At 39.4% G+C, this 143,871-nt stretch overlaps 8 protein-coding genes across 15 annotated transcripts in view; 3 read left to right on the forward strand and 5 right to left on the reverse strand.

Annotated features, from left to right (window-relative positions):
* Positions 1-4,626: 4,626 nt before the first annotated feature.
* Positions 4,627-29,701, forward strand: psda (pleckstrin and Sec7 domain containing a). Of its 3 annotated transcripts, none has more exons than XM_058386255.1 (13): positions 4,691-5,327; positions 8,530-8,712; positions 8,920-9,000; positions 11,301-11,413; positions 11,508-11,566; positions 11,725-11,814; positions 20,993-21,036; positions 23,413-23,603; positions 23,799-23,869; positions 24,018-24,175; positions 25,973-26,117; positions 27,158-27,301; positions 27,665-29,701. In XM_058386255.1, exons 1-13 carry the CDS (start codon positions 5,248-5,250, stop codon positions 27,896-27,898), a joined length of 1,593 nt encoding a protein of 530 aa, XP_058242238.1. In that variant the 5' UTR covers positions 4,691-5,247; the 3' UTR covers positions 27,899-29,701. The 3 variants fall into 3 exon arrangements, with proteins under 3 accessions (XP_058242240.1, XP_058242238.1, XP_058242239.1); XM_058386256.1 differs by lacking the exon at positions 4,691-5,327 and adding an exon at positions 7,077-7,360; XM_058386257.1 differs by lacking the exons at positions 20,993-21,036; positions 23,413-23,603; positions 23,799-23,869; ... (2 more) ...; positions 27,158-27,301; positions 27,665-29,701 and adding an exon at positions 12,830-14,807 and having other exon boundaries at positions 4,627-5,327.
* Positions 29,702-31,329: 1,628 nt separating this feature from the next.
* Positions 31,330-44,640, reverse strand: nfkb2 (nuclear factor of kappa light polypeptide gene enhancer in B-cells 2 (p49/p100)). 3 transcript variants are annotated; one of them, XM_058385965.1, is made up of 24 exons: positions 44,440-44,640; positions 43,788-43,840; positions 40,525-40,567; positions 39,685-39,760; positions 39,536-39,576; positions 38,928-39,026; positions 38,605-38,756; positions 38,359-38,471; positions 37,606-37,764; positions 37,414-37,518; positions 37,244-37,332; positions 36,896-37,031; positions 36,616-36,771; positions 35,870-36,046; positions 35,619-35,760; positions 35,262-35,376; positions 34,390-34,597; positions 33,787-33,956; positions 32,999-33,101; positions 32,674-32,897; positions 32,521-32,593; positions 32,262-32,425; positions 32,029-32,140; positions 31,330-31,883 (listed from the first exon to the last, which is right to left on the reverse strand). In XM_058385965.1, exons 2-24 carry the CDS (start codon positions 43,802-43,804, stop codon positions 31,819-31,821), a joined length of 2,739 nt encoding a protein of 912 aa, XP_058241948.1. In that variant the 5' UTR covers positions 43,805-43,840; positions 44,440-44,640; the 3' UTR covers positions 31,330-31,818. The 3 variants fall into 3 exon arrangements, with proteins under 3 accessions (XP_058241948.1, XP_058241950.1, XP_058241949.1); XM_058385967.1 differs by lacking the exon at positions 43,788-43,840; XM_058385966.1 differs by lacking the exons at positions 43,788-43,840; positions 44,440-44,640 and adding an exon at positions 40,804-41,181.
* Positions 44,641-48,070: 3,430 nt separating this feature from the next.
* Positions 48,071-59,975, reverse strand: shld2 (shieldin complex subunit 2). 3 transcript variants are annotated; one of them, XM_058385969.1, is made up of 8 exons: positions 58,536-59,730; positions 56,457-56,564; positions 56,107-56,301; positions 54,775-54,921; positions 52,306-52,515; positions 51,988-52,225; positions 49,446-49,561; positions 48,071-49,311 (listed from the first exon to the last, which is right to left on the reverse strand). In XM_058385969.1, exons 1-8 carry the CDS (start codon positions 59,689-59,691, stop codon positions 49,136-49,138), a joined length of 2,346 nt encoding a protein of 781 aa, XP_058241952.1. In that variant the 5' UTR covers positions 59,692-59,730; the 3' UTR covers positions 48,071-49,135. The 3 variants fall into 3 exon arrangements, 2 of the variants coding, with proteins under 2 accessions (XP_058241952.1, XP_058241951.1); XR_009204320.1 differs by having other exon boundaries at positions 49,279-49,311; positions 49,446-49,605; positions 58,536-59,974; XM_058385968.1 differs by lacking the exon at positions 49,446-49,561 and having other exon boundaries at positions 49,126-49,311; positions 58,536-59,975.
* A 4,576-nt stretch (positions 59,976-64,551) lies between these two features.
* On the forward strand, positions 64,552-87,257 carry glud1a (glutamate dehydrogenase 1a). Its single transcript, XM_058385970.1, has 13 exons — positions 64,552-65,089; positions 68,902-68,982; positions 69,074-69,129; positions 70,346-70,409; positions 71,853-71,947; positions 74,222-74,401; positions 76,191-76,328; positions 78,397-78,534; positions 79,432-79,512; positions 80,056-80,179; positions 82,832-82,923; positions 85,562-85,624; positions 86,304-87,257. The coding sequence occupies exons 1-13, from the start codon at positions 64,690-64,692 to the stop codon at positions 86,421-86,423; spliced, it is 1,632 nt and encodes a 543-aa protein (XP_058241953.1). The 5' UTR covers positions 64,552-64,689; the 3' UTR covers positions 86,424-87,257.
* Positions 87,258-87,915: 658 nt separating this feature from the next.
* Positions 87,916-89,764, reverse strand: zgc:193505 (uncharacterized protein LOC559113 homolog). Its single transcript, XM_058385971.1, has 3 exons — positions 89,604-89,764; positions 88,935-89,156; positions 87,916-88,619 (listed from the first exon to the last, which is right to left on the reverse strand). The coding sequence occupies exons 1-3, from the start codon at positions 89,644-89,646 to the stop codon at positions 88,576-88,578; spliced, it is 309 nt and encodes a 102-aa protein (XP_058241954.1). The 5' UTR covers positions 89,647-89,764; the 3' UTR covers positions 87,916-88,575.
* A 6,534-nt stretch (positions 89,765-96,298) lies between these two features.
* sncga (synuclein, gamma a) lies at positions 96,299-105,385 on the reverse strand. The gene is made up of 5 exons (XM_058386168.1): positions 105,069-105,385; positions 101,351-101,392; positions 99,499-99,626; positions 98,114-98,170; positions 96,299-97,612 (listed from the first exon to the last, which is right to left on the reverse strand). The coding sequence occupies exons 1-4, from the start codon at positions 105,187-105,189 to the stop codon at positions 98,114-98,116; spliced, it is 348 nt and encodes a 115-aa protein (XP_058242151.1). The 5' UTR covers positions 105,190-105,385; the 3' UTR covers positions 96,299-97,612.
* An 8,102-nt stretch (positions 105,386-113,487) lies between these two features.
* On the forward strand, positions 113,488-130,275 carry mmrn2a (multimerin 2a). 2 transcript variants are annotated; one of them, XM_058386835.1, is made up of 8 exons: positions 113,488-113,908; positions 118,652-118,774; positions 118,868-118,974; positions 119,347-119,430; positions 120,103-120,270; positions 123,749-124,188; positions 125,245-126,724; positions 128,749-130,275. In XM_058386835.1, the coding sequence occupies exons 1-8, from the start codon at positions 113,574-113,576 to the stop codon at positions 129,150-129,152; spliced, it is 3,141 nt and encodes a 1,046-aa protein (XP_058242818.1). In that variant the 5' UTR covers positions 113,488-113,573; the 3' UTR covers positions 129,153-130,275. The 2 variants fall into 2 exon arrangements, with proteins under 2 accessions (XP_058242818.1, XP_058242816.1); XM_058386833.1 differs by having other exon boundaries at positions 113,490-113,908; positions 120,103-120,273.
* Positions 129,521-143,871, reverse strand: part of bmpr1aa (bone morphogenetic protein receptor, type IAa) — a 35,311-nt gene continuing 20,960 nt past the window's right edge. The window contains exons 3-13 of the mRNA XM_058386836.1: positions 143,805-143,871; positions 135,629-135,794; positions 135,439-135,541; positions 135,256-135,352; positions 134,662-134,755; positions 133,975-134,113; positions 133,675-133,867; positions 132,974-133,271; positions 132,437-132,612; positions 131,342-131,472; positions 129,521-131,206 (exon numbers count right to left, since the gene is read on the reverse strand). The exon at positions 143,805-143,871 is cut by the window's right edge and continues 217 nt beyond it. Of these exons, the coding sequence (XP_058242819.1) occupies positions 131,081-131,206; positions 131,342-131,472; positions 132,437-132,612; positions 132,974-133,271; positions 133,675-133,867; positions 133,975-134,113; positions 134,662-134,755; positions 135,256-135,352; positions 135,439-135,541; positions 135,629-135,794; positions 143,805-143,871 (1,590 nt within the window). The 3' untranslated portion in view covers positions 129,521-131,080. The remainder of the gene's footprint in view (positions 131,207-131,341; positions 131,473-132,436; positions 132,613-132,973; positions 133,272-133,674; positions 133,868-133,974; positions 134,114-134,661; positions 134,756-135,255; positions 135,353-135,438; positions 135,542-135,628; positions 135,795-143,804) is intronic.

Raw genomic sequence — 143,871 nt, forward strand, 5'->3', positions numbered from 1 at the left:
CCACTTCAGTGAAAATTTCAGCATTCCAGCAGGGTACAACAGGCAGGAAATGTTTTGTAACTCCAACTCAAAGAATTTCTTAACAGGCTCAGTGATCAATCCAAAGGATTCCCCCAGTCTCCAGCGCACTATGTTCAACTCAATTGCAAGAAATGCTACCCATCGTGCTTTGGAAGAGTTTGGTTCGCCTCAGTTCAGACGCCAACTGGCAACTGCCAACCGTCCTGATAGAAGTTATGGCACTCTACACAGAGAACAGCCCCGCTGTCACTCATGGTCTGGATCTCCTGTGGTGCCACGTACTGCCAGAACTCTGCCTGTTAATGCACATCTAGTAGATCTTTATCACCACAGGCCTCTGCATTGTATTCCAAGTACCCTAGCAGCTCACAAGCTCTCTAGTGATTTTAGACAGCCTTATGCCATGTCATGCTCTACCAATGCCCAATCTCCAAGCCAGCAAGTGTGGAGGAGTGATGAGACTCTGAGGCAAGGGTATAAACACAGCCCAATTTTGCCCTCCAGCAGGCCCACATCTATTCAACATCAAATACTAAATAAGGCCATCTCTCAACCACCCCCTAACCAGGCATTAGGTCAGAAAGCAAGCCAAAGTCCCAGACAAATCAACAAGGTTAATTTTAGTTTAGCCTCTTCATCAAACCAGTCACCTTCCAGTGGCAGCAAACTGAGTGGTGAGAAGAGCATCTCACCTGTGTCAAGCGTTGAAATGCCTGCTAACATAGTAGAAGAACCCACAAAACTGTTCAAACTTTTGGATGACAGGAAGTCATCTTCCCCTACCCCGTCACTATCAGAAACTGTGAAGTCAGACATTACAAGGTCAAGACACCAGTCTACAGAAGAGTTTTTCACAGGAACTTCCTCAGAGACCAATCTCTTTGCCCATGACCAACACTGGGAAAAGGAGCCTCCACAGACAGGGTATTCTTCAGGTTGGGCTTCTCCACATTTCTCCTTCAGAGGAAGCAGGTCCCCTGCATTTTGTGCTAGCTTGCACAGAGTGGGTGTAAAATCTACATCTGCAATCCAAGAACCACAACAAGAGAGAAAAGTAATTCCAAGAAACAACAGTCCTGTTTCATATCAACACCAACCGCCCCAGTTTACAGGAGACAACAACATACCCAGACAAGAAGACAGAAACTATAATGGAGGGTATGGCTGTGGTCTTAGAGACAGTCCAGATATAATGAGACACTGTACACAATCTATCACTAACATACAAGTCAAATCAACCTCTCAACATCACTGGAGAGAACCACATTTCTCAAGAGTCAGGGAGAGCACACATAAGGAGAGCTCATCCGAAGTTGAAGATTCATTAGTCATGCCCTTAGATATGGACAAAGACAGCAGAAATGACTTGACTGTCCTGACCTGTGAAGAGACCCATTTTATAGCTCCAGCACAAAAAGAGATAAGAGGTGACAGTCTGACATGTGGGGAGCACAGTAGCATTTTGTCTCAAAGTTCCAGTGGAGTTACAGGCAGTCTGGTAGAGGTCATTCATCCTGAGAGAGACTCCATTTCCCCAGTGACATCCGGTCAGAACAGCCGTAGAAGCAGTGGCACAGGGACCACAGCCATACAAGTAAGATATCATTATTATTGTACCCATTTGTGTGACAGTATATCTGTCTATTATAATGCCTTTTTTATTTGTCAGCACAGGATAAAAAGTAATTCTTGACTAACCAGCTTTCAAAAATAACTTGAGGACAGTACTAATTTATTTAATTGTATGTTCTAGTTGGACAGTGGATCAGTATTGCATGGTCCTTCTTTGCACTGTCAAAAGATTGCTCGTGCCAAATGGGAATTCCTATTTGGGAAGCCTTTGGAAGACCACCATGGAGTAACTGGTGAGAACAACAGAGAATCATGTATCATGATATATCATTGTGTAAGATAATTGCTGATATTCCTAACAGGAGGAATTATGTTACTAGATAAAGTTATTTTTTCTCAACTTCCAGTCTCCTCCACTGGTCCCTGTGGTGGTTTCTCTATGGAGTCTCCTTGTGATTTTACAGCACCTCATTCCAGTGACAGACAAATATCCAAGTTCCTGAATACTTCCAGCCATGATGTTCAACAGGTGGACATGGAACTAGTCAACCCACCTCTTTCAACAGCACTGGGATCTAAGGCTGGCATCATTAGGGGCACTATCAAATACTCTGAAACCGACCTGGACGCAGTACCCATGCGGTGTTACAGAGAAACGGACATCGACGAAGTTATACTAGCTGAGCAGGAGGAAATGGACTCTGCATTCAGCAGCAACCGTAGTGTACTTGCTACATCTGGCACCAGCAGTGGCAGTGCTTTTGAGGGACTGTTTTGTTCGCAAACAAGTGAGGAAGAGGAACAGCTGCATGATGAAGAGATGGTGAGCTGGGCCAGTGTGAGGATGCACTGTGACAAGAAGAGACAGCAAGCTGTGCAGGATGGAGATGAGGTGTTCAACCGTTTGCTTGAAGGGTGAGATTCGGAAATGTCTAAATATTTTCAACTTTACCAGAAATAAATGTAACAGTCCTTTTCTTTTCTAAACCTTTTCTTTTGCTGTTTCCTTTTATAGTTCCCAGAACTGCCTATTGGACAACCATACTACCCTTAAGTCTCCTATAAATGTGGAAAGTCCTACCAGAATCTCCACAGATGGCCTTGACTCTTTCAGCCGACACTTTGAGAGCATTATGGAATCTCACCGGGCCAAGGGAACCTCTTACAGCAGCCTGGATAGTGTAGACATGGCCTCCAGTGGCCCACCTATCTTTACCTTCGACCTTCCTACATTGACCCCTGAGATACAGAGCCAGATCTGTGAGAGTGCCAAGCAAATCATAGATTTGAGCTTTGCTCCGTTGACACAGCCTGAAACTCCTAACCTTTTGACCTCAAGCACTTCTGAGGCATTGACTGGAACAGACCAGAGCATGTTGGAAAAGGAGAGCGAGTTAAAAGATAGTGTCCCCACTGAGAACCACATTTCATCTGAGTCTAACATAGCGATGATGCAAAGGTCAGTGAGAAACTGGAGTGCATGGTAAATAATTTAGAAGAGCGCTGATGCAGGAGTGATGTATTGTCTCATTGTCAGTTATAGCAGTTTTGTGTGTTTTAAAAGGACAAATGCTTGAACATATGGCTTCTGTAATTTGCGTATTTTTAATGATAATACAAGTTATCAAAGGTCCTTTCCTTGACTAAAATAGTGGGCTTAATACAATAATTTCTTATACATGAAAACATTGACATTACTATTTGGGTTTTATAATCTCAACCAGAACAGTACTTCTACTTGGGATGTAACTGTATACAAATACATATTGTGGATTGAAAACATATTCTGAATGGATACGAATACAGATATGAATCAGAGGAGCACAAATTTCTTTAGAAAGCCTGCCAGAAAAGTTCACAAGGCATCTAGTTGAGACTGTGTGTGACTGAGATCTCACAGAATTGCAGAACAAAAGCAATCATGTGAGCAGAAGGGTTTTTACTTTCATGCAAGAGCATTTGATCGGTCAGATATGAAGCTTTCGAGACAAACACAAGATCACATTGCTTGATGCCTTTACAGAATTTAAGAGTGCTGATTTTTCTGCCAAGGTGGTCAGGCTCATTTTTGCTGTCAAATCCATTTATATATTGTCAAATTATTCATAAATGTAGTGAAACAGTCCCTAGTGAAACTGGCCTCTGTGTATGATGGCAGTTAGAGTGTGTCTTGATTTGTGATCTTATACAGGCCACTAGTTATGCTTTTGCCTGAGTTGCCCAGCAGATGGAAGTATAAACACATATCGGAGAATATAAAGTCTCTCTATTGCATCAGGATATTTTGATCAGCAGGAAGAGTGATGCAGCTATAAAAGGACTGCTGCTAAAGGAATACACATGCAAGGCTATTTAAATTATGCTATTTTAAAATGACATTATTGTGCAGTGTTTATAAAATGAAGTTTTCGGTAACCTGTAATTCTTATCTCATCAAATCCAGTGTATCAGGTATTATATATTTAAATTATTGTAAAATAAATGTAGGTTACTGTGATCAGGCCCTTTAATCACAAGTGGCCTGGCTATAAATTCCATGTAACAGAAAAGTTTCCATGGGAATGTCAGCTTAAGATCTTTAAGAGGTCACAGCTTGTGTTGCTAAAATAAAGGTCTTCAGATTCACAACCAGGCCTCTTCCTGTTCAGCAGAAGAGTTGAGTACACAGATCAGTCAGCATAGGTTATATCCTAAGGGAGTTGGAAGAGGTCTGCAGGGATTGTAAAATTTGTGGCTTTTCAATTCTCTTTTCATGTCAACCCACTGTTTATGAATTGGCAAGAAAAACTGAAATCTGACCCCATCTGCTTTGACACCTGGCTCCTCCATAGAGGTCCTTTTCCTGTCCGGTGTCCAGTGAGACCTGGAGCTCAGCCAAGACCATTTGGTCTCCAGGGTGATTGAGAGATTAGCTTCCCGGGTCACGTGATTTCAGGGATTTAAATAGAGAGGGCACTGGACAAACCTTCCAAGGCTCTCATTTATTTTCATTTAGGTTACTTTCACTGGGCAAACATCTATTCTGACCAACGTGTTTCTGCTCCCAGTTGTAAGTTCTCCTCATATTCAGGTCAGATTCTGCAGAGACAAAGGTTGCTAAAGAAGTTTAGTGAGAAGGGGCTGAGTAGAGGGAGGGACATGAGGCAGTAACAAAGAAAGGAAGAGAAGGAGGGAAAGGGGTTGAGTTGTTGCATAGTGAAAGGAAACATATCACATCCAGAAGCAGAAAATAGCCCAGCTGATGAGAAGTACACAGGCAGAGGAATATACACAAGCATGCAAGCTGAAAAGCAGAAAGCAACCTAGGAATGAGAGAGGAACAGAGACACACAGATAGACAGATAGAAAGGTTAGAGAGAACAGATGGGCATCATTTGTTCCAGTGAGAAGAGGATTGATAAAGATTTGCACAGAGACAGGAACTCATGAAGAGACCAGACACCAACTCAGCAACCAAGAAAGCCTCACAGGAGGAGCAAAAGGAGATGAAACTGTGGCATTAACTCGTTTAAATGATGCTCAGGAATAAACGTAAGATTGGTGCTTTTGCAAAGATAACAAGTCAAAGAGAGGATGAGGGAGTCTGAGCTCTGTGCTGGTTAAGGATCCCATCAGGAGCTTAAGCTGAATGTCAGGGGACGGGGTTTTAATGCTATGGCTCGCTATATGCTCTGCTGGGGAGGCGGGGCCTTGGAGGATCACTACATGTATGCTCCCTTGCCAGATGTTTATCGGTGAGTAGAGGTTGTGTGTGAGATGAAGAAACTGTCAAGGATGTTATTAGGTGTGTATGATGTTTGCTAGATCTGTATGCACTTCACCTTGCCTTAGTGCAATTTGCCCCAGTGGATGACTTGCCATTGCCAATTGAATTAAATATTTGTTTTATGTAGCCAACATTTCTAGCTCCACCTGCTTCGGTCAATGTTTTGTTGTATCTGGTCCACTAAATACTGCGTGGAAAGGAAGTTTAGACACAATAGAAAATGAACCAAAGCTATCAGTTTCACTTGGAATTAAACTAACCAATCAGACTGACAGATGAACGTGCTATTGGGTACATTTTTATAGAAACATGACATTAAACAAAATGTCCTGTGAACAAAAACCTTGTCTGAAGCTGTCTATGTTCTCATTTCCTTAATCCCCAGACTGGGAAATGATAAAACACTATGTTAGTATTTACAGTATTAAACTAGATAGATTTTATATGTATGTTGTCATTTTGAAGCACTGGCTTTTTAATAGGGCCTTGTGAATGATTTTAGTGAGAATGAGATGAACAAGAATGATTTTAATGTTTTTATTACTAGTAACTGTTATTACTGTTATGGTTGAGATTATACCCTATGGAATCTCATCAATGTTATGCATAAAACCTTTATTAATTCAGACAAGAACACACACTCACACACACATCATGTCTCTTAAAAAAATGGGACGTGTCATTAGCCAGCTGTTTCATTCAAACCAAGTAACACACACACACACACAAAATGGATCTGTAGTTTGTCTCTTTGTGTAATTTGTACGTTGACTGGATGATGTGTGCTTACTGTTTATCTTTCTTTATCATTACTCTTACCTTACTATTATCTCATCCGATAGAATTTGTGGGAAAATTTGTGGGATGCCTGTTACCTATAGGCTTTCTGAACCATCAGCCCCAGCTTTGATTTCTGATGTGTGTTGTTCCTTATGACTCCATTCAAGTTAACAATGTCCGCTTCAAGCCTCTTATCTGTTAACAATAACTGAGATTATGTGGATTGCAAAAAATGGGGGGATATGGTAGCTTAGTGATTAAGGTGTTGGGCTACTGATCAGAAGGTTGTTAATTTCGAATCCCAGGTCCCCCCTGAGCAAGGCCCTTAACCCTCAGCTGCTCAGTTGTATAAACTGTAAGTCGTTCTGGATAACAGCGTCTGCCAAATGCAAAAAGACATTATTTTTACTTCAAATAGAGGTCAGGCTTAATAACTATATCTCATTTAAACTAGCACCTATTAATAAGTCCTGTTCAGATGATGCCTCATACACCTTTTTATTGACATCATGTTAGACCGGTACATCCCTGCTTTCAGTCTGGTCATAGTTTGTGTGGGTGTGTAGAGAGCTCCTGGGTGAGTGAGGAATGTGTTTGTAGAGGAGACTTTTCTTAATGAGAGGGGATATGTAGGCCGCTTGCTTTCTTTGGGAAACCAGCTGCACGGCCGTAATAATAATACTGTTGTTTAGTGTAAAACAATTCTCTTGGACCGGTTGAAGAATGTTAATCTACAGGCTCTGGGTATTTTTAGGCAGTACAGTATGAATCATTTATATAAAATGATTGTGAAAACTATTGGATTATCAACTGGGCAGGTCCAGATATTCCAGTTAAGGGAAAGGAGTGTTTTCTAATTATTTAGAGAGGCTTTCACACCCTAGCTATGAGCTATGTGTGTGTGTGTGTGTGTGTGTGTGAGAGAGAGAGAGAGAGAGAGAGAGAAATGTAGTTTTCTGAGTCTTCAGTCTGCTTTGTAACGAGGACAACATACCGATTGTTTTAAGAATAAACTTACTCCCTCCCTTTCTCCTACTCCTTCACAGAGGCTCCTCCCTTCTTCTGTTTTTCTGCTGAATATCCTGTTAGAAATAGGCCAATAACAGATAAGTATTTAGTTCCACTTGATCCTTGATGGCTAAGGGTTGTGTAATTTAAGTAGCAGCAACAACATAGGAGCATGTTTATGTTAGTACACAGAGGTGAGATGGTGTTTTTAAGGTAAGGAGTCCAAGTTTTCCTTGTTCACTTTATGTCCATTCTCTTTATCTGTTTCAAAGTCACAGTGCATCGGTTGTAACAGGAATATGTTGTAAATATATTTTGCATTGTGTAGTTTACTAAGTTGAAAGTATTCAAACTTTTCTGTACGAATCTGTATGTTATGGAGCTGCTTAGGTGCATGCTGATTTTGTCATAATAAGTTATGCCTACATATTAATATTTGTAATGCTGTAGTCATAAGCCATGACTTGAGCCCATGACTCAATACGTTGTGGAATATTATACTTAATACATAGCCTCAGGTTAATTATTTGGTGAGAGTGGGAGCCTTTAGAGTTAAAATAAGGTGATGGGAACTAATGCTAAATGTATTACGGTTGATTTTTCTTTCAAATAAACACTTTGCACAAAGTTAAGTACTTCATGACCAAGCAATAGATCTTGAGAAACTTTACTCACGGCCTAAATCTATTGTTTAGTGTCCACACATCATAGGGAAAAAAATACTCTTTATCTCAGACCTCTGCTGCTTCATCCTATGGCAGTGAGCTGTGTGTTATCTGTATATTGTATTATTTATTATATTAATCATTTTCAATCATCATCAATTATTTTATGACTAAGCTTGATGGAATGGACATTCATTCAGCTAGTCAGGTCTTCAGTAGGTCTAGGAGACTATCCCAGGAACACTTGGTAGTGTTGGGGAAGAAGGGAATACACCCTATTTGTTACACCATAGAGATCCATTAAAATGATTGCTAATTAAGAGATAATGATTTGCATTTTTACCAGTATTTTAGCAGTCTGACATAAAGGAGAGGAGTGTCCTAGTGGGTGAGTTTAGATGCCAAACAGATGATGATTACTGTAAACAACTCCCAATAAACACCCCATGGCGAAATAAGCCAGTACGCTTCTCCAGCAGTTTCACTGAATAACAATGGGGAGTTGTAAAGATCCCATAATGTGTGTGTCCATGCATGTGTGTGTGTATGTGTGTATGAGGGTTACCTGTGGTGGTGTTGTATCAGCCCTTACAAACACTTTCTCACAAGTCTCACTTACAGAGAAAAACTGGATTTTCTTTAAAACAGACATAAAGTTGCTCAAGATTAAAACATTGCTTTGGCATACTGTTACAGTGTTATTCTTTTCATCCTCAGGGAACGAGCATCAGGACTTGTATTACCACCTGAGCATGAAGTGGCACAGCGTTTGGCACTGGGCAGCTACAACATTGCCAATGGTAGTAAGGCTGACCTGCAGGCTGCCAAACTGCTGGCCAAACGCCTCTACAACCTGGACGGTTTCAGGAGGTCTGACATTGCAAGGCACCTGAGCAAAAAGTAAGAGTCCCGTTCCTTCCTTCCTTCCTTCTTTCTTCAGAAAAACTTTATGTTTTGTATATGGATTCTTGATCCTGTTGTTTCAGATAAACAAGCGACTATTATGTGAACATGATTGTTAAATGCCAAACTGAATTTATTCCCAAATGCAAATCCACAATCCTTCACAAGTAATCCTTGTTGTTTTCCTCTCTTTTTTTTTTGTAGTAATGATTTCAGTAGGATGGTGGCAGAGGAGTACTTGAGTTATTTCAACTTCTCAGGCATGAGTGTGGATCAGGCTCTGAGGTAAGAACATGCACATAGATAGATAGATAGATAGATAGATAGATAGATAGATAGATAGATAGATAGATAGATAGATAGATAGATAGATAGATAGATAGATAGATAGATAGATAGATAGATAGATAGAACAGGTGCATAGCAACGAAATGCCATTTAGCATCTACCAGAAGTGCAAATAGTAGAAATTGTGCAAGTGCAGATAAATATGTAAATATGTACATGCACTTTCATTTAGATTTAAACATAATAAAATTTGCATTTATGCCTCATAAATAGGTAGAATATATTAGATATATTGTTTAATAAACTTGTCATTAACAACATAGCCATATGTCATTTTTCATCGCATCGGTTTTTTGAGGTCAACTTCCTGTTTCTGAATGAATCTATTTGCCAAAAATGTGCCACCATGACAGTGGGAATAGGGTAATGCACTGGAGTGGAGGCTATTTAGAAAGCAGATCACCTGATTGCCAGACTGCCTTGATGTCTGATCGTCCAAAACACTAATCCCACTGCAAATCTACTACCTATGCTGCGAATGCACACAACTCAAATAACATCTGGCCACTTGTGATCCAACTGTGGTCTCTTTCCAGTGATGGGCAGAGTAAAGGCAGACTGTGTGTAGTAAAGGATGTGAGTGTTACAGCAGCCTGTAATATTTTTCTGATGAAAAGGAAAAATGAGTGTAGGTACAGGATTACTAGTTAGTCTCAAGAGATTATATGCATAATAATAATCTCATGAATCTCTTGAGGGTTTCTCTTAAAAACTCATTTGTTAATCATCATCAGCACCTTCTTTATTCTGGTAAGAGTTTTGTTGAACCCGGAGCCTATGTATCACAAGAACACTGGGTGGGGGCGAGGTGGAAATACATGTTATGAGGATGATTTTGATCTTTTTTATTATTATTATTTTTATCATCATGTACGTAAAGTGGCATATGGTGCATTTTCCTGATAAAAAAGAAAAATGAGTATAGATAGAGGATTAATGGTCTATCAGTTGACAGGGGAGGAGAGGAGCTGATGAGTAATGCAGATGCAGTCTACAGTCAGTAATACCTCCATCATGACCTATATGGTGGATATTCCTGACAAAAATAATAATAAAAAGAAGTAGATACAAGCTACACACAGAATATTGCTTAAAAAAACCCTAAGGGTTCTTCAGTAGACCCTCTGGGGAAATTCTTACATATTCTTTAGAGGGTTTCTCTATCAGGAATGTTTCTCTGTCTAACAAGGTTCCAAGTAGATATATTTGCTGGAATCTGATTATTAGCTTGGTATCAAGTGAACCCTTTTTACTAAGAGTGTAGGTGTGCCTAATAAACTGTCAAGTGTCTGCAAATCCTAGTGAAATTTATCTTATACAGAACCACATTTTCTGCCTCCCTTTGTTTCAAAATTTCTTAATTTTTGCAACGTAGTGTTAGTATAATAATTGACCTTTTAAAAAAGAAGTGCACTTAGGGTGCGTCTTAATCAGCTCCAGAGCTCCCTAGGTCATGAATCAGTGTATCAAGTCGGTGCACTGGAAATAATCCTGGATCACTAAACATTGGGACACTGATGGCTCGATTTCTGGTGACATCCTAATTTCATTTTTTTTTTTTTTTAGTTTCATTTTAGTTAAGATTTATGTCATATAAATGTATTAGCTTAATTACATGCACATTTCTGTCATGGTATGTCATGTGCTAGTTCATCGGTTAAGGTGTTGGACTAATGGTTGAAAGGTTGTAAGTTTGAATCCCAGATCCACCAAGCTGCTGCTGTTGGGCCCTTGAGCAAAGCCCTTAACATTCAATTGCTCAGCTCGTAAAAGATGAAATGAAATATAATTCACTCTGGATAAGGGTAGTATATGTATATGTACTTCAGGTGGGATTGTAAACTAGCTAGAAGGTTTAAGAAAAATGATTAAAGTCAAAAGAGTCAAACAAACTGTATATAGAATGGCAAATAAAGTAAAAAAAATCACTAAAATAAATAATTACATGAGAGCGACAACAACACAAGCTACTTACATTTGCAGACAAAGTTCATCCACCATTTTTTCTGAGCTGAACAGCTTCAGAAAATATGATTAAGAGAACATAGTGAGCATTGATGCTCCCTGGTTTTTGTAGGATTTTTTTAGGGAGCAAAAGAAGGATTTTGTGATTAAGAGAGACACTGAACCCTGACTACTGAACTCATGTGCTGATTGAGACGTACCCTTAATTTTATTTAAAACTATTTAGTCCTATACACCGGTCTGTATATATAATAATGAGTCTATGTTCCCAGAGTTTTCCTGAGAGAGTTTGCTCTCATGGGAGAGACGCAGGAGAGAGAACGAGTGCTGTCCCATTTCTCCAGAAGATACCTCCAGTGCAACACCAACACTGTACTAACTGAAGGTAAACCACACATGCAGTGTGGGTGTAAAAGCTGTAACAGCGTCATTGTGCCAGCAGATAGCTCTGTTGCTCATGCTGTGTTTTTGTGTTGCAGGCAGTGTCCACACTCTGACCTGCGCTCTGATGCTGCTGAACACAGACCTGCATGGCCATGTGAGTAGGAGCAATCACACTGAATTTTATGATAAGGTCTTTTTCACTCAGCATGCACAGAGGTGTGATCCAGACACTATAAATGTGTAACTGTTTTAAAGCTTCCTCTCTCTCTCTCTCTCTCTCTCTCTCGCTCTTTCTCTGTCTGTCCTGCACAGAATGTGGGGAAGAGGATGTCATGTGCGCAGTTCATAAGCAACCTGGAGGGCTTAAATGATGGGCAGAATTTCCCAAAAGACCTGCTCAAGGTGGGACATTGTCCACACACACACACACACACACATACACACACAAGATTTCACACTGCTACACGGACAGCTGCATGTGTTGCCATTCTCTGTTTATAAATTTACAAATCCTGACTGTTATACAAGCTGTTATATCACAACACAGAAATATTTTGATTTGCATGATTTCTACACACAGTCAACTGCGAATTTTGTAATAACACAAATGAGATGGGAGAAAACCATGCTATCTCAGTCTGGCACATACCACACCCTCCATTTAGCCAGTGTGTGTGTGTGTGTGTGTGTGTGTGTGTTATCCTTGTGTTGGTTTGATGTTGGCTGTAAAGTTGCTCCATAGAAATGTGGAGTTTAAGAATTAAGGCCAGGGTCTTATTGCTCCCTGAGCCTATGTATCTGAAGAACACTGGGTGAAGGTGTGAAGGAAATACACAGCAGTGCACTTACTGGCAAGTTATCTGTAATAGGTTTTTTTTTTTTTATCATGACCCAAATGGGCAGTGCAACAGAATTCTGAACTCTCCATTCTGAAGTGCTTCAGTGGAAATACATGTTAGCCTCAGTCCTTCCAGGTTCTTAGTTGTCATGCAGGTGGGAGACACTAGCTGTGCTTGAAGATACTGCACTTGTGATGACTTTTCTGCTGTTATGGACAGTCCAACAGAAATAGCCTACAGATTTGCACTTCCTAAAAAAGCTTTATGCTCAAGTCTCACCCTTTCTTCAGTGGATAATCTGACCTTAATACCAAAGACGTGTACATAAGAGCTTCTGCTATATGATGCTCATATAAACATCCTCGAAGGGTAAGGGTACACGCCTTTACCCTTCTAAACCTATATACACTAATGGGTTCAAATCCCATTATCCTGTGACACCCACAAGAGGGTGGGCTCCGTTATAAGCCATTTTTCTTTCTCAGGTCATACCTTTATATTTCTGTCATTTGACAGATGCCTTTATCCAGAGCAACTTACATTCATTCATTCATTGTCTCCCGCTTATCTGAAGCCAGGTCGCGGGGGCAGCAGTCTAAGCAGGGATGCCCAGACTTCCCTCTCCCTAGACACTTCCTGCAGCTCTTCCAGGGGAATTCCAAGGCGTTCCCAGGTCAGCCGAGAGACATAGTCCCTCCAGCGTGTCCTGGGTCTTCCCCAGGGTCTCTTCCCGGTGGGGCATGCCCGGAACACCTCCCTTGGGAGACGTCCAGGAGGCATCCGAAACAGGTGCCCGAGCCACCTCAACTGGCCCCTTTCGATGTGGAGGAGCAGCGGCTCTACTCCAACAGAGCTCATCTCTAAGGAAATGCTCGCCACCCTACAAAGGAAACTCATTTCGGCCGCTTGTATTCAGGATCTCATCCTTTCAGTCATGACCCAAAGCTCAAAAACTTACATTTTTAATTCATTTTATACAACTGTTATGGGTTAAAAACCTTAGCAGTGGCAGCTTGGTGGACCTGGGATTCTAACAAACAACCTCCTGATCAGTAGACCACTGCCTTAACCCCTAAGCTATCACATCCCTGTCATCCCCAGTGAGAAATCATATCACTGTTGCCTCAGGCTTGCTCATTAGGACTCACAATCTTCAATCAGATTCCTGTAAAACTTCTTTGTGACCATTTGTACTGTTTAAAGCACTAGCAAATTAAAAAATGGCATTGAAACAGGCTAAATATATAAACAAGGCCCTTAAATAATAACTTAAGGGCCGATCATCAGGGAACAACGTGATGCATTCTCTGTGTGTTCACATGCAGAATGCAATATATAAAACACAGTGCTGTGTAATAATAGTTGAACCTAGCAACAGGAAGGTTATGAGAAAGAACGTGCAGAAGCTGAGGGTGTGATTAATCTGATAGCATGTGTGTGTAGGAAAGCCAGTGTGGGTGGCTGTTTAAGATGCAATCTGCTACAGGGACGATAATGATCTCGGTCTGCAGCGATGGTCAGTGATTTGATGCTGTGATTTTGAAGATGCAGCAGTGGAAATATGGAACCTCGCATCTAAATAGCGTTCTTCTTTTTTCCATAAACTAGAGTGAAACATGAATACACAGAGCATTTGCATCTGGATGAGGTAAATAACATGTGAATGAAGTAAATAAGTTGCAGAGGAATAATGTTTATTATATAGCACATTTCGTTTTCAATTAAAAAAGTGTTGCATACAGAATGTTAAGATGTACATAAAACTATACATAATGCGTTTGAAATATTCAGTGTCCAGTCACTAACTGGGCCAGATTTGTTTTGATTGTAGCACAGTAATGATGACAAGCTGTTAACAGTTTGAACGTGATGCTTGAAAGAGCAATTGTGCTGATAAGTGGGTGATGCAATTGTTCTGTGTGGTGATTCCCACCTTTTTCAAGCGCAGCCTAATTATAAATACACAATAAGAGTGTGATATGTTGGGATCTGCAATCTGCACTGTAGAGGATTTGTTTGAGTCGGTGGCATTGAACCTCCTGTGTTCAAGTGTGCTTGTGAAAAAGGCAGTCTATTTTTATCACTCCAGCAGGATTACCGAGATCAGTGAACAAAAAGAATAGGCACGTCATGACCGCACCTGAACCACTCTGGTCATGCCGGGTTTATAAAGCACTGTGGGGCCCCTGCCACACACACCCACACACATACACACACACACCAAACAACTCTCTTTATTTCTGTCTCCCACACGTTCGCTTTGAGACACCAACACCTTCCACCCCCTCTTTTGTCCTGACATATGCCTGTTAAGTAATATTGCCAGAGGATGTCTGTAATGATTATCATCAGTTCACATGGGATAGGCAATCTCTGTATAAAGCACAGGCATGGGAGTGACTTCATCATGTATGCATGGTTGTCTCATACTTAAAGCACCAGGAATACTACACCTCAAATCTTTTAATAGAAGCTGCTTTGGTGTTTATTACAACACAGCGCTTGCTGCGATACCATGCATATGCTTGTACCTGTGCTCAATAATTTACAAAGAAGTGACACTTCTCTGAAGTCCTTCTATATTTTATTCCTTTATGCTCAGAAAATTTAGATTCTCTTTGCTTTTGATGGGAGATATTAGAAAGGAATGCTTCTTGGTGTACCTGTATACAGAAGTGCAAAACTTCTTTCCTGATAGATATAATGTAATCTTATACAGCATACTGTAAACTAATAGCCAGAAGTATGTGGACTAAACCCATATGTGCTTGGTGAACATCCTATTATAGATTTTGCTCCCTTTCTGGTCTTATAATGAACTGCCCTCTGCTGGGAAGGTCTTCCACTAGATTTTCGAATGTGGCTGTGGGGATTTGTGCTTATTCAGCCATAAGAGCATTAGCGAGGTGAGGCACTGATTGCAGATGAGTGCTCCAGTTCATCCCAAAGGTGTTCACTGGGGTTAAAGTCAGGGCTATGTGCAGACCGCTCAAGTTCCAAACTTATCAAACCATGACTGAATGGATCTCACTTTGTACACAGGGGTACTGTCATTCTGGAGCAGGATTCATTATAGGATTTATTCATCCTATGCAAAATTAATCCAGACACAACGTTCCCATCTCGCCCTCCAATTTTCTGCATTGTTTGTGTAGTAAATGCTTTATGGTGCACTTTATTACCGCCATTCTACATGTCATGCTCAGATTTTTCGATATATTTTTATATCACATATGTCATTTTTTCCTCTGTCCTTCCATGTTTGTCTCATCTTTTTCTTTGCTCTCCTCTGTGTACATGGTGTGTGTACATGACCTGCCTGTGGCGCTGACACTGATGAACTGAGTACCGAGTGCTCTCTGGAACATTCTGCCACTCAGCTTGACACCTCGCTTCTCCGTCTCCTGTGCTCTCTTTCTCTGTCTCTCTTTTCATTCCTGTCTCTCCTTCTTTTTCTCTGGAATGCCTGGTTCGCACATTTCATATATACAGTATATATAAACCTAGCATTGAATGTCACATGTTCAAACTGTCTTAAAGCACACAGCCCTCACCACACTGATGTATGTTTCATGTAACTTGGCAACTGAATCTTGTAGACGATTGCTCAGTTACTAAGATGATGTCAGCATTAAATCAGTAGCAGGTACTAAATTATACGCCAAGCTCTGGGTGAGTTTTATATTGAAAACAGTAGGATCCCTTCTTCTCTCTTGAACTCACCCATTCATATAACTCCTAATTCCCAGAATGGCTACCAGTGTGGAGTGTAGGCAAGAGATGTGCCGAGATGCTCAGGAGGCAACAGGTGAAGCTTTGCGTTGGTGTGTAGCTCAGTATAGAGGAACTGCACGGCTTCTGATTTTGAGTATCTCAGTGAAAGGAGGGAGGATGGGAGGACAGAGGAGTGTAGCAGATGGGAATTTGGCTGCCTCCTGCTGAGATGAGCCTTTTGTCATGGTTTTGCCATAAAAGCATCACAAATCTCTCTGTCTCCATCTCCATCTCCATCTCCATCACTATCTTCCTCTGTCTCTCCCTCCCTCCCTTTATCACCTCTTTCAGACTACAAATTGTTTTCCTGCCACGCCTTATTGCGTGCAAAGTGTCATTTTTCTGTGTCTCCTGGATTGAGGTTGTGGAGGATATGCAAATATGAGTGGAGAGCCCGTACCACATTATCACACTGCCCACACTGACAGCTAAGCAGCCTTTTTCACCACAGCCCTGGCTTTAAAATGCATTTCATGAACATAAAGATTGACTTCCATATGCTTCTAATAGAGAGCTGAGATTTTTATTTTTGTATTTTTCACAGGTTTGGATTTCAGAGATATTTTTACACCAGCACTTGAATAATCTTTACCTCATTGTGTTTACTATAGTTTATATTTACATGCTATATTTTATTGCATGACATTTCCTCTGGAATTATTGACACCATTCAAATAAATGAGCAAGGACAATTATATGAAATCGAAATTTCACACAATTATTCGAATAACTCTACTCAACAATTATAGAAACTACAAATGTTCTTTAAAATAACTCTTATTAGAATTACTTAAAAAAATAATAATAAATAAATAAATAAATAAATAAATAAAACTACATACTGTATGTTTGAGCTTAAAATATCACTTACAGTGTGTGTTATTATTGTTGTACTTATTTTTTTGCTCATTTTCATAAAGGGTGCTAATACTTCTGTAGTGCAGTGTATCTACCAAGGGGTGTTATAACAATAATTACAAATTAAACAACAATACAAAAACAACAAATAAGCAAAGGCTAAAAATATTCCCCTAAAATCAAGCACCTAGGCATGCAGACTGTTTTTACAAACATTTGTGAAAGAATGAATCGCTCTCAGGAGCTCAGTGAATTCCAGCGTGGAACTGTGATAGGATGCCACCTGTGCAACAAATCCAGTCGTGAAATTTCCTCACTCCTAAATATTCCACAGTCAACTGTCAGCTGTATTATAAGAACGTGGAAGTGTTTGGGAACGACAGCAACTCAGCCACGAAGTGGTAGGCCACGTAAACTGACGGAGCGGGGTCAGCGGATGCTGAGGCGCATAGTGCGAAGAGGTCGCCAACTTTCTGCAGAGTCAATCGCTACAGACCTCCAAACTTCATGTGGCCTTCAGATTAGCTCAAGAACAGTGCGCAGAGAGCTTCATGGAATGGGTTTCCATGGCCGAGCAGCTGCATCCAAGCCATACATCACCAAGTGCAATGCAAAGCGTCGGATGAAGTGTTGTAAAGCACGCCGCCACTGGACTCTAGAGCAGTGGAGACGCGTTCTCTGGAGTGATGAATCGCGCTTCTCCATCTGGCAATCTGATGGACGAGTCTGGGTTTGGCGGTTGCCAGGAGAACGGTACTTGTCTGACTGCATTGTGCCAAGTGTAAAGTTTGGTGGAGGGGGGATTATGGTGTGGGGTTGTTTTTCAGGAGCTGGGCTTGGCCCCTTAGTTCCAGTGAAAGGAACTCTGAATGCTTCAGCATACCAAGACATTTTGGACAATTCCATGCTCCCAACTTTGTGGGAACAGTTTGGAGCTGGCCCCTTCCTGTTCCAACATGACTGTGCACCAGTGCACAAAGCAAGGTCCATAAAGACATGGATGACAGAGTCTGGCGTGGATGAACTTGACTGGCCTGCACAGAGTCCTGACCTCAACCCGATAGAACACCTTTGGGATGAATTAGAGCGGAGACTGAGAGCCAGGCCTTCTCGTCCAACATCAGTGTGTGACCTCACAAATGTGCTTCTGGAAGAATGGTCAAAAATTCCCATAAACACACTCCTAAACCTTGTGGACAGCCTTCCCAGAAGAGTTGAAGCTGTTATAGCTGCAAAGGGTGGACCGACGTCATATTGAACCCTATGGATTAGGAATGGGATGTCACTTAAGTTCATATGCGAGTCAAGGCAGGTGCGCGAATACTTTTGGCAATATAGTGTGTATGTATATGTATATATATATATATATATATATATATATATATATATATATATATATATATATATATATGTGTGTGTGTGTGTTTATTCTTTTTGGTAAAAAGGTTCGAGTAGTTTTACTCTGGTTTCGTCCCACACACCTAAAAACATGAATGCAGGAGAATTGACTTTTAGATTAATTAGCCTTAGGTGTGAAAGTATGAATGTGTGTGTGCGCGCATGGTGCCCTGCAATAGACTAGCATCCCTAGATGAGCATAAAGCCCTTAGTGAAAGATGAATGAATAAATTTGATACTATTACAGCCTGCAAGTTGTAACTTGGGACTTTGCAGTGCCACTTAGTGACTCTGACTCTGCACTTTGCCATACTGAGAACTGGTGCTCATGTGGCGGTGGTGCTGGTGAGGAGGGTGATAGGGAACACAGAAAAACAGGTCACAGTTGAGTAAGGCGGGATTCATGGAGCCTGCAGTGTCCCTGAGCTATCAGAGAGAGAAAAGCAAAAAAGGGGGAGATTGACAAGACAAGCGAGAAGCTGATTTGCAGAGTGAAGGAAATATATGCATCTACATTTATGCTAGCATCTCTATTTATGTCAGTGCTGTGGACCCACTGTCCTAATTACACCATGAACCTGCTCCTGTGTTGTATCCTTGAATATGCACACAGCATGGGAGCAGCTTCTTTCAACCTGCTGTGAATGAAAAATTCATTCAATTGAATTTGATGCAAAGTAATTTCATGCACGGGGGCAGAGCAACAGGTCAATTGTGCTGCTACTGCTATGATGCACCGTGTTGGGGAAGCCAGGACTTGACTCTGATTGACGTTCACCAGAAGGCGGGAGCAGAGCTGATCTCAGACCTGTGATTCGTTGAGAAGGCTGAGAGAAGAAGATGCTGGGAGAGAGAGAGAGAGAGAGAGAGAAAGAGAGAATGGGTGAGGGAGGGTGAGCACTCCTCCCACATCAGATCTCCTTCTCAGTGCAATTCAGTTCGTTTTCTATCTGCAGCACAGAGGAAGAAAGAGACTGGAAGGAGAGGAAAGCAGAGGCTATAAGAAGAACAAAAAAGCTGGGCTGTGAAGCGTGTTCTTTTTTCTATGCACACAGCATCAAGCTCCAGTGTGCAAGAGAGAGGAAGTGACAAAGAGATTGCAAGAAAAAGTGAGAGAACTTGGATGAAGGAAGGAAATACGGCACATACAGAAGGATATAAATGCAGACTTCAGGAGCGCTATGGAGGAAAAGACAGAGAGAGGGTGATATAGAGGAAACCTGCAATGCCACTATAGAGCAACCAAATCATCGCTTTGTGCCTACGTTCTCTCCCGCAGTGCCTGTCCTCTTTCTATGCCTTGCCGTCTCTCTTTTGATGTCTCTTTCCCTGTCCCATTGGGGGGAAGCGACTGTGACGTCACAGCGAGTTCTGGGATGCCGCTGTGAGTAGAGGCAGGAGTTAAAGTCTCACTCTTTTTGGTCGTTTTTTACTTGGACATGTGCGCACGTCTGCTTTTCTCGTTTGTTGTGCCATGTCACCGTACTCTGTCTGCTTAATTTCTATCAAAGCTGCAAGCGTGTCAGCTTTGTGCGTTGTCAGCTGTGCATGTACGTGGCATCACTATGAGAATTCACATGTGTAAAAAAAAGAAAGAAAACAGAGCGTCAGCAGGATCTTTGCACCACCACTTCTTTCTTTGTCCTCAATTCCTTGCTGCTTATGCTCAGAAAAGAAAAGAAAGATTGCCCTGGGATGGAACTCCCAGGTTTGGTCTCATGATTGGTTCTTCATGTATAATCAATAAAACTGATTTGCTAATCAAAGAGCCGGAGAGGTTCTGAGACCTTCTCAATTCGGATTTCTAAGCAAGCCAAGCTGAAGAAGGAATTTCTCATTCTTCTGTAGAAGTTGTCACTCGCAAGTGCTGTTTCTTGACTTCAGTGTTTAGAAGACCTGTGAGTTCTTCAGGACGGTCGAGAATCTCAGGTCCAGATTTGAAAATGATTGGCTTGAACAGTATTCATTCAGCCGGTCGGCTTCGCTCACGCTCTCTGTGCTCGGTGCGGTGTGGCCGGGACTTTAGCGTCATGGAACCGTTCCGTTACACCAAAGCACCACGATCACGCTCTCTCAGACCCCTGGCCTTTCCTGATTTGCTGGGCAAAGTGCAGGATGGACAAAACCATCCTCAAACACGCAAGAAAAAGGAGAAGGTATGTCTGCATGCAAAGTTGATAGATAAATAATACTACATTATGTTTTTAGTCTCAGTTCAGGATCTTTTGCTTCTACATGGTGGTATTCATTCCAGTAACAGAGATGTGAGAAAGCACCCTGAATGTGACGCCAGTGTATGGCAGGGCAGCATGCACACACTTTCGCACACACATTCACACACACACATTCACCCATCAAGGTCAGTTAAAGTTGCCAGTCATGCAGAACTCCATGGTTTGGGAGGTGAAACCAGAGGAAATTTATAGGTAGACTATGTGATACTCATAGATCATAGATGTTCAGGAGACCTGGAGCTGATAAAGTGTCCTTTAAAATGTCTCTTTAACATCCTTTAAAATGTCTTTTTAAATGATTTGTTTCAGTTTGTGTATTTTATTTTAAATTCCGTTAACAATAGTAAATATTGTTTACTGATCTTATTACTTCTTAGCAATATTTTTCATGTCACATATGACCATTTCTATCTGTCATGACATGTTAAACTTTATTTATTTTATTTTTGAGGAAGTTTCTTTTTCTGTCCCTCGCAGGCACTCTACAACTCCATCAAGAATGAGAAGCTGCAGTGGACAATGTGAGTTCCTTTCATTTTATTCTCTAGAGGCTATTTCTGTCATCTGTTCTCTCTTCCTTCTCAGGCATACTTAAGATCATAAGCATACATAAGCACATGCTTCTCTAGTCCCTGTCCTAAATATTCATGCTCAATGAGGTGCACTAATGAAGCTCTAACACTGATTAAACCATGAGAGACTGTGTGGAAGGTGGTGAGGCATTGCTCCGCCAGGTCGAGGTGTGTGTGCTGCCGTGAGCTGATGTTTCTAACCTGGGCAAAGCCACGTGATACCCTGGCCCCTGATATAGACTTTGGCTTCCTGAACTCTGTTGCCATGGCTACAACTCCCTAGCTGCCACCGTGTAATTACAGGTTGAAATCTCTCTCTGCCTAATGCACATTTGTAACTGCACCGCTACACACTCACGCAGAGCAAGAGGGCAAGCGTGCTGGGCCGTTTGACTCCTCAAGGGCTTTAGCGCTGTTGTTAGTGTGTTGTGAACGAGGGAGGAGAGAGTTGGCTGCGCCTCTTCTTCTATTCTCTTTCATTCAGCTGTACTCCTTTCATCTCTCTCTCTCTCTCTCTCTCTCTCTCTCTCTCTCTCTCTCTCTCTCTCTTTCACTAACTCTGCTTCTCTTATACTCGCTCTCTCAGGTCCTGGCAGGGAGTCTAGCAGTTACTAAGCAACAGATGAGAGCATTACCATTTGGGAGGCGAAGACTACGTACCAGTTTGAGAGAGAGGGAGGGATATTTAAAGGCACAGGCCTCAGGCATCCTTTAGGCTGTTGGGCTGAGCTGCTGGAAGCAAATGGCATTGGGTTTAAGGCCTTGACCACCAAAATGGATGTTTTATTCATTAAATAATACCAGGAATGGCATGCTACTGTTTAGTGTGCATGGGAAAAATGCACATTTTCTGTAAAAGGACAATAACAAATGGTCAGAAGGTGTTTATTAATTTTCTATAACAGCACAAGTCTGACAGTAAATCTGACTGCAGGGTTTATACTGATCTACTCTTTCGAATTCATTATCGTTTTATATTAACAATATACACAGGGATGTGTGTGACAGTCACTCTGCATAAATACTTTAAACCATGTTTTGGAATATAACAATCAATCAATCAATCAATCAATCAATCAATCAATCAATCAATCTATCTATCTATCTATCTATCTATCTATCTATCTATCTATCTATCTATCTATCTATCTATCTGTCTGTCTGTCTGTCTGTCTGTCTGTCTGTCTGTCTGTCTGCCTGTCTGACTCTGTTTGTCTTTTTGTCTGTGTCATTCATTATTTCTATGCCATAAAGAATTATTCAAAGAGATTATTCAGAAGATCATTCATATCATTTTGCGTACATTTTTGCAGTTCTTTAGTATAAATCTCTTTGTGGTACAACATGGTACAAAAATATACAAAATGGTGCATAATGAACTGAAGATTATTTGACCAGGACCTGTTGTAACTGGTCAGTCAGAATGACATTTATGGCTCTGTGTGACTCTGTGACTAAGAGTCTCTTCTCACAGCACTTTACCTCACACATTACCTCGCTGCACTTGTTTGGAGTATTCCTATTTTGTATCTGCATTTCTAATTCATATCTGAATGGCATGCATGTGAAGACGATGATGTACAGATTTATGCCATGGCTATGTGGGAGTTAACATTGCTTAATATTGCTGTGTTTGTGTTGCTGTGTGGGAGTTTGGGCATCTTAAAGGTCAGAAAATTAAAAAAAAAAAAACTACTTGAGAATTTTTCATAAACAGCTAAATACAGTGTTATGTATTTTGAACCTTTAGGAATAGTATAAGCCTAAGTGAGGTCTTACTAAGGCCTGGGTGCCTGCGTGGCTCTGTGTGATGAAGATTTGAGCTTGAGAGGCGCGACACTGTACTGCCCACACGCTGAGAGTGCTTTTGAAAAAATAGTTTTTTAATTGCAGTGTTAAACCGAGGGCTCACACCTCCACCAGAATGATCAGAATGATGGAAAAGCAGCATATTGCTGGTGCGGGAATTGTGTTGCGTAGGTTCTGTTTCGAATTAGATGTGCTTTCTGTGCCGGTAAGAGTACTTTAGAATTATATCTGTGAGCAGACAAACAAGACAAACTTTCACCCCATATTTGTGTATGCTTATCGTGCCCTGAGGGTTATAATCTCCCAGTATTGCCATCTATTTGATCAGTGAAATGTTATAGTTAGAGATGGTATACATTTCCTGGACGATTATTATTCTAAAACTTTAACTGTGTGATAAAATAATAGATCTGGTCCAGTCCACTGTGCTTGTTATAATCAGGCGGATAGTAAGAAAAACTCCAGCAAGTGGTCACATTCCTTTGTGTGTGTGTGTGCATGTTTGTTTATACACAGTGATGAAGAGGAAGTGCGTAAGTCTGTGTCGGAGCTGGCCGACAGCAGGACAGACTCTGCGTCCCACACCCTGAAGAGGATTACTAGCGGCGGGGCTCCTCTGGTGTCTCTGGCTCAGCAGTCTAACGCTCAGGTCTACAAGAAAGGCTTCCTCGTGCGCAAAGTTCACGCCGACCCCGATGGCAAGAGGAGTATGTTGCCCCCCTCTGGCTTGACATCACTGAACTAATAATACTGTGAAAAATGAGTACATTTTTTTTGTGGGTGTGAAGGAGTATAATTAACTCAATCCTAGTTATAACATGATTATTTATTAATGCAGATGATTATATATTAATAGCATTTCATGCATTTTCACTTTTAACTATACCAATTTATTATCACAGCGCCTCGAGGTAAGAGAGGATGGAAGACTTTTTATGCCATCCTGAAGGGACTGGTCCTTTATTTGCAAAAGGTAACACCTTTTCATTTGAAGGAATTGTAACTGATTAAACAGACATAATAGAATAGTCTTTTTTATCAAAGTATCGACACTGAAACAATACAGAAACTCATTCTGCTGTTGTTAATGTTCACATCCCTCTGCTCTGATTGGCTTTCAGAGTGAATATGGCACTCCTAAGCAGCTGTGTGATGAGGATCTGAAGAACGCTGTGTCCATCCATCACTCTCTAGCGATGAAGGCAGCAGACTACAGCAAGAGACCCAATGTGTTTTACCTACGCACTGCTGACTGGAGGGTCTTCCTCTTCCAGGCCCCGTAAGTCTTCCACCATAATAATAATAATAATAATAATAATAATAATAATAATAATAATAATAATAATAATAATAATAATAATAAAAATAAAAATAATAAAAAATAATTATATAATAATAATAATAATAATAATAATAATAATAATAATAATTATTATTATTATTATTATTATTATTATTATTATTATTATGTTCATTAAGCTGTCGACTGTGTAGTTATTCTCCTAAACACAAATATGAGCTCCAGTAAGAAGCGTGATGGAACCTGCATTGCTTCAGGACATTTACTATAAAATATCCTGAAGGTAAAATGCTGATTGATTTCTCCTTTAGATCAGTGGTATTGAAACCAAGGTGCATATTGTGTATTGAAGTTATTTCTATCACAGAGCTGTTGAGTTCTTCATTCCGGTCAGGCAGAAAGTATTGATTGATTTTCTATAACAGCAGCTCTGACAATAGTGGCAGCCTCAAGACAAATCATAGGTTTATAACGTCCAACGACATGATCGTTTCTATAGTAACAGGAATTTCACAGGGACCTGTATAGCAGATCCTCCATATATATAAATCGGGAAGAAATATGTATAATCGTTGATAGTGAAAAGTTCTGTGAGGTGAGCTTGTTTAGCATTTTTAGAAGCCTCTGTGTCAGTGCTTTGGGTTTAAAATTTCTGACACAGAAGAGTCTTCAGGATTAAGGGCTTTGCAGCTTCTCTGCAACATAAAAAAAAGAGTATTTAGTTTGGGAAAGACATTGTAAGCTCATTGCTGGCATCCCAAGTGAGACACACACACACAGACACACACACATGTATGTACACACTCAGTGCCCTGACTTCTAGGTGTTGATTAAATGCAGAGCTCATAGTGGCCTCGTCACAGAGCTCCACCCAGATGAATGTTCTGTCATGTGGCTCTCAGGGGAATGAATCCTCTCCAGCCTGAGAGTCTGGCCTAGATAAATCTACTGAAACGTAGTCATGCACACTCAGAAATATACACTGATGTAGTTTCAGGTTCCTAGCCAAAAGGATTGCTTCATTTTTGCTCTTTAATCTTCTATACCTGTTTGTAGCGCAGCGTTCTTAAACGTACATATTTATAGGTCTACCCCAGCTCACGCCCCGATTCACACCCACTTTCTGGGCCCATTCATGGGAAGGGTGTCAATATAGGTGTGATTTCATAAAGAACACTTTCTTCTGAACTTCTCTATATACGTAATTACACTTCGTCAAAATAAAGTCATGCATATTTGCAAAATGACTAGGTCTAAATCTTTCCTGCTTTTATTAGTACATGTCTGGTCTCATTACCAACCCTTACACTGTAATTAACAGTTATTATTTCTGTGTGTGATGCATGTCATGTGCAAATGACCCTGAGAAATAACTTCTATCCTGAATATACTGGATCACACCCTAGTACACTTTTAAGCAAAACCCCAAATCACCGTCCCTAAAGGGCTTGAAGATGTGCATTCTGGTTCGAAAACCACTTCCACACCATTAAAGATATGTTAATCACTGATTAAAGCATGTCCAACTCTCAGTAAACACAGCCTGGCTCCTGGGGAGAGTGTACAAATAAATCAGTCTTCAGCTGAATGTGTTACATGCTTTACCAGGTTTACTCTTGAACTCTGCTGTGCTACATTCATGTCAGTTCATATTTATTATATTGCTTAAAATAAAGCAGTACAATACAACCAAAGCCATCTATCATCACTACCTGGAGTCAATGTAGTCCTTATCTTTTCTTCATTCCCTGTGAGCTGCTCTCTTTTCTCTCTCAGCAATGCGGAGCAGATGCAGTCCTGGATCACACGCATCAACACGGTGGCTGCCATGTTCTCCGCCCCGCCCTTTCCAGCCGCCATCGGCTCACAGAAGAAGTTTAGCCGACCGCTTCTACCGGGATCTACTACGAAACTGTCCCAGGTATATTCCTGTTTCCCTCATCTGTAAACTTCTTAAAACTGTTAACTTCCAGCACCTCAGCTATCTGTGTGGAAATTTGCCAATTTTGAAAGACATTTTTAAAGAACTGTTCATACATTAATTCATCACATTAATCCAGGAGCTCTTTTCTTGGTGTTTTTGACAAATTTGACCTCTTCGCAAAATAGGGAACGCAAGAAGAATTCATGTTCCACAGCATTCTGCTTCAGATGATCAGTTGAATAGCCAGATACTATTTTATGAGGCATCTGTTTATTGGAGATTAAGAAAGTTAATGTTGGTTATTTTCCTGTAACAGATCATCCCAAAGTGTCTTCATCTTCTGATATCACTGCAGTTTACCAAAACTAATAATATTTGATTTTGCATTGACTCAACAAACATTTCATTCGCTTGTAACTAGTTACTTATTTCTGATAGAAGCTAAAAAGAGTCATTCCCTCACCAACCTTCTTTTTGTTTACTTTTGTTGACAAAAATGCAGCTTATTTTGTTGCCAAGTTTAATGCAAAGTCATTTACATTACATTTAAAGCATTTAACAGACGCCCTTATCCAGAGTGACTTATATTTTATTTCATTTTATACACCTGAGCAATTGAGGGTTAAGGGCCTTGCTCAGGGGCCCAGCAGTGGCAGCTTAGTGGACGTTGGATTTAAGCTCACAACCTTCTGATTAGTAGCCCAACACCTTAACCACTCTGTTCTCTGACCAGTTGTCAACATTGCATTGTTAATAAATTAGTAGTTACTAAGTTGTTGGTAAGTTTTGACTATAGAAACAAAACGACATTAGAACAAGGGCATTAATTAAAATCTGTGTCTGGCAGCCGGGACATAAAGCTGCTGTTAATAGAAACTGAATCATCGCCCTCTGACCAGATTATATAACAGATTATTAAGCACATTATCACTTTGGCTTGGTTTCAGTCTGTCTGTTCTGGATGTTTAGGCTGAATATTGGTTGTTCTTGAAATATTGTGGTTATTTTACTCTACTCTCTGTTAACACTCTGTTTAGGAGGAGCAGGCAAAATCTCATGAAATGCGCTTCAGATCCGTGTCCTCTGAGCTGCAGGAGCTGCGCTCTGTTCCTCAGGAGCGGAAGCCCAAAGGGAAGGAGCAAGAAGAGGCCAAGCAGAGGGAGGAGTACCTGGAGTTTGAGGTGAGGCTTCCTGCTGAAGGCAGTTTAATTTTCCTTCAATGGAACTCATCCTCTTCTGCCTCTAGGTGGTGGCAGATAGTGGGATTATAAATCATTGCAGTTCAGGTATAAAGAGAAACTGTAGACTGATTGTGTTTGAAATGATGTTCAGTATGAGCAAGTTGTCAATAAGAATCCAGGGATGAGTGCAGAACAGTCTTCATGATTACAGCAGCAGTTCATCAGCTTACAATATCCAGGTGAAATGACTCACGTGTCATGTTTGTGTAATTCTTTTAGCCGTCTGTGAGTTTTAGTAGTTTAAGTTCATGACCAAGGTCTCAAAGTTACAATTCTGAACACAGCCCTTGGTTTATCTTTTAGAAAACCCGCTATGGGACGTACGCCATGTTACTCAGAGCGAAGATTCGCATGGGTGAGTCAGATCTGACAGAGTTCGAGGCTCGTTTGTTTAGTGATGGCACTCTTCAGCGCACCAGCTCCAGCCCCACGCTGGCACACGACACCAGCCACGCCAGCGCCAGCAGCTGCAGCTCCAGAAGTAAGAAGAGCAGCCGAAGTGAAAGCCAGAGACACAAGCCAGCTGTGAAACAGTGAGTCCACTATCCAGGGCACTTGATAGCTGCTTTATGGTGCTCCTGATCCAGACTGAAGGCCTGAGTATAGAGCATCGATATGAGGAAAAATAATGGCAGTTTGTGCACTACACTGCAGTGTCCGCACATTCGGTCGTGCACTCGGCTCGAGCAGTGCTGGAGGATGTGGTCAGAGGTGAAGCTTGAAGCTGGGTATGAGTAGTCGCCTCACTTCCTCATGAAAGCATGTTGTTGTGGCCAGCAAACCAGGCCTACAGAGAGCAGAGGAGTGTGAATATAGCCATCCTCCCTTTATCTTTATTACCTTTATAGCCTGGCTTTATACTTCTCTTAGCTTAACCTGTATGCTGTATAGAAGGCATAGACTACTTAAAGCTTTTTTTGTGCATCTTGTTCCTATTTTTATTTATTTATTTTTGCTCAAACAACATGCCCACACAAGCCAAGTACAAGAGTGTCCACCACAATGGAGATTTCTTTCTAACCCAGTGTTTTGGGGATAAAAATCAGAATCTCTTTGCATTATCACAGAGCCGATTTCCTTTTTTAATACCCAAAGTTTTTGTTTTTCTTTTCCTTTTTCCTTGCTTGAACATATTTTTACATAGGATAATGTACGTGTATAGATTTTTTGAACTCATCTTTTGAGCATGCTTGTGATGTAAAGACAATCAGTTCCCTCTTTGCATTCCCAGTGTATGTATTGTATGTTTTTTGTTTGTGTGTTTGTTTTGTTTTGTTTTTGTTTTTGTTTTTTATCTGAAAGCACACTACAGCAAAAAAAATAAAAAAATATATATCATAATTTAGAGCCATTCTCAAAGTGGGGTCTGGGAATCCTAGGGTTCTGTAAAGTATAGCCTTAGGGTCTGTGAATTGTTTTGTTTTGTTATTCATTTCATGTTGTTTTGTTTTGTATAGTTTTGTTTTGTTTTGTTTTTTTGTTTCATTTTGTTTGTTTTGTTTTAATGGTGGAAGTCACGGCCCACTATTATCAAAAGTTTTTATGATTATTATTGATTTCCTATTAGCCTGTTTGGACCGGTCACTTGAATTGAACGATTAAAATCCAAACCTAAATAACTCAAAAACAAACAGGACTCTGAATAATGTTAACTGAAACCTAATGACAATTTATCATAATTAAAAAATAAATAAATAAATAAATAAATAAATAAAAACCTGTAGTGTTAAAAGGAAAGGAATTAAAAAGTACCCCCCCCCCCAAATCTATTATGCTGGATTATGTTTGTAAAATAAATCTGTCCTAAAAGACTTTGCAAATTTTATTTACAGTTAAAGGAAAAGGTTTGAGAACCCCAGGTGTAGTTGTAGGTGTGTTGTGTGCACATAACAGGTGACACCAGCGATTCTGTTTTAGTGTTTATGTGAGGATTGTGTATGCATCGTGTATGCTGACTGTGAACGTGGATATCTGATAAACACAGATTTAGATGGGGGGGTGGGGGTGGAATGAACATGTTTCTACTGATGACCTTATTGTGTGGCAAAGACATTTTCTTCTCAGGCTCCCGTTTTCAAATACTGCAGTGATGCCACATGTCTGCTGCCAGAAGGGGGCAGTGGAGGAGAGATAACCTGTATTACCTCAGCTGTATTGGAGAACAATTATTTATATTGAGCTTAAAGGAATAATAGCACACGTATTGAGGAAGACACTTATGTGACTGAATGTCTGTGAAGTGTGTCTTAATGATGAACTTTCTTCACGGCAGGAACTAAAGAATCCGATATATTGTAAAAAAAAAAAAAAAAAAAAAAGTGTTACCAGGTAGGACACAAAGAGCTAAAATGACTGTTAGAGCTACAATGAGAAAACACACGTACAGACGGCTGACAAATAAAAGGAAAACAATTGTGAATTTGTTATTTTTTTACATTATTCAGATCAAGCTACATTTTATCCTTTTGTTTATATGTGTACACACACACACACACACACACAACCGAGCAGTTGAGAGCTAAGGGCCTTGCTCAAGGGCCTTGCAGTGGTAACTTGGAGATCCTGGTAACTTCTGATAATTAATCTAATATTTTATTGCTCAAGGTATTTTGCTTGCAAGGTTTGTGGCCCAAAGAAAATCAGTTCAAATGATTACGAAGATCTGACTGATCACTTTTATTCTCTGAGGAAACATTCCTATCTATCCTCATGGCGGTGGTCTCTTCCAGTTTGACTCCGCCCCTTTCCACAGGCCACAAGAGCACACTGAATGGTTGGATGAGGATAAAAATGCTGTAAATTGTTTACTATGGCCTTCATGCTCACCTGAACACCTATGTCATAATATAGGAGCGACATGTTATACATCTTTTAGCAGAAGGATGTTCATCCCTCCAGTACACTTCCAGAGTGTTGTAGAATGTGTGAAGGGTTTACACTGATGATGTTTCAGCAGCTCCTGGTGGCCCGCCATCTTATTAAAACACTTTTCCTTTAATTTGTCACCCGTCTGTATTAATGCTGACTTAAGACCTAAATCACCATCTATAGCACTTAATTCCTGATGCCCCGTGGCACTTTGCGTGATATTTGTGCAGGCTTTATTAAATGACATGAGACCTATTTATATATATTGTGAAGATTTATAATTCATGTCTTGCTGAGTATGTGTTTATGATCAAATGTTTCGACTTTTTACAGCGAGCACTGAGCAGCTCAGTGACACCACAGTGGTCTACTGTACGTTTTAATACTGTAAGGTTTTGTTTTTGTTAGTTCTGTGTTTGCTTGTAATTTTACATACTGTAATGTTTCAGCTGCTTAATAATAAAACTATTATGCTCTATTGTTCGTATGTTTTGAACGCATAGATACAGTATAATAAACCTATATTATTATCTGCTAAATGTCCAAAATGTAGTTAACTTAAAACTTAAAAAAAAATGATTTGCGCCTGATTTGATGTGTCTAGGTTTAGCATTGAATTTCTTCGTCATGTCACACTGTATAGTGTTGGTTAATGACTCATATGAAAGTATCGGGGGGCTCGGGGGGCTGTAGGTTTTCTGTTCTTACCTATATATATATATATATTCACAGAACTTAAAAAAGTTTGCTTGCTGCTCTCTGAGATGCCCCCAAGTGCTTGTTCATAAGCATCTAAAATATGAAGCTGTTATCTTATATCTACTAAAATTCTGTGTAAGGTTATGCAACAGAGGGAAAAACATCTCACGTTGCCAGCCAACAGAGTCCTGACTCGTTATATGTCAGGAAGAGTGAGTCTTTTATTCCAAATAAACATTCATTCGCCTTGAGTAACTGCTTTATCCTGGTAAAGGGTTGCTGAGGATGAAGAGCCTCTCCATGGACGCAATGAAGAAGAATTCACCCTAACATAGCCAATCTGGCAACCTGTATGTTTTTCTACAGTAGGAGGAAACTAGTGCAATCACAGGAAACAGGTAAAATTTTTCAAATATATTTATTTCAATGATGGCAAGAAAGCAAACATTTATATGTGCCATGTACCAAAAAATAAAAATAAAACAATCAAGCAAGGCTCTATTGCACAGATAAAGCTAAAAACACTCCTCTTATAAATACACAGTATTAGTAATACACTAAAATCGACACATAGACAAACACATTAGAATATAGACATAAGATCCTAATTGCAATCTAGGGTACCAAGGTAACTGCAAATGTTACATCCTGGATACTGAAGATGAGTTATATCTGAGTATCGCATTCTAATAACTTCCATGAGCTGTGAATATCTTACAGATGGCCTGCTGAGCACCGGTCATAGCTCTTCTGAGTCTCTCTCAGTACTAAAAGATCTGTGTGTGCATCTGGGTTGTCAGTTTTTCACTGTGACAAGTTGAGGACAAGTTTCCATCAGGTTGATGATCAAGCATCATACAGAATCAGTTTGTTTCATGGAACTGCGCTGCTCAGTCATTAGCCATGGTTGGAGTGTCCGCCTCCTGGCTGCCAAAGCCGCTGTCCACTGTTGTGTCTAGGAGAAGAGGAAACATGCAGTGTGAGTCCTGCAGTAGCCATGGATTTTCATAAAGACGTAAGGCAGAAATGTGTCTGTAGACACTTCTGATTTGGATGTGGAACATGATCTAATATCCTGGTCTGGTAAGAAAGTGTCATACCTGTGCTTTGCTTGTCCTCACTGGGCTGCTTGTTTCTCAGAAGTTGGGCCCCTTCTGCCAGCCCGAGAGACTGCAGTGCATCTACCAGTCCCTCTAACGGACCACCGCCTAACTGCAGTCACACACATACACGGCAGGGTAAGCAACGTATACACACAAACTAAAATTGTTTAATAGTGTTTGGCATCGACACTAAAAAAAATACAATCCACCTCTCACAAACTTTCTCTCACCTGGTAGTTTTCTAGAAGGTTCTGGCAGGGTGACGGGCTGTCTTGGTACAGTTGTGCCAATGTGAGCATGCCGAGCTTCTCTGCCAGCTCTTTCCATGACACTTGGCTTTTGTTGAGGATTCCACACAGCTTACTGACTGTTTCGGTGTCCAAAGGTTGGCTCACTGCACAATAATTGATATAGTTTGTTATTTTAGGATGCTGGCTACTAAAAAGGCTTAATAAAGAAAGCTAGAGAAGCTGCTGGAATCTTGCTTACCATCTTCAGTGCTCTTTTTTGTCTTTTTGGATGAAATGTGACTCGGCTTTGGACTATCCAACAGATCTCTAACCTGTATAAGAGAGCGGCGTTAGTACACGACAACACAGCAGCATACACAGTCACAATAACTCTGTAGTTTGCATATCTCACCTTCTGACAATTGGCCAGGTCAAAAGGAGTGTGTCCAACTGCTGGTCTCTTGCGTGGGTTGATTCGCCTGCTCTCTGATAAATTCAACAGTTCTTGTACTTGTTTGTTTATGTCCTGTTCATTTAGCCCTTCTACATTTTCTCTGCCCACATCCTGGTCTTCCTCATCAGAAGATGAGGAGGAGCAGAAGAGTGGCTCATCATTCTCCAGTTGTTTATCTGCGCCTGAGGAGGAGAGGAATGTTGATTATATACAACCTACGCAAACTAACCTCTCTTCGACACTCCAGTGAACAGAATCTGAGGATGAAAGTTTTTCAATTTACCTGCTGCTATGAGTATGGAGCAGAGGGGTGGAGAGCCGAGACTGGCAGCCAAGTGCAGTGGACTGTTTCCTCCAAAGGTACATGCGTTAATGTCAGCCTTCAGCTGCAAGAAAACCAGATAGCCATGAGTCCTAACTTCATGTTAAACATTATCTATGAACATTCTTATGATATAACTTGTATATTTTCTGGAATTTTTACCAAGTCGCACATTGGCCAATTCCCACTGCTAGCTCTCTCTCTTCTATCATACAATAACTACCAAGAGGTTGTTGCTACTAGCCTTGTTGTTGGGCTTTTGTCTCATATTCTTCCAATCACACAACAGCTAGCAATCTGGGAGAGTGAGGTCTATAACACGTGCTTCCACCACACTGCTGCTCATGTAAGGTTTAGCTGTTAAGCTGTACCAACTGCCTTATTTAGAATATGAGCTAACATGAAATTGGCTGGTGTCGCACTGATTGCCAAGGGACAGAGATGGTACATTCAACCTAGAGAGCAGGGCTAGATATAGTCTTTTGGACTCCTGGGCTACAGACAGCTAAGATATTACCTAGATTTGAACTTGCAGTGAGTACTCCAGACAATAAAGTGACATCAGACTGTTATGTTTAGACCGTTGGCACCACTTACAGGACCATTCTGATGCGTAGCTTTGACTTGACCTCTTATCATTACAAGGTTCTAATTTCACACATACATCGTTCTAGGTCAGTGTAATTTGTTGAGGTATAACCGATCTAAGCAATGTTTTGTTGCAAATTGTATAGTGTGTTTTTCTGTACCTCAGTGATGAGAGTGCAGGCCACTTTGAAAAGATTCTCCTTGACAGCCAGGTGTAGTGCTGTGCAACCGCTCTTCTGTTCAGGCATGTTGATCTTGGCACCGGCCTCCACCAGCACACGCAGGCAGCGCTCGCCTCCTTTTCTTACAGCCAGGTGGAGTGGGTATAGGCCTGAGTGTGCAAGAAAAAGCCCCAAAATTCAGTCTATCTAAAGCATTAACTCATCAAGAGATAAAAGAACACTGTGGAGCGTTACAACACTGTTATTGTTATGCTAATATCTCCCAAGTATAGCTGCATGAGCTGCTAGAGATAAGGTCACATTTATCTATAAATATTAAATATAATAGTACATCTACTAACACCTCTCGGCAATGGAGCGCAACTGCAACTCTGAAAACATTGCTGTACTTATTATTTAAGGTTCCACCACAGCGTGTCAGCAAATGCTCAGGTAAAATGCAACCCTACAGCACTCTCATTAGAAAACAACGTAACTCCATTTCACATCAAGCACTGTTTGGCACCTTTATAAAAATTTTCTATTGGCTGAAGCCATGAACCTCCTGTTCAAATAATCCGGGATGAAATGCTGGACCCTCACCTGAGAAGTCAGCGGTGTTCAGTAGGTGAGAATGGTGCTCTCCTAGCATGTTTAGCAACACTCTGAGGATGGCGTCGTCTCCGGCAAGAGCGGCCAGATGCACCGCTGTCCGTCCGTCCCTGTCCAGTAAGTTAGGGTCAGCACCTACTTTTAGCAAGATCTCTACCAACCTGGGCTGCTGGGTGATCACGGCCAAATGCAGCGGGGTCTGAACGGGAGGAAGACACAATGAGGCAAGAATTCAATATGCAATAAAGTCACTCTAATATTTTAGGATAAAATGGTTTGCGGAGGTTGATTTGAGTGTGGTGAGTGGTTGAGAAATCTCAATGCAGATGCATTTTTTTTTATAAAACAAAGGATAGATAAAAAAATATATGTTTTAACATGTAGTGCTTGAGGAATCATGTTCCAATACAAATCAAGGCATTTTATTTGTGAGGCAGTTATTTGTGTGCCCTTATTGTATCAGTTTACCACATGGGGAGGATGGGTGTGTACGTGTGTGTCTGTTTTCCCTAGTTCCTCTTTATGCTGTCTAATGATATACAAGACTTCCTTGGCCCTCTATAGCTAGAGAATATTCTACCACCTACTTTCACACACAGAGGCTATTTAAATGGCATGGCTGGCGACCAATCACAGACCAAACCACATTTAGCCTGCAGACTGTCAACAAATACTTGGTTATTTTGTCTCATCTCACTCACCAGAGAGGTCTGTGAACTTTTAGGAGTTTACTGAATATATCTTACTCTGAAACTCCATTAAAAAGTGGAATATAGAGTAGACAGAGAGCCAATCAGATTGTCCTCTTCATTATTCGAAAGCTTGTTGCCAGAAAGGTGTACTGTGAATATTGTGGTAACTACCTGGCTGAGGTGGTTGAACTTGTTGATGTATTTGAATTGAGGAGTGTTCATGATGGTCTGAATAAGCTTGGTGGCCACTGCTGGCTGCTGGTGGATAATGGACAAATGTAAGGGCCTGGAAAACACCACAAAAAGGGAATATATTAGAAATTGTACAGGGTTTATCTGATGATCATGTGTGCCTTATGTGTAACAAAAAAAAAACACCCACACAGAATATTAAAATATTATGAGCTAACCAAACAAAACAATAAGCTTTTTAATAACTAAATGATTCGAAGAATTTTAGGGAACCTCCAGTGTGTAGTTCTTTGTAATTTTCCTCTACAAAAAGAAAGGGAAACTAAATAGACTCACGTGTCTCCGTTCTCATCCTGAACACCACAAAGTTGTCTCTGCATGGTCAGGAGGAAGCGTACATCCCCTGTACAGCAGTAGTCCAGCAGGGCCTTAGCACTGTGCAAGGCTGCCGCGGTGGACCGCTTCTGTAGAGCCGAGGCTAAAAACACAGCGTGACGCGATACTGGTTAGTGTAGCATTAAAATATTGTCACAGCAGGGTATTCCCTACTGGGCAACAAAAGTTAGAGCTACTGATCTGATACTCACCAACGTGAAGGAGCTGTTGCGTTGTTGTTAAGCTGGTGGGAATTTCTTGCTGTTGTTGTTGCTGTTGTTCCTGGGTCGTTTCTGGCTGTGGAGCAGATTCCGCCATTTGTGTGCCTCCTGCAAATCCACCACAGTTGCCACCATAGAAGTTGCCATCCAAATGACTAAACTGAAATCCTATTGCAAAGAAAAAGGTACGTTTCATTGTGACCTTTTCCAAAAAATTCCAGACAAAATGATCTCTGTGTGCCTCTGTCATCACTGCTGTATTAGGACTGCTTAACAGCAAGAAAAAAACAGAGACGTTTTACAAAATTAAAAAAAGAATGGAGGGACTGGATGAAACGTACACCACATCCTCATTTACTCAAAGAATCTATTTCTGTCACTCTTTTTGCCTCACGAGATGGTAATGAATTCCTCATTTAATAAAAAAAAAAACCTCTAACATTTACAAGAAAGGGAGGAAGAAATTATTCAAATCATAATCTTGCTTAAGTTAATGATGGAAAATTGAATGCCTCTTTTACATGTACAAGTAACATGGGAAAAGATTAGCTAAGGAATTTAGGTCAGCTACTTTAGGTCTGTTGGTGACAAATATGTGGTTATAGAGAACTGCTGTGTTTGTAAATATAGTCAGTTTGTTAAAGTAGAATTTTTCTTTATAAGTGTTGTAAGTCAAAAGCATTAGCTTTAATTCCCATAGCAAAGCATCAATAGTGATTACAAAAATGAGAGCTTACCTCCCAATATTCCTCCACCTCCTCCACCACCTCCTCCAGAACCTCCAAAGCCCCCAGCTCCTCTGCCCAGGCCTCCTGCACCACCCTGTGGCCCCCGCCAGTGGTCATACTGCTGGGGAAGAGACTTCATCCTTTTCCGCAGAACCTCCTCTTTATCTGAGGACGTGATATTACAGTGTGAATATTCTTCGTATATAAAACAAACAGTCTGATATAGAAGAGAACAATGTGAGGCAAGCTGGATAAAATGGATTGGAATTTAGCAGAAATCTAGACTGACCGTGAAATTGTGGGACGTAAGTGAACTGTTTAGGCTCGCTGCAGTCTCCACCCTTCTTCCTCTTGAGTTGTAGAAAGACAGTGACGGGTCGCTCGATGTCTTTGTGATAGGCTGGCGTTTTAAATACGATGGCATACTGGAAGAGGGCGGGGACGCAGGGTGTAAATGATAGCATTCAGCCACGTGATAAATAACACTGTACTTTCCACTAGGATCTTAAAAAAAAACCACCTAAAAATCTTAATGACAAATTTAACAAGGCTAAACGATGAGTAAGTGAAGTCCATATGCAATTAATATAAATTCTGTACAATAAAATATAAAAATAGTCATTTTTTTTAAACACACCTGTTTGTGTACATCAGTAGGAGAGAAATCTCCATACGCTTCCCAGCCCCCTTCATCGTCCTCCTCGTAGAAACGAATCTCAATATCATCTAGAAGCAGGAACACATCTGTCTCAATCTACCATTTACAGAAAGACATTATGTGCCAGTCCAGAGGAATAGAGCTTGTACCTTTTTGAACTTTGTCGCACAACAGGAAGATCTCATCCCCTCCCAACACCGAGCCACAAGACTTGTCCATGCGTGAGATCTTGAGATTGGACGCATTGGGAGATTCTGGAAAGAAGTTGAGTCGTTAAAACACTCACTTCATCTAAAAACATCTCAAAAACATCAGAGTGTGCTGAAAAGAAGAAAACGTACTGCTGTCGTAGATGGGGTTGGAGACGACCGGTTTCAGTGCTCTGGTGAATCCTCCGTTGCTGTCCTTAAGGTAGGCAGTGAACTTTAACCTCACTATGTTCAGGTCCATGCTCTTGCCCAGCTCTTTGGCTTCTCGCACAATAGCCTGCTCTTCTGTATCTGTACCATTCAAAATGATGAGATTTCTCTTTAATTTCATTTCTAATTTCAATGCTTTGGATCACTGTTTTCAGAAAATGTCCTGAGGTTCAGATACACTAAACAGCCAGTCAAGTTCTTAACGATATTAATACATAAAGAAGTGAAAGACGATAAATGTCATAATTGAAAAATCTAGACGTAATGCAGTAAATCATAAAATCTTTCAGTTATTTATTAAACTTGTCATCGTTTCAAATTCTACCCTAGGGACCACAAACAGGAGGTCTATGAATTTATTCCTTGGGTCTTTTCAACCATAGATTTATGCCAATGTCCTATTTAAATAATGCTTAGCCATTTAACCTAGCCTGTGCAAGTTGAGAAGCTATACATCTATGGCGGATTTATATTTTCATGTTGCTTTAAACGTATGTTTGAAGGTTATTGTCATGGGTCTTACATCCTGACTTGGCTTTGTCTATGATGAATTGCTAAGTGTATGATAACATTAGAACCAATTGCTCATTGGAACTCAAGAGAGTAAGGGTAAGACAACAGTAAAGAAGGAGGAAGAACATCTCGCTCGTATACACTGAGGAGCTGTAACCTCACCGGTAAAAAGGTATCCGGGGTGCTTCGCTCTCTTTTTCTCGTCCCTCAGTCTCTTTGTCAGAACATCCACCACTCCTCTTTTAGTGACATGAAGTATACCCAAATTGCTGAACCTGAAAAACAAAAGCGTACACCAAAATCTAATCAAACCACCAATTCTGCAAAATGGACATTTTGTACCGATTTATGCAATGATTTTGGACATCTGCACATTTAGACAAGTTTTCCTCCTAAGTGCACACTTACTGTGCTGTGAGGTCGGAGGGACCCACGTCTATGCTGCAGGTTCCGTTCTCGTTACACTGCTTTCCGACGAGGCTGTGTGCATGGACACGTGGGGGATCGGTGTGTGTGACGAGCTGCACCTCGACCCGAGCGTGACCCACGTAGTTACACACCTGAACGGGAGGACAAACAGATGTATAACCCTTGCATTCATAAGCGATACAATGCACCTATTCAATTATCTAAAAATGATTTGATTCTGCTGAGAATAATTAATAAAGAATAAATAACAGGATATCAGTGAAACTTTTGATATGTGTGTGTGTTTGTGTACAGTTTATTACCTTGACAGTGGGATATGTCCTCCTGTTCCTCTCACTGGAAGCACCTGGTAAACCCCCATGAGACGGACCCTCACACTCGTAACGAAACCGGAAGCCTCTCTGCACATGCGCGTACACACACACACACAAAGTGTTACAGTAAGTGTCAAGCTGTACTTTACGATTAAAGTGATCCTCAGGAGTCAAAATAAGAAATCATGGGAATTTCCCTTGAACATTGCCATACAATCACAAGACACATAATGTAAGACACGTAATGCCACGTGGTTTACTGTCTTACACTTATTCATTTTCTAGAAATAATTAAATACATATATGCCCCTACATTTAATCAGAAAAAAGCTGTCTGATAATATATGCACAATTAATTAAGTGTTTGTACGTTAAATATTAAATATACTGATTGATTTTTTAAAACACATATATTTAATACATAATGGTTAAATATACTTCTTCTTTTCTTTTTTTCCTGCTTTTATCTGAAATTACTTAACTCACATTATGTTGTTGCCTTCAATATCCTTCTGCAATAATAGCGACATTACACCGCTAAAGCTATTTGCTCATTTCAAGAAAAAAGAAAAATGGATAAAGGAAGGTCTGCTTACTTGTTTGGGCTCCTCGATGATCTGCAAGTAGGGTCCATGAGCTAAAACGAACAAAGACTGTGTCACCACCACTGACTGACCATTACAGAATCGTCAAATAAACGTGCATACTCCACAAAGTCAAACATGTTCTGTGGAGGTTTACTCACCTGTTTCTGGAACAAAGGGTTCGTTTTTAATCTCAAACGAGGGCATTAACTGGTGATAGGAGACGTCCATCACAAACTGTGAAAATTACAGACTTGGTTTTAAAAATTTTTTTTAAGAATGAGGGTTTTTTAATAGAAATATAGAGCAAACCATAGGCCAGTGTTTCTCAGGCTAAAGCGTGTTCAGTGTTTGATAATGTTGTAATCTACCACCTCAGACAACTGTTGTGGGATGTTGTGGTTCCGTTACTGTGGCACATGTACAGTAAAGAATGGTAGGTGGGGATTTGTTTAGGTTTGTGGACGTCATTACGGGGGATCAAATTAAGTAACAGAGACAATAAACATGTGGGAATAAAAAAAGTTGCTGTAGTTCAGTGATGCTAGTTTTCTCGCTACTTTCTTGCTACTGGAGCCGATCTGTTGCAACCGGTCATGTGCATCTGTGTAAATGATTTAGCTAAACAAAACATTTAAATATAACTGGACAGAGAACTGTGCATTTTATGCTTAAGTTCAAAGCCGATATATAATAGCTTGAATCCCCAGTGCAAAGCAAAACATCACCAACTCAATTAATTAATTCATTAATTAATCTGTCTTATTTATAGCCATGACCAAATCACTAGTGTTTAAGCAATAAAAGGCAGCTTTTATCACCATTCTGTCATGCGAGTTGCTTAACTAAAAAAATTCGAAGCAAAGAAATGGCTCAGTTTACATCTGAAACCCAGACAGTCATGCTATGTTCAGCTAGCCACATTCAGAGTAATATTAGCCTTTGATAAAACAGTACAAACACAGTAAAAAAATTAGGAGCCGAAAAAAAAAAAGCCTTACCTCGCTGTCAAACATTTTCATGCCGTACTGACTTTCGTCCATGCTGCAATGGAAGAGAAGCAGAGTCAAGTGTTAATCAGGCACTAGATTTAGAGCACAAAATCTCCCTAGAGCTCAGAAAGAACCTTGATCAGTCATGCCCGTGATTCAGAGAATAGTGCCTGAGTCTCTTACACACTGCTGTAACTGTTCCTCTAAATTCCCTCCTGCCTTTCCCCATCTGACTAACCCAATCTATGACACAAAAACTGAGATAAAGGCCTTCCCCATTTAATGTACCTGAAAAACAAAATGGAGAGAAGTCTTCTACTTCAGCAAGGCTTTAGGATGAGGTTGGTTTCACTTTCTAAAAGGCAGAAATGCGTATGCAGTGGTGTTTTTCTCCGAGTCTCTCTCGCTCTCTCTCAGCCTCTCTCTCTCTCTCTCTCTCGCTCTCTTTCACCCTCCCTCCCTTGTGTGTGTGCGTTACTTCCAGGAAGTAGGGCAGTGAACAAACACAGAGGAAAGCCCCAAGAATACCAGCTCAGTGCTGCCTCTGATGTCAGATGCTGAGACACACGTACACTGGGCTGTATCACAGAGCTGGTGTTTCCAGATTGGGAAAGATTCTATATAACTGCGCTGCTTTTATTTGACTAATGCAGAGAAAAATGTACATAAATGTTTCAGGCCATGATTCAGATATGTTTGTTAATATTTATAAACTGCGACTGTTGAAAATGAAGTCTTACTAAAAGTGGCACAATAGTTGATGACTACAAAACGACCCCCCCCCCACTATGAATCTATATAGAAGCTGAAATTAAATTTAGCTCATTTTGCCAGGAGGCTAATTAAGGTACAATTTTTTTTTTTAAAAAAAAAAGGGAAAATGAGTGGAGTGAATAGCAAACAGTGCAACCCAACCTGATTCTCTGTTTACATCAATGCTGTTTGTATTGTGTATACTGTGATGAGATAAAACGGCTATTTTTAAAACTATTTTTCTGGTTCAAACCCTACAACTCAGTGTCTACCCGCCAGAAAGAATGCCAAACTACAAGCTAAGATACATTAACTATACAAAGAATCCCTTTTTCTGTACTGAACAGAGTAATCAATATTCACAAACAGTGTACATTGAGATAGGACTATATATCTTTGGATATTTGGGTGGTTTTGTTGTCTGGAAATCATCACACTAATCCAGAAATGCTTCTGACTTTTACATTCCCAAAAATCACTAGAATTCATTTCCCTAAATTTCCCTATTGGGGCTTTTGGTCAAGCTTAAAGCAATGAAGCAAAACATGGTAATAATGACTCTTTTAACAGGAAGAGAAAAAACTCCAGTGAGGTGGAATGTATTAAAATGAACATGTCTCGTAGTGAAAGAATTAGTGTTGCAGAATTAGTCAACTTCCAATTCACATTTTTTAACATGCAACTCAGTGTAGAGTACAGACTCTCTAGACACGATGAGGGGACTGCCCCATAATTTTTCTTTTTCTTCAGTTCTGTGCAGTCTAAGATCTTCAAACTGCTAATTGTTTATAATATACTTCGTAACTTAACGGGGTCCCGTAACACAAGATTTCACATCATATATTCACAAAGAAGCTGCGTTTAAACTAAACCTTAAAAAGGGATTAGTTATACTTTTAAAAACTGAAACAGAGAAGGTTCTAGTGCAGGGTGTAAGAGGATTGTGTAAAAACACAAGCTGGTAAAGGAAGTAACATTTGGGCTTTGCAAAGATTTTAGGATTCACTAAATGCTCAGAAAAATATAAAGCCCAATATTGCAATCACTCCAAATCAAATTGGAACAAAAAACTGGAAAAATATTAATAAACAGCATTTTTAAATATATGTAAAACATTTGTTTTATCTCATTCCTGCTGTTCTTAAAAAAAAAAAACAACAACAACAGCTACATTATATTTACAGCCAGACAAAAGTAGCCCATTAGATGGACGTTTCAACACATGTAGTACAAACGTGTGATTTTTTCCACAGGAAGCTCAAGTTATGCAAGCCATGTCTTCAGACATCACTAACCACATCAGAGAGGATTCTGGGCGTTAAGTGTCAGTATGACCCCATTTGCACAGACCACAGGTGAGCCAGAAGTCCACAAATTTCTAATCACTGAATTAATCCTGTGCAGTTATGATGATGCAGAAATGTACTTGATATAGATCATATTCATGTCTGCAGACGTGATAAAAAATACTATATCATGTCTTTACTATAGCTTTACTTCGCTGAAATGGTGGGATCCTGATTTGTAGCAGGATTTCTAAAACTTTTCGCACAATAGCATGTGCAGAAGCATCACATACAGCAGCACAGGACTAAACAAATCGATTTATTTTGCTACACTTCAAACCTTTATCTTAGTTATTTAACCCTTGGTTATGGACATAGACGAATAAACCAGTGTAGAATTCCATGCAAAACAACTACATGCAACACTGCTGCAATACATCGCTAATATAATTTATACACGATGCAAACACATATGCCTGTTTAGGCACCTACCTACATTCTTCCGCTCAATTATATACACTTTCATTATGGAGGAGGCAAGATTTCTAGAACAGTCTACACAATCTCTGGTCTCTGTTTGCAGGATTCTTGCCAGATCATTGCAACATTTGCATGATATCCTGTAGCCAAAATGAGCAAAAATGACCAAACCGGGTTCTAACTGACTCCAAATTTCTATTTGCTATGTCTAGTGTGGTCCAAAATGTCTTTTTTTTTTTGGTTCATTTAAACCTGTTAATAAAAAAGAAAGTTTTGAAAAATTTAAAGCAAAGAAACCAAATCATTATTATAGAGTGAATCTCACTGCTTAAATGTAAGCAAATTTGTGATACTGACCATGTTAACTCCTCTGTACAAAATATCAGATTTTCTTCAAATTCGTCCCTTCCATTGAAGTGTGAACATTGTCAGTGAACATTTCAATAGATTTGACCTGAAGTGGATCATCAGATTTTTTTTCTATGCAAGTCTACGTCAAGTCAAATGCACGTTGCCATTAACGCAAAAGAGCGACAAACTGCAAAACTACAGAAGCCTAAAATTAATGTCGATCTATCCGTGACTGTACTTTTCCCTCTAGTTGTAGCCGACTGTAACATTTGTAATAAAAGACCTGCATTAAAATAGATAAGCATGCATAATAAACACATTTTCACTAGTGCGCTCAGACAACTGTATATCTGTTCCAGATCGAATGATGTGTAAATAAAAGTATAAAGACATATTCTGTACCTCAGAGCTCCGGCCATGCTGCTGTACAACTGCTGTACAAATCCAAAAATGAGCTGTGGGAAATTCACACAAAAATGTTTTACACACTTGTTGCTTCCTGTGGATGTTATTCCCCCTCTTCCCCACAAATAAGTCAAAAAAGACCTAGACGGTTAAGTCCAAGAAGTTGTCAGGGAATTTCCAGTTGCCCCACACCTACCAGTGCAGCTTGACTCGAACTGGTTAACAACGTTATATAGATTTAAGGGCTTGAAATGTACTTTAAATTAAGTATATATCTATTCACTGTCAGCCAGGTGTTTTTCCACATCAGCAGGTAAATATGCCAGGTATGCCTACAATTGGCTCTGTCACAAATCCTATCTACTAGTGCACTAAAGAGTGCGTGGAAATTAAGCGGACATATTTAGAAACAATATATACTATAGCAGTATGCAATACCCATTGTTTAGTATTTCTTACCATTAATTATTGAGAATTATTAAATACATATTCATATCAACAAGACCATTTGAAATAAAATGCCACCCATTAGTTCAGATATCAGTGCGGTTTCATTACACAATAACTGAAGTATGCATAAGTTAATTACATAGTTTATTATACAGTTATTACATAAAGAGAATGTTTATTAAAGTGATATTACACTCACCTCCTGGTAATCTTCACAAAGATTAGTTACTGTTGTTGTTGTTTTTTTCTAAAGTAAATATATATGAAAGGTTAAAATAACGTTTAGAAGTCTCTCTTATGCTAAAGAAGATGTAATTCTTTCATCCTTGCAGTCTGAGTTAGTTCTGGACTCAGTCCTTAGGAGACTGAAGTGACTAGAACATAGCAGCCATCGAAGCTGGAAAGCCCCGTACTCTAGAGGGGAATTCCGAAACCACGTGTTCTTGAAGCAGCCATCTGATTGGCGCTCACATAGCTCCTGCTTTGCATATGTTCCCAAACTTCCGCTCGTGTGTCAAATGTTCAGAACGTTTCAGAGTTGCGAAAGAAAGAAAGAGAGAAAGACAGAAAGACAGACAGAAGCTGATCGTGTCAGTAAACCGTAAATCAAATGGGTTTCTAACAACAAACAGAGGATGTTTTATATCCTATTCAATTTGCATGTGGGAAAATTATGCTTTTGTTTTTGTTTGGAAAGAATCAAATGTACATTTTGTGGCCCCCTTTCCTTCTAGAGTATTATTATACTGTAAGCCTTAATAAAAGTTTAGTACACTAAAAATTTCACTCCGAAATGTTATTGTTCTCCAAGGAAACACCCACAAGATGAGTCTGAATAGAAGATATGGCAAAAGAACAGGACATGCTGACATGTCAGAGTTAGAAATAATGGAAATGAATGTTTTCTTGATGAAACTTTGCCTTTTGCAGCAGTTACAGCCTGGACATTCTAGCGGTCAATTTCTCAAGATAATCTGATGATATTTCACCCCATGCTTCCTGGAGCATCTCCCACAAGATGGATTGGCTGATATGGAGCTGAAATCAAGCTGAAATATGCAAGTGATCCCAAACTTTTGAGGGTTAGTGTACATGACTGCATTTTTCTGTTTAAAGACATCACAATTTACTATCGATTAATATTATTGTTATTTTATACCTAATCATTTACTTAAATCTGTCATTTGGACCACCGTTTTATAAGTTCAAGCTGACGATGTCGTTGAAAGTAATGAGGTTCGTTTGAAGAATGGAAGGAATTACCACTCTTCTTTACATGACCTTCTGAAACATCAGATGATACAACATCCTGTTGAAGGTGTGACTCTTCCAAATGTTTCATAAGGGGACAAAATGTTTAATAGCTGGGACGCTAAAATGTACATTTTTCCTAACCTATGATGGATAATGGACACCAAATTTCTACATCTAGTGCTGTCCAAAAGTCTGATACCACTTTTGAATGAAAAACAATTTGTGATATTAAAATGTCCGATTTTCTTCAAATTTGTCCCTGAAGTGTGGACATTTTCAGACAACACTTCAATAGATTTGACCTGAAGTGGAACGTCATGTTTGTTCTTTACAAGTGTACACCAGGTCAAAAACACGCTGCCATTATATATAATAATATAATAATTATATATATTATATATTATATATCATTCATTCACGTATTTTAATGATCATATTTTGGACTAGAATAATGTAGTTAATGTTTTATCCATGTGATAATGTTTTACATTTATCTGAAACATGCACACAGGTTGTGTTTTAAAAAAAGGATGCTGATTCATGGCAGCACTGGACTTCCTTATCACCCATCATAAATATCTTCAATGAAGTTTAATTTACCATACCTTTAAAGGATGATAATGATCTTGTACACTAAGAGGAAATAGTTCCTTTTTATACTTGATGACAAACACATATTTTTTTAGAAGCAAATCTAAGGAAATGATCTTAGATTAAAGGGAGATACCAAAGACACAAATTTTAATGGCACATTATATATAGCATATCTGTGGTCAAATGGTCAAAGTATCTTGACTCTGTTATTGACCAGTAGTAAAAATGATTATTCTTTTTGTGCATCAATAATGACAGGAAAAATATTAGTGCTAGTTGAGCAAGACTTCTAACTTTTGTGTGTTGTGGAAAATGAATTTGTTCAGCAATGTTGATTTAGGCTCCATAACCATACTCACTAACGCATACTGTTTGGACTGAGTAACTAATTCCCAGTATGTTCCTTTTACTACCAGGAAATCAATACAAACCACCAACCATACAAACAAACCATAGGAGCACAGATATCTTTTATTATTAGTAACACTACAAAATGAACAGATGAATAATATTTTAACCTACAGTGAGGGAAAAAATTATTTGATCCCCTGCTGATTTTGTACGTTTGCCCACTGACAAAGAAAGGATCAGTCTGTAATTTTAATGGTAGGTGTATTTGAACAGTGAGAGACAGAATAACAACAAAAAAATCCAGAAAAACACATTTCAGAAAAGTTCTACATTGATTTGCATTTTAATGAGTGAAATAAGTATTTGATCCCCTATCAGTCAGAAAGATTTCTGGCTCCCAGGTGTCTTTTATACAGGTAAGGAGCTGAGATTACAGTAGGAGCACTCTCGGGGAGTGCTCTTAATCTCAGCTCATTAACTGTATGAAAGACACCTGTCCACAGAAGGAAGCAATCAATCAGATTCCAAACTCTCCATCATGGCCAAGACCAAAGAGCTGTCCATGGATGTCAGGGACAAGATTGTAGACCTACACAAAGCTGGAATGAGCTACAAGACCATCGCCAAGCAGCTTGGTGAGAAGGTGACAACAGTTGGTGTGATTATTCCCAAATGGAAGAAACACAAAAGGACTGTCGATCTTCCTCGGTCTGGGGCTCCATGCAAGGTCTCACCTCATGGAGTTTCAATGATCATGAGAACGGCGAGGAATCAGCCCAGAATTACACTGGAAGATTTTGTCAATGATCTCAAGGCAGCTGGGACCATAGTCACCAAGAAAACAATTGGTAACACACTACGCCGTGAAAGACTGAAATCCAGTAGCGCCCGCAAGGTCCCCCTGCTAAAGAAAGCACATGCACAGGCTCATCTGAAGTTTGCCAGTGAACATCTGAATGATTCAGAGGTCATGTGGTCAAATGAGACCAAAATCCAGCTCTTTGGCATCAACTCAACTTGCCGTGTTTGGAGGAGGAGGAATGCTGCCTATGATGCCTATGCTGCCTATGAGAAGACCATCCCCACCGTCAAACATGGAGGTGGAAACATTATGCTTTGGGGGTGTTTTTCTGCTAAGGGGACAGGACAACCGCACCGCATCAAAGGGACGATGGACGGAGCCATGTACCGTCAAATCTTGAGTGAGAACCTCCTTCCCTCAACCAGGGCATTGATAATGGGTCGTGGATGCAAAGAGGAGTGGGCCCAAATTCCTTGAGATGTGAGATGTGTGCAAACCTGGTGGCCAACTACAAGAAATGTTTGACGTCTGTGATTGCCAACAAGGGTTTGCCACCAAGTACTAAGTCATGTTTTGCAAAGGGGTCAAATACTTATTTCACTCAATAAAATGCAAATCAATGTAGAACTTTTTTGAAATGATTTCTTTGTTGTTATTCTGTCTCTCACTGTTCAGATAAACCTACCATTAAAATTACAGACTGACCATTTCTTTGTCAGTGGGCAAACATACAAAATCAGCAGGGGATCAAATAATTTTTTCCCTCACTGTATGTTAACCCATTTTAACCTAAGTATTTAAGATGTAATTTTTTCTTAGGACAACGAAGGTTTATATCCATCACTGTGTTGCTTTAGCATTGAGCAGGGAATAAAACACAACAGTTAGTGTGATGCAATGCCTAAGCTGATAATGTTCCAAAAAATTTCATGTCCCAAAGTGGGGGTCCTCTAATCCCAGAGAAATCTGACAACGCTAACAATTTCTATCCATTTACAGTTACATTTAATGTTGAAAAGTTAGTTTCCTTTATCACTTACATTATAGCAGCTATAAACTGATTCTGATTCTCTACATTTTTTGTAGAGAAAAAATGTCACTTCTCTTTTCAGGTTACTGAGAAAATGCAAATGCATCTGTTCTGAAGCCTTTCCTGTGTATTTCCTGGAAATCAAAGGAACTCATTTACCTGTGACTGTCATAAGGGGCTGACCCGAGAGACCCCTTCCAAAATGCTCAAGAAATATCTCAGTAGCAAAACAATTATCCGTTTTCTATCTGGTTATATAGAGGGTTTACCACACAAGTCCCTGTGAGTGGGTTGTTACTATAGTAACAGTAAAGTTACTACTGTTATGAATTACTAACGATAGATCTGCTGTTGAAAGATTAATAAAGTCATCATGTTTCCCACACTATCCATGTAGAAAGTAGATTCGTGTTACTTTTTAATGCAGATTTCACAGTCTAGTGTCTAAGTCTAGTGTTGAAATGCTTCCCTGTGTGTTGAAATGGTACCAGCAAAGAAAGACTGCACTGCTCTGGCACAGTAATATGAAATATCTATCAAGGACAATATTTCAGAAATATAGGACTCCAATATTGGAGTTTCATTTGTCAAGTCAAGAAGCTTTTATTGATGATAAGAATTGTTTCAAACAGTGCAAATGCAGAGTTAATTTATTGGTTACAATCAATCATCAATGTATAAAATATATATAGATTAATATATAAATCTGTGCTTTTGTGCAATTTATACTTACATTGACACAAAAATAATCTAGATCTATGTTGTTGTTGTTTTTTTTTTACATATTACATTTATTCGAGGTCTGAGTTGAAAATACTGTACATAAGGCAAGTCTTTAAATATAAGGGCACGGAGTTCATTGTTTCAAGCTTCATGAGAGATAAAATCTAACAGCAAGAAATTCTGTACAATAGGAATGCTGTTTTCATCACACTCAAAATGGCTGCGGATGGTGAGATGAAACCTGGACCTTGGAGTGGACAGGATGGAGTGGATCCTCTTAGCAATGACCTGAACAAATCTCTCCTCTGACACGGGAGCTGTGGGATAAAAGAGCACCGAGAAACACTTTCAATAACTGATGACTGGTGTAAATATGGTAAAGATGCTGTAGGAGGAGGAGGAGGAGGTGGAAGAACAGGAAATGGTTTGTTGGGAATTTTTCAGGCCTCACCTACAGTCTTGTTTAGCTTGTCTGGTGGAGTGTTAAGCAGGATCTTCTGTACAAGTGTAGGTGGAACATGCACACAGACCTGACACTGTCCCTCTCTCACAGTGAGAACTACAGGCCTGGAAACACATCGGTGGCTGTTATTTAAACCCTGACAGCGTTGCTTAGAGAGGATGGAAAAAGAAAAACAAAGAAATGCTGTATGGTTTTAGCATGTAAAACCAGTCATTTTACCTTTCTTGTATTATTTGTCAAATTAAAAAAAGAACTAAGAAATTTAATATCTAAAGATGGCAAATGACAAATTTAGTGATTAGTAGTAAAAAAAAAATCACTTAAAAAGTTTCCATGATCCTTTGTGAATATAATATAAATAATTTTAATTGCCTTTGTGTCTTATTTACTGACACCACTGTCTTTTACCCCAGTCACCCATAACACCCATAACCAAAACCCCAACCTAATATTGTGTAGCTCCTTTTGTGCTGCCGAAACTGAGCAGGACTCCACATGACCTCTGAAGATGTGCTGTGGTTTTGGTCATCAAGATGTTTCTTTAAGCAGATCTTTTAAGTCCTGTAAGTTGTGAGGAGGAGCCTCCATGGATCAGACCTGTTTGTCCAGCAAGTCAACACCCTGAACTCTTTGTCAAGTTACAATTTTTTGCAACATGGCAAGACACATTATCCTGTTGAAGAGGGAATACTGTTGGCATGAAGGTCTGCAATAATGATTAGGTAGGTGGTATGTGTCAAAGTAACATTCACATAAATTTCAAGACCCGAGCTTTCTCAACAACAGATGCTCTAACCCGGTCATCTAGCCTTCACAATGTGGCCCTTGTCAAAGTCACTCAGATCCTTACACTTGGAAAATTTTCTTTCTTCCAACACCTCGAGAACTGACCATTCACTTGCTGCCTAACATATCCCATTGTAACGATATAATCAGTGTTATTGATGTCACCTCTCAGTAGTTTTAATGTTATAGCTGATCAGTTTATATCCTCTGGGGATATGCTTTCAAATGTAATTTTTGACCCCCGTAACCCCACACCACATTTCTTTATGAAGTCTACCAGACAGTGTGATACTCTTACATTGTCTTCTTCAAATCATTTCTGGAGATATCATAATGTTTGGGTGATTCCAGGTTCCAGGGTATCATTTTTGAGATTGTGTAAATGAATAGGGTGGCACGGAGCGAGTAGTGTTGCCATCTCACATGCTGGTTCTGTCTCTGTAGAGTTCCTGTGAATGTTCTCCTGTAGATTTATTCCTGATACTATGGGTTCCATCCACCTCTCAAAAACATGCGGGTGTGTGGATCAGCTTAATTGTCCCTAGGTGTGAATGCCAGCTGTAATGGCACTTTGTATATTACTTCCTGTAAGCAGATCCTTTAAGTCCTCTAGGTTGCGAGGTGGGGCCTCCATGGATCGGACTTGTTTGTTGATTGGGCACCTTGACTAGTCTGTGGCTATGCAGCCCCATACGCAACAAACTGCGATGCACTGTGTATTTTGACACCTTTCTATCAGAACCAGCATTAACTTCTTTAGCAATTTGAGCAACAGTAGCTCGTCTGTTGGATCGGATCACGCGGGCCAGCCTTCACTCGCCATGTGCGTCAGTGAGCCTTAACCACCCATGACCCTGTCGCCGGTTCACCACTGTTCCTTCCACTTTTGATAGATACTGACCACTGCAGACCGGGAACACCCCACAAGAGCTGCAGTTTTGGAGACACTCTGATCCAGTGGTCTAGCCATCACAATTTGGCTCTTGTCAAACTTGCTCAGATCCTTACGCTTGTCCATTTGTCCTGCTTCTAACACATCAACTTTGAGGACAAAATGTATATTAGGCACTTGCTGCCTAATATATCCCACCAACTATGAGGTGTCATGATGAGGAGATATTCAGTGTTATTCATTGTTATATAGTATTATATATAGCTAAAGATTATAGGTAGATAGGAAAATAGCACATGCCATAACCAAATTAAAATAATAAAGATTGAATATGAGTGAATATATGCACAGAACTGTAGCTTTCACGATAGAAAGACAATCACACAGTCAGACAGCTGCAAAGGATATAAAAAAGAATGGATCCAAAAGATCAAAGTTTTCTTGAACCTGAATCCGCCCAAATATCTGTGGGGTGACCTGGAGCACGCTGTGCACAGGATGCACTGTTTTTGTTAACTCCGATGGATCTAGAGTGTTTTTGCAAATAAGACTGGGAGAATATTGCCATGCTCTCAGGATGTGCCATGCTGATAAGACTCTTACCCAACAAGTAAAATAAATAAATGGTTAGAGAAAGTGTTAGATTCCGGTTGTGCACATTTATACAGCTAGGTTATTGTAGATTTTTAAAATTTCCTGACTGTTTTTCACATCAAGGGTGGACACGATTGATCTTGGTTTCCTTTTTTAACCTTGCAAAAAAAACTACCATTTTAGACTTTTTTATATCCATTGTTTGTAGATATCTAGCTGAATAGCTATACTTGTGCATAACCAGTGTGAGAGTGCTACCTGTAGTAACGGCGTACTCCCGTATGAGGCAGGCACGGGTAGCATGGTCTGTAGATGCCATTCTCGTCTGTGTCTAGCTCAGCACAGCACAGGCCACATCCAGTGAAAGTGACATCACCAGATACAATGTCCAGGATCCTTTCCAGAGGCGTCTCTCCATCCATGAGCAGCACTGCATCCTGGGAAGGACTGCTGTGGAACTGGAACGCTACGATGTGAACTCTCAGCTCAACGTCGCCTAACGGATAAGCACATCCAAGCAATCAGTAATCATGCAAAAATGCTTTTTAGTATTTGTTCTTTAGAGACATCTTTCACCTGTGTATTTCTGAGACAGGAGTGTGGGTAGGTCAACCTCAAAGCTGCTGCTGCTGCCCCTGTGTGATGTGACGGTGCTGAAGAACTCTTTGTATTGTGGGTTGCTTGGGTGCAGAACCTGGCACGAGCTCCATGGTGTGGAGTGAAGCTCAAGAAGGCCTGAAATCACATCCTGTTTCACCAACAGCAACCGCAGTTCCCAAACTGCATCTGGAAGAGGATCAAAACATTTTAGGTAAAATTGTGAATAGACACAAAAGCAGCAGGAGATAAAAATGATTTATTTATCGCATCGACCATCCACTGCATACGGAGCATTTAGAGAAGGAAGGCAATAATGCAATATTGGAAAAAATAAATTAAGGAAAATAAAAATCTTAAAAACATAAAAATGATTTTTGAATTCACACTGATGCACACAAAATTATAATCAGAGTTTTACATGAGCTTATGTATTTTTAAGCAACTACACTATATTGCCAAAAGTATTCGCTCACCTGCCTTGACTCGCATATGAACTTAAGTGACATCCCATTCCTAATCCATAGGGTTCAATATGACGTCGGTCCACCCTTTGCAGCTATAACAGCTTCAACTCTTCTGGGAAGGCTGTCCACAAGGTTTAGGAGTGTGTTTATGGGAATTTTTGACCATTCTTCCAGAAGCACATTTGTGAAGTCCCACACTGATGTTGGATGAGAAGGCCTGGCTCTCAGTCTCCGCTCTAATTCATCCCAAAGGTGTTCTATCGGGTTGAGGTCAGGACTCTGTGCAGGCCAGTCAAGTTCATCCACACCAGACTCTGTCATCCATGTCTTTATGGACCTTGCTTTGTGCACTGGTGCACAGTCATGTTGGAAGAGGAAGGGGCCAGCTCCAAACTGTTCCCACAAAGTTGGGAGCATGGAATTGTCCAAAATGTCTTGGTATGCTGAAGCATTCAGAGTTCCTTTCACTGGAACTAAGGGGCCAAGCCCAGCTCCTGAAAAACAACCCCACACCATAATCCCCCCTCCACCAAACTTTACACTTGGCACAATGCAGTCAGACAAGTACCGTTCTCCTGGCAACCGCCAAACCCAGACTCGTCCATCAGATTGCCAGATGGAGAAGCGCGATTCGTCACTCCAGAGAACGCGTCTCCACTGCTCTAGAGTCCAGTGGCGGCGTGCTTTACACCACTGCATCCGACGCTTTGCATTGCACTTGGTGATGTATGGCTTGCTGCTCGGCCATGGAAACCCATTCCATGAAGCTCTCTGCGCACTGTTCTTGAGCTAATCTGAAGGCCACATGAAGTTTGGAGGTCTGTAGCGATTGACTCTGCAGAAAGTTGGCGACCTCTTCGCACTATGCGCCTCAGCATCCGCTGACCCCGCTCCGTCAGTTTACGTGGCCTACCACTTCGTGGCTGAGTTGCTGTCGTTCCCAAACACTTCCACGTTCTTATAATACAGCTGACAGTTGACTGTGGAATATTTAGGAGCGAGGAAATTTCATGACTGGATTTGTTGCACAGGTGGCATCCTATCACAGTTCCACGCTGGAATTCACTGAGCTCCTGAGAGCGATTCATTCTTTCACAAATGTTTGTAAAAACAGTCTGCATGCCTAGGTGCTTGATTTTATACACCTGTGGCCATGGAAGTGATTGGAACACCTGATTCTGATTATTTGGATGGGTGAGCGAATACTTTTGGCAATATAGTGTATGTTTGATAGAAAATCAAAAAATTTGAGGCTAGGATTATTAGATAACTTGAAATCACTTTGGAGCGAAATCCAATATATAAGGCATTCATTTTATACTACTACAAATAAGCCTAATGTTATCAGTAGCTCTATGCTATACATTTACATTGCATAAACTGCAAAGGGGGAAACTTGAGAAGAAGACTCTCTGTGGAAGAAGAAGACTCTCAAGAAGACAATATTAGAATTTTTTAACTTTCATATTCACAGTACAGTAAATAATAGTGCTATTTCTGCTGCTGCTATTTCTTTCAAATGTATACATTTCCTAGTTGTCTCTATATCCATATAAATCTCACTTTCAAGCAAGAATATATTACACGCAGTTGACCACATCCCTATACATTTACTATGTTCCCTATACTGATTAGAGCGTAACTGTTGTTCTGGAACCTTCATATACTAAATACTACAGGACATTTGACATTGAGTCACAGTCTGACTAATATGTATATGTTTGAAACAATAATTATTTACATGTAATACCATTTTCCTGCTTCATGTAACACTGAGCCAAAAATGAAAGAACATATTTGAATTAGATTACATTTAAGACAGCTAAATAGTCTGATAAACATAAACAATTCTTGATGCAAATTGATTTGTTTAAAACGGCTCTTTACAAATAAATATAAAACTACATCATGATGTCACTGGAGTTTCCCCACCCTTGGAATCTAGTAAAATTCAGTAGAATTCCTTTAGCACATGCTTTACCCTTGTTGGTGTGTATGTGCTGTAGCCAGGTGAGAGCAGTTCCCCATAAAACAACGGCTCCTTGTCTGCCATCCCCCTGTTCTACTGTTAACACAGCTTTGGGCACGCTGCCTGTCCGGGACACACCCTCGGCTTCACTGCGCCAATCTACAGCAGCAAACACACACACACACACACACAAGATGAAAAATTCCCTCATTTTTATATTACTAACGGAACACTGATGTTAATATTTTGACATTTCAGTTAGTGGCACAGAAATAGCTAAAGTGTAGATTTACAGCTCAGTAAAGTGAAAGATCATTGACATTCTGAAACAAGCACAAAGTAAATATTGAACACTAGCTGAACCAACTTCACCTGTACACCTGCGCATTCATGCAGTTATCTAATCAAACAATCATTTGGCAGTTGCACAATACATGCACCATGCAGATTGAAGTCAAGAGCTTCAGTTAAGTCGAGTTGTCTTTATTTGTCACATATACATTACTGCACAGTGAAATTCTTTCTTCGCATATCCCATCCTTGGGGGTTGGGGTCAGAGAGCAGAGTCAGCCATGATGCAGCGCCCCTGGAGCAGGGTAGGTTGGGGGCCTTGCTCAAGGGTGGCCGCTTGGTGGTGCAGGGGCTTGAACCCGATATTCCGGTCAACAACCCAGAGCCTTAACCACTTGAGCTACCACCGCCCTCATCAAACACCAGAATAAAGAAAAAGTGTGATCTCTGTGACTTTTTAAATCATGGCAGGGTTGTTGGTATCAGATAGGTTAGTTTGAGTTTTTCAGAAACTGTTGATCTCCTGGGATTTGCACATACAATAGTGACTGGAGATTATAGACAATAGTGTGAAAGACCAAGCACTTTGAGTGAGAGACAGTTCTGTTGGTGGAAAAACCTTGATAAAGGAGGGTCAGAAGAAAATTGGCAGATTGTTCAAGCTGCCAGGAAGGATATAGTAAGCTAAATAATCATTCTTTACAACTATGATGTGCAAAAAAGCATCTCAGCATGCACAAAACACTGAACCTTGAGGCGGATGAACTGCAACAGCAGAAAACCACATTGGGTTCCACGCCTTTCAGCCAAGAACAAGAATGTGAAGCTTGTTGAAACTGGACAGTTGACGATTAAACAAAAAATCTCCTGGTCTTTTTGCAGTCTTTAACCGTCCATTTGACAATATTTGAACAAAAAAGTCTACAAGCCAGAAATACATTTTCAGAGTGAAACCTGCAAGAACCACATAATTACATGAGCTGGAAAGTACTGTAGAATTAGTCTAATAATAATTCATGCTGTATATCTGTGCATGTGAAGTGAGGAAGTTACCTGAAATCATCCTGGTGTGTTTGACTTTTAGCAGCGCATGAACCAGGGTGTCAGGACGCAGAGACCCGAGGCGGACGAAGGGGATCGACTCTAGGTTCTGCGTGGTGCGAGGAGGCAGAGACACCAGCAGAGGGCGTTTCTCATAGAGATATGTACACAGAGCTCTCAGTGTGTGGATGTTTACATTGTGTGGAGCTGAAGTGTTCAGAAATAGAACATGCACAAGAGAAATTATAAAACACAAAAACATATGGAAATTGGAGCAATTTCATTACAGCTGAGAAAAGAGGTTATGATCAGAATGGTGTTGTCTTAATAACTGTGAAGCACTGGTTATTATTTTTTGTTACCTTCTGGATTATGGCCTTGCGTGATCTGGCCCAGGTTCAGTAGTTGGCTCATATAGGATGACTGTAGTACAGTTTCTCCACGCCATTTATCCTCATGCACTGTCACACCTGTCAATGCAATACATCCTGCTAAGTGGGAGTGCAGAAAACCACAGCTTTACATCACTGCAAATTTAGCAGTGCAAAGCTGAACTACTTCCACATCAGATGAGAATCCAGTGAGGTTATATAATGTACATTTAATATAATAGAAATTATATAGATAGATAGATCTGTGCCAAATAGAAACTACATCTTGCATTGAAAAAATAAAAATGTGTGTAGTTAACACATAGTATTGTGTAATAGCACCACCTCATGTATATATATATATATATATATATATATATATATATATATATATTGCCAAAAGTATTCGCTCATCCATCCAAATAATCAGAATCAGGTGTTCCAATCACTTCCATGGCCACAGGTGTATAAAATCCAGCACCTAGGCATGCAGACTTGGCACAATGCAGTCAGACAAGTACCGTTCTCCTGGCAACCGCCAAACCCAGACTCGTCCATCAGATTGCCAGATGGAGAAGCGCGATTCGTCACTCCAGAGAACGCGTCTCCACTGCTCTAGAGTCCAGTGGCGGCGTGCTTTACACCACTGCATCCGACGCTTTGCATTGCACTTGGTGATGTATGGCTTGGATGCAGCTGCTCGGCCATGGAAACCCATTCCATGAAGCTCTCTGCGCACTGTTCTTGAGCTAATCTGAAGGCCACATGAAGTTTGGAGGTCTGTAGCGATTGACTCTGCAGAAAGTTGGCGACCTCTTCGCACTATGCGCCTCAGCATCCGCTGACCCCGCTCCGTCAGTTTACGTGGCCTACCACTTCGTGGCTGAGTTGCTGTCGTTCCCAAACACTTCCACGTTCTTATAATACAGCTGACAGTTGACTGTGGAATATTTAGGAGCGAGGAAATTTCACGACTGGATTTGTTGCACAGGTGGCATCCTATCACAGTTCCACCCTGGAATTCACTGAGCTCCTGAGAGCGACCCATTCTTTCACAAATGTTTGTAAAAACTAGGTGCTTGATTTTATACACCTGTGGCCATGGAAGTGATTGGAACACCTGATTCTGATTATTTGGATGGGTGAGCGAATACTTTTGGCAATATAGTGTATATATATATATATATATATAATGCATAATCTTATAATTATAATTATCTTTATTCATTAACAGAAAGAACTACACTACCAGTCAAAAGTTTGGACACATCTTCTAATTCCATGGTCTTTCCTGATGTTTATTTCTTTCTACATTGTAAAACAATGCTGAAGGCGGCCAAAATACATACGGCCAAAATAACGTCCTTTGAACAGTTGATATTGAGATGTCTGCTACTGATGCTCTGTAAAGCCTTCATAACGCCTCTAATCTGAGGTGCTGTTAATTGGTGATTTCTGAGGCTGGTAACTCTAAATGAACTTCTCCTCTGCAGCAGAGGTAAGTTTTGGTCTTGCTTTCCTGGGATGGTCTTCATGTGAGCCAGTTTGATCATGGTGCTTGATGGGTTTTGCAAATGCACTTGACAATACTGTTCTTGCAAGAACTATTCCAGAACACCTGACCTTCGTGTCTTAAAATAACAACTGACTGTTTTTTGTTGTCATTACATATGGATTACGTAAGTCCATGTGTGTTATTTCATAGTTTTGAAATCTCCAGTATTGTTCTAGAATGTAGAAAATAAATCCCTAAACAAAAAACACTGAATTAAAAGGTGTGTCCAAACTTTTGACTGGTAGTGTATATTACCGCAAAGTTTAAATATGAAGTGAATTGCAGTTGCATCTAAAGACTCTAAAACGCTTTCTACTTTTAACTACTTATGTTAAAAAATGACACTTCAAATACAAAGTCTTATCAAGCCAAGTTTTCTTATTAGCTAATAATTTTGCTTCTTTCAAAACTGTATCTCTTAATATCTTAATTTTGTACAAAAGACTGTAAAGTGTTTGTCATAAAACGTCAGATTGTCAGAAAAGGTTTTTCTTTAATTGCTTGGAACACCTCACCTGTGATGAGCAATATGTCTCCTGGATAGACGGTCAGTGCCCAGAACGCTGCTGCCCTCCACAGCACCACCTTCATCTCCACTCCTGACTGGTCAGTGACAATCAGCGTGGCCAGCGGGACACTGGATCCGGCTGATGCTCCAGACTTCACGCTGATCTCCTTCACGTGGCATGGGTGCACCACAGCAACCAAGATAGAGTAACTTACTCCATGACTGACGCACCTGGAGAGCAGTGTGGTTGGACCATGAAGTTGGAGGGTGTTTTCTCGTCCAGTTTCCTGCTGCTTCCAAGCTGTAGCTGAAGAAAGCTTAGGCTGTTTTGAGGTGCTGGGAGTAGGTGAGGTTTCCACGGATTTGTTCGGGGAGCCAAGCTGGAATACGTTGTCCTCCTGCTCCACTGCACTAGCCTGAGAGCACAGTAGACCATCAGGAGTGCGTAACAAAATCACACCACCTTCCTGCAGCCTTTGGCTCAGACTTTCATAAAGCTCCACTGACCCCTGCAGGGTTCCTCCCAGGCCTCTATTTCCTGGACTGACCTCTGGGCTGTAAAGCTCTGGAGAGCCCAAAGAGACTGAGGGAGTTTGTTTGGGTGGTGTTTGGGGAGACCCAAGTGTGCTGCCTGAGCCAGAACCATGCTCCCTAACTACTCCAGGTTTCAGGAGCAATCCTTGTGTCTTGGTCCAGGTGGAAAGATATTCTGTCTTTGCAGATATGGCAGGACTTGGATCAGAGTCAGATCTTGGTTCAGCTTGTGGGGAGGGGAAGCAGCTGTCTAGATATTCAGTAACGAGTCTGGGGCTCATGCCATCCTCTTCAGGTGCATGTTTACTCAGAGAGGACTGGCTAATCGAGGGTGTAATATCATCTTCAGACAGTGTCAAGTTACCCTCTTCAGAAACTGCGAAGCTATGCTTCTCCTGATCAGTATTTGGATTCTGGCTACTAATGGCCTGGGCAGCAACTTGACTATGTATCTGTCCCTCAGTGTCTTCCTTCCTGGGCATTAGCCTTCCTTGATTCCAGCTAAAGTCTAAAGTCCTCCACTGATTGGTACTTTTATCCATGGCCTCCTCAGACAGTGACTGGGGATTGGGTGCACCCAAAAACACATGAACCTTCTGTTTATCTTCCATACTGGTGTTCTTTTTCATCTTCAACTTCTTCTTGAGAATAGCCAGAGAATATTCCTCTGGTGGAAAAGAAAATCATATAATTAAAAATCTGCCAGCAAACCAAATGACCTGACTGTTTGGGTTTTTTCCAGAGTGAAATTAACCTGAGGGTTATGTCATGGACTTCTGAAATTAAAATCTATTCTTAGACACCTACTAGGGTTATGAATTAAAATAGTGGAGAGGTCTGCTTATAAGGGTAGAAAGATTATAAAGGTTTTGTGGATTATATTATACACAGTATCTTAAACATAAAACTGACAAGAAGTACTAACTAAGACTAACATGAGATGTTGTTTATGATAGATAAGACACATGATTTGATACACATAAGAGGCTAAGGAATTTATGTATATTCCTATATAAAAATTAAATACTTAGCCTAGATGAGGGGTGTCTAAAAAAAAAGGCTGATGTGGGTGCAGGTTTTATTTATTTATTAGCAGAAGCCACTCCTGAGTTGACATCAGATATTGAAAGCCATTGACTGATTAAATATGAGGAATCATGTGTGACTTTTGCCAAATATTGATTTGCTCTAAGTTTCCTGCACAATTATTAAAATTCTTTTATAACGTGCTGATGTGAATGATAACCTCCTCCTGATGTTGTGATTTGTTCTGCTCATCTGTCTCAGTTTGTAAAACCAAAAACACGTTCATTTTGATAATGATCTACCAACAAGATGCAGAAACAGAAATGACACCTCCCTTGAAATTTATCCTCTTCGTTAAATAGTAGCAGCAAAGCCAGCTGCTTTGTTCACCATATCTATGATTCATGAGCATTTGACGATTAACACTATTATTATTATTAGCTACCAGTTCGGTCATCATAGCAATGAGCTGATTGTATTTTGGAATGGATGTAAAACAATGATTTGCTACAGTGTCAGTAAAACACTTTTAAAATGACTTTTTGTCCAGGACATATGCAGTTAATGACGTCTGATGCATTATCCACCAAATCAGAAACCGGCATTGTTGGTCCCATGTTACGTTTTAGTGTTTAGAATAACACAAAAAATCTTTAGAATCTATTGTTATACATTCGCATGCTTGCAAAACAGGCCAAAGAGTAAGGAATTAGCCTATATCTTTAGAAGAACAAAAGATTTTAATCTGGAAAGCCACTCTAGAACCTCACAGCTGGTAACTTTTACCAAACACATTCTTCTATGTGTTGTTTCCATTTAGCGACAAGTAAAAGAGATTTAATGTGTTACTTCCCATAACATGACCAACCAGGCAGTAGGTGTTGGCTGCATGTGAGCCAATAACAGAGCAGAGCGTCATTGCTTTGAGCGTATGGATGATTTATTGCTTGAGGGTTGAGGAGGGAGGAGAGACAGAATGCAGATTCAGTTCGCCTGAGAGATAAACACATGATTCAAAGGCTCTCACATGAGATCTTAGGAACTGAAGTTACAGAAGACCATCATGACCATTGGATTTTGGTCAATGTCAAGTAAACATGTCTAACAAACTAAAATAAAACGAATATATTCCACAAAGGGATGAAATAAGTACATATTAGAAACGGGACAATGATAAAGATCACTTTAAAATCACACCAAATCGAATGTATGATGTTATTAAATGTCCAGATGGCACTAATATGTGCTGGACGCTGTTTACAGTGCTCTCAGATCTGAACTCCTCAGAACAATGCTCTGTATTTATATATTTCCCTTTCCAGAAATTTCCTCCATTTCATTTTTTGTTGTCTTTTATTAAAACTAAATATAGATCATTTCACTCATACAGGTATTGAAATGTGAAATGTAGTCTGTCTATCTATCTATCTATCTATCTATCTATCTATCTATCTATCTATCTATCTATCTATCTATCTATCTATCTATCTATCTATCTATCCTTTCTAAGCAAGAACCTAGGTATGTGTCTGTCTTATGGGTTATGCTTTCAATGATTTATGAATGCTGTGAATGCTAATGAGATGTTGTTGAGACTCCGAGACTCGTTCCATATGTTTCTTGCACACGTTAAGGCAATTGAACTGAACGTAATTGACCAGTGGTTGTTTTTCTTCTTTTTAATGGCAGCTATAGAGCACACGACTCAAACACATGAGCTGTGCAAAAGTCATGCACTCCTCTCTGGCCTCTTGGAGAAGTGTCAGATAGATGCTCCTTGCCTGGTTTACTTGCAGGCAATGCGGGACAGAATAACGAAGAGTGAAAACTAGTCCAAACCTTACTTACATCGAGGAAACCGTAAACAGTCTTTCCTTGTACTTTCTATTAAAGAAGCACTTTCTAATAAAGAAGGTCTAATAAAGAAAGTCAACTTTGTTACAGAGAAACCACAAAATGGACAACATTTGTAAACAAAGTTGACTTTTTTCCTACTTTAATAAAAAGCACTTCTTTAATCTTCAAACCTTCAAGAAACATCTATATTTCTGACTGTTACAAAGCACTGACACTGCACTGACACTTCCAAAAGGTCTCTTCACTGAATGCTTCATCAGATCAACAGTTTCAGAATTTCCCTTGTTAAATAAGGGCACATTTTTAATATCTTTGTTATTAAGATTTTATCATGTGGAGCAGGTCAATTAGCCAATTCTAATGAACCAGTTATTATCAGAACAAGTGACTTGTCCTGCACTTAAAGTCAGTCAATGTTAGCTGAAGGTTCATGTGGGGCAAGTGCCCTTGTGGATTTCCATGTCCATTCTGTTTACATAACATTTTCATCCTATTTCCATAACACTTCCTTACTTGTTGAAGACTACAATTTTTAAAAGCTTAAAAAGCTACTTAAGATATACATCTAAAACGATTGTTAATATTTTCTGCTGTCTATAACAATTTCTGGGCTTGTTCTTGTGTAATTTTGAGATAGATATGGTCAGGTGGATTCATCAGACTTGTATATTTTGTATTGATTTTATTTTAAGTCTCAAAATTTCAGACTAATTTGACAAAAACTTTGAGAATGCCTGGAAGCACCTTATTCATGAGAGAGGTGAGAGAAAAATAGTAAGGTAACCCATATAATCACTCTTTGTAAATATGGTGAGTGGAAAAGCATCTCAGCATGCACAAAACGTCGAACTTTGAAGTGAAACAGCAGAAGACCACATAGCGTTCCTCACAGATTAAGCAGAAGATATACAAACAGCTGAAGATATACACAATGTTGTCAAAAGTTTCGGAACACCCCTCCAAACCACTGGATTCAGGTGTTGTATTTCAGGGGTTGGACTTGGCCCCTTAGTTCCAGTGAAAGGAACTCTTAGTGCTTCAGCATACCAAGATATTTTAGACAATTTCATGCCCCCAACTTTGTGGAAACAGTTTGGGGATGGTCCCTTCCTGTTCCCACATAACTGCACACCAGTGCACAAAGCAAGGTTCATAAAGACATGGATGAGCGAGTTTGTGTTGGAAGAACCTGACTGGCCTGCACAGAGTCCTGACCTCAACCCGATAGAACATCTTTGGGATGAATAAGAGTGGAGACTGCGAGCCAGGCCAAAACTGGGATGTCTGCCTTTACATGCATATGAATTTAATATGGAGTTGGACTTTCCACAAGGTTTAGGAGTGTGTTTATGGGAATTTTTGGCCATTCCTCTAGAAGCACATTTGTGAGGTCAGACACTGATGTTGGACGAGAAGGCCTGGCTCGCAGTCTCCGCTCTAATTCATCCCAAAGGTGTTCTACCGGGTTGAGGTCAGTACTCAGGACTGTGTGAAATTCCTCCACACCACTCACTCATCCATGTCTTTATTACACTTTACACTGATCCTGTTTACATGTTAACTTTAATATTTGCACTCACTGTCAACACTATTCTTTTGCACAGAGGCGGTCTATATGTTGTTTGTCTGCACTGTCTTGTCTTGTCATCCTGTGCACTTCTGTTGTATATCTAGTTTTTCTTGCACCTTAAGTATAGTTTAGTTTTATCTCTATGTTTAGCTCCATGTTTGTCTGCGTCACTGTACTTTGTCTTTGTCATGTGTAGCACCTTTGGTCTAGGAGGAACGTTGTTTCACCTCACTGTGTACTGCATCAGCTATATATGGTTGAAGTGACAATAAAGCTTCTTTGACTCTGACTTTATGTACCATACTTTGTGCACTGGTGTGCAGTCATGTTGGAACAGGAAGGGGTCATACCCAAACTGTTCCCACAAAGAGCATGAAATTGTCCAAAATGTCTTGGTATGCTGAAGCATTAAGAGTTCCTTTCACTGGAACTAAGGGGCCGAGCCCAACCCCAGAATTCACTGATTTGGAAGGGTGTCCCAAATCATTTTTGGCAATATAGTCTACAAGTATAAGTATATACTACTTATCCTACCCAAACAGTGTATCTGGTACTTATTCCAGCTTTCGGTGCCTTTTTCGGTTTTTAGTGTAAACTATTATGGCATTATTGTTAATCACTATCGTTACTGAAATGTAAGCGTTTTGGCAGGGGCGTGGCCTGTTGCCTAGGCGACAGTGAGTGGATGCATTTTTTTTAAATGAATGTTTATAAAGCAAGCTGTGTTAATGACAACATTACACCAAAAACATCCAAAAAAACAACAAGAAGCGAGTGGAAGCATGAAGAACTGATGAACAGGGAGTGAGATATGGAGCTATGGAGTGAGACTCCTGGAAAAAAAAAAAAAAAAACGTTGTGTCAATTCATCCAAATAAAACATGAAACTTTATAAATGCTGCATTTTACTTCTATTTATATACTTTTTGCTTAGAAATTTTCTCGAGATATTATGCTTACAAGGAATCCCAGGGAGCACCTCCCAGTGTGAGGTGGGGATTCAGCTCGCTTTGCTTTTTTAAGCAAATTACCATCACAGACTTGATGGTGTTTGGCAGTTCAGTGTAGAGCACAGAGGCCGAGGCTGGACTCTTTTCTTTCCTCTGTACCACACCGAGACAACACTAAGTCCCCTTTTTTCGGTTGATTAAACTTTCCCGTGCCACGTTTAGAAATGTACCGGTACCTGGGAGAGCTCCTGACCCGGGCGGGAGGCAGCGCTCTGGCCTCGGGACTCGGCGACGCCACTTTGCCGGCCTCGGCGTCTCTCATGCGGCTGCGGCGCTACAGCGAGGCCGTGGGCAAAGAGGAAGATGACCCGAACTTCTTTCGCATGGTGGAGGGCTTCTTCGACCGCGGTGCTACTATCGTCGAGGACAAGCTCGTGGAAGACCTGAAGACCAGAGAGACGCCCGAGCAGAAGCGGCACCGTGTCCGGGGAATCCTTAAGATCATCAAGCCCTGCAACCACGTCCTGGCCGTGAGTTTCCCTCTGAAGCGAGACAACGGAGAATGGGAGATGATTGAGGGCTACCGAGCCCAGCATAGCCAGCACAGGACCCCCTGCAAGGGAGGTAAATAAGCCGGCTGTCAGTGCACCATGACGGCTAACTCGCACAATGCAAGGCGGAGAAGTTAGCTCGCTAGACGGCTAAAGAGGAAGAGCTAGTTAGCTAAAGTTCAGGCTGGATTCAGAGTCAGGTTGCTTGTGAAGAAAAAAACCTATTTGAATGCGGGTTTTTTCTTTATACACTGCGCCTTTTCTAATGTCACGCCATGATTATTAACACATTATCTACCTAAATATAAAGCTGTACGTATTCATAATATAATACATAAATGTGTTTTTGCATGGCTTCCTGTCTCGCCGGTTTTCTTTAAAATTATGCCTCACATCAGAAACCGGTAAGAGTTGTCAAAATAAGTGCAGGGGATGAAGGAATGGAGGGGAAAAAGGAAGGAAGGAAGAAGAAAAGTGTAAAAAAATAAGCAAGGCTTCGTTTTTAGTAAACAATTAAGACGTGTACAATGTGAAGGAATGTGCTGTGTGTATACAGTATACACTTTAACATAAGAAACGTGGAGTTAAAAGTGTCAGTTTCCTGCTTTACTGCGGTTCATTTTAGCAATGGAAGTGAATAAAGAGTGATTCCTGTGTAAATGCCCCAGATATTCACTACAGTCACTTGATTTAATGTGGGATTGTTTAAATGAATATTATTTATACTCCTTAATTGAGGATACTGATGCCAGATTTTAATCTGAATGGCAGACTGTAGGCCTTTTTCTGAGATTAGTGGTCCAAGCACTGAGAATGAATGAGATAAGGCAAAGAAACACAGCTGCAGATCATCTCAAAGGAGGATAACGAAGAGCAGGCAATCCAGCCATTTGTCATTGTTTTACGAACGAGTGTGGAAATGTCTTTTGTGAGGATATTTCTACATGAACTATCATAATTCATGCAGATTCGTCTGATTTGCTTAGAACATAATTTTCAAATGATGTCCTTTTTTGATTGCTTCGCACAGCTCTTTTCTATGTTGAATGATTGCTACAGTGTTAGGACTCCAGCACAGGATTGTGGACATTTTAACAAATGGTCTGTCTCAGCATGCTTACATGGCACTGGCTGGTCAGCATTTGGACTTCGTATACCTTGTAGTGCCTAAAGTTTATGGTTGACTGATTTTGGAAGAGAAAATCTTATTTTTTTGAGATAAATGAAGAGGGAATGAGTCCTCCTCAGATAAGATTTTGACATGTATTACAGGGTCCTAGTACTAAGGGTATGCAAAAAAAAGAAAGAAAGATGAATTAGTACTGGGTGTATCGAAAACATACAGTATGTCAGGTGTGAGGACACCGTCAGTGAAAGTTTCATTATTACCACTTGTACAAGACATAAGGCAAAGTCGGCATGCGGCAGGATGGAAATGTGGTGGCATTTCTAAGGAAGTGCAGCTGTCTGTAGCATCTGGTTGAGATTAATGCATGCAGCGATCACAGCAGGGGAAGTGTATCTAAGTCACATACCTAGTCATATCAGGCCGAAAAGTACCACAGCATCAGTAAAATATCAGGTTAAAATATGATACATGAACATTCCTATCATAATTCATAATAGAGAATGATGATGAACAGCCTGAAGGCTTGAGGACATCCTGAGACTTGCACTCTTTTACATTGTACTATGGCTTTACAGTTGGCATGATTATGACTCACTAACTGCTGTTTTTTGCATGTTGTGTCGTCTTTGCAGAAGTGTGTTGCTGCTTTCTGAAAGCTGCGGATTTCTTTAAGGTCATCTTTAGAATGAATTGCTCAGAGACGTCTTTTCTAATGTGCAGTTTTGTGGAGTTGGATGAAAGTCTCACAGAAAAATGCTTATCATGGGTCCCAACTGGATCATCAGGAATTCTGCCTCATTGGTTATGAGAAATGTTTGTTCAGTGGCAAGGCCTAGACGACTCTGCCTGCCTACAAATAAGTTTAGTTCCTTTGCTCTTTTAAATGCGGTTGATTTGTGAAATGGATATAAAAAGTGCTATATTACACACTCCGGTTAAAATGGTTTCATTTTATACATCACCAAATCCTGGCAAGATGAATCACGTCATAACTTTTTTGGAAATTTTTTAAAAAATCAAGTGAAAAACAATTAGAAACATTTTTAGGTCGAAAAACAGGAAAAATGAATAAAGTTACAGTAACTTACTTACATGCCATGAATTTGTATAAATGGACATGTGGCTGTGTTCAGAATCACGTTCAGTCTCATACATTATGTCTGATCTGCACTGTTTTTGCCTGCTAAGTAGAAACATGTTGTGCTACTAATAAATAAATATGCTGTACAATATTTCCAGGCATTTACAATTTCGGGACAAAGGCTCCACTAAACTTGGCATTAATGGTTACGGGCACCAGCCTCGTTTGGCTGATCTCTGATGACCGGAAGTTTGTTTCCTGTGATACAGTACACATTGACCGCTTTCAATTTCCTAAACCTTAGTGCTGTCCCTTTTTTAGGGTCAGATTTGCAGAACATCAAAGTCTGATAGGTTTTTCAACTAGTTTTTGTATTTCTTTTCCCTGAAGTATTTTCACCCTTGCTGAGTTAATAGGAGAAAAAATGTCTTAATTTTAAAGGCGGTGTCCGTAATGTTAATGCCAGCGATCGCTCTTACAGCAAAAGATAAAGCAGAGATTCAGCAATAATGCCAGGGCAGGAGCAGGAGGACAGGAAATGCTGACTATCTGCCATGTAATCAAAGTGGTGTTGATAGTATTGATGAGTTCCTGGTTAGTTGCTGGTGGACATTTTTATGTTTGTCTGCTGTTTCGGACATTTTTTAACCAGTTAACTTAAAAGGTGGATGTCTAGCACCCCCTAACACCCCCTGTTCCTGCTTTTTAAGATGCACTATATCAGCCAGACTTTTATTAGTGCTGTGAAGTGATTGGCATCAAGTATTAATCGTCAGATGCACTATTATGTAATTCCATGGTTTTTTTAGCTTAATCATTAGTAACAAAGATCTTAATAATAATAATAATAATTAAAAAAACAAGTATAATTGTACAGTCAGAACAGTAACAACCATTTTTAGCTAAAGGGAAGTGAAGGGAAGAATTTGTTTTTTTTTCTTTTTAGGCACACCCAAAGTTCAGACCTTCCCTGATTTTTCTCTCTGCCTGAAGAGCGGAGGGAGTGAGTCACCACTCGTCTGTTTCCCTGCCTGCTTTGCCCAACATTATTCCCCCTTCTCTGTCGTTCCTTCCAAACAGCTGTTTTAGATCCTTTTTTTCCTACTTGTATTAAGTAACCCGCACAACATAATGCCTAAAAATACTTTTCCACCTATATGTTGGTGTTATTTAGAGATTTAGAGAAAGTAGATCTTCTAAATTTTATGTTTGGACTAGTTTGGAAAGCCAGTGTTATTGTTCTGTATGACTAATAACCTAACCACGGAGGCAGCGTGCAAGGATCGGACTGGAATTACAAGACAGCGCCCTTTCTTTTCCAGGATGAACGTTTCTTCTTTGTTCGTTTGAAAATGAGCAGACTGGTTCATGACTAAATAAAGCAAGTATTTTGGAGTCCCTTGGTACTTTTCCGATTCAGAACCCTTGAGTGACTTCTCCATCAAAAAGTTCCTCACGCTTATACGAATACGTCAGGGTCTAAGAAGTTTAAAACCTCGCTAGAAAGGAGTTGAGAGAGAATGTAAGCATTGGTGCAAGTACGCTGCTGTATTTTCAGCTTTTTAAAGACAGCGTATATGTGAACACAGTGCTCATTTAAGTGCTTGGTCTCGAGAGAAAAATGATGTAACGTGCAAAAAGGTCACTTGTTCATAGTTTTTGCATCTGCTTGCAGGTATCCGTTACAGCACAGAAGTGTCTGTTGATGAAGTGAAAGCTTTGGCTTCGCTGATGACGTACAAATGTGCTGTTGTCGGTGAGTTTTTGTGGGGGTTTTTTCCCCTTGTATGTTTGTATAAAATGTATCAGGATCTAGAAATAATTCTAATAAACTATCCTGTCCACAGATGTACCTTTTGGAGGAGCGAAAGCTGGGGTGAAGATCAATACCAAGAATTATTCTGTGAGTGGTTCTAATCCAGCGAGTGTAACGTTATGTTAACTCTTAAAGGAGCTGTTTGTAATTTTAGAGCCCCCTGCTGCCTGCTTTTCTCTTTCCTCCCAGCTGGTTCCTTTCTTTCAGGTGGAATAAACAGGTCTTGTGTAATGCGTTTTTTTATGGATTAAAGGCAAAAATTGAGAAGTTTTGTTCCAAATGGAGGCAGAGTTCATTTCTGGCCCAGAAAAAATTATTTTTTTCCCCTAACAATATCTATCAAATATTATTACATCGTTTTACCTACGCAGTAGTTATAATTGTTATTAGAAATATTTGTAATCCTATTTAACAACTGTGTGTATGAAGGACAGTTTCTCTCATCAGTTTTCTGTTTAGCTGTAGTTTACTTAGCACGTAGATGTAATTGACATCATTTGTTTTAACTTGTGCTTGGAGATCTTCTTGGCTTCGAATGCCTTGCTTTATTTTATAGCCTCAATTTCGTTCCTCGTTTTTTTGTTCAAAGCAAAGGTCATTTCCTAAAAGTGTGCTTTTCAAACACCCCTGAAACACAATGCGCTGTGCTGTTATAGAAAATAAATGCATACCTGGGTGGTATGACTTGACGTGAAGCAGAATTACTGGTTCAGACTGGATTATTTTGTCTTTTTTCCTTACTCTTCAGGTTGAGAGAGACATGCATGGTTGTCATTTTGCATTGAACCAGAAATGACAAACTCCTCTGACTGACTGATACAAAGTGCTGACATCGGAGACTTTTTTTTTTCCCCATTTGTGTTAAATAAACATCTCCCAGCAGAAATCTTTATCATATTGTTGACTCCATGCTTTTCTTAGATGACGGCACACATTTTATCATACTGATTATTATCATTTGCTAGACAAGTCCCTATGTAAATTCTTCCTGCAGCAACATTGGTGTTTTAAAGCAACCAAATTAGTATAGCCCCGTGATTAGTCTTGTGCCTGGCTCTGGTGTTAGAGCTGCTGTTAAAGAAAATGAATCAGTATCTCCAGACCCATCAGCTCCAGAATAAAACAGTGCTGCAGAATAATACTGAAGTCCACACCCTAATGCACCAATGTGTCCCCTTTGTCCTGAATATTATAATGCTATGCTTTGTTGTTGTGGTTTTTTTAATTACTTTAAATTATTTAATGATTTGAAATTACTTCTAGATGAACACAAAGATGTTGTTTTCGCCATTTTTCCTCACAGGACAATGAGCTGGAGAAAATCACGAGACGCTTCACCATTGAGCTGGCTAAGAAAGGATTTATTGGTGAGGATTTGATCATGGTGTTTTTTTCTCTGTCTCTTTATTTCTCTCTCTCTCTCTCTCTCTCTCTCTGTCTCTCTCTCTCTCACTCTCTGTCTCTCTCTCTCTCTGTCTCTTTCTCTCTGCACTCGCCCACACTGGGCCATGGCCATGTCTCATTTATTTCCTCCATTACATCAACAGTCAGTGGAATGGTCTTAAAAATAACTCCATATTTTCGAGCTTGATAGCTGTAAACTACAGCTCATGAATAAATATTCACTGGTGTATTTTAGTAGATTCTGCACTTCTAGTAGATTCTGAGGTCCTTAGGTTTGACCAATCACACAGGTTCGGCTAATACCTAGACAGAAGCTGACATTAGGGGGTTGTAGTGTGTGTGTTATATATGCATCCAGGGCAACAGCAGAAACAGCAGTGTAGTGTTATTTTCATGCAGTGCAGATGGAAACCTCTACATGAGCACATTCTGTAGGTGAAGAAGACTAAATGTTGTACTAACCCCCTTTGAGAATGCATAGAAAATCAGTCATTACTTCTGAGCTCTCTAAGTTGTATTTAATTGTTGTATTTTCTAGTAATGCAAAGGTTTCCAGGTGTACCAGGCTTCTCTTATTTCACAGCAATTTTTCAATGATTACAATTGTTAAGTTGTTAAAGAATGATGCATCATTTATTTTATTTTATTTTATTTTATTTTATTTTATTTTATTTTATTTTATTTTATTTTATTTTATTTTATTTTATTTTATTTTATTTTATTTTATTTTATTTTATTTATTTTTTAATATTTACATTTATTTAATGTTGTGGGCCATCCACAAAACAACTACACGTTATTATGCTTAACCTATTGCATCTATAAACTATCTCTCCAACCTCTCCTAATATGCCTCCAATACTAAATTAAAATTTCACTTTGTCTATCTGTATAACCAAATTCAACAGTCTTTTTTAGCACAACATCTCAAGAACAAGTGACTAAATATTTTGTAGGGTCTCTATGCAGTTATCACTAGCAGAAAAATTGATCCAAACAGGGTGAAGATCTAGGTCATCTAGGTCAAATGTCTGAACTAGGTTTTCTTTTAATCGCTGTTAATAATACTGTTTTGTTACAGAAAACCTACCATATCAGTGACTCATTGTTAGTTGTTTGTTTATGATTAGCATTAGTTTATGGGGTGCATGGTATGCTATGTCAAGTCAATAATATATTAAATACATATTAACATGCACTTTAATATAAACCATTAATTTGAATTGCAGCCGAGAAGCTGAGCGGTTGTTCTAGACAATTAACAATAATACCTCCTTTGTATTCGTGCCCTTCTCTTTTATAGGCAGTAAGGTGTAAGTGGAAATAAAAGTGTATGGGCTTTATTTTATTTATAAGAATAGTGCCAGTGCCAGTTTTCAATAAAAACTGTTCTGCTTATATCTCAGGGCCGGGCATTGATGTTCCTGCTCCTGACATGAGCACCGGCGAGAGGGAAATGTCTTGGATTGCTGACACGTACGCCAACACCATGGGCCACCATGTGAGTTAACAGTCCTAAATAAATGAATAAATAAATTGTAAGATAAGGTAAGAGGGTTATTTAGTTCGGTTTGCTGATAGCAGGTCTCATATCAGCTGCCTATACATGAGATCATATGTTATCATGAGCATAAAAACGATAAACATTCTTTGACTTACAGTATTTATTTTGTCCACTGTTTTTTTTCTTTCTACTGCAGAGATTTTGTACTAAAGCTGCATTGTTCCACTAATTTACAGCAGCAGTTTTGCACAGTTTTTGCAACCTTGAACCCTTTCGTTCCCGTATTAGAGTTGTGGAGAAAGTAGAGTAAAAATCACGCCTCTTTTTGTCCCATTCTTTTTAGTCAGACTGAGTCGAAACCTTGCTTTTCCTGGGAACAGACTGTAGCTTAGTGGTTAAGGTGTTGGGCTACTGATCAGAAAGTTGTGAGTTTGAGTCCCAAGTTGTCACTGCTGGGCCCTTATCTCTCAATTGCTTAGTTGTATAAAATGAGAAGTTGCTCTGGATAAGGGTGCCTGCTAAATGTCAGGTTAGAAATTTTTCTGAGATGCTTTTAGGGAGTATTTTGGAAGTGGGAGTGCTGTAGAATGTGGATAAACAAAAATGCAGTAGGTGCTTCCTTTAGGCATGAAGGAACATGTAATGTAGAATCAACCTTGACAAATTCATCTTTACAAATAAAACTTCAGGTGCTATGTATTTTCAGATCAGAGTAGACTAGTACAGGTTTTAAGTGTCACTCCAAAATATGCCAAAAGAGCAGTGTTCTTTTTCCTCTAATAAAAAGGCAGATGAGCAGTGTTCAAATTTCGACTGACCGATAGATGTGTAGGGGTTTTAAACACTCTGACATAAACTGGCCGCCTGAAAGCCCCACCCCCTCAACCAACACACATTACCAATGTCGATTTTCTAACATGAAAGATTCTTCCTTGCTTTCTGGCAAACCTTTTGAGTTCATTCTTCTGAGTAAGTGTGACATAACTTTATAGAAGCGGCAGACTTTATTATTGTCACATATACATTACAGTACAGTGAAATAAATTATTTTTTTTCATATCCCAACTTTGGAGGTTGGGGTCAGAGCACAGGGTCAGCCATGATACAGTGCCCCTGGAGCAGAGAGGGTTGAGGGGCCTTGCTCAACGGTGGCAACTTGGCAGTGCTGGGGCTTGAACCTGATCAACAACCCAGAGCCTTAACCACTTGAGCCATCTCTGCCTCTATATACTTGTCTTACATTAGCTAACATTTATTTAGGATGCCACCAAAGAATGTCAAAAACAGCACCCTTGTGAGTGAAAGAGGAAAAAAAGCTAAATGATAATTAGAAAGTCATTAAAATGCTGCTTGCTTTCCTGTACCAGTCATGTAAGTCAGGGTAGAAAGATGAGTGCATGTATAGTCTATACAGGATTTTTACTGTAACCATAAAGCACATCAGGGGAAGAAGCTGCTTATCTGTGTTAGCTAGTTACAAGCATATAGATTTGTTATTACTTATGTACCTGCACTATATGGATCACATTTTTCCTACAATTGGAAGAAACATGTGCATGTCAATTTTCTAGTGTCTTGGGATGCCCCCCCCCAAGCGTCTGGTGGAAGCTGTATATACTCGTGCCACTTTCTAACCTAGATAAATGGTTTGTGAAAGAAGTTTATTGAAAGATGTACTGTGTTTTTAACTGTATTATTATTTTTTATTGCTACAGTGCAGAAAGAAAACCATACTGTAGCAGTATGTAAATATGCCAAGTCAAATCTTTCTCATGGCTCAGCAACTTAGCAATACTGAGTGTCCACATACATAACATAAATCTCTCCTCCTTCTTCACCAGGGGCTCTTATTTTATGAGAATCTGTAATGGTAGTTTATGCAGTCTAACACCCTGGAGTATGGTTAGGGAATGAAGACTCAGGAAGTGGGTTTGAGAGAGAGAGAGAGCGAGAGAGTCTGAGAGAGCGTGTGAGAGCGTGTGAGAGTGTGAACCAGGTTGTGGTCTGGGGTTAAGCCTGTCTTGACAAAGTCATCTAGCACAGGAAGTGAAAAATGATGTGATTAGTGTCAAACACAAACAAATTGTGACTAGCATGTGATTGTGATTCAGGGAATTTGTACTGTTTTGGTTTGTTTGGAGTTTTATCTGATTTACAGCTCCATGAGTTTTGCAAATGTCTTACCATCACAGCAAAGCTTTGTATTCTGCCTTTTCTGTCACACACTTACTGTTCTTTTATTTATTTTTTTTTGTTTATTTTTTTTTCCAGGACATCAATGCCCATGCATGTGTGACCGGGAAGCCCATTAGCCAGGGCGGCATCCACGGGCGCATCTCAGCCACAGGACGAGGCGTTTTCCACGGCATCGAGAACTTCGCCAACGAAGCTGCCTTCATGAGTCAGATTGGTTTGACTCCAGGCGTTAGAGACAAGACCTTCGTTATTCAGGTTTGAGGCTGCATGGCATTCACTCGCAGTTCTTTCATCAACAATACATTTCTGTTAATTAGAGGAGACTCCATTTTAAGTAGCAAATTAAATCCCATCCAGGACAAGTTAAGGATGCATTTGTCTCAGTAGCAGAGTGAGAGTTCACACACAAAACCGCTCATCATACTCTCACTCCTTTTAAGAACAATACTGTTTTAAAGTTTGCTTTTAATCCCACTCCACACATTTACATATCAGAGCCATAAACTTGCTATGAATTTAGATTCATTTCATTGATAGATTTCAGTTGGGAGTTCAAGTAGGAATAGATAAAAAATAAAGTGCAACAGCTGAGGCAGAATCCTGCTTTACTGCATACCTTCAATAGCTCATTAGAAAGCATCAGTTTGTTGAACATATTTCTCAAATAACAGCCTGTAGGATGAGTTCCTTGGGGTTTTTCTGGACACCAAATGTTTGACAAAAAGTTCTAGAATGCAATACAATGCAAGTTACAACACGAGACTACAGCGTAATGGTATTTAGTGATATTAGGATGAAAAGGTGAAGCTCGAGAAGCTGATGTGTTTATGAAGGAGTATAAAGGAGTAAAATTGCTGAATTCACTGTGAGTAGTGACAGAAAGTGATTTATATACTATTCTGTTGATAAATAAAGTCAAAAAATTTCATTGCAAAATTTCATCAGAGGTCACACATTAATTATAAAGATTATGAAAATGATTCAGGGTGCATTTTTTTTCTTTAAGGATTCTCAGAATAAAAGTTAAAATAAACCTCTGTTGCTAAACGTAAAACCTTTCCTTGTTTCCCTGAAAGACAAACCAAAGAACCATATCGTTGTGATAAACCTTTTTAAGGCGGATTTCACACTGGCAGTTGGGTCTGAAACAGAGCGGAGTTGGCATGAAACGTTGGTAATGTGAAAGACGTCATGTGGAATAGGAAGTGCACCCCGTGGTACTGAACCCAAGACTGTAGGAGGGGTGTGTGAGTTATATAATAATATAATAATAAGAAGAAGCCTTTATTAACACCACATATACATTACAGCACAGTGGAATTCTTTTTTTCGTGTATCCCAGCTGAGGAAGTTGGGGTCAGAGCGCAGGGGCAGCTATGATACAGTGCACATGAAGCAGAAAGGGTTAAGGGCCTTGCTTAATTGCCCAGTGGTGGAGCTTGGGGGTGCTGGGGCTCCTCCGATCACCAACCCAACCTGTATAAATAAATAAAAATAACTAACTAAATAAAACAAACACGCATGAAGAACACGACGTGACTCATATTCATAACGTGACTCATAACGTGTGACTCACTATATTTTTTGTGATGATGTACTCTGAAGGTCAGTAGAATCAAGCCAGTCTGAAACAGGACCAACGATGCAGGGGCACTGGAAGCAAACGCACTCTAAATAAACATTCTCATGACAGAGATCAGGATCATTTGTCCACAAGGTGGCATTATAGAATTATGTCGACGTCCCAAAAGCCGGAAGTCTGTTAAGCTCATTTTCCCTGGACAGAGTTTCCACAGACCAAACGATTTTTCCAGTCCAGAAGTTCAAGGACTGAAAGCAGCACATGCTATTGTTTTTGAGATTAGGACAATGTAGTCTGAGATTTAATTATTCTGACATATGATGCAATTCAGTTTATACAGTATATCTGCTTCTATGTGCCTGATTCAAATAATAAATGAACCCTTCATAAACAGAAGTCACTGTTACTGTAAACTCAGTCCTTTGTTAAAGTGTTACATGCAAGTTTGTGTTTCTGCTTTAGGGCTTTGGTAATGTGGGTCTGCACTCCATGCGCTACATGCACCGCTACGGGGCGAAGTGTGTTGGAGTTGGGGAGTGGGACGGAAGCATCTGGAACCCTAACGGTATTGACCCCAAGGAGCTGGAAGACTACAAGCTGGTGAGTCTGAAACAAATCATTTTCATCAGTTTGTTGAGGTTATGGAGATTGATATGTACAGTGAGGGGTTGCAGTTTTCTGTATTGAAACACGAGTGATTGCTCTAGCTGTAGAAAGTAATAGATTTTGTAGTTCTGTAAGATTGTTTATATTTCTTTTGTATGGATTGATTTGATTAGATTTACACCAAAGTGTTTTTGTGTGAAGGAATGGAACTGTCAAGTGTTTTAGCAAAAAAGCAGCTAAACATTTCAAAGTAGTTTTCAAGAAAACAATATTGGATGGGTATTGGCAACAGCTGAAATATGATTTTCCATTAAAAAAAGAAAAAGTAGTATTTCTAATTCCTATGATTTCTTCGTAGTGGCTTGGTTCTTTTACTTGGAGTAGCCTACAGTTCGGTCAAGCATTTTTTTAAGCCATTTTTTAGAAGGGGTGATATTTACATTTATAAATATGTAAAAAAAAAGAGACATTTTTAAAGGTGATTATTGTGTCCATCACAACAGCACTACTTGTCTAGGATCTCTCTCTCTCTCTCTCTCTCTCTCTCTCTCTCTCTATATATATATATATATATATATATATATATATATATATATATATATATATATATATATATATATATATATATATATATATATAATCTGCATTATTTTGTTCCTGTATTCAAGTTGGTTTCATGAAGCCAGTTAACTTACACCTAGCCACTCGAGGACGTCCTGCTGAATGAGGTTTTCCTTTTGCTTCACCGACAACACATGGCCTAAAAGCAATAACATTCAGGACCAAAGCATCCAACAACAATTTAACAACTTAAATTAGATATAATTACTTATTAATATTAAGCATTACTCATAAAACGCAGAGAGCCCAGATGGCAACAATGTCTTTGTCAGTATCTTGTCTGTATGAATTTTTAGAAATTCAATTATTATTAAAAGCCCTGTTGCTTTTTTCTGTTAATGAATTCAGTATCAATGGAAAACAAGAATTCAAAACAAAAAGATGTAAAATGAGATGGAAAGTACATTAAAGAAATGAAAAAGTGTTGTGGGTTTTTATATATATATATATATATATATATATATATATATATATATATATATGTATGTAGTATGTATGTATGTAAGTCAGGCATAACATTATGAGCACTAACAGGTGAAGAGAATAACACTGATTATCTCCTCATCATGGCACCTGTTAGTGGGTGGGATATATTAGGCACCAAGTGAACATTTTGTCCTCAAAGTCAATGTGTTAGAAGCAGGAAAAATGGACAAGCGTAAGGATTTGAGCGAGTTTGACGAAGGGCCAAATTGTGATGGCTAGACGACTGGATCAGAGCATCTCCAAAACTGCAGCTCTTGTGGGGTGTTCCCGGTCTGCAGTGGTCAGTATCTATCAAAAGTGGTCCAAGGAAGGTACAGTGCTAAACCGGCGACAGGGTCATGGGTGGCCATGGCTCATAGATGGACGTGAGGACCCGTGTGATCTGATCCAACAGACGAGCTACTGTTGCTCAAACTGCTGAAGAAGTTAATGCTGGTTGTAACAGAAAGCTGTCAGTATACACAGTGCATGATGGGTCAGGGCTGTTTTGGCAGCAGAATATATGCCTGAACGGTGTATATCACCTGTTATATGTCAGAGCTGCTACAGTTATTATTCATTTGTTATAGTTAATAATGCAATGGACAGGTCACTATGGGAAAAAATGAAACGAATGGGGTTAATTCCAACTCAGATATTAATATGTCTCTAACAAAGTATCTGTTTAAAATATAAGTGCCTAATTATATAGATGTACATGTTCGTAAAATAGGATTCTAACAGGAGGGTTAATATGTCTCTGTTTGGTCGAACATCCGAAATCTGGCAACCACATGCAAACACTGGAATTGGATTTGGAAATTTTTTATGTATAAAAAGAGAATTGTTTGTAGTTTATTGGTGGAAGGAATCTCCACATGTCACCGAGTCCTCTTCTGTACAGATGTCCTGTATAAGTTCAGCAATATAAGCGTATCCTCTTTCTAATATAAGCATTTTTCCTGTCGATCTTCAGGCAAACGGTACAATTGTCGGCTTTCCCAAGGCCACTCCCTACGAAGGCAGCATCTTGGAGGCTGAATGTGACATTTTGATTCCTGCTGCTAGTGAGAAGCAACTGACCAAGAAGAATGCCAGCAAGGTCAAGGCTAAGGTCAGAGAACAACACAATACTGCATTTATAGTTTAGTGCTGTATGGTACAGAACGCCACACATGACATGCAGGTAACAAAGTGGGAAGTGCTAGTGCTTAATTGCTTAAGATGCTGGACTATTGGTGGGAAGGTTGGGATTTTAAATCCTGCTGGATAAGTGGATAGGTGTCTATCTAATGCTAGAAATGTAAAATAAAAATATCACGAGTTAAGAATTCATTCTCACAAATATTTCGACACATTTTACCAATTTGTTCCCTCATATTTTGGCCTCTTTTATCAATTCATGCCTGCAGCTTAATAAATCCATTATAGTTTCTCTGTGTTGTGATAACAGCGGGTATAGATGTGTGTTTTTTTTAATGGACAGAGTTTGTTTGAGTTGATCATCGGTGAAATCATACAAGTCCATATTGTAAAGTCGCCTGACTAACTTGTAGCTTTGTAGCTGTGCCTTGTAGCTGCCTATCACTTAAACAGATTCCCTACAGTGCAAGACTTTTGAAAAGATCTCTATAACTCATTCTCAACTCAGTCCAATTGTCTCTGTCCAATAACAGCAGCCAGAGATGTATTTTATCACTGCACAGTAAAAAGAACGATGGATTTATGATACTGTGAGCACAGACTGGTAAAACATGGCAAGAATTGAACTGAAACAAGGGAATGAATTAATAATGCATATGCTCAAGTTGTGGGAACAAATTCTTAATTCATGGCCATGACATTTTTATTTATTTATTTGACCAGGATAGACGTTTTTATAATCCCATTTTTGCTAGTAGACAGTATTTGTCTGGAATTAATTGTAAGCCTACAGTGTTTTGAATAAATGAACTGGATGAATAGTGTAATGTAGAGAAATAAAGTGGCTGCTGCTGTTGTTGTTTTCTAGATCGTTGCTGAGGGAGCCAACGGCCCCACCACCCCTGAAGCAGATAAGATATTCCTTGAAAGGAATATTATGGTGATTCCTGTAAGTCTGTTGTTTATTTAATAACCAATGTTTTTATTATAAGAATGTACTTATTCTGTTTTGAATGAGTTGTGGCCAGCATTGCTAATCTGCTCATTATGAACATCTACATTTACTGGATTGAGTGTTTAGGAATGTATATAGTACAATCTCACCCACTTCTCAGGAGCAGGGCTGGACATCCATCCTGGTGATTGTTTAGTTTACAGTCACGTCATTACTTTCTTTCCAGGTCAAGAGTATAATAGTTTATTCAACACAAATCTACTGGATTTAAAATCACACTACACAATTCATCCTCCTCATTCTTTTAGCAGACTCTCATCACTCGGGTAGTTTGCTTTCACCGGACGTCTGAGAGAGAGTTTAAGAATAAGCAGGATGAATTTCACAAGTTCACAAGTGCACGTGAGCAAGCTAGATTTGTAGGAGAGTAAATAAATCTGTGAGTGAGTAGGAGGAATACTTTTTTTCAGCGGTTGAATGATTGTGCTCATTTTTATTTAGCAGGAAATTAAAGTCTTCTGTTGTTGTCTTGAATAGGACATGTACCTGAATGCTGGTGGTGTGACCGTCTCCTACTTCGAGTGGCTGAAGAACCTGAACCATGTCAGCTACGGCAGACTGACCTTCAAATATGAGAGAGACTCCAACTACCATCTCCTCAGTAAGTGCAGCACTGTTTAATATTTGTTACTGTTTTTTTTTTTTTTTTTTATAAGTTAAGGATAATCCTTAATACTAATCAACACCAAAAAAACAACACCAGTGAATATTTGTTAGAGGGCTTGGTGGTTAGGACATGTGCCTCACACCTCCCTGGTTGGGGGTTTGATTCCTAACTCTGCCCTGTGTGTGGAGTTTGCATGATCTCCTCGTGCTTTTCCTCCTTGTGGGTTTTCTTCAGGTTCTGTGGTTTCCTCCCCATTACAAAGACATGTTGTCAGCTGACTGGCAGATGATCTCTAAATTGTCTGTAGTATGTGTGAGAGAGAGAGAGAGTGTGTGTGTGAGTGTGAGAGAGAGAGAGCGAGAGAGAGAGAGCCCTGTGATGGTTAGAACCCCATCCAGGGTATCACCTGCCTTGTGCCCCAAGTCCCCTGAGATAATCTCCAGGCTCCCAGTGTAGGATAAGCTGTACAGGAAATGGATGAATACTTGTTGTAATCTACAGTTTGGCCCAGAAATATTTGGACAGTGACACAATCTTCATGATGGCACACTGGATTTGAAATTAAACAACTGAGATGCAATTGAAGGGCAGACCTTCAGGTTTAATTAGAGGGGTTGAACAAAAATGTCCTATGAAACATTTAGGAATTGCAACCATTTTAATACAGCATTACCTCATTTCAGGGGCTCAAAAGTAATTGGACAAATTAACGTTACTGTAAATAAAATTTTCATACCTTGTTGAGAATCCTTTGGAGGCAATGACTGCCTGAAGTCTTGAACCCATAGACATCACCAAACGCTGGGTTTCCTCCTTTGTGCTGCTTTGCCAGGCCTTTACTGCAGCTGTCTTTAGTTGTTGCTTGTTTGTGGGTCTTTATGCTTTAAGTTTTGTCTTAAGCAGGTGAAATGCATTATCGATTGGGTTGAGATCTGGTGATTGACTTGGCCATTGCAGAATATTCCACTCCTTTGCCTTAAAAAAACTCCTGGGTTGCTTTTGCAGTATGTTTTGGGTCATTGTCCATCTGTACTGTGAAGCGCTGTCCAGTCAACTTTGCAGAATTTGGCTGAATCTGAGCAGAAAGTATATCCCTATACACTTTAGAATTCATCTGGCTGCTTCTGTCTTCTGTCACATCATCAGCAAACACTAGTGACCCAGTGCCACTGGCAGCATGCCCATGCCATCACACTGCCTCCACCATGTTTAACAGAGGATGTGGTGTGCTTTGGATCATGAGCTGTTCCAAGCCTTCTCCACATTTTCTTTTTCCCATCATTCTGGTACAGGTTGATCTTGGTTTCATCTGTCCAAACAATGCTGTTCCAGTACTGGGCCGGCTTCAAAGTCTGAACTGGCCTTCCTATATTTGAGGCTGATTAATGGTTTGCACCTTTTGGTGAACCCTCTGTATTTGCTCTTCTCATATTAAGGACCTGAGCCCTTCTTCCAATTTTACCCTCAAGTTACAGCAGAGAGTCTGCACTTTAAACCCATATTAATTATATAACTTTATTTTGAATATGTTTTGGTAAACAGCTAAAATAACAAAACTTGTCTCAGTGTCCAAATATACCTAACTGTATTTGCCTTCTGATGTGTGCATAGGCCCAAAACCTACAACAGAATATACACTCTATTATCATTATACTACTATCATTATAAAGCTGTGCCCTAAATTTTTCAGATGAGCCAGCAGACTTTAGCAGTGGTCACATGCCAGAACTCTTCCAGGAACAGTAGACAGATAGGAGCTTCCCTCATTTCAGTGCCGTAATAAAATAGAAAGTGTACACAGCTCGTTCCCAGTATAGTCATTTACCTGCTCCAGAGAGCCTGAAGTGCTCTTACTGATGGTGCTGGGAACAAGCTGTGGAGTTTTAAAAGCTCACTCTTTGTATTTTAGCTTTTCAAATGTCAGACTCTGGGAAAATGTTAGGAGTGTTTTGAGCAGCTTTAGCTGAAAAGATTTTTGCTTCAGCTGTTACTGATCACTCAGCCACTCTCCATAATATGCAGAAGATAAATATCTTTGAGTCTAATTCTTAAATAATTGCTAATGGAATTTTGTGTCAGGAATAAAACACAACTGGTCATGTTGATATAGAAAATTAATCAACAATGTGATGGTGGAAAGTAGCCTGATGCGAACATCTTTCTAAAGTTGAATTATTTTTCTATAACAGCACAAATCAAAATGTTTTATTCCTCTTACAACACACTTGCCAACAGATTTCTGGTATCAGTTATATTATGGAAGCTATAAACAACTGTCGTTGAGGTTAAGACTAAAATAATGCATTGCTTGCAAAAACCTTCTTATATTCATGGAGGAACTGAAAAATGTGAAGTGATCAATTCTGAAAGTGAAATACTTCTATAAATATTAAATACTTTACATATATATTTCCTTACAGAAGTTTTCAGTGTATTACTCATTAGTTTTTAAAACAAATATTAAACAAGTGCATTAATATGAACCTGATTTGTATAAATAGGTTAAATAAAAATGTCCTGCTGCAAGGTTTACTAATCTAACAGTCTGTTTTTCTTTGTTTCCTGGTTTGAGTTTAGTGAATGAACTGCAGTGATGCTTTAAACAACGATTAACATTTAATTGAATTGAATTTTCCTCCTCTGCAGTGTCTGTGCAGGAGAGTCTGGAGAGGAAGTTTGGAAAGCATGGTGGCTCCATCCCTGTGGTACCAACCTCTGAATTTCAGGACAGGATTGCTGTGAGTACACAAACACACTTCTCCTCTTCCTCCTCCTCCTCCTCTGTAAATGTACACATAATACAGATTAAATTCATCATACAGTCAGTATCAGATAAAGTTCAGATGTGGAATCAGGAACAGGAAACTTTTTAGCCTTCTCTAACACAAACACACAGAGTTTAAGAACTTTTAAGTAAACCAAACCAGATCACAGTTTTACTGTATTGTGTGTTTACTTTAATAAAAATTACCTCTCTCCAAGTGAGAATATCCTGATTCTGGTCAAATGTATCTGCTATTTCTTATTATTAGATAACAGTAAAGCAAGTCTGAGATTATTAAGCCTATTTCTAAGGCATATTTTACTATTTTACTAGAAAATGAGCAAAAAAGGAAGAAATTTTAAAGATTAAAAATAGCAAAATATGTCTATAGGTATGAATAATCTTGGATTTGGTTTTGGGTTATCTTTTAATAAGAAATGCTAGATCATTTTTAACTATATTCAAGATACTTTATCTTGCGAAGTTGTCATTTTTGCACTGTTATTTATTTATTTATTTATTTATTTATTTATTTATTTATATGAGAGACACGTTCATCAAACTAAATGTTTTCAATATCAAACAGGAAGAAACCAGCATTGTTTTTAAGTTGACATTGTTAGACACTTTACATTTCCTGGAAGCTTACTGGAAGAAGTTAACCTATATTTAAATAAAAATTGTTTTTAATCAAAGGCTACAAAGACTGAGCCTACATGTGGTCTGTTTATTCAGTGCATACATAATAAACAGCAAGAGCCAAGATCATTGAGTCTTCACAATTAGTCAGAATTACACCTACTAATGTAGGACTATTCAGAAAGAACACACTAATACGTTAAACAACGGAAAATTAACCACAACTGAGTTAAAAATCAAAACAAAACAGAAAAACCCCCACTGACCACGAGCATCATTAAGCATGACATTTTCTTGAACTCATCCCTACAAACACTGCTATGATCCACACACAGCTGTTAAAGTGTATAGTTTTTATAGTTTATTCAGTTATTCCTGATTAGGGACATTAGGTCATGCCAGATTGCTTGAAAGGGTATTCATAATGAAATTGGGTATGAAGGAAAAAAAAAAAAAAAGGCAGGGTACACTGGCTTGGTGGTTAGCACATTTGCTTCACACCTCCAGTGCTGGGGGTTCGATTAGCACCTTTGCCCTGTGTGTGTGTGTGTGTGTGTGTGTGTGTGTGTGTTCAAGATTTTTATTTGTCACATACGTGGCTGTACAAGTACAACAGTAGAGAAATGCAATTGCAACAACTCCAGACTGTGCAGAATAAAAATGTAAAAGATTTAAAACAGATAAAGAGATGAACAATCTAATAAGAAAAACAATAGCATTGTTGTCATGGTATAGTAAAGTGACTGTGTGCTAATTTTTATCACTTAATACTAAGATTGTGTGTTTAATGGCCGTATTGCTTGTTGAGAAAAGCTACTGTTCCGAGTGATCGGAGTCTCTTGCCAGATGGCAGCCACTGAAATAGTTTGTGATTTGGGTGATCAGTGTCTTTAATAATCCGCTCACCCCTGGACCTGCACTGCCTGATGTAAATATCCTGTAGATCAGGCAATTCAGTCCTGGTGATGCGCTCGATACACCTGATCACTCTCCTCAAGTCCTTTTTGTCCTGGGAGCTGCCATTTCCATACCAGACGGTAATATTCCCAGATACAACTAACTGGATGATGGATGTGTAGAAGGATTTGTGTAGACCTGAAGAGATCCTGAACTTCCTCAGCTGTCTGAGGTAGTACAAGCACTGCCTAGCCTTCTTCACCAGTAAAAAGTTGTGGGGTGTCCAGGACAAGTCCTCAGAGATATGGACCTGTGGTCTGTTTGTCAGGAAGCTCAGGATCCAGGAGTAACTAAGTCCCAGTTCACTGAGCTTTATGATGAGATGGGAAGGGAATACAGTGTTAAATGCTGAGCTGTAGTGAAAAGAAGCCTTACATAATTCCCTTTCCCAATGTCCAGATGTAAAAGCGCTGTACTGTATGTAGGACATGGGAAATGGCATCATCCTTGCTTCAGTTTTGGATTTTTTCTAACAAAGCGCAGATAAGATCCTTTACAAGTCTCTCGAAACTCTTCATCACCACTGATGTCAGAGCCACAGGACGGTAATCATTCAGACCAGCAGGGTGTCCTCTGGGTGCTCTGATTTCCACCTCTAGTCCAAAGACATGCATTGTAAGCTGATTGGCATCTCTAAATTGTCTGTAGTGTGTAAATGTGTGTGTGCCCTGCAATGGACTAGCATCCTGTCCAGGGTGTCCCCTTCCTTGTGCCCTGAGTCTCCTGGCATAGGCTCCAGGTTCCCTGTGACCCAGCAGGATAAGTAGTGTAGAAAAAATGCCGAGTCAAAATAAATATTAAAAGTCATGAGAGACAGAGTGAATGTGCAGTTGAGAAAAAAAGAACATATAAATATATGAATAATAAATATTCAATGATCTAAAAATCCTTTGTAGGAATAATCCTGCATCCACACTGAGGATTATTCTACACCTGTCTGTAATCTTCTCAGTCAACCCTGATTATTCTGATGTTTAGGCATTAAAGGTTTTTCCTTCCTTCTTGTCTGGTTGCAGGGAGCGTCTGAGAAGGACATCGTGCATTCTGGACTGGCCTACACCATGGAGCGCTCTGCCAGGGTTAGTACATAAATGTATACAATAATCCCTAAAGAACAAGAGACAGGCGATGATGGCCAGGAAAAACTTCCTGAAAAGACATAAGCAAGAAACCTCAAATTTCAAATGAAAAATTTATTGCTCACATAGACACTCATTGTCCCTCAGGATCCTGTGTGCTCAGCACCACAGCCCAGGTTCATTTCCTGGGCAGGGACCAAACCCAGCCACCGAGGGGTTAACTCTCAGTGCTGGTCCCAAGCCTGGATAAACTGGGAGAGTTGTGTCAGAAAGGGCATCAAGCGTAACACCTGTGCCAAAATCAATTTTTCCTTGCCATCATCGCCTGTGACACGCAAATTAGGAATAATTTTCAATTTATATCTAGAATTCATATCTTCCGGTGTTAAAAGTGCTATACAATTAAAACTGAACTGAATTGAATGGTCCAGAAGTTAAAGCTATATTTTGCCCTCTAGTGGAATAATGGACTAGTTATTTTTTAAAGCGTTCAATTCAGTTACAAACCACAAGACGATTTTACTGTAGCACATGGCTTGTAAATTCATTTGGAGTGCTAGTCCCAGCACATGGCCTGCTGTAAAAGCCAGAGATGTTTTTTAAAAGTGGAAGAAATTTTGCACAAGAAATGTTTTGTAAATATAAATCTGTAATATTCCATCTTGTTCTTTCTTCCTAGCAAATTATGCGCACAGCCAACAAGTACAACCTGGGGCTGGACCTGCGGACTGCGGCCTACGTCAACGCCATCGAGAAAGTCTTTAAAGTGTATCATGAGGCTGGCCTCACTTTCACATAGACGCCCGATCAGATCTGCCTGCGTGTCTGTCCGTCCATCTCTACAGACACGCTGCATCTTCACTGCCTCCTCCCTCAAGCCAATATTCTTGAGTTTACATTTAACATATTCATATATACTGTTTGTATGTCTATAGCTTTCTTCTTCCCTCATAGCTTTTATCCACTCCATAGCACCAAAGCTCTGTCATTCTTTCAACATGTAGTCATGTCTGTCTATTCTGAGAGTAATATCTTGCCAGAAAATGCCAAAGAGGATGATATTTATACCGTATAACGCACATTTTATGTTAATCTCTGCTGTGTTCTTTTCAGGGACGTTTTAACTTTAACAGCTCTTTAGCACATCATATGCAAAAATCCCTCCAGCCTTAATATTGCACATTGTACAGCAGTTTTCTATGGGACATTCTTTCTCTTTAGACCTACTAAAAAGGCATGCAAAGGTCAATAATGAAGGCAATGCACGGAAAATGATCTCAGGCTTTTATATGTTACTAAATCGCACAGATGTCTTATTTATCTGTTCTTGCACTTGGCTTAGCCTTTTATTATAAAGAAAATATAATATGGTGCTCTTTTTGCCTAATATGCATCTGTTACTTTATCGCCAAATGCTTCCATGATAAAAAGGTATGAAGCATGTCTTAATGGTAAACGTGAAGAATGTATGCATCCAGTGTGTATAAGGAAAGGGATTGTGTTTGGGAACAAATGGTTTATTTTCTTAATCACATGAGCATTGTATATGATACGAGGCAACTTTTTGGGAGGAGAGTTTATAAAGCTTTGTTAAGGATAAAATGTAATAAAACGTATACACGGTGGTGTCATAGTTTTTGGATTATTTGTTTTTTTTTCCCTCACACGTGTATTAAAGGAGGAGCGCTTAATCGAGTAGCTTTGGTGTGCAGCAACAGGAGAGAATGTGTTCAACCTACAAAAGTGGAATCTGAAGAATGCAGTGAAAAAACTGCTTTTAAATGGAGTAAAAACACTGAAGCGCAACCTCGTGTACAATCACACTACACTACGATCTTGGTCTTATAGCCTTATGAAAGTCTTCACTACTGATATATAGTATAAATATGTTTAATATTATTAAAAGCTAATGTTGCATTGCACTCCTTAACCAATCATCTATAGCCAAGAGGGTTTCTCACAATAGACTCAAATGCTCCTGGTTACACAATCGCTCTTGAATATATAGTGTACAGTTCTAGAATAGAATTTATTTAATCGCACTATCCGGTGTCATCCAGATGAGGATGAGGAGTTCCCTTCGAGTCCAATTCCTTTCGAGGTTTCTTCCTCATATCATCTCGGGGAGTTTTTCGTCACCACTGTCACATCTGGCTTGTCCATTATGGGATAAATATCAGTTTAAAGCAATGACATTTTCTGAATTTTTATATTCCTGTAAAGCTGCTTTGCAAGAATATCTATTGTTAAAAGCACAATACAATTAAAAGTGAATTGAATTGCTTACACCATTGAACCATTAACAGCTTTCTTTATTCAAAAGAGTTTGCTTCCATTACAATATTGCTACTAACAAGTAGAACTTGAATAGAAGAGATTTTAGGTTTATAAAAACTGCTCTGAGTGGGGCTTTGCAAAAGAAGGCTAAAGTTAAAAACAAAAAACATAAATACAACAAATTTACATTATTCCAAACAAAGCTTAGTATATATCTAATGTGAATCTTATACATTTTAGTAATCAGACATATTTGTCCATATTAAGTTGGAAATATTTGTAAAATATTGAGTATAAGAACACATTATTTATACAATTCCGTCAAACACTGAATCACATGCGATCATGTAGAGCTAGTTGACAGTTTATAAATATAATATAATATAATATAATATAATATAATATAATATAATATAATAAAATATAATATAATATAATATAATATAATATAATATAATATAATATAATATAATATAATATAATATAATATAATTAATATAATATAATATAATATATCTGTTAATAGATATAATAGTAAGAGGCTGAATTCTCACTTCTTCATTTGCCATGCCTTCATACACACAGGAGCTTTTCCTGTTGTGTTAGTTCTGTCCAACTCCGATCAGAAGAAAAGCAGAAATTTAATAATTGCAGCATTTTTGAAGACCTTCATCTTAGAAACCAGCAAGCTCATCCACTGCCGAGTTGAAATCCTGGTCTGGAAAGCAAAATATTATGTACATATGTATTATTGTGAAGCTCTTCATAAGCATCATCCGTAAGCAATTATCTAGACTGAATCCCTGCAGTATGTAGTGTGTGATGTATTTCTTCTCCTGAGATAGGTTAGAAAACAGTTCAGAGGCTCAGGCCACTTCTTCATTTTCTGATTAAGAACCTTTTATCCTTCCCTGTTTCTAATTACTTAAAATAAACAAATAAATATTTAACTTTGCGTAGTCTAACTAGACTGACTAGACTAACTAGATCCGTGCTGCTTCAAAATAATGTACATAAAAGGAATCAAGCTTACTTTCTGCACCTCCTGCTGCACCTCCTGCTCCTCCTGGGTTTGTCTCGCCCTGTGGTGTTGAGAGCAGGCCTCCAAACAGTCCTCCTTTCTTCTCTTTGCCGTCGTTACCTGAATCTCCTGATGAGGGAAAAAGGCCTCCCATGCCTCCTGACTTAGCTGGTTGCTTGGCGTTTCCTCCTCCTCCGCCCAGCATGGACTTCACCTTCATTTTGGCAGCTGCCGCTGGAGTGGGAAAACACATCACATGATTATTAATATATGATTATTAAATAATAAGAAAGTGTAATGGATCTGCACAGAATGAAGAAGAAGGACTGGTGGAGTCTGATGAGTTTATACTGCCTTGATTAATGAAAGTTTGGAAAAGCAAAAAACTATGAGACCAAGGAGATTAAAAAAATAATCATTATTTATTATTTTTAGAACAACTTTAGGACAAATAAATAAATAAATAAATAAATAAATAAATGGTGTCAAACTGAACTAAAATGACTTTACTTTTCATGGCTGTATGTGGAATACTAAAAGTACTAAAAGTCTTTTTTTTTAAGCTTCTCATCTTTGCACAAACAAACAAAAAATAAAATTATAAAGTATAGCTGTAATTTGAAAAAGGAACAAAAACGAGGTCTTAGTTAAAGCAAGAAACAGTATGAAAAATCCACTCACCTGCTTTATCAACTGCAGCATCAACAAAGTGATTTAAAGACATGTTTACAGGAATGAAGTCCTCACAGCAGAACGCCTGTGTTTCCCACTGTGTGTGTGTGTGTGAGTGAGATACCAGGTGAGGGTGGATGCTTATGAAGGGGTGCACTTACATTCTCTTACACCCTGAAACTGAAAATCCATTGGCTGATTTGTTAAGTGTGGAATGGAAACAGGAGGGAAGACGTGATCCGGCTGGACTGGTTTCACTGGTTTCCTGTTGTCTCACTCTCAAAACATTTCACGTGCTTTGTTTAAAGACAAGATTGGAGACTTGAGAGAAACAAATTAGTCACACAATGATGGACATGAGGACATTGTTTACCTCAGAAAGTCTTTTCACCTGTGAACTGATCTAAAGATGGAGGAAGATGCAGCATGACACTGCTTGCAAACACTAGACATCGTTTTAAAAAATAGTATGAGTCATTTATCTATTCAATTTTAGTAGATAAGAAGATTTGCCAGTGTTAGGCTAGCTTTAAAACAATAATAAACATTATTAAACTAGCTAATATGTAGCCAAGTTCACTAGCACTAACAAACTATCTTACATTTAAACTACTAGCCAAGCTAACTAGCACTAGCAAACCATCTTACTATAACACTAGCCAAGTTCACCAGCACTAGCACACTATCTTAAATTGCAACTACTAGCCAAGGTAACTAGCACTAGCAAACTATCTTACATTAAAACTAGCCAAGATCACTAGCACTAGCAAACTATCTTACATTTAAACTACTAGCAAAGATCACTAGAACTAGCAAACTATCTTACATTTAAACTACGAGCCAGGATCACTAGCACTAGCAAACTATCTTAAATTGCAGCTACTAGCCAAGGTAACTAGCACTAGCAAACTATCTTACATTTAAACTACTAGCCAAGATCACTAGCCCTAGCAAACTATCTTACAGTAAAATGACTAGCAAAGACCACTAGCACTAGCAAACTATCTTAAATTGGAACTACTAGCCATGGTAACTAGCACTAGCAAACTATCTTACATTTAAACTATGAGCCAGGATCACTAGCACTAGCAAACTATCTTAAATTGCAGCTACTAGCCAAGGTAACTAGCACTAGCAAACTATCTTAAATTGGAACTACTAGCCAAGGTAACTAGCACTAGCAAACTATCTTACATTTAAACTACTAGCCAAGGTAACTAGCACTAGCAAACTATCTTACATTTAAACTACTAGCAAATATCACTAGCACTAGCAAACTATCTTACATTTAAACTACTAGCCAGAATCACTAGCACTAGCAAACTATCTTACATTTAAACTACTAGCAAATATCACTAGCACTAGCAAACTATCTTACATTTAAACTACTAGCCAGAATCACTAGCACTAGCAAACTATCTTACATTTAAACTACTAGCCAAGGTAACTAGCACTAGCAAACTATCTTACATTTAAACTACTAGCAAATATCACTAGCACTAGCAAACTATCTTACATTTAAACTACTAGCCAGAATCACTAGCACTAGCAAACTATCTTACATTTAAACTACTAGCCAAGGTAACTAGCACTAGCAAACTATCTTACATTTAAACTACTAGCAAATATCACTAGCACTAGCAAACTATCTTACATTTAAACTACTAGCAAATATCACTAGCACTAGCAAACTATCTTACATTTAAACTACCAGCCAGGATCACTAGCACTAGCAAACTATCTTACATTTAAACTACTAGCCAAGGTAACTAGCACTAGCAAACTATCTTACATTTAAACTACTAGCAAATATCACTAGCACTAGCAAACTATCTTACATTTAAACTACTAGCCAGAATCACTAGCACTAGCAAACTATCTTACATTTAAACTACTAGCCAAGGTAACTAGCACTAGCAAACTATCTTACATTTAAACTACTAGCAAATATCACTAGCACTAGCAAACTATCTTACATTTAAACTACTAGCAAATATCACTAGCACTAGCAAACTATCTTACATTTAAACTACCAGCCAGGATCACTAGCACTAGCAAACTATCTTAAATTGCAACTACTAGCCAAGGTAACTAGCACTAGCAAACTATCTTGCATTTAAACTACTAGCAAAGATCACTAGCCCTAGCAAACTATCTTACAGTAAAACGACTAGCAAAGACCACTAGCACTAGCAAACTATCTTACATTTAAAATATTAGTCAAGTGAACTATCAATAGCAAACTATCTCACAGTAAAAGCCATTAGCAAGCAGACTAACATTAAAACATGTTCTCAGGGCCACTAGAAAGTTAGCTAACACTGATACTAAAGTCGAGCCAAGTTCACTAGTAAAGTATCTACTGTTGAAATCAGTAGCCAAGTTTATTGGTAACATCGGTTCATTTTTAAATATTTTGTAAATAAAACCAAAGTTTATTAGGAAGTGAGCTAACATTATGGTTTAGAATTGGACGCGTTAGTGTGACAGAGGGACACCAGGCCGTCAGGTAACGTGACACATTCCCGTTTCGGATTCCGCTCGTGTGTAATTAGACTTAAAAATGTTTGGTTATATGTTTTAGAGCTTCAATAGAATTTAACCATTAAAAACAGAAATGTGTTCATGCTGGTGGATTTCAGTGCAAAGATTTGCCATGCTGTTTTCTTTGTTTTTGGTCACAGATATCTATCAAAAATGTCATCAGAAGCCCTGGGCGTTGCTAGTCTACAGGTATGTTTGTGTTTTGGTGCATGTGGGTTTGGCTGTGCTCAATCTGGGTGGAGGATTTCTTACTCAGCTGGAATGTTAAGATTCTCCTATTCACATTAAAATGGAATTTATGCAGAGCAAAGCAGATTCTACTGCAGAGTGTGACTGAAATAATCCTCTTTACCCTGGACTGCCTTTAAAGACAGGTTCATATCACCTGCTGCTTTAAACAGGTTTGATCGGTTACGTTATTTTCTTCTCCGGATGCACCAAGACTCTCAGGGTCTTGAAAAATTGAAAAGGATCCTCTATTATTTTCATAGTTTCTCCTAAACAGCAATAAGGGCAAATGGAAATGAAAGAAACACGTCTACTTAACACTCCCTAATAAAACTCACATATCTCTCCTAATGAGTTTCAGGTAGAGATGAGTTCAAATATACAAGCAAGATTACTAGAAATCTACAGTTTATGATACAGTAGTATTATGATAGCTAGAAGTAAACTAGGTGGAAAATTAAAATTCAATTCAATTTTATTTGTTAATGCTTTTAACAACAGACAATTCAGTTTTATAGATATATGGTCCTGGGCTGACTGTAGCCCTTGGTTTTGACACCATTTGTTTATGACCTCATCTTATTACCATGATATCCTTTTGCTTTGTCCCAGAAACTCTCTCTGTTCTGTTTTCCATATTTTAGATAATCCTTAATTCGTAATAAATTGCCAGTGAACACGTCAACCACCACCCAGGGTTGCCAGATTGGACTTGGAAATACCAGTCCAAAATGCACACTGTTATAACTACTACAACAACAGTCATAACAGTTAATAACTTTGTGATATCAACGAGTGTAGAACGATTACAACAACCGGCTAATCAAGACTGAAATCTGACTGGACTGGACTCTCCTGAACCTTATTGGCTAAATTGAACCATATAATTAAAAAACGTCAACATTACATATTACACTTTATTTAATCGTTTGAATAGAAAATTAATAAAATATCATGTTTATAGTCAAAAATAAAAACCGGTTGCATAAAAAAAAACAGCCCAGATTTTATCAACCCGCCCAATGCACTTTTTTCCCGGTGAAACGTGACCAAAAAGAAGCCTATTAGGGCGGAAATGTGCCCAATCTGGCAACACTGCTTGTGAAGTCGGCGTCTCAGGCTTCTGATTGGCCAACATGGCTTTACGGTTGAGATTATATCGCCACCTGTTGGTTGTGCATGCTCATGACAGCGCCTCAGACCGCGTTCTTGCGTTTTCATGAGGACGAGATTTTATTTTTATGAAAAATACCCGTGTACATGTGGACTAGGCCTGAGTGACACCAGAGTGTGATTAAATCATTTCCTTTCTACAAGTGTATATAGTCAAGTGTAACCAGGAGTGCATTAAGTATGGAGCATCAGCATGATTTCTGAATTCATTATAGATTTAACATAAATTCCTTCCTGATGCAGGCATCAAATGTTCAGTGATGGTCATAACATTAACACCAATGCCTTTATACAGCTGTACCTGTAAGCTGAACAATCAGTTTGTGTTGGAAGCAGGAAAAAATGGGCAGGTGTAAGGATCTGAGTGAATTTAACATGGGTCAAATAACAGTGGTTAGGTGACTGGGTCAGAGCATCTCTGAAAACTGCAGGTCTTATGGGCTGTGGTTAGTACCTAACAAAAGGAGATAAACGGACCGTTATCAGGATCATAGGTCACTGAAGCACGTGAGGAGTGAAGGCTTTCCTGTCTGGTCTGATCCCACAGAAGAGCTAGTATAGCACAAACTGGTGAAAAAGTTAATGCTGGTTATGATAGAAAGGAGTCAGAACACACAGTGTGGCACAGTATGAGGCTGTGGGCAGTTCTGTTCTGCAGGGAAAGATCGAGTCCTGGGGTTCATGTGGATGTTATTTTGACACATACAGTGTCATAAAGCTAGACATTGTCACCAAGTACACACTTTCATGGCAACAGTATTGCCTAATGGCAGTGGCCTCTTTCAGCAGGATATACATATCAATACACACACACACACACACACACACACACTTACATCAGTTAACAGGTTTCAGGGTGGCATTGTGTTGTTTTGTAATGCAAGAGATTGCAATTTCAAATCCAGTTGATACCAAGCGCAACCTTCCTCTCTGTTTCGCCTCATTTAATCTCAGAAAATGCGCCTCTGCACCCTTATTCTATTTCCTGTATGTAATATTAGGAGAAACATTTCTGACTGAAACACAAATGAGAATCCTCATTAAATCTCGAAGAGGAACTTTGCAGCAAAGACATTTTCCACTGTTATTCCTATATGTGATTATATGGAACAGAAAACTACAACAACACTGTATACATGCATATTTTAAAAAAACCCCACAACAGCACGGTCCTGTGCATTATGATGTGTTTGTTGTTATGATGATTACAATGGTGACAATGAAAGTGGAAAGACATCGTCAGGCCAGGGTGTTGATCTGCTCTAGATCTCTGCTGTACATTCACATCATACCTGCACATCATGTTGAGAATTAGGAGTGACGACAGGCAGTTTGGGTGTAAACATAGAGTCCTGTCATTTTATTGCCATGGAGAGAACATGCTGTCGATTTGTACAGGCCAAGCCTAGTTCTGTTGCATTCTAAATGCAAATTACATTCATAGAAATGCAGTTTGGGAGCACTTTGCATAAGTGGAATGTTTGTCGGTTTACATAAAAACTGTAGATCCTCCCTGACACATGGCATTAACCTACATAAACATTTAGAATTAGGATTATCGATCCATCCATCCATCGATCCATCTATTTTTCTGTACTGCTTAACCTGAACAGTGCCATGTGGAGCCTGGAGCCTCAGGGCACAAGGCAGGGGACAACTAGGATAGCACAATTACATTTGCAGACACACAAACACACACACACACCCCAGACAATCATTAGATGCCAATCAGCCTACAAAGCATATCTTTGGACTGTAAGAGGAAACCCGAGTACCCAGAGGAACGCATGGGATGGAGGCAGGAATCAAACCTAAATAAACCAGTGTGCCACCATAGAAAGGATTATAAACTCCTAATAACTGCTTTGTTCAATTTTGAATCAGATTTGTGTTGATGTTAGGTTTCCATGCTGACATACATTTGTTTGTAGGTCAGTGTGTATCTCTGGTATGTCAGAGTCACATGATGATGATGTGGCATTTCATGCAGTACAAGTATACACCCATTAATTTAGGGAAAGATTAAAAAAACACACACACAACCAGGTCATTGTCATAAATCATAAAATGAATAGAAATATTAAACTTAAACATAATTTAGTTAAATACATTTTACACTGAAACAGTGTCCACCAAGCACATTTTTGTTTGTATACAGAGTATACATTGCAAGTGCTGTCATCTGTTAAGTTCATTACCGTTTAATAGTTTAATGTAAATCAACCTGGTATGTATCATAACAACATTTTAATATACAGTATTATCAGGAAGTGGTAGGATCAGGAAGTGGTGATCCGGATGTCATGAGTTCAAATCCCAGTGCTGCTGGGTTAATTAATTGGTAAATTAATATCAGTATCAATTGAAAATATCTTAAATATAATCTTGATCTAATATTTATCACTATGAGATTATGATGCATCAGATAAATAATTATTATGAATTTATTTCTTGACATTTGGATCTAATTTCAAGCTTTAAATGGTCTTTTTTTTTTTAAATCAACAAATCCTTTTGCTTCTAACTAGAAACAAATACTAAATGATCTTACTAAGACTATTTCATGCTTGAAATATTAAACAGAAAAATGATTGATGGATATTAGATATGTAATCGAATATTTTTTTTTGCACAGCATAGTGTTTATCAGTTGTCATAAAGGGCTTATGTAGGTTTAATGTATTATTTTAAAACCCATTATACAATTTGTTTAATATGCTTTTATTGTTTAAAAAAAAATAATACAAAACTGGTAGGCATTTTAGTTTTTAACCAACCATTTATTTCAGGTGCTGAATTTATTTAGAAAAGGAAATAAAACAATCGACTGGAAAATAATTTGCGGACAGGGCGTCACAGTAATAGTCAGTTAGTGAGTTGTGTTTAAGGCAACATGCATAGCTTCTGCAAAACAACGTTACCGTTTTTTAATATTTCAGCTCAATTCGATTTCCACTCAATTCGATTTTATTTGTGTAGCACTTTTAACATTGTACAGTGTCACAAAGCAGCTTTACAGAACAAGAACTAGGATAATTAAGAAAGGGTTGCCGGAGCAGGCAGATTAGTACTTCATCAGTTGGAGCAGAAGTGCATGTTAAGACAGTTATGATTGTTGTCACCTCAGCTCGCTAGCATTACTTGTTCTCGTATATATTGACCCTAGTCTGAGCTTTCTCCATCTTTGTATTCATCCAGTCTTGCTTTATGCTTTCAGTGCCACTCAGAAACTCTCTTCAATCTGTGAAGACATTCGTTTTTAATAGGAAAAAAAGGCAGAGATGTTTAGAACCAAAAGCCTGAGCTTCACTTCACTGCTCTCTGAGGTATTAGGCACTGGTACAAAGGGTTAGTAAGACACGTGGGTTTAGGAAGCCTTTAAAGCTGATACAAGTTTAATACACCAAGTGTGCAAGCTGACTCAAGAGCAAAGTGTGTGGTGTATATATATATCTTTATCTATATATATCTTTCTAAATTTTATTTTATTATTTATATATGTATATGTGATTGTGTATATGATGGAACTCTAAGCATAATCAGGTAGTGATGAGGCTGATTGAGGACAGAACAGTGTAGGTCTGTGTGTGTGTGTGTGCTTAGTGACGAAGGACAATTACATGTAGTTTGCGAAGTCCAAGAACACGCCTTCATGAATGACAAACAGGGACAGGTGATAATTGCAGGTGGAGTCGACCGAATCGTTTTGGAGATTCTAGTAGTAGAAACCACCTTCTTAGTGACTAATGGAACAGGGAGGAGACTCTGAGTGGATTGTACAAATGACTGAAAAACTGACAGTGAGACGCGTGTCTTGATTTTCATTAGATGAAAGGCATCCAGGTATCATACAGTAATACTACCACTATTTCCTCCCAACTCCAGCCGTTTATAGATCAGTGCTATTTGGGAAGTGCTTTTCGAGTCACACTAAAAAGCTTTGCTGTTGGAGGGATCAAAACACAAGTAACAGTAGGGAACTGACTGCAGTTAACATGAACTCTCCTCTCGCTATATCCTCTTGAACACCCAACAGACCATGTCAAGAAGCCACCGGGTTAGAGATAACGACCCTGTAAAACAAACAAGGAAGTAGTTTCAGTAAGGAAACGAGAGGGAGCATGAGCATGTCTGGCTGTAAAATAAATAAATAAATAAATAAATAAATCACACAAGTCAGCGACAGTGTAAGGGCTTCATGATAAGGTATTACAGCTTAACTCTAGCAGTAAGTTTTTAGAAAACTGGGTCAGAATCAACTCTCCAGATCCACGCTCCAAGCTTGTCAAGTTACAGTAGAAACAATGGCATATTACTTGACCACATGAACATAAACATGTGATTTAAATAAATAAATAAATAAATCATATAATTCATTGTAGTTCATGGCTGCAAAAAAAAAGGGGGGGATCTAATCTAATAATCATGTAATGAGCTGAAACTGAGTTTGTGAAATTCATATGGAGTCTATAGTATAGTCTATAGTATATGATGGATAGGATCTTCTCCTGTGTGGACTTCCAACAGATTCACATTCTCCAGCATATTTTCTCTTTATTGTCTCTTTTCCTTACCTATTGTCCTGCGTCTGCAGCTGGGGCTGCTGCTTCTTCAGTTTGGGACGGTTCAGCCTGAGAAGAGACAGAACAGGACTTTAGAGCAGGTGATAGACCAAGTTTTATAATCTTAACCAATAGTAATTTTTATATTTCATCCCCTATCTTACTCTCTCTCTCTCTCTCTCTCTCTCTCTCACAGAGTGCTATAAAATAATAAAATAAAACCATCAGTGTTGGTGTCTGCAGTGTTTGAGAGCATTTCCTGGTTAGCTGGAAGGATATGTATGAGTTTACAGTTAAGTGGAAATGTAAAAACAATTTTATATCAAAACCCATGCATATAGATGATTAGATAATGATAATAGTGGAATGATCTGAAAATCCATGAGTCACTAGAGACGAACAGAATAACAGAGCCTTGTAGTAGAAAGTTTAATAGAAATAGAAAACAGGATAATGCAGTCAGGGGAATAATTTTGATCTCTTACTGATTCTCTTTCTTAAATATATTTTTAGGATGAAATATCTTTGGGGAACGATTGGAAACTGGTCAGTGTTTAAGACATGGTACTGTTGCATTCTTTCAGGAACCAGGCCCATTTAGAGTATCGAAGAAACAAACTCCAGACATTACATTCGGGAACGATATCATATTCCAGTATGCAAATAGTCGTGTCTTGTCACACTGGTTAAACAGGAGTGTGGCTTTGTGTTGGGTTAACAATCTGCATATTCATATGATCTAGATGTTTCAATAAAAGTCTACACCCTCTTGGGACCTGTTTGTTGTAAAGTCATCTTTATGAAAGCACCGTATCAGACGGTTACTTAATACTAAATTACTTCTGGTCGTCAAAACAAACTCTGAACATTCTAAACTTTGCTACAGCATTAATGCCCCAAAGACCTTAGTGTTTACTTTTTATTTAAACTAGAGCTAAGCTACCAAACTGGACATAACAGAAAGCCAGACGGACTGCGCTCACACTGAAATGCAGTTTCATCATAGACAAAGTCTGTCTCATTAGTCTGCCAGAGGTCAGCTTTGTTCCTGCCTGTCTGACTGTCTGGCTTCAGAGGCAGGAAAGGAAATTAAATTGTTCTGCTTCATGAGTTTCATCATCTCATTTTACTAAATACATCTATTGTCCTCATCTAAAACTTCCTTCAAATTCTTGAAATATCTTCCATGGAGGGTATGAAATGGTTTGATGTTGAGAGCTTATGAGCAGGAACATGAGATCATGCTGATGTGAGCACCTCAGTGATCAGCTGTTCATCCTGGCCACAGCCACACGAGGGAAACAAATCAGTATAAGAATATTATTAACAAAGTCATCATGAAAGAAAATGTTTACAGTTATCAGCGTTACACAAAAAGTTCTTCTAGGTGTGTTTACCGGGTTGACCAGTCCAGAAGAAGCCACTACAGACTCCAGACCTTCCACTGCCTTCTCTGATACCTCACTGGCTCCAGCTACTGCGGCTTCGCCCACCAGATTCGCCTGCTCAGTCGTCTTCTGGGCAACTGCAGACATGAGACAATCACTCATGATATTATTAATAGTGTTATAAATAATTATTACATTTATTTATATTCCCCTTCAATACATTTAAAATGTACAGGATTTGCAAATAAAACAAAATCATAAATAACAGTGCATAAAATAAGAATCTTTACTAATCAAAATATTTTACTTTCTTTTCAAAATTACTGATTAAAGTATATATATATATATATATATATATATATAATATTCTTTAAGAGGACAAATAAATAAATGAATAATTTATTTAAAAGATTTTTTAAGATCATATAACGTTATAAGAAATAAAACATTAACTTTTAGAAAGTTTATATCTAATGTGAGAATCCGATACCTTTTAGCAATCGTAGACATTTGTCCGTTTTAATTTGGAAATATTTCTATCTAAATAGTTCTATAAGTATTGAGTATAAAACCATAATATTTACATTATTCCACCACACATTTTTGTCAGATTTATATGAGGTACAAAAAAAATCAATGAGGAATGTAACAAAAATGATTTATGAATCATTATCGTATAAGAATAATAATCTATAATCTTTATCATACAGTATGAGAAGTAAAGAGTGAAAATAATACACTTTTTGTTGGCATTAATGCACAAATTATTTCTATAATAACACTTTCCTGAAGTGTTTTATTTTTCGTATACATCTTCATTATCCATACCCGCTTTATTCCTAATTAGGGTCACGGGGATCTGCTGGAGCCTAATAACATATTTATTACACATTACATACACTTTATTACACATTATTTATTTATAGTTCATAGAATGTCATGGAACGTCAGCTACACACCAGCTTCTCTAATGAGACAAAAATGCAGCTTGTCCTGTTACACAGACTCTCTAAACCTATCCAACCCTGTGGACTTTCCACTTTTAACTCTGACTGTTACAAAGATCTGACACTGGGGACTTTTTTCCAAAACTGCTACAGAAACATCTCCTTACAAAAAACTTCACCATAGCCACAATGACACACACAACTACGTGGCACATTTGCTATACAATTCCCAGTGTCAGTGATTTGTATAGAAGTGATAATGCATTAGAACTGAGTAGACTAATAACTATGATATTGATTGCAGCTAACACTAGTGTCAGAGTCAATAAAGTTTATCAATACCTTCTGTCCAATCCTATCAATCATTCACGGCTTGATCATTATTAGATGTTTGAGTGAAATAGATTTGTGCTGTTAAAAGAAATTAAACATTTTTTACCAGAATACTAATTTTCCATTAGAAAGGAAATCGACGTATCAGACATTTTCAATCAGAACAAACAAATGATTTATTTATGGCTGATAAAACCGAGTCATGACTCATGTGAGATGTTTTTCCCTCTGTTGGGATAACCTTACACAGAATTTTAGTGGTTTAAGATAACGGCTTCTAATTAAGATGCTTATCTCAGGGACAGAAATGGGTTCGATTTCACTATTTACTTTGAAGATATAAACATCTGTGTATAAACTAACCGTTTTGGGGTTTATTTGGAACTTGTCTGTGTATATCTTACCCCTGCTAGGCAAGGTAATATCAGAAATACAACAAATTTAAAATATGCATCACTGTGGAGTGTAACATGACAAAGACATTCAGGGTAAAATACCATTTTTGGAGTTTTTACTCAAATCTTTGGAGTTTTTACGTAAAGTAAGCGGTGCAGAAGTGCGTGTCTTTATGTCCATCTAACCTGTGTTCACGCTGGAAACCACACCTTCCTTCGTCTTCGTACCTGAAAGAAGGACAGAAGATTCAATTTAAAATATGTAGATTTACATTATTTAAGGTCAAAACCTTGAATGCAGCAAATTTTCCTTTTACATGTCCAAATGTCACACCATTGTTCTGCTTCTAATGTGTTGGTTATTATTTAATGCACTGCAGGGGTAGTTTTCTAAGCCTCGCTGCAGCCTCTGTAGAGCTGTAGTTCTGCCCAGCCTTTAAAAGCAGAGTAAATATCAATTACACACTTCCTCCCTTTTGCCCACCATGTAAGATGGAATCTGAACATATCCCCCTGATAATGTTTAATTCATGACAACACCCACCCAAGTCTCTGAAATGTTCTGAATGTCCATATTTACCCCTGCAACTAAAGTCCCAGTGTAATGTAGGCCACATTCTTCCCCATATCACGAAAATTACAAACACACTCACGCAAACACACATGTCAAATAACGCTTTGTTCTTGTTCTCCAGCACAACAGGCCGATTTAGTACCAAGACATGCGCATTCCGGCACCGTCCTGACCACCGCTAGGGAACAAACACAAAGGCTTGGGCTTTATAAGACTTTTATAAGAATTCTGTAGTGATCAGTAGAAAGAGCTGTTTAAAAATGACTCGCGCTAGATCAGATGGCATAACGTGGTGAGTGGCGAAGGTAAGATGCTGAAAATTATGTAGTTTCTCCACAGATTACAGGAGGCTCTAAGCCTGTTTTTCTTTTCTTTCTTTTTTTTAAAGATTCATTCTTGACAGAAATGCAATAGAAGAATGAAAGCATTTTTGGGCCAGCCTTATTTGTTTGGACAAAATGGCAATAATAACTAATGCAATTAAGAAAAAAGAGCATTAAATTGTCTAATGTCAGCATGAACCTATTTTTCGTTTTCCCCAATTTCCTACTTCTAATTTGGTCTAATTTACTTCCCTCATAGCATACAGCAGCTACCAACTGGGGAGGACGAAGGCTAACATGAAGCCAACCACCTGCATCAAAATAACTGAACTGCTGCTCATGCTGCATCACATGGCAATGTAACACCCTCTGAGCTAAGCTCTATCTGCCCTCTTCCACATACCTGAGCTCACAAACATACAGGATTGGCTAGTGTCACTGTAATTGACAAGGGAGAGACAGTATTCCATCTATCCTACTGAGAAAGCACAGTTCCCTTATCTCCTGGCTACAGATGGCTGTGGTATTATCGGGACGAACTCTTTTCTGTTGGAGCCAGGGCTTGTGTATAATATAATAAACAATTTGTGTGAATGATTCTGTGTGTAATGTAGTTCAGGATGATCTATGGGAAATATCCTGTGTGTGTGTGTAGCTGTAAATGGCCTTATGGAAAACAAGATGGAAATATTTTGTATGTATTCAAATCAAATGGCCAAAATGCATGGTTTGGTGATATATAAAATATGTTGAATATATAGAATATGTATCCTATAATAATATAGTGTTTAAAATGGATTTTGGACTCAAACATCATGTATTTGAAATGCATTTCTGCTATGAAACTATACTGCATGTGTATATACGTGCAGCGTTGTCTGAACTCAGATGCACCGAGTCTCTAAAGCCCTTACCTCAAAAGCTCTAATGCACTCACTCCAGCATCCCTCCCTTCACCCCATCTATCAGTTCTCTGCTTTTTGTCCTCACCTCACACAGCTTGCTTTTCAGTCTGAGAAACCACATGCACACAAACAGACAGCCTACACACTGCAGGAGAGATGGAATATATGGACGAAATACAATTATACACAATGTTATACTCGTATCTCATCTCACACAGCTATGTATATCAACAGCTTGTGTGTTTGCAGTAACATCTGTGTATTAGAAGCACACAATGTTGTGATGCACAGGGAAATAGAGTAATAATGTGACACAGGGATCCAAAAGTTCTCTGTTTTCGCTCCAAATCTCAACAGTGGAAGCAGCCAGCACTGTCAGAGTCTTGCCACGTTTCTCTCCTGAAACTAATCTTCATGAAAAGGGATCCGTACATGACATATCTGATTATTAATCCTCTGCATTACACAGCAAAAATAACCGAAGAATCCTTTTGCAAGAGCTGAGGTGATAAACGTAGGTCATGTTCAGAGTGAAAAGACTGAGATGTTGCTCAAGCTCTGCTGCAGTCACAAGCTTTCACACACATGTGGCTTAAAATATTTACTGTTCATCTACATGTACATGTGCATGTGGGTTAAAGGTAAAACAGGTTATGGGTTTATATGCCATAAAGTCTGACAGAATTTAAGAATAAAATGTTATTAATATTCATCTATTTATTCATCTTAAAATGAATATAGTAACCTGTAATATTAAGAGACAATATAGTTTTAAACTATTATTATTATATAGCCTTTGGACTTAAAGTGAATAAAATAAGTTTTGTTTATTAAAATCTGTTATAATAAATATTATAAAAAACAAAATAATGTTTGTTTATAAAAAACAAATTGAAAATTAATATTTGACCTTAGAAGACGTTACTACAGATAATGTACGAGCTGGCTCTAGCACAGAAAAATAAATAAATAAATAAATTATATATATATATATATATATATATATATATATATATATATATATATATATATATATATATCAGTTGGTAGAGGGAAAAAGAGCTGATTTCTCATTTCTGCTCATTTGTTCATGAACTAAAATTATTTAAAAATTATTTACAAAGCATCCCAGTGTCGAGCATAAAACAATGAAATATTTTTCTTCTTTGTAGTTTTTAAACTCTCTTCAGCTTTGCAGTGCTTCGTATATATTTTTTTCAATTATTTTTGATCAAGGACAAACAATGCAATTAGAAACTACAGTCTTTGTAATGCAATTCAGTAAAAAGTATTTTCATCTGGTATATAAAAGTCACAGTGTAATCGTCAATAACCATTTTGTATGTGTGAAAATATTTCACTCCTAAGTACTTCTCTCCTAAGTACAGTATGTGCTCGGTCGAAGCTTCTGGACTTTGTTTTCCATTAATTCGCTGCACCCTGATCATTCCGGCATGAATTGATCGCATCTCCCTCTGGTTCCCACCCACTGCGGTCAGTGAAAGTACAGACAGAGCCACAGGGCTGTACAGAGCCACCGTGCTGAACATGACTCAGGGACCACAGCAGGGCTTTTTAAAGTGTGTGTGTGTGTCTGTGTGTCAGCGGGGGGTGATGATTACTCGGCTTGATAGATGAGCAGGTGATCAGAGTGACAGGCAGGTGGGAGATGCTGGTAAATCCACAGGCTTTACAGCTCTGCTCACATCATGACGACTCACAACTCAGCTTTAATAATGGCATCAAGGACAGCAATCTTGATTGAGGGAGCGCGGGAGCTCGATAGGGTTTAACGAAATGAAGAGGTCATGACATAGCTTTTCAGTTCTCATCATCTATTTTCTCTGTATAAAATATGGTCTCTAGATATCACAGACTTGTAGATACAGCATGTTAGTGGTAGTAAGTACTATTTCGAGAAGAATTGTTGATAATGTATATTGCTTTAGCTATTGCTTTAAAGTTTGTTAGAAAATAGACCACATGGTGATTAGTTATATACAGCCTAAAGTTGCTTTTTAATAATGTTACACATAGACCTTTCAGCTTTAAATCAATAACTGCTAACCAAAAAAACAAAGACAACTTTATTCTGGACGTACCGACATACATGACCCCCTCCATGGTTTTGGCAGCGGCCTCCTCCACCCCTGCCTTGGTCTTCTCAGCTGCCGCTACCACTCCCTCCTTGGCAATGGAAAATCCCTTCTTCAGAACGTCCATCCTGATGGCTGTTTAGATCTCTGAGTGACCTTCAGCTTTCGAGGGCTGTGTCTTATAGCTGCTCACTCACGCTGTGTGTGTGTGTGTGTATGTGTGTGTGTGTGAGTGTGTGTGTTGGACTGCTTGTTGGGTCCTGGGTGAGTGTGTAAGAGAGTGGATGTTATGAAAGCAGGCTTGGCACTGAGGGCTCAGACAGATTGAGACACCCTTAACAAGGAGGGCAGCGGAGTGGATATGAGAGAGAGAGAGGGAGAGAGAGAGAGAGAGAGAGAGAGAGGAAGGGAGGGGGAGAAAGTGATGGCAAGGGAAATCGAGGGGGAGAGAGAGAGGGAGACAAACTAAAACAAGTGGGTGAAAGAGCAATTAAGGAAAATTAATTAGAAAAGTACCAAACATTATTTCAGCAGATGCTTGTAATGAATTATTGTTAGCTGTAATGGATCATGTGTAACAGTCATCAACAAGTCATATAATATCTTTAAAAAAAAAACAAAAAAACAATAAAATTATTTTGCCTTTCACCATTTAATATTACATAAATAATTTCTGTTCTTTCTCTTATAAATCCCAGCATTGGGTTCTCTTTACAGATTGCACTTAAATAAACATTCATAAAAAAAAAAGTGGAGAAAAATAATGCTGTTTTAAATATATTTTATATTTATTTAAAATTACAGATATTTTAATTGGTTAGCATTTTACAATGAAATTATTTCAGCAATACGTCATGTATATTATATAATTCCTGTCTCCATTTGTGGGTTTTCATTTTTTTCTTTCATTTTATTGGCACTTTTTCTTCTGACCTTACAGCATTTTGTGTATAAAATGTGCACTAGAAATAAAGTTTATTCTCATTCTAAAGAATATGTAAAGAAAAAAAAACGAACCTTATATAGAAAAGCACTTTGTGATACATGAAATAATACAATACAATACGAATAATGTTTTTATTTAACTCACCCTTGTCTGTACAAACCCTTGCTCATAAACTAATAACTACTGTTCCTGTAAATACTGAAGCTTATTTCTTCACTGCTGTAATTAGATGAACTTGGAGCACAACTGAGGAAAGGAGGATGCGCTGAGCTAAAAATAGAGCAGTAGCAGCTAAACCTGAAGACTGTTATTTTTAAACATTTCTTTATTAGCTCATATAGAGAAAGTTCATATAGAGAAAGTAAATGTGGATGTGCTCAGTAACAATATAAAATATTTAGTGTGGACTTGAAGGCTCATGAATGCTGCACTGCTCAGAATTGTATCTATTCCATACTGTATGTATCTATGATGTATACATTCATCTGAGACTCAAGCCATTCATGACATTGCTTGTATCGATGATATAAATATTACATGAGTGGAGGATTATTTTGCGGTTATTCCTATTAAATCTATATTTGCCCATTTTGACATTTTACTACCCTTTTAATCCTACCGCATTAGTCTCCACTATTTCCACTCGGACTCTGCAGATCCTCCTCTAGCACCGAGCATCGGTGTCTCTCAGCCTCTACCACGCCCTGTTCAAACAAACTGGACAAATGCCAGAGGCTAAATATAGAACGCTGCATTCGTCAGGACAATGGGAGAATGTAAGCTGATACCGGCTCCTGCATGGATGGGAGCATCATCTGCATGGATGTAGCAGAAACGGAGACCTCAGAGGTCCTTACAGGCATCTAATAGAGACGTGAGAAAATTTACCGGCATAATGCACCCATGTGACATACAGAAAATGTCATCCATCAGTAATGAGGAGCACTCTGAAGATGTGGGATTGGCACAAACAATTCGACCACGAGATGAATTAAGAGAGATAAATCTGCCCTGGAAGAGTCAGGTGACTCTCATAAAAGGCTTCTCAGAAGCATCTGGAGTGTTGTCCACACCCTGCAGTGTTTTCAGCTCCTTTTAAATGTACAAAACTGTTCTGTAAACTGTAGCAAACACATTTAATAACATTTATTTTGTGGAAAAAAATACCACTATGTTCATTCTTTTAAACCACTTTTTACCTTCAAGTCTTAAAAGAATCACACCAGTGATTTTCAGCCTAATCTCTATCGAATGTTTCTGTATCATTTGTTTGATTTTTGATTCTGTACTGAAGAAAGAACTGAAATCTAGATTTCTCAAAATGCATAATAGAAATGATTTGTATTTATAACACAAGCACAAAACGTATAGAACAAGAACATCCTACAAAACCTGTTCTTATGGATTCCTTTCACTTTCTCTTACTTTTTTGTGGTATGTGTAATCAGGCAGAAGACAAGACACTTTAGTATTTACGTTTGTAACACAAAGCACACAAAGATTTCTCCTTCCTGAATAACCATTATGGAAAAATCACACCTACATCTCAGATGATGATGCAAAGAATGAAGAATTGCTTGTGGAAAAACATGTGAACGTTTCAAAATATGTCCTGAAATTGCATGTGAACTAAAATAATAACCAGACATTGTTTGTGAGAGAATTATATCTAAAAAAAAAAAAAAAAAGAAGAAGAAAGAAACCTAAATGTGAATAATTTATTAATAACCTATAACCTATTAATTGTTCAGATATTATTTTTTATATTTTTTTACATTTTGTATGATTTAGATATAATATATTAATAGGTTAAAGATTATTAAAATAAGCTATTAAAAATAACAGTGAATAATGTATTAATAACCACATTTATTAACAACCTCAATGTGTCCTAAATGTTCATAAGTAACACATGAAAATTAATTAACCATGTGAGAAAGTCCAGTTCATTTTAAAGCTGTTCAATGAGGTTGAGGTCAAAGCTTTTTGTGTTCCTCCACTCCATGCTTCACAAAGCATTCATTTATAGTCCTCACTAAATGCAAAGGTGCATCATCATGCTGGAACATGTTTGAGCCGCCTCTTTACAGTGAAGGGAAACCTTAATATGACATACATTCTGCACAATCTGTACTTCCAACTTGATGACAACGATTTAGGAAAGGACCACATACAGATGTGATGAGACCTGACAATCTCACCTATTGGTGCGTCTTCTACACAAATTTGGAAGCACAGGATTGAATGCACATCGTCTTGCCTTCTTTGTACCTATGGAGAATGTCTATATTCCAGCAGGATAATAAAAATGTGCATAAAGTGAGGTCTATACAGAAATGGTTTGTGAAGCATGGAGTGGAGGAAACACAAGCGAAATGCACAGAGCCCTGACCTCAACCCCACTGAGCAGCTTTGGAATGAACTGGAATGTTGACTGCATCCCAGTCCTCCTCTCCGGTCATCAGAGACTGATTTCACTAATACTCTCCTGGCTGAATGAGCACAAATCCCCATAGCCATGCTCTAACATCTAGTGGGAACCTTCCCAGAAGGGTGGAGGCTATTATAACAGCAAAGGGGGGTGAAGTTCAATTCAATTCTATTAGTATAGCGCGTTTAACAACAGACATTGTCTCAAAGCAGCTTTACAGAACATAAGAAATGAAAAACATAATGAAAAAAGTCTGAGATGTTAGACAAAATCATCCATAGGGAGCAAGTGAGATGCGACTGGAATGGGATGTTCAACAAAACATATATTGGTGTGATAGTCAGGAGGCCATACTGGGTGTGTGGGTATGTGGTAGCTTAGCAGTTAAGGTGTTGGACTACCAAGTTGAGTTGCACCACCAGGCTTCCACTGCTGGGCCCTTGAGATAAAATATGAGATAAAAAAAAAATGGAAGACACTCTGAATAACGGCATCTGCTAAATGCCAGAAATGTAAAATAAATGTAACTTTGATTAAAGAACTACCTCAAATGTTCTGTTCTGCCCTAAGGCTTACATTATAGGCATAGACAGACAGACAGACAGACAGACAGACAGACAGACAGACAGATAGATAGATAGATAGATAAGTATGAATACAGATATAGATGTTAGAGACTACCTAAAAGATTTTTGTGTCTGCCTTTAAGCATTATTTTTTTTTTGCCTTCAGAATAAATTATTGCTCTGTTCTCATTATGCCCCATTAAATCTCACTCATCTTCATGTACTGAATACCAGGAAGCTATGACAGCACTTACTGTAAGAGTGTGGCAAAGCTGAGAAAAACAATCAAGATGTTTTAATACACTCAGAACTAATATGGACCAGAGACTTGGTGAAGGATCACAAGGTGAGAGATTAAAGATTTAAGGTTCTTTACTGTTATTCCTCAGTGGATAAAGGCGTGAAATAATCTTGACTCTTTTACTGAGGAACTGACCTGGACAGTGAGACAAATGAGATGGACCTTTTGCCAAAATGCCTCCAAAAATCATAGGGTAAAAACCTTTCAGAATAAAACACATCTACACAATTACTGACCCATTAAAATGTCTATAAAATAAATAGATATTTCTATAGATGAAGAAATGAGACCAATACAGTGCACAGAAACAGCACAAGATCTTCGATAACACAGTGTCAGAGAAGTGAAACATCAATTAGTGGTAACATGCTAAAGTACACAAGACTTTGTCACTCATGTGTATACAGAAGCCTTCACTAATTATAATAAGAGCTGGTTACGTGACTGGTATGTGGTATGTCTTCTAAATTTCTTTCATTCTGTAGTCACTGGACTGTTAATCTCTCTCTCTCTCTCTCTCTCTGTGTGGCATCAATAGCTAGCTGAACTGATATTCTTGGGTTAAAGTTTGAGTCTACAGCAAGCATTATATTATTACCTTTTTGCTTCTTTTTTCCTTATTACCTTGTGTTTATGAACAATAAATCTATAAACAATGTATTTATTTGAGGTAGAACAGGAGGAGTATGGATGTAAAGTGCAAGTGTGGGCAGTAATTGTGCAATATCCAGTAGCGGTAGTGTCTGTTGAGTAGGTGAGTCCAGAAGAAGTCCAGGTTCTAAGTGTTGAAAGCTTAAATGAAGCTCCAGCTCATTGTCTTGGTGTTGGGCTTCGAGGAGTGGAAGCGCTTCCCTGACTGCAGTCTCTTGTTCAGACGGCTAAAATCTTTCACTGTCTTTCTGATCTTGGTCCACTACAAATTGCTGCATATCAAATACAGAGCAGGAAACCCTGTGTGGACGGCATGGTTCAGCTTGGTTCTATTCCCAGTCCAGGTTGTGATGCTTCCTATCAGGATGTCCTCAGTTATGCAGTGGTGAACAATCCTTATCACCTTAGAGGGCAGTTTAAAGTCTCCTCACCATGGTGTTGATGTGACAGAACCACGACAGGTCCTGTATGATATGAACAGCCAGGTATCTGACACTGTCCACTCTCTCCACTAGGGTTGTGTTGATCTTAAGAAGCTGATATCTCCTCTCCTGCATTGTGCTGAAGTCCACTAGTCATTTGTCTTGCTGGAGGTTCAGGAGGAGCTTGCTCTCCTGGCACCAGATCTCCAGACAGGCTTCTCATTGTTGTCAGATATCAGGCCACCACACCACACCAGTGTCGCCACGTACTTCTGTCTGTCTTTCCTCTTCTTCACTGTAATAAATTATAATCTCACTATTGGTCATTTCCAAAAGATGACCATGTCTGGTTCCTTTCAAGGTTTTGTCTTGAAAATGCTGAAGTGAATTGAGAGGATTTTTTAACATAATTACTTATTATATACCCTTTTCCACTTCCCATCAAGTGTGTGTGATGTACCAGAAATGACCTGCTGAGCCAGAGCCCTTACAACAGGAACAAAGGAAGCTTGTAACAAAGAATCCTAAATGTTGGAAGGCAGCCTGGGACATTTCTCTGCCCCTCAGCTTAGTAAAATAAAACAAAACACTAGCGCATGTGGGGTATTAAAAAGACGACTTCTTCATTTCCAAATATTGTTTCCAGGTGTGTAATACTGCAGGATTACTGGATGATACTGTATGTACAGCAGTGTCTTCATCTCCCGAACAAAAGCAAAAGAACTAGCTATAATGTGCATGTGCCCCTGCAGACAAAAGCTTTAAATACCTTAATTATAGCAAAATGTAAAATGCTTACAAAATAAGGCTGCTTGGCTTTTAATGATCACCCAGCATGTGTTATTAATGACACCCCAGTGTGGCTGTGGTTTACTGCTAAACTTTCCTAATACATCAGGTCTCTAATGAACCATGCACTAATGAAAATATGGCACATGGTAACCTCAGTCACCCTTTGTGCACTATATCATCTGGTTTGTTACTACCGTGTGACTCTGAACTCTTGTGATGTCTCACAAGGCCCGAGTAACAGACTGCATAAAATCACTTTTTATATTCAATACATTAAGCATGTCGAAAACTAAGGACTATATGTGACACAAGAAAGTGTGCCTCTTATTACGGTAACTTTTTAGAACAGTAAACAAAGTCGTTCTGTTTTTAGATCTTTCCTTTGGTGACTGCTCTGGTTCTCAGACTGACGTCACTTTACTCCCACTGTACAAAACTGAAAACAGACCTGTACTCCCTGTGTATGAAAGTGCTGCCACCTGCTGTCCACCGTGTAGACCAGGGGTGTGTTATGCCTGTCCTGAAGGATGATTTGGTGTTTTTCCAAGCTCAAACATGCATACTATACTCAGTAATTTATGGATGAGTTGAATCGGGTGCTTTTGATGACAAAAGTGATTAAACTGTGCAGGACTTTGACTCTTCATGACTGTATTTGTGCACCTCTGGTGTAGACCTCATTCTAAGGCAGTGGTTATCAAACTTGCACTCAGGGTCAATCACTGTGTTGGGTGAAGAGTTTGAATATCACTGATCTAAGGTGAATGTATTTTGTTTAGAGTGAATGGTTTTTACATGCACACTAATCTGATTTTGGCATATTCTTTTATCCATCCATCCATCCATGTTTCTATCTTTCCTTCTTTCTTTCTTCAGGAATTGCATTACCCTGGTCAGGGTCATGGTGGACCTGGAGCCTAACCCAGCAACACTGGACACAGGTCTGGACACCAGTCCATTGCAGGCACACCCACAGACAATTTAACACAGCCAGTCCACCTACAAGCATGTTTTTGGGAGTTGGGAGGAAACCCAACAACCCAGAAGAGAGTGGCACAGAGAGATCGTATAAACCTGCACACAGACAAGAACCAATTTAACTGAGCACCCTGGAGCTGTGACAAGGCAATGGTACCCACTGAACCATCATGCCAACTAAACAGCATAATACGCATCCATTAGTGGCACAGTGGTTGTGCCCTGGAATCAAAGTGTGTGAGTCTGAATCCATGTACTGCCAATTAGCAGGAGCCTTAACCCTCAACAGCTCAGCTGTAGACAGATCAGAATAAAAGCAAATGCAAATGAAATGTAAAGCCATTATCAGAAATCAATGAATCCTGGATTTTAACTCTGGTTCATCAAGATCATATCACGACCTTGCACCCAGGCTACAGATCCACAGTGACCCTGATCAGAATAAAAAGAGGTTACAGCAAGTAATTAAATATGTAAAGAGTTCCTTTAAGGCTATTTTTTTCTTTCATTTTCCATGTTTAAATCTGGTTAAGATGTTACCGATTTTATGGAAATCACTCAAAAATAATATGTTCCTTACTCTGGTGTGTTTATCTTTTCAGAAAAAGTAAAGCAGGCCAAAGTACATAGTCACAGGGTGATGCTGATACGGTCAGGGTCTGTGGAGAAAAAAAACCTGAAAATGTGTTTCTGTGTCAACTAGTGCATAAGAAATAAAAGACCTGTACAGTTTCTTCCAAAACTCTGACTCATCATGAAAGTAAGCAACCACTATCACTTTACTCTGTACTGCAAAATAAGATTTATTGTGTGTTAGTGTGCGGTGAAAGGTTAGAAGACAAACAGACTGCATTTACATGACATGCCAAAGCCTCTATACCTGGCTGTAGGACATAGCTGAACATTTCTAAAATGTCCATCCTGCACTTGTCTCTCAACATCCTTTTCCTGAACTTAGCCTGGTTGGAGCAGAGGAGAAGTGACGAGGACAGAAATGCCGGTGAACTGCCAAGAGAAATGGCCTGTTTCCTCATTGGCCAAGCAGACCACCATGTATGTGTGGATTATGGGGGGGTGGGGGGCTGCAGGAATGAGACCAGTTCAGCTGCATTGTTTCAAGTTCTCTGACCTTTCCCGGGGAGGTGGGTTGATGGGAGGTTCATTTCCGTGGATTGTTGCAGGACTTTGAAACCATTAGAAGAAGTAGGAGGAGAGGAGAGGAGAGGAGAGGAAGGGGGATGTGGAGGAGTACACATGGGGCTTGATAGGAGGCGGGGGGTTACAAAAAAAAAAATAAAAAGAGAGATTTTGTAATGGGGAGGTGTGTCCAAAGAGCAACAGCTTTAAAGCAACTATTGCTTTGAGTGAGGCGTCAGATGCTGGGAAGACTTCTTGTGTGTTTGTGTGTTTAGTGGAGAGTAGACATGATAGTCCTGAAAGTGTTTCTGTTCCTGCAGGGCCTGTTGCTGGGAGCGCGGTGTGCTGTTTGGCCCAGAGAGCAAGAGCTGAAAGATGGAGAGGATAAACAATTAAAGCACATCCCACACCAACACCAAAGTGGTTGGGATCATGGAGATCCAAATGAATATTTTGGAACTGGTCATGACCGTGCTGGAGCAAGTCCTGATGTCTCTGAAACGATCCATCACCCACATGAGCATGGACACGTTAATCCAAGTCATGAGTCTACATCTGGGGATGTATCTGTTGATGCAGAAGGTGGTTCAGCAGATAGCAGTAACCATCCAATACGCATGGGGTAAGTGTATAATGATGCACATTTTTGCAAGTATCTACCATTCATATATCAAGAATTCATTCCCAAAGCTACAAAGCATGCTTGCTAACAAAAGCGGCAATGTGTTTCATCTGCACAGGATTCAGGGTGGGCAGATTAGGAAAAACGAAAACAAGCATCTATCTGAGTGATCCGTTATGATGTAGGTCCTAAAAGGTGGAAATACTGCTACAGCTCATTGTTTTTGGTTGGAGAACCACCCAGCAAGTGCTAGAGCTGCTAGTCATGAAGGAAGAGCTGTAAAAACAAACAGAACAAGGGACAAACAAGCAAATCATGGGTGTCTTCTGAGAACACTTCAGTCAGTCTGACACTCTCTTACTGCCTTGGCCCACAGGCACACAGTAATCTTCTTGATCTCTCTTGTAATTGCTGCAAAGCAAAGCAGAGAAACTAAACATGAGCTTAAAGTTTGTTAAACAAAAGCTAGGAGTTCCAGTTAGTATCTACAATCACCCCCCACAAAGCCTTGGCTGAAGATTCACAAATGCGGCTGTTTTCAAAAAATTGTGCCTGGGACAGTTTTGCTTTTATAACATGAAAGAAAATCTACATCTCAAGAGTGTCAGAAGTGCATGTGTTTCCTCTTAACTAGAGCTAATCAAGCAATCCATCCTAACTACCGCAATAGGACAAGCAGGTTTCCTTTAAGGTTTGAACCATGCTGCTGCTGGTTTTAACACTAAAGCTGGATTCCAGCAAACCATCACTATTTTCACATCCCATCATATCACAGATTGCTCTGTAACAAGGTAGGTTTTCTCACAGTATGCTCCTAAAGGGCTTTTTCCAACACCATTAGAGTTCATGAGAAGAAAAGCAACTTATCCAAAGGATCCTTTACGTATCCTTGTAATAAAATGCAGGCTTAAAGGTAAGGGCATGTGGTTCATGGTCTGTGATGGAGAGCAAAAAAACAAATAAGATATTCCCTGGTGTATAATGTCTGTCAGTGACTATGCCAGCTCAAAGATTAACAACTAGACAGCTCTTTAAGTGTTGAGGCCCCGTGGCAGAAGATGCAGGTGATTGCAAAAGGCTCTGTTTTTGAAAGGAAGGCATTTTTGGCACTAATATTGAATAAAGTACAGTGTGGTTTTCAATATATCATTTTCAAACTAAGCATAGTCTCAGACTTTAAAGGCTTTCCAGTGAAATTTGGAACAAAATTTGCCTTCAGAAAACTGAATGTTTATCATAAAAGTTAAGTGTTGTTGAGGAAGGGCCTATTAAAGAGCAGATGTGATCAGGGGAGGTCCAGGCCTTCAGGGACAAAGAGAAAGGGACTTTTAAGAATGATGCTGAGTATTTGCACGCATGGGCATCTCTGAATGAGGCAGTGAAGGATGGGGACAATGACACAGAGAATTACACAGTATAATTACAGAAAAACTGCATTGAAGAATTGGAGGATTTCAGTGGGGGACTGAGGATGTAAAAGTAACTTCTTGTGTTGAATACCTTCAACATTCTTCATTACCAGTGGACCGGAAAAGTGAATTAAAAGACCTCCAACTCCTGGGAAAAAGTCAGCATATTGTAAACACCAATGAGATGAAACCATTTAGCGAATTAAATGGGTGAGGTCTGGGTAAATTAAATACTAATACTGGTCAAACTTCCCTTCTGCCTTTCATTTGCCCCCAATTGAACTTTATAAACTGGGCATTTTGATCCACCTTCTCTTTTTGTGCCCTGTTACTATGTTCCCAATCCCCTCTTTATTTTCTTGCACTGGCTTTAGTTAATCTGCTTTCATTTAAAGTTACATCCCTGTATGTTTCCCCAACACTGAAGCTGAAAGTGTGAGGCTTTTGGTGTTTATTTTCTTAGCCAAGGCCCGGACGTATCACAGTTGGTCATCTAGGTCTAGCTGATCTTGTAGTTAAACCAACATTAGCTCATCATGTCCTGCAATTTCGAGATTTAACAAAATAAAACAACCTGATTATATCACTCCAAGATGTAGATATCTATTCTAGCCAGAGAGCAAAACAAAGGCAAGATTGTAACACAAAAGCTCTAACACTAGAATATTGTGAAATGAGTTTCTTCTTATGTCATAACTAAGAGGCGTAGGAATGGATATCTGTGCATGTTATGGTTTGTGATAATCTCCTATGAATGCACAATGTCTGTTACGACAGAATAGATGTCGGGTTCCTTTTAAGTGAGTAAATGAGGGTTGTAGGCCTGTAGGTTAGTCTAAAAGATAGACACTGAAATCCTCTCCCTTCCTGTGAGGAAGCAACGCATCCGGAAAAGAATAATCTGACAGAAACACAATGCCTATGAAGAAGTATATCCATGAGGTCAACAGCAAGCAGCAGGAAGTGACTCACATGGACATAGAGTAGTGTTCTCAGGGGTCAAGCCAAAACATATAGATCAGATTCAAATAAAACCCATACAAACTTCTGTATATTTTTCTGGCGTGTGGAACACTAGGTTATCAGAAGTATAGGAAGAAGTAGGTGGATGGGGGGGGAAGCATTTTTTCCATAGAGTTTTTAACAAGAACATGTTGCCAAGATAAACTCTCCTAGTGTTTCCTACTGGATACACTGCTACTTATAGAAGCAGCTCCTGATTTGACCAGGAACATATGTCTCCATATGAATCTCCCTCATGTCTCCTTTACTGGAGTCAGCTGGATAAACCGATAGGTTGTTGGGTAAAGGAGGTACACATTATTATTAAATGTCTCTCAAGGTTTAAGCATCAACAATTACACAATGACTTGAAGTCCAGGTGTATTGTGTTACAGAGATTAGAGCTGCTGGAAATCATTACATATCACAGAAGGATTTTAGCAATCCTAATGAGATTCAGGGCATTTGTGTGGGAAAAGCTGAATTTTGTGAAAATTGGTTAATCCAGGGTTGGGGCTAGAAGGAGGAGGAGGTGAAATATGAAGTGTTTATCGATTTATATGAAATGTGACATGAAGTCAGAAAGAGTCATTAGGTTTTAATGAAAAAAGAAATACTTTGGGTTTATGTGATTAATGATCAATCAGGAACAATCTTACTTGGGACATGAACAAACAAAATAAAAAAGGAAAGCAATAAGTATGCAATTATGTGTGTAACATGAAATTCTAACATGTGCACAAAGGGTTAAAATTCCGCTTGAATTCAGATGAGTAGCATTAATTAGAAACAATCAGATCAGTACAAAACACACACACACACACACGAGTGAGTCATTTCAATTTATGCACAAAGTGTTACACATGGCTGTTACACAAATCACACAAAGATTAGACTGAAAGTCTCACACTCCCACACATACAAAAATGAGTGAACATCTGAGCAGGAACTTAACAGTCCCACTTAAAACAATAGCCCACAGTGGAACAGTGAATTTGGCTGATGATGACAGAATGTATATCAGCTTACTCATGGGCTCAGAGAGGAGTGAACAAGTAAAAATACCAGATTGTTACCTAAATCTCATCTCCAATTACTCCCACTGGATATACATCAATAAAAGAGGCTTGTACAGACAGCACAGCACTTAGGCTCTCACACATCTGTGATATGATGCAGAGCCTCCACTCAGCTTTTCAAAAGGCTGTAACTTCCATCTCAACTAACATAAATTAACCGCAGCCAGAATGCATGATGAATGCTCTTGTCTCGAGCATAATACTTTGTGTCAGCTCCAGATAACTCCCTAATGACCTTCATTATGTGGTGCAACAACCCCTCTGCAGCAGCATTCTAATTTCTCAATGAAGTTTTTGGATATTGGGCAAGTAGTATGAAAGGCTTCCTGGAAATCTGTAAGCATGTACTACTGGTACATAGTTATCATAATTGCACTTGTCACAGCTAGTTAGAGTCATTTGTTGGACTACTTGGTCTACTAAGCTGCCAATGCTGGACTCTTGAGCATGACTCTTAACGCTCAACTGCTCAGTTGTATAAAATGAGATACATCTTTTAAAACTGATGCGAATTCTTCTTGAAGGACATTTTCACAGCTGGTGACTGACTAGTAAGTTAACTGATTATGTCTATTTTCTATAGACAAACACTTAATACTATATAGTCTATATATTTATATACTTAAGTCTATATAGCGAGGATTTGGACATCTTTGGGCAAACTGACTGCCTCTTCACCTAAAATGATCTTTGTTGGGGAAAACCTAGGCAAGATTAAAAAACAAATAAAACGTTGATGCATCATTTTGGTGAAATTTCTAGATGTTGAGTTGTCAAACTATGTTACAGGCAGAAAAACAACTTATTTTGCCCAAGATCCATAGTAACATATATCAAGTTTTTCCAGGCCATCAATCAAGAATACAACCTCCTGTGATATCCATCCTTAAAGCTCATCCAGCACACACAACTCCTCCAGATTTCTTCCTCACATCATATATTATACATAATATTAACTTCAGATCCTGCAGAATCCCCAATTCTGACACAAGCTCCAATTTCCAATATTGCATCTGAACTTCCTGCTATTCCTCCATGTGACATCTCCACTCCAGAGCATTCAGAAAGCTGCTGCTCGCCTGGTCGTTACACCCTGGAGGTTCTCTCATGTCACTCCTTTACATGGGTCAACTCCACAAGCTTAGTTTATTCTTTATCTTATTCCAGGCATCAAATATCTCTGCACCACACAAACTTGACATCTAAGCACTTTCTTTCTTAATTGAAATAATTCTACTGCTGTTTTCTTGCAGAAACTGGTGCGCATTTGTGCAAAAGCGTGTAATCACTTCAGCAGTGTCCTGCGGCAGTGAGAAATATGTTATCAAGTCCCAGAGTCCCTGTCCTAATGGGACACCGGACTGCTATCTGGTCATGTAAGTGAGATCAAAACCTTTTTGTGGTGTTAATCATAAAAGCTGCTTGTACAAATGACAACAATAATATAAATGTGTGTTTTTGCTACGTAGGTACAAGCTGTCTACTCGGCCAGTGTACAAAGAGAGGCAGAAGATTTACACGGCGCTCTTGTGGAGATGTTGCCCTGGTTACGGTGGAGATAGATGCGAGGATATTGGTACTACATGGTCATATGAGAAGTTTACATTTGAATTTGATTATTGTGCTAGATAAAAAATAAATAAATAACAGCATGTTGTTCAAGAAAACTTCCAAACCTGACAGATTTTTGACAACGTTTCTGCTTTAGCACTGATAAAGTCATGACATGCAGGATTTACTTCAAGGCAGCCTTGTGTTCTTGTGTGAACGCTTCCAAAATTCAACATGGAGTCCATCTATCACCAGATAATTTAGACCAGATTTTTTTGGCTTTAAAAATAGCCCTTAGCCGATCCATGGGAAAAGGGTCATGTTTACAAAACAAAAAAAAAAAAAAAAAACCTAGGCAGGAAACCAATTCACCTTTTGCCTCTTTTCTGTCCTCCAGTGGAAAACGGCCATGTCTCAGAGTCAGAATTCTCCAGCGCTGACAACAGGCTTTATCCAGGAGGTCCACAGCTCAACGATACAGGTATTTGTCCATGATTTAACCTGCATTTACTGCATGCTTACCTGCTTCAAGCAAGCATGCTGACAGAGAGCCCTACTTACTCCGTTGGCTGTGCCAGCTATTGCAAAACAAACTAAGGAAACAATGCAGCATGAGTCAGATCAGTAGCTGACTGTGGGAAGGTCATCACCCACATGGGAGAAGGGAAAGGGTGTGTAAACAACAAGTTCTGCCTGCATTTATAGCAAGGCCACTGAGTAGGGTGTGTGACTGGCCTGCTGTTGCTCCTTTGGAGAACCCAAAACAGAAGTGTCTCCATTAAAGCGCACATTAAGTGAAATAATAGTATGTTTCAGGCTACTGAAATTATCACAGACCTAAAATAGCCCTGGGATTTTGGCAGGTTTACCACACAACATAAGTCATGCAAACAAAAGGCTTACTATACCATCATGGAATGCACCCGAATACTGCCCACCATCTCCAAGACAGGACATGCCAAAAGTGTAACAGTATTTATCCAAACAAGACTGATGTCATTTTCCAGACATGACTAACTTTTAATTCTGAAATGCATGTTTCCCAAGGAAAATAGGGAAAAAAGCTTCTGCATCAGAGTTCTGGTGAAACTGAAAATATGTGCATCTTTCCAGATATTCTATTCAGCTAGCAAACTGCTTGTATTCTCCTCAGGAAACCAGAGGATAACCCACAACACAAACAAGGAGAAGAGCAACCATCAAGAGACCAAACGCTCGCTAAACGAGTCCCTGAAGTCCGAGGAGAACCAAACGGATGAACACCTCAGACAGGACGCCCCTCCAAGCTCACACACTAACTATGAGCCTTACTATGAGAAAGGTGGTAAGAGATAGATTAAAAACTATAAGGAATTATTTCAAGTAAACACACAAAGAAGTTCTCAAGGGTTTCTGAAAGGAAATACAAATTGTTACTTGCTCTGCATGCTAATTAACCTGGCAGCTCACCGATGAGAAAAAAAACACACCCCCTCTTTCAGTTCCATGACTGGACAGCCACAAGTATTTAAACACCTGACCATCATACCTATATGTATCAAATCCATAGGCATTAACATGGAGCTGATCCCAAATTGATTCTCCAACAGCCTCCACTCTTCTCTGAAGGATTTCCACTATATTTTGGAATGTGGTTTGTAAGGGTTTTAGGCTCCTTCAGGCACATTAGTGAGGTCAGGCACTAATGTCAACTGAGACGCTCTGGTGAGCAGTCAGTGTTCCAGTTCATCCCAAAGTGTTCAGTGGGGTTGAGGTTAAGGCTCTGTGCAGGATTTCAGAGTTCTCCCACACCAACCCATTTGCTATTTAATGGATCTCGCTTAACGTTATGATCAAAAAGGTTTGGGGCCCCCTTAGTTGTGGTTGTAACAACAGTTTGAGGAAGAACCACAATACGGTATGTGGTCAAATAGTATACATCAAGACAAAGTATTATCTGGTTTTTTACCAAGTTTTGAATTTAGGTTAGTCTAATAATATTAACCACAACTACATAGCCAATTCCACCATTCAGTCAGTATTCTGTTGCCATATGGGCAAAGATAAGCACACCTTTCACACGTTCAGTAGCTTATTAGAACTCCAGGGAAAATAACTCTGAGTACTATCTATAGTCCCTCAACTCAATCAGGTGGAATGTTTGCCAGCTGTTCCTTACTTCGTTGCTTTAGATCGTTTATCTTTATAGGAATGGCTGCGACGTGGCACTTTTGTTAATGTGTTTGGGATCACAGTCTGGTTTCATGACGTGTTCAAAGTAATGCTTGTTCTGGAACATAAGCCTGAACATAAGCTATAAGCTAGAATAAATATTTTAGCGAGCTTGTAGTTTCATTAAACACACTGATCTTAAAGACAGCAAGCATAAATCAAAGCATTTTACTTTCATAATACAACTGAATACATGGTGGACATTCAGGCAAGGGTGAACACTTGATTTTGGTTATATTCATTGAGATTACATTAAAACTGGGTCTTCCAAAGTGAACATAGGCTAGCTAAAGTTTTTTGTCTGATAATAGCTGGAGAGGATGAAAATGAACAGTACTGTTAGCCGGCATGATTTCCGTTTCTGCCTGGTGATCAATAGAACATCGAACAGAACAATCAAAATTGGAGGTAGCCAAAATGCATTGGCTTTTTGAAAGATGATTACATAGAAAAATACATCGTCTTAAGTGATCGATACGAATGAACTGTCCAGGAGGCAACCTTAACTAGCTCTTAAGCAACAATGCAAATGATTTACATACATAGATCACTAAAGACTAATCGTTGTGAGCATTGTCCTGTTGTATTCACGCGATCAGAGAGTGTCTGGTCTACAGCCTGTCTCCTGCATATCCTTACAGACACAGAGCACAGGGTTCCTGCAGCAGTCAGTATAGGTTTTGCTGCCTTGTGTAGTGCCTCCTCCTGCTCACCGTCTCCCTCTCACAGCTTCTGCAGTTTCCTCTCCAGGATATCCGCTCTTTCTCTGGGAAAAAAAGTCCCTGAATATATTGTACATAGAGTATGATGTAATGGTTTTTAATTGATATGCAGGCTGTGACATAGGACATGTTATATATGGTGATATAGGACATGTATAGAACATGTTCTGTCATTAAATATATGAGACGCTGTGAGAGCATTTCCAGAGCAGCCTGAGGTCATGATGTAATGGGACAAATGCAGTAAGAAGAAGAAGAGGAAGAAGAACAGGAGAAGGAGAAGAAGAAGAAGGAGAAGAAGAAGGAGAAGGAGAAGGAGAAGGAGAAGAAATGCATTTAGCCATAGTTATGTATTTTTCACAACCAGGTCTGGTTAGCAGAGAATGGGAGAGTAGTAGTACAAAATGAATAGAAAAAGAGAAAGAGTGGATGGAAAAAAAGGAATGTTAAAAAAAGAAGAATACCACACACCCCCATCAGGTACTTTTATCTGACTGGAACAGCAGAATATATCTGAGATTGGACTATCTACCTGTCAAATGATTACAAGGAATCCAGTGAAGTCCCTTGGAAACAAAAATAGCTGGGTTTGTCATATGCCAAATTTATAAAAATCTAATTATGTTGTAATTATCTGGAGCTTTCCTTTTATTGGTTTACAGAAGGGATTTATTTGCACTAGCTAAAAATAATGATAAATGTTATTTGAGTCATAGAACCTTTTAGACCTTTTTATTTAAAGTCTCCTTGTTTTGTTAATGGTTCACATTCTAATTGACAGAAAGAAAGACAGAAAAAGACAGACAGACAGACAGACAGACAGACAGACAGACAGACAGACAGACAGACAGACAGACAGACAGAAAGAAAGAAAGAAAGAAAGAAAGAAAGAAAGAAAGAAAGAAAGAAAGAAAGAAAGAAAGAAAGAAAGAAAGAAAGAAAGAAAGAAAGAAAGAGAATTAGCAAGGTTATTGATTACATATAACTTGCATGTAGGCCATGGTAACTACCATGAGAACTCCAACTTGACTTTTATTAATCTGTGGCTATAGTTATATTAACCGCAGACTAAGTGTTAGATGCTTTTAAACACTACCTCACTTTAAGCACTCAAAACATTACAAAAGCTGGATTTATTTGACTATTTATTATCAGATCATTTTGTAAACACACTCTTCTGTGTGTTAACCTATGAAAGCTATGGGAAATGTCTCTGATGAGGAGCAGGGGATTTCCTCTTAGAAAATACCCTCTGGGTGACGAATACTGCAGTGTCAGATGCATGGCACTTTAATGTGAAATGAAACGCCGCTGACTGGGAGAAAGATTTTGTCCAGATATGAGAATGACAGGACTGAAAAAATATGGCATCCACTACAGGACCAGCAAGCCCCACTCCCCTGAAGGCAGATCAATGTTTTTTTGCATGACTGAATAGATAAACACTCATGCCCATAAAATTTAGCTTCTCGTCTCACCTCATCGGTCTGAGGTTGTGGGGATGACCTCTGGAGGACTCAGTGAGTTATAAATTATTCCTGCATGAAATGCCATGAAGATATAATCAGTGTTTTGGCAGTTGAGTAACAGATCAGATTTATTTGCTGGCATTTAACTGTAAGAAAAACAAATCATATGAACCTTTGGTGAATTTCTCTTTGCTACATAATGAATTTTCATGATGGTTAAATGCCAGTACATGTTTTCATAAAGCAGTGGTTTTGCATCCCATATCTGATCTCAAACTTGATTGCAAGCAGATGTTTTATTTAGGGTCACAACAAGGAGCTGCCAGTCAAAAACAGCCAACTAGTGATGCTATTGAGGTTGCCGAGTGAATTCTTAGGACATTGTTTCTCCTTGCAGTGCCCTACAGTGTGGATAACGGACATAGAGGTCCTCCACCAGAGAGGCACGACACAAATCCCGGGCTTGTACCTATCCATTATTTAAAGGACGTCATGATGTCTCATCTACAGCCAATATTTGACAGCTTCAACATGACACTAGCACGTCTGTCTGAAGAGGTGCAGGGTTTACAGAAGGACATGATGGAGCTGCAAATTGAACAAATGTTACAGAAAGAGTCCAAAGCAGCAGAAGGTGGATTAGGTGAGGTGTCGAAGCAGCATGAGATGTCGACGGAGACATTGCAGCAGGTGGAAGAATTTAATATGCAACTCGTCCTTCAGCGTGATGAGATTGAAGAGAAGCTACATGCACAGCAGGCCATGCTGCACTACAACATTACCAATCTGAAGACTGGAATGGATGTCCAGGTCAAACGCAACCAGAAGATGCTACAGGTCAGGATGAAGTGGAGGAATACAGTTTAATGATTATTGTAATGCATATGTTTATAGTTCTTTAGGCATAATAAGTTTTGAAAAGTATAAAATTCTAATATGGGAAAATGTTCACATCAGAATAAAGAAAAGGTCCTTGATCATGCCACTGATGGTACCAGCTGGTTAGCATTTTAGAAACTTAAGTCAAATAAGAACCATTTTAAAGTCGAGGTGAGCAGAACAGCATCTCAAAATGCACAACATGTCAAACGTGGATGATCTACAACAGCAGCAAACCATATCAGGTTCCACTCATGTCAGCCATGAACATGAGGCTCTAATGTGCACAGAATCACCCAAACTGGACTGAACACTGGACCAGTTTTTCTAATCCTCAACTGTTCAGTTTCTGTGATCCTGTACATAGCTTCAGATTCCTATTCTTGGCTGAAAGGAGTGACACCTGATGTACAGTTGTAGCTCATCCTTGTGAAGGTTAGATGGTAAGGGTATGCTGAGGTGCTTTTCTGCTCATCACCTTTTTCTGAACTCTCTCACCAACCAGAAATTTCCACCAGAAGTGTCTCTCACTCAGTGTTTGTTGTTTTTCACACCATTGTGTGTAAACTCTAGAAACTGTTGTGTGTGAAAACCCATAAAGTCAGCAGTTTCTGTAAAACTCACACCAACTCATTTGGCACTGACAATCATGAGTGTCACCGAGATCACATTTTTATGCCATTCTGGTGTGAACAATACCTGAAGCTTTTGACCTGTATCTGCATGATTTTTTTTTTTTGCATTGCACTGCTGCATGAATGTTCCTAATAAAGTAGACAATAAGTGTACATCTTAGACTTCCAGGAATACTTCACAGTGTAGAATTAGTTTCTGTGTACTCTGTACAATATCTATAAATTATCACATGGGATTTTTAGTATCTAAGCTTTCAAGACTATTCACAAGGACATTCTTTAACTTTCTCAACACCAGTAGAGAAACATTATAATCATCATTTATCGCCTGTTTCTTTGAATATGTTACTCTCTAACAGGATTGTTTGTTGTATCATAGATGGGTCTTCATTCTCTGAATTCCTCACTATCAGAGATGAGAGAGAAACAAGAGCAGCTGGAGGAGGAGCTCCAGAGGGTTTTGGGCTTTGCAAGCCAAATGGCAAGTCCTGGCAGACAGCCTCAGGAGGCCACAGCAGTCTGGGAATCCATTACCCGTCTGGACAATAAAGTGGTCAATAATACTGTGCAGCTCAGCATCTTAAACGAAGGCAAAGTCCAAGTAACTCAGACGATAGAACAGTTGCAAAAGGGCTGGAAGAGCTTAGAAGAACGTGTAACCCAGAATCACCGCAAGAATGAGGACAGATACATCGAGGCTTTCCTTGAAGTGGATGCAGCAAAGCAGGCAGTAGAAAAGCAAAATGATGATCTGTCAAAAAATGTCACCCTTCTCCAAAGCACAGTCCAGGAACTGGAAGTAGACATGGACTATTTGTACACACAATTCTATAAGAACTTGAGCCTCGGCAGTAGAGACTGTGACTGTACCGGCCTCAGCATATCTGTGGCGCATTTGAAACGGGCAGTAGCTAATATATCAGTGATTGCGCATGAAAACAGGGTAGCTCTGGACAGCGCAGCAGAAGAGAAGGTAAACATTTGGGAAAATGGTGGCTGGGGCGAACCAGTGGAAGAGATCAAATTGGGCTTGCGTACTGTGCAGAACTTGCTGGCGACTGAGCAAGAGAAGCGCAGGGCACTGCAACAAACCTTAACCAAACTACAGACCGAAGTTGCAGGCAGTCAAACAAAAATCGAAAGCCTACAGGAGAAGGACAGTCAGAAATCTGCTGAGATAAAACAGTTGTTCAACGCTTTCCACTCTCTGTTGGAAGATGCCTTACGTCATTCCAGTGTGCTGGAGATCCTGCTCAGTGAGGAGGTTCTGGAGTTTATTGAACGGTCCCCACAAGTCCAGAAGGCCTACTCCATCCCAATGCTGAAATCAATGATCAGTGACCTGCAGGAACAAATTAACAAACACAGCCAAAGTCTGGCCTCCATGCTTAACTCTGAAGATCCCACCGCAGGTGACGCATCAGAGCTGGCATACTGGATCGCAGAGGATCTCAAAAGCAGACAAACGGAACAGAAAACTAAGGATTTCTCAGAGAACCCTACAGGATACAAAGACTTCTTAGCACCGGAAAAAGCAGAGGAACAGCTTCAAGCTGATGTCGTCAAGCTCAGGGAACAGCAATGCCTGTCCTGCTGCGACTGTACCAAAGGTGTAGAGGAAAAACTTCAAGCTGAGGTGACCAGCATGCGCAAGAGCCTTGACAATCATCTCGGGATATTCAGCAGCATTTTTAGTAATACTGACGGTCTAACCGAGTCTGAAGCAACAGTAGATTTGGAACAGTTGTTTGCGTTAATGAAGAAAAAAGAAGAAAAAGTACGAAGAAAGAAGCAAAAGAAGAGACGAGATACAAGAAGTGCACAGCATAGCAAGCGGGACACCTCGCTCCAAACAGCAGGTAAGAAACAGGAAGGAAATGATTTATAATCACACTGCCTGGTGTCAGTCTGGGTTCACTTTTGAGTCTGATTTCTCACAAGGTTTCTTCCTCATATCGTCTCAGGGAGTTTTTCCCCCTTGCTACATTTGCATCAGAGATTTAAAATGTAAACTTTAGCATTTTTATTCAGAATTTTTATATTCCTGTAAAGCTGCTTTAAGCCCATGTCCATTATTAAAAGTTGAATTAAATTGAAAAGTTAAGCACAGGCGTTATTTTATAGAAAATAAATTTATACAGAAAAAGGTGCAACACCACAAATTTAAGAAATAGCAAAGCATGATTGAAGAATAAAGCCTGGCATTTTATGGAAACTGCACAGGTTATTAAATCAAATTTAGGCCAAGGGACTAAAATATTCAATGTAAAATCTTGTGGTCAGTGAGTCACGTGTATGTGTGATCTGAGACTTGAGAGAAAATCATCTGTCCAACATTCATGGCAATTTCATCCAGTTTTGAATGAAAACTAAAGTCATGTAGCTATTCCCTTTACAGCTACTCTGCATTTTCTACATTAAGCACAAGGCAACGGAGCAGCTCTGTGAAAACTGCTACAGAATCTATGACTCTACACCCATGCAAATGACTACACCCATGCAAATGACTAACACTGTTGTCACGGTGCTGTGATGCATGATTTTCAGAGAAATGCCTTAACAGCACTGATATCTGTTTAAGGCCTTTTTTGGTAAATCACTGTTGATTTTGGTTATGATCTCAGACAACAACTGTACAGATGCTTAAACACAGTCTATTCTTTTAATTTAAAATTTCTGAGATAATGGTCTAGGGCAGCATGGTGGCTTAGTGGTTAGCACTGTTGCCTCACAGCAAGAAGGTCCTGGGTTCGAATAGGCAGGGGAGTTTGCATGTTCTCCCCGTGCCTGCGTGGGTTTCCTCCCACAATACAAAAACATGTACATTAGGTTGATTGGTAATTCTAAATTGCCCGTAGGAGCGAGTGTGAGTGTGTGTGGTTGTCTGTATATATGTGGCCCTGGGATGGACTGGTGACCTGTCCAGGGTGTACCCCTGCCTTTCGCCCAATGTGTGCTGGGATAGGCTCCAGCAGACCCCCGTGACTGGATGGATGGAAGTCTGGATGGATGGATGGAAGTATGGTCTGACGCATGTTGTTAGTGTATGTTGTACAATGTGTCCCCCTAGTGAATAGCCATTTCAACTGCAATGCTGAGTTTTAGTAAGATAGAACAGAAGATTGAAATCTGATCATTATGTATACAAACAACACAATTATTAGCTTTGTTAACCTTTTGCAAAAGAGCATTTTTCATTTGCTTTAATTGGAATGTGTGTGTTGCTACATAAGGGTTACGAAAGCTCATAAGAACTGCCAAGCCTTTATACACATTTATAAAATCTTACTCAAACAGGTGCCCAGAGACTGAAAAGCTTGCGTTTTCATTCTGATGTGTAAATGACGCAACATCTGAGTCATACATGACACAATGACATGCACTCAACATCATGGTGGCTTAGTGTACTTCTGATATGACACATAATAGCAACTTAAGTTCCGTTATTACCGTGCCCAGAAGCGTCTAAGGTTATAAGGTTTCATTCAAAATATCGCCAAATAAGTGAATTATCTTCTTAAAGGGCAGGGAAAATACACAACAGTCTGCCATTGTGGATTCATCACATTCTCATAGGTTTTCATTAAAGAAAAATCTTAATAAGATTGTCATAATGCATGAATAACTCTCTGTAGCAAATGCTGTAAGTGTTCATAAACAGGAAAAATAGACAAAGGCATGTGATGTCACCATTATGTTACTGATATATCAGAAGTACACTGAGCCACAAAGTCATGATGGTCTAAAGCAAGTCAGCCTGGGGAGAGTCATAACAACCTTATGTCATGTCATGTCATGTGGTATGTCAAAGAAGATTATGAGATTTAAGAGATTCCCATCAGGTTATAACAGCTTCTGTATCCTGTTCTGTTTCTTGTTTTAGTGCACAATAATCTCCTGGAGAAGCCGCTCATGTTTGCAGCCAGCACCACAGACGCTGTTAACACACCTGGTACTGTCGTGTTTGAAACCACGTCACTAAACCACGGGCAAATGTACTCACCTGAAACGGGCACCTTCCGTGCGCCCACCGCAGGGGTTTACCTGTTCGTGTTGACGCTGGACTTCGGGCCTGGGCCATCTTTAGCGCAGTTAAAGAGAGGAAAGGAAGTGGTAGCGTCAGTGCATCAGAGCATGAGCAAGCAATCAGGACCTGCTACACGCACCTGCCTGCTACAGCTCCAGCGGGGTGAAGAGATTCACCTAGAACTACTGCAGGGAACACTGGAGCACGGGAATCCACAGGAGAACACCTTCGCTGGACTGCTGGTCCTACACACCACATGAGCACACCTTCATAGCTTAAAAGAGTAAAAAGACACAACTGCATTGGGACGAACAAATGAACAAACTTCTGTTTCTTGATTATTTTCAGTACAGCACTTTTCCATTCCTCTTGATCACTGATTAATCACAAGTAGCATCCTGGGCAGATTGTGTCAGACTTAAAACTAAGCAAATCTAAACTGAGACTTAGACTGTGTGTGTTTAGAGACTTATCGTACATATGATGGCTACTATATTGCTACAGTTATGCTGTGAAAATACTTACCGTTTATCTGTATATTTCGGCTGCACCTTAAAACACAGATTACCAAAGTCAAGTCATGGTTATTGCATGCCGCTCACGCTCAAATCACCCACAAACACTCTGATTCATATAGTAAATATTTACTTAAAACGAATACATTGGACAAGCATCATGTAGGGTATTTGCATTTTCTTGGCAAACTCATAAGGCACCCATTCAACCAGAAGTTACTTTAAAAAAGGTGTGTAATAATTCTATACCAACTCATAACTTTTATTAGCAGAGGGCAGGGCAGGGCAGGGCAGGGCAATGCAACATTTAAATATCTACATCATGTTAGAGGTGCTAGTTCATTATGTTAACGTGTGTCATTTTCAATGGAAAACAGGAGTAAACAGACGGGTCAGGAATCACAGCTCTAATTCCTCGAGCAAGTGAAAAGGTTAGCGAATGTAAATGAACAACAGACAAGCCGTTCCAAATTAAAATAACAACAATTAAATAAAAACAACTTTCTGCTTTTCCAAAATATTCTCTTCTAGCCAAAGAGTGCACACATTGCTTACGCAGCAACTGTTTTCTGTATATTTTATTGTATTGTATATTGATGTGGTTTTTGCCTTTTATCCCAATCGTATTTTTTACATATTTATATTTTTAAAGCAAAATTTTTCCATGAACTTTATCATTTATTTTTTCTGTAATTGTACCTTTGTAAAACATTGTGAACAGTTGGCAAACTTGGATAAGGCATAATATTATTCTGGCACTAAAAATAAGGACTGTTGGATTACACTTCCAGTACATATAACCCCATGTCATGGTTTTTCACTACTTGTTTCAGTGGCACGGGAAAACCAATAAAGGTAAAGTAAGGCTGGTGTTTTCTTTCGTATTTCTGTTCACATGGTCTATAAATGTTAATTTTATTCTAACAGGAAGTCCATACATGGCCTCCTAGAGTTTTCCACGAGACTGACATCTAAAACAAATTGCCATTTAAGAAAAAAAACAAAAACAAATCTAAATATTCCCTTAAAATACTGAAAAATACAGGATTTAGTCTTGCAGTGGAAGAATATTTCTTGATACAAGTCTAATAGCAGCCAGTGTGAACTCTTTGACCACTATGCACTATCTACATTAGTGTTAACTAAACTCAACATACATACACGGGGAACTCTTTCATGACAGTTTGAAGTGTCTGGCCCTATGGACCACTATTAGTAGAACATTTCTTTTTTTTAAGCTTGTGCAGTCTATCATTACAATTTTATTTACAAGTCTATGTATAATTGCGCTTGGCAAAAAGTCACAAATGTTTTTCCATATGGCAGGAATCGAGGTTCATCCCAGACAAATACATACAAAGCTGACACAGAAACATATAGCTTGGTGTGTAAGGCAGAAAGGTCAGTTTGTCCATCCCAAGACTTCTAGAAGATTCCCAGCTGCAGTCTGAATCTGTTCGAAGCCTGTGATCGTACAGCTTTCACAGAAAGCAAAACAAAAACAACAACAACAACAACAAAAAAAAAACTGGCTCCGTGTGCTCTCCAGAGGTCAAGCATGGAAGGAGCAAAGACGGCATCGAAGTTTGATCTCTCGTAGCCCGTGTTCAACCGGACGAGGCTTGATCCTGTCTCTGACTGGCCTTGTTAAACAAACTCCATTCGGACATGGCTCAGATTTTGATGTCCTGCAATTCCACCATTTTGGCTAATGTTTTCTTGACCCGTAGACCAGTGAGGCGTGATTGAGGATTTTGGGCCCAGCACTCTAACATCAGCTTCACCATAGCCCTCAAACACTGGAAATAAAAAGAAACCATTCATCAACATTTAGGTCTCAAACATTTTTCAGGCATTTTATACATGATGCATAATTACCAATGCAAGTATTTATCAATATGACATCAGAATGAGAACAGACTATAAACTCTCACCTCGTCACTGTTCCACCTGTTGGACAACGTGGGCCGCAGGCCTTTCACACACACTACCTGCAACATGTCTTCATATGAAGGGTCTGAAGGGACCATGTCATAATAAGGAAGTTGGTACTCCTCAGCTATCCCTGAAAAAGAGGAAAAGAAGCACAGTTAGTGTTTTCAGTAATTACCTGGGCTATTTCTTGGTTTTAAGCCTTACACACAATGCAGTTTTTGTTCTTTTAATAAAACAGGTAAGAATGGAGCTTCATGACATGACAAGTCATACTGTTTAAAGAATAATACACTTGGCACATGCTGAAAAATAAACACCACCAGTGTGGTCTGACATGATCTGATCCACAGTGCAGTTATTGTTAACAACCCTGCAATGTTTAGATACTACAGCAGTTTGCCAGTTTTAATTAAGTAAAGAATAACACCTCATTTTAACTGTTTATAGTATTAAGGAACATCTTTAAGATAATTCCTTCCATTTGTTAACTAGTTCTAATACATCAATAACTAGCTGTTCAGCTCATAGGAACTTAATAACTTTCAGGAATCAGGGCTGATGTTAGGTCTCGAGCTGCAATTCCAGGAACCTTTTTAGGTCCAGATCCAGACCAATTTACTTATCTGTAAAACGTCTACTCTTAAAAGGAATTTTAGTTATTACTAAAACATTTATAGAATACAGCGTTACACATGCATTCATTACACATTCTTTAAACGAATGAGGTTAATTAGCAAAAATGACCCTTCTCGTGGCATCGTGATCACATCAAAAACAGGCTTGAAGTATGAAATCTTGTGTACAAAGTTCATTAATATGCCCTCTTATTAAGTCTTCTGTTTAACATCAGCTAGAATATAGTCTATGTTTACTGTACAGTGCAAATGCAAGCAAGGAACAGTGCTGTTCTCACTAAGGAAAGCTCATTTACTTCTAAACCTTGTTGCAAATGAACATGTAGAAATCAGATAAAGATGACTTAGAGCTGTTATGTGAATTTCACGGTTTATCTCCCTAAAAAAACGAATGCAAGAGATCACTAGTTTCAGCAAATTTTAATATCTACCATGTGACTTGATTTTTTGAATCCATACCTCCTGTGATGCAGCGTCTCGCCATCTCCCACAAAACCAACCCGTAGCTGTATATGTCGGCCATGATGTAGGCGTGGAAGTGGTTCTTGTTCAGGCTTTCGGCGAGGACCTCTGGAGCCATGTAGCGCCGGGTTCCTGTACGCGTGCTCAGAGGGATGTCAACTTCATTACTGTCTCTGAGACGCAAGAAAAGCAGAAAGATTAGATTTAAAATAAACAGATGTTCAGTAATGTCTCAACTGATCATTGATAAAAAATGTCTGAGGACAATATGCACCAACAATGCTGTTATATAACTTCTTGTCCCTTATCAGACCGATTCACAATTACAAGAATGTTCCTTATATTTATTAGGCATCACTGACGGTAACGTATCCGTTGCTATGCAGACATCGATACTGTCTCTTACATCTAAAAAGCAACTGACATAGGACCACTGGAGATTTATTCAAAGGCTGAGCTTTCTTAAACTAGCGCTCACTTCTGAATCTTCTAAGCCTTAAACATGCCAGGCTGAAGGTGGATGAATAAAGGAACCTGTTAAATTTGACAGCCAATCCCAGGTCAGAGATGCAGCAGGTGCCATTTCTCTTGACAAGGATGTTGTTGCTCTTCAGATCCCGGTGAGCGATGGCTGGTTTGCCATGTGTGCCATAGATCTCGGTGTGAAGGTGGCACAGACCGCATGCTGTAGAGTAGGCAAGTTTCAGCAAGGCCTGGGTGTCCAGGGTGGTGAACTTCAGGTAATCGTACAGAGAGCCGTTTTCATGGTAGTCTGTGATGAGGTACATCTGGGAGGAGGCTCCTGTACCGTTTATATCTGCTGCTATGAAGCCTGTTGGGGATGCAGTATGATATATGATTGGACAGGATCCATATAATGTGGGATTGTGACCAGATTAAGGACAATGGGACATTATGTCATGTCTGTCAGCTTACATTGTGTGACAATACAACAAACTCTCTATGATTCACTGATTATAGTAATAAAATGTTTTTGTTCACAGCTGTGCTAAATGTTAAACAGCATTCCTTCAAGTGATCTCATTTCTTAACCCTGTCAGAGTCAATCAGTGGGAAAAATATGAGGGAGAAATATATTCCTTAAAGAAAGTGTATTCCAAACAATAAAATATTTAAACTCTGGTATGGATAATTATAATGATTTTTCATCAGCTCAATTTATAATGATTATAAATAAAAAGTAATTGGGCCAATAATTTATTGGCTACACCTACACAAAATATTTTCATGTCTCATAAGCACGGTCTGGTAGATCTCGGTCTCTCTGAACCAGCTGGCTTCTTCACGAGTGCAAAACACTTTCACAGCCACCTTCTCCCCTCTCCACCGGGCCAACCACACCTCACCACAGCGGCCTTTCCCAATCAAACGCACCGTCTGGATCTGCTTGGCTATGGTACGCTGCACCTGAGCAAAGAGACAGAAAGGGCTTGGTTTAAAAACAACAGTATTGTGCAGTAACCGATCCCAGTTTTTTGGGTTTATAATGACAGGGTGCATTTGAAGCTTCTCACCAGCAGGGGGAGCCCAGAGCCACTGCCTGAGCTCTGAGACTGGTAGATGAGGTCTTTGATAGATTCTCCGGGAGGAATGAAGGCTTCAGCCTGCTCCAAGTCTCTGTGGTAGTGCTGCCTCTCCGTTTGCCACTTATACCTGAGATACAACAAATGACCTCAATCTCACAATCTCACTGGCCTTTATCAAATCTTCTGGGCAGTAGGACACATCTAAACAAAATCTGCCAGCAACAAAATCAAAGGTATAATGGTCAATTGTTACTCAATTTATCTGCATAGCATCTGTTCCACAAAAGCTGCCGCAGTAGCAGGATGTGGGCATCAACTACCTTGTGTTAAGGTACGTGCATTTTCAGTACAAGCCTTCTGACTGCTCACTATAATTGCATCATGCTTTAGCAATTGTCCGTTATATAAATTGTAACTACATAATTGCTAACTCAATTAACATAATGCTGCTGCAAAGCATATTCTTCTGCGTTTGTTTTCTTATAGATCAGGCATATTATTTCTCAAACTTGAATTTCTAGTCTGCAGTAATTTTTTTCTACATTTTTTTCTGATCATGAAGGGATGAAGATTTCACAGCTATCTTTCGATCTTAAAATCTAAAACTTTTTTTTATTTAACACGCACTGCTTAATCTGATTAATGTGATGGACACTGGTCAGATGAGAGTCGTACCTGTAGTAACAGACCACAGTGATGCAGACGAGAGTAAAGCAACACACAGTAACAGAGATGAGCAGGGCCAGCCAGTGAGGGGCAAGAAATACCTCTGAAAGGAAGAAATAAACAGGGTTTTCAAAAATCACAACAGTATAAATCTTTGACTTTTAAAAGCATGTTTAGAGACAAGGTTACATTTACATCTCTTATGAGTAATATAGTAGGCTGTATTAAGGGATATGTACAAGTGAAGTCAGATGAAGGCTAAAGTGTTGGAAGCAGGAACATTTGGGCAAGCATAAAGAGTGACTTGGATTGCTTCTCCAAAATGCTGTGGCTTGAACCTAGCAAAAGTGGTCCAAGGAAGGACAACCGGTGAGCCGGCAACCGGGTCACTTTCTGCTCAGAGAGGTTCTGCTTGGAAAGCTTGTGTCCTGGCATTCATGAGTATGTTAATTTGACCTAAACATTGCTGCAGATGCCTTCATGGCACCAGTATTCACTAACAGCAGAATTGCCTATTGTCACAGCCCCAGATGCAGTGCTATGCTTTGAGGTGAGTAAGTGTTCAGTGGTTACCTGATGATATCTAATGGGGCAGAAGCTCACCTGGCTCTCGTGGAGGAAGTTCAGGCTTTAGATCATGATTACAGAAGTCAGACTGACAGCACTCAATAGTTCGTCTTGCCTGGGCATACTGTGAATCCTGGGAAACAGATTTAAGGTAATGTTTAACATAGCGCTACATCATGAGTCAACTTTGACATGTTAATAAACAACATGTAGGTTTACCTTGCACTGGAAATGGGAGCCTTCATACTTCATGCAGCCAGAGCTTAAGAACACTTCTCCATTTTCATCTTCTTCAATGATGGCAAAGCACTGACCATTTGTCCTGTAACACCAACAGAGCACATCAAAATGAGAGATACCACCCAGATCTTTTGCATCTTTCAAAACGAGCCGGGTGGACGTCACTCACATGCAGGTGTTGTTCTTGGCATCCTCTGGGCAGTGGCCTGAGCAGTAACAGCTGAGGAAACGTGGGGCATCCTCGGGCTCCACTGTCGAACCAGGGGCTGGTCTTCTGGAGTCTGAGCTGAACTTGCCGCCGGCCCCCTGCAGCACATGGTCTGGGTTCTGACCAGCTGTAGAACCAAGAGCAGAGCACATCTAGCTGACCACAGCAAACAACAAGCACAGGCCTTAATCATTTTATTTAACAAATAATTAGGGTTGTGTGTGTGGACACACCAAGCAGTTTTCACACACTTTTCTTTTCACGCACTCCTTTTCTGTCACCAGTCAGATAAATATTTCTTCCAACAGGGGGCAGCACAGCGCCAAAATACTCTATCTGGTCAGATATTCTGTGCAAGGTTTGCGATCTCATAGCAGCTATTTTGGCACATTTAATATGAAAAGGTTATTACAAATTCATAAGGCTACAATTCCCCAATACATTTCAGACACCGGAAATGTTAATTTTACACTGAATTTTTCAATTCTAAACTGAATGGTTTTAAGGTGCAATTAGTGTTTTTAAATTATACAAATGATAAATAATGACTGGCCAAGATGACAAAAACTACTTGACATACAAAATAAAAACCTTTAGGAAGTGCTTTTACAGGAAAACTATCAACAAACTGCTACACCCTGAAGTGACAGCAGGTTCAGAAGGGTTTTATTCTTTCGATACCAAAGCAGCTGTATACATTTCACATTTATTAATAAACCACAGGTCATAAGTTTATATCTGATAATATTTACATTTATAATTCTGCAAAACGAGTTCCTTTTACCATGTTATAACATGGCTGTTCCCACACCAATCTCTTTTCTCATCATACAGAAAGCACAACACCCTGAAAAAAACCTACTGTTACAAAGCACCGACACTGGAGACTCCTTCCAAAATGGAAAATAAATCTCCTTACAGAAATCTTACATAAACGATTACACATTTACGCAAGATTAAACAATTATTTTTGACCAGAATCAGAACTGAGAATTCAGCAACGCTGGAACACACTACGCTGAATACCTATAACAGTGCGCTAATACACTTACTGAATCCAAGACAAATTCATTCTTAACAAATTTCTCATTCATTAATATCAAATCGCACCCATTTCTTGAGGAGTTATGTTTTATTTGGCTAAATCCTTAGCACCCAAAAGTGTGATTAATGACTCTGTGTATCAACCTAATAATGAACTTGTCCTTTAAGCGGCTGTGATTTCACTACAAAGTAAAGCCTCCATGACCTCATATTTAATCATGTCCATCTCCATATTACATATGACCACAGAGAGTCCTATTCTGCTTAGCTAAACCTCACCTCCTGCTCTGTTAGCTCTGTATGTGTGCATGCATGTGTGTGTGTGTGTGTGTGTGTGTGTAAGTAAGACTGCTGCAGGCACTTCCTCTAGAGCATGACTCCACTCTAGTCTTTCCAGTCCAGACATGTCGGTAAGACAGCAAATCACTCCCTACGCGGCTCTATAAAGAGCTCGGAGGCATAGCAACATGGCGCTCTGCTCCGCCGGTAAACTCTGCTCTCAGATGTCATTACTAGCCTGTCTGCTTTTTTTTTTTTTTAAATCACCCTGGCTTTCTACATCCATGTGTTGCTGCTGCTGATCTGGAATTCTGGTCGAATTCTACTCATGGAGCTAATTTGATTAGGGCTCAGTGATTAAATTGCGACGGAGGGAGATAAAAGAGCCTCTGTTGTGCTTCAGCTCATTTTATAACTTTGCATGCTGGTCACACACACACACACACACACACACACACACACACACACACAGTGATGGTCAGAGCTCAATGGCAGAGCAATAAAAAGTGCCATGGTTTTGTAGACACCTTGTGCAATAAGCTTAAATAATCATTACCTAATGCAAATTCTGCATGAGCGAACTGGCAGTCTGCAGTCAGTTTATTTATACAGAACAATTCAAACACAATGGATTTACAAAAGTAAAAGACAGTAGTATAAATAGGGTGAGCAGTGTGCTTAAACTGAAAATTCTCACAAGTGCACTTCAGGTACCTGGACGATGAACTTATTTGACTGAAAAAACAACAACATGTGGAATGTTGGGCACTTCATGCACTCAACACTCGTAGCTTAGCTTACGTAGCTGAAGAGGGGGTGGAGCTACCAGGCACTGACGCTAGATGAGAAAAACATTTTTCAAAATGTCTAAAGACACTTACAAATATCTTTTAACTAAGCTCAAGTTGTGCAATTTATTTTTCAACACTGTAAAAATTCGCTGCATTCTGCTAAAGCTAACGGTGTCAAGTTACCCTTCAAAAATTCATACACTAGAGTACATAGTGCATAGTGTAAAGTAGGTGATTTTGGACGCAGCTAGAGTTCTGGACACTGATGCAAATCAGTCCAGATTCTGTTGGCTTGGCTCCCATATCTCCCATATTAACTGGCAGAAAAGACTGCTCTGGGGCACTTATGAGTGCTAACTAACACGAGTGCATTCCGAGAGTCAGTTGTGAAGCACCTACACAAAACGTGTAAAGCTCATCAGGTTTGGTAAGTGTCACTGAGTGAAAGGTGCAGGAACAATTAAATCATTATAAAATTGCAGCAGTCTAATAAACACACAGCTGGACCAACACACTTTTTTTTTAATTAGTTGGTGTGAAAAGACATTAATATATAACAGACCTACAAGAAGGAAGAAATTAATGGTCCATCATGTTGTCTTGAGAACTTTACATGCACTGATAACCATCTCAAAAGTCAAGAAGCTTTTTATTGTCATTTCAACCATATATACACCGTTCAGGCATTACATTATGAGCAGTGACGGGTGAAGTTAATAACACTGATTATCTCCTCATCATGGCACCTGTTAGTGGGTGGGATATATTAGGCAGCAAGTGAACATTTTGTCCTCAAAGTTGATGTGTTAGAAGCAGGAAAAATGGACAAGCATAAGGATTTGAGCGAGTTTGACAAGGGCCCAAATTGTGATGGCTAGACGACTGGATCAGATCATCTCCAAAACTGCAGCTCTTGTGGGGTGTTCCCGGTCTGCAGTGGTCAGTATCTATCAAAAGTGGTCCAAGGAAGGAACAGTGGTGAACCGGCGACAGGGTCATGGGCGGCCAAGGCTCATTGATGCACGTAGGGAGCGAAGGCTGGCCCGTGTGATCCGATCCAATAGATGAGCTACTGTTGCTCAAATCGCTGAAGAAGTTAATGCTGGTTCTGATAGAAAGGTGTCAGAATACACAGTGCATGACGGGTCAGGGCAGTAAAAGGGGGACCAACACAATATTAAGCAGGTGGTCATAATGTTATGTCTGATTGGTGTAGCTAATGCAGTACATAGAGAAATGAAACAACATTTCTCCAGGACCTTTTGGTGCTACACAAAACATGACAGAGCTACATAACACAGAGCTAAGGACAAAGTTGTCCTAGCCACATAAAGTGCACTGTGTGCAACCTCGTGCAAACAGAGCAAGACAAAAGACAGTGCAAACAGACAACACTACTGGATAGATACAAAAAATAGCGCAGATCAGTATATCTTCTATAGTTCAGCATTTGTGCAAAATAAGAGGATTGTAAACAGTAGTTATTGTAAGAGAAAAACAATCAGAGTTCTAATCATGCATCTGCAAGGTGCTGCATCTGGAGTATGCACAATCATCAGCACAAGTACAGCTAGACTGTCTAGACTTCACATAAGCACTCAGGGAAAGTAAATTAGGTTACTTCTATAATCGAGCTAGCCAACAACCCTTACACAATAGGTGGGCTGGTCCTGATGCCAGGCTGAAGCAATCCCTCCTCTGCTGCTGACGATTCTAGTTCAGACCCGGCCACTAAAGCTGAGCGGAAAGTTCGAGTCAGGAACAACCTGGATAAGGTATCTAATGAGCCAAAACTTAAATAAAACCCCAAAAAGGCCTCCAAGTTTCCTCTCACTAGCTCAAACTCCCACTCACTACTGAGTCACAACCCCAGAACTGTCCTTAAACAAGCAGAGCCTCCTTGGCTTCCTCTTGCATCTATGTCATAGAGCTCTTGAATACTGGACATCTTCCTTCTTCCTTTTATTAAGGTCATGCAGTACAGCTCATTTCAATTTGTATGCGGACACAATGAGCACCAGTTTAAATACCAAGGACAGCTCTGAATGTGACTGTCAGTGTGTGAAAGGCTGTAGTTTAGCAAGGCCAGGATCTCTGTACAGCAGGAAGCCAGTGGAGCTCGTCATGCTGACAGAAATGAAGACATTTTACTTGAGCCAAGTGGCTGTTCTTTGATTGGCTAGAGGTTGTGATGGATGGAGCCAGGAAACGTCTGAGCTCACGGCCTACACACACACACCACACACACTCAAACACATGTGGGCTTCATTCGGCTGCAGTCACGGTGGAGTCTGAGGTCTGGCACAACACCCTTCCCCCATAACGAGCCTCTCCATTTACTGCCAGACACACACACACACACGCGAGGAAAAACAGCATTTGAGTACTCTAAAACTAGAACTCTCAATGTGGGGTTTGTGAAGCAAAGCCAGGGGGCTCAGCAATTTTTGAAAAAATTTTGTTACAGTGGTGGAAAGCACAACCCATTATTATAAAAGTTACGATGTTGTTGTTCAATTGATTACATTCTTTCACGCAAAAATATTAAATCTGTTTTCCAGGTGATGGATTTTTCCACCGCTACACCATATTTGACAAAATTTAATCATGGAATTTCTGTAAAATCATCAGGCAGTATGTCCAGCACCAGTATCATGGACATCCCTGATTCAGGACTCATGGAATGAGGACTAAACTTTCATTATCAAGTGAGTTGAAAGTGAGTGACACCATTAAGGAGTGAATATTTCCTGAGAACAATGGTCTGGAAATGTCCATGCCCTGCAGCGAATCGCACAGTGTTATACAGGAAATAGTCAATGTGCAAAAAGGAAGAGAGAGCGACAGCAATCGGGGCCAACAGCTTCCTCTAGAGTGAATGATGGGGGATTTGGAGAAAAATGTGGTTTATTAGTCAGTGAACATGACTTGAGGGATATTCTAGTGGCACAGAGAGTTTTCACACTTGAAAATGTGCAGCTTTCGGCATGACCTCTGGTATGCGCACGTTTTCCTCTCCAAATCATTTCTAGTATTTCTTTTAGTTTTGCTCTAGACTGGTAGATTCATGTTTACCATCAAAGCTACTTTCAGTAATCAAAGCCTATAAGAAATTATTCCATTTAGTAATTGTGAAAATTACCAGATTACATGATGATCACGTTATTTGAGGAGCAGCCTGGGGAGTGGACAGGTTTCACAAATCGTGTGAAACCAGTTTACACAGGTGAAGCAAAATAACAGCTTTCACACTCAAATGAACTAAAATAAACAGCCTCGTGTTGTCGGAGCTCAGAGTCCCCCTACTGGGTGGGCACACTACTGGGTGGTTCTGAAGTCTTCTCCAATTACCTATTATTACCAAACTTACAAAAAAACTTCACTAATCTATAAAAATAAAATAAAGAAATTTCCTCAAGCTTGAAGCAACCAGCTTTATTTTCATCAAGATGATCCTTAACAAAAATAACACAGAAAACGGCACTCAAATACACAGCATCAGGCCGGACGTGGTCAAGTCAACCCCCTGTACAATATCCCCTCTATTTATATGGACATCCTTACCTCTCGTACATGTCTCATGATTGTTTTGACTCGTTTCCTGAGAATTACTATACCCTATAAAAACAATCCCTCCTTCCGTCTGTCTTTATTTTAACTGATGGCCCTGTGGATACCAATCGCTGACCTTCAAGTTAGACACAGTGCTGTTCATCATATCTGTTCAAGTGAGCTCCGCCTTATTATTACAAGTGTTAGTGTCGTATATTAATATTAGTTACTACTAATGGTGCCAGGAATTTATTTATTATTATTATAATATCCAATACACTTGTATAATTGTATTGTGAGGATCATTGCAGTTACCTGACAATTTAATTATTTTCTCCGACTCTTAAGGGAGGATGCTATTCTTTATTTTCTTACTTACTTGTGACTTAGTTGTTTAAACTTATTTGGTCTTCTTATCGATGTTATGGCTCTCTCATTTACAGTAGCCTGTTCTTTTTGGTCAGTTTACCTTAACTTACTTAACTTTAACGTAAACCAATTTTTACTTAATGCACTATCACGTATCAGGCCATAGTTTCACCACATCGACTGTCATTCACTTCTTTATACAGAATATATAGTCTTCTTCTTCTTCGTCTTTTCCTTTCAGGGGTCGCCACAGCAAATCATCTCTCTCCACCTATCCCTATCTTTTACATCCTCAACACTTACACCCACTAGCTTCCTATCCTCATTTATTACATCCATATACCTCCTCTTTGGCCTTCCTCTTTTCCTCCTGCCTGGCAGCTCCATGTCCAACATTCTCCTACCAATATACTCACTCTCCCTCCTCTGAACATGTCCAAACCATCTTAATCTGGCCTCCCTAACTTTGTCCCCCAAAGTCCAACATGAGCTGTCCCTCTGATGTCCTCGTTCCTAATCCTGTCACTCCCAAAGAGAACCTCAACATCTTCAGCTCTGCTACCTCCAGCTCTGACTCCTGTCTCTGTCTCAGCGACACTGTCTCTAAACCATACAGCATGGCCGGTCTCACCACTGTCCTGTACACCGTCCCCTTGATTCTCGCTGAAAATTTTCTATCACACAGAACTCCCGACATCTTTCTCCACCCATTCCATCCTGCCTGCACCCGCTTCTTTACCTCTTTCCCACACTCTCCGTTACTCTGGACTGTTGACCCCAAGGACTTAAACTCCTGTACCTTCTTCACCCTGTAATCTTAATACAGTATATATGGTGTTTTCCTTTTTTTTTATACACAGCTTACGGGCCTACGGTGTTTTGCACCCTCATGCTGTCATATGAGTCTCGTTTCTTACTGTTGTCATATCTGCGGACTGTTATGGCTTTCTTTTCTCCTATGCGCAAGGCACACTCTGTTCGTGGCTCCCTATCTATTTAGCGAGGACATATACGCCGGCCATGTTGACCGACCTTTCTGACCCGCTTTCTTTTCTCGAATTTGCTAGAAACGTGGACATTAGATGTGGTCATTATATATACTATTTTAAGCTACTCCTAGTTATATATGGTTATAACTTTTGCCATAGCTAATAACTCCTAATTGAATTGCTTAAGCACAGATTAAGATAAATGAGATTAGATTTGATTTATCTTAACTGAGTACATTTAAGAATGAAAAATGATCGTTTGATTTAATGATTAAAGTAGATTAGAATCAGATTTATGAAAATGAGTACATTTTTCAGAAAAACTTCGACAGTGTCCAGAATGAAAGCACAAGCTTGGTTGGTGGTTGGTTAGCGTTTGTAAAATATACAATGGCTAAATCACTACAAGTTGAACAAGTTACAAGCAGCCAGCTTCATAACAGCTTATCTTGTGGTAACTAGCGAGCGTTCTAGTGTGCATTCCCAAAGGCAACAGCACAGCATGTCCTCTTTATGGGCCTCTAGCAAACAATGTTATCAGTTGTGCACCATCATAAAAAAAAACAAAAAAAAAAAAACACTAAAGCATAAAAGTGTGTCTCAGACTTTACAACAGCTATGCCACTTTAATAAGATGCAAAGAGTATCACAGTATTTGGTTTCAGACACTATATTGATGTGAAACTTGAACGTATACAGATGAAAGTCTAATAATTGCATTGGCGACTGTTTGGCTTATAGCTTTTGAATCATGTGATAATCGAATAACCGAGGGATGTCCCAACGTAATCGAGTTATCTTTTAGAAAAGGACTGAACGATATGCATCTTCTCATACTCCCCGCTGGGGATCTAAGGACATGTCTATATTAATCACGCATTACAGATCATATCATTACAGTCAAACCTACCTAATCACAGTGAATGCACACAGCACTGCCATTACAACACTCTCCCGCTTTAATCTGCTACTTTAACAAAGGCCAGTCACTGGCGCGAGTTCAAACTCAGCATATTTTATAATACATTTTATTCTCCTGATCCATTACTAGTGACTCAGAGCCAATCTATTTATAAAAAAAAATTAAAACAAATAAATAAAAAGTGTCCTTACCTTTAGTCAGAGGGAGCAGTAGAACGCAGACTTCAAACAGCATAATGGTGAATAAGTGAAAGCGGTT

The sequence above is a fragment of the Hemibagrus wyckioides genome, linkage group LG03 (assembly GCF_019097595.1).
Source record: "Hemibagrus wyckioides isolate EC202008001 linkage group LG03, SWU_Hwy_1.0, whole genome shotgun sequence".
In the NCBI taxonomy this organism is placed as follows: Eukaryota; Metazoa; Chordata; class Actinopteri; order Siluriformes; family Bagridae; genus Hemibagrus; species Hemibagrus wyckioides.

Coding starts and splice junctions, on each gene's coding strand:
- psda (XM_058386255.1), top strand. CDS start 5,248: ATGGCTCGCTATATGCTCTGCTGGGGAGGCGGGGCCTTGGAGGATCAC. Junction 23,870..24,017: donor TGGTCCTTTATTTGCAAAAG/GTAACACCTTTT, acceptor ATTGGCTTTCAG/AGTGAATATGGCACTCCTAA. Junction 26,118..27,157: donor CTACTACGAAACTGTCCCAG/GTATATTCCTGT, acceptor CACTCTGTTTAG/GAGGAGCAGGCAAAATCTCA.
- nfkb2 (XM_058385965.1), bottom strand. Junction 39,577..39,684: donor ACCCTTTGTTCCAGAAACAG/GTGAGTAAACCT, acceptor TGTTCGTTTTAG/CTCATGGACCCTACTTGCAG. Junction 37,032..37,243: donor CTACTGATGTACACAAACAG/GTGTGTTTAAAA, acceptor GCCCTCTTCCAG/TATGCCATCGTATTTAAAAC.
- shld2 (XM_058385969.1), bottom strand. CDS start 59,691: ATGAAAAAGAACACCAGTATGGAAGATAAACAGAAGGTTCATGTGTTT. Junction 52,516..54,774: donor GCACATACACACCAACAAGG/GTAAAGCATGTG, acceptor ATCCTCTTCCAG/ATGCAGTTTGGGAACTGCGG. Junction 52,226..52,305: donor CCTGTCTCAGAAATACACAG/GTGAAAGATGTC, acceptor CTTATCCGTTAG/GCGACGTTGAGCTGAGAGTT.
- glud1a (XM_058385970.1), top strand. CDS start 64,690: ATGTACCGGTACCTGGGAGAGCTCCTGACCCGGGCGGGAGGCAGCGCT. Junction 65,090..68,901: donor CAGGACCCCCTGCAAGGGAG/GTAAATAAGCCG, acceptor ATCTGCTTGCAG/GTATCCGTTACAGCACAGAA. Junction 82,924..85,561: donor AATTTCAGGACAGGATTGCT/GTGAGTACACAA, acceptor GTCTGGTTGCAG/GGAGCGTCTGAGAAGGACAT.
- zgc:193505 (XM_058385971.1), bottom strand. CDS start 89,646: ATGTCTTTAAATCACTTTGTTGATGCTGCAGTTGATAAAGCAG. Junction 89,157..89,603: donor TGCTGCAGTTGATAAAGCAG/GTGAGTGGATTT, acceptor TTCCCACTCCAG/CGGCAGCTGCCAAAATGAAG. Junction 88,620..88,934: donor TGCAGCAGGAGGTGCAGAAA/GTAAGCTTGATT, acceptor TTTGCTTTCCAG/ACCAGGATTTCAACTCGGCA.
- sncga (XM_058386168.1), bottom strand. CDS start 105,189: ATGGACGTTCTGAAGAAGGGATTTTCCATTGCCAAGGAGGGAGTGGTA. Junction 101,393..105,068: donor GGAGGGGGTCATGTATGTCG/GTACGTCCAGAA, acceptor TCCTTCTTTCAG/GTACGAAGACGAAGGAAGGT. Junction 98,171..99,498: donor CTTCTGGACTGGTCAACCCG/GTAAACACACCT, acceptor GTCTCTTCTCAG/GCTGAACCGTCCCAAACTGA.
- mmrn2a (XM_058386833.1), top strand. CDS start 113,574: ATGATAGTCCTGAAAGTGTTTCTGTTCCTGCAGGGCCTGTTGCTGGGA. Junction 119,431..120,102: donor TCCACAGCTCAACGATACAG/GTATTTGTCCAT, acceptor TATTCTCCTCAG/GAAACCAGAGGATAACCCAC. Junction 126,725..128,748: donor CACCTCGCTCCAAACAGCAG/GTAAGAAACAGG, acceptor TTCTTGTTTTAG/TGCACAATAATCTCCTGGAG.